Source organism: Aplidium turbinatum, chromosome 3 (genome assembly GCF_918807975.1).
Source record: "Aplidium turbinatum chromosome 3, kaAplTurb1.1, whole genome shotgun sequence".
In the NCBI taxonomy this organism is placed as follows: domain Eukaryota; kingdom Metazoa; phylum Chordata; class Ascidiacea; order Aplousobranchia; family Polyclinidae; genus Aplidium; species Aplidium turbinatum.
The window spans coordinates 31,579,480-31,718,564 of record NC_137474.1 but is presented as its reverse complement, the minus strand read 5'-3'; the positions used below and the strand labels follow the sequence as shown (position 1 = coordinate 31,718,564).

The window sequence follows — 139,085 nt, the reverse complement described above, 5'->3', positions numbered from 1 at the left end:
GCTACAGTAGTTATAAAAAACTTAACTGCAAAGACCGTAAAAATACAAAAAAGAATTTAAATGCACGATACCGTAGCTGTATGGGTATGAAGTCCTAAAGTCCACAAAACTTGCTTGGATTCTTCCACTTGAATCTACAAGCACAGATGGATTGTCTTTTAATCTTCTTTCTTGCCAATGAATGTCAAAGTTATTTTTCTTCTGTACCAAACTGAGAAGAAATGTCTTTACTTTTCTTTGCTTCTGTAAGAGTGTAGACTACCAACCAACAAATCTTCTTTTATTATTTCTTGTACTTCTAAGTAGTTCTTCTGCACTAGCTGACAACAAACACGTCGTTTATTTTTATGCCTTCAAGTGCTTCTTGGCCTACCAGCTAACAAAAATCTTCTTTTATTTTTTTGCTTTAATTTCTTCTTGACCTACCAACTGACAAGAACTCGTCTTTTATTTTTTTTTTGCTTCTAGTGCTTCTTGGCCTACCAGCTAACAAGAACTCGTCTTTTATTTTTTATGGTCACAGCGGTAAACCATAATTTCTTCGTGGGAAAATTGTAACATAAAGTTCCCGGATCCGTTTGTCTGCATGTAGTGACCGAAAAAGAAACACTCCTCGAAACGTCTATTCTTAAAGTGAATTCCTGTAAAATTAGCCCGTAGCTATCGAAATGACTGGTGCAAAGCCGTACACCTCTAAAACTGTCACTACGATACAGATTACTTGGATAAAAGACGGAGAATTTGTCCAGCTAGCAAGCACCAAATAAACCAGTTAAATGTGCGACCGACTTCCAACAAACAACTTCGAGAATGAATCAGAAAAATTTGTGATAACTCAAAGGCACGCCAGCAGTTAGCGCGACGCAACATTTCATGTTTAAACAGGTTTCATCTGAAACAGGTTTAAACAGGTTTGACACAGTCTTACGAACGATGGTGCAATTTTGGCACATGTTTTAGGAATTTCCATGACGTAATATTCAGTAGACTTGAACGGTTTTTATATGACGTTTGACCAGGCGAACAACCGTCTGGAACAAACACTTACCATAAATATAACTTGTATGGCAAAAATAAATACAATCATATAGTCTTTGATGTGCTGAGTTTCGTACAATTTGGTAGGCTACAAAAAAATGTATACTTTTGATTGTAGGCTAGTGACTTACAGTACTGTAGTTAAGCCCGCGGCTATATATCCTGGAAGACACCTTGAGCCAGGGCATGAAAACTCTCTCAGCTTATTTCCAGAACTGGCGACTGAAATTTAGCGAAACCAAAACTTTGGCGGCAGTTTTCCACCTACACAATCGGGAAGCTGATCGTGAGCTACTTGTTCAGAACAATGGAAAACCTCTGTCCTTCTGCCCCGCACCAAAGTATCTTGGGGTGACACTGGACAGATCGCTCACATACCGCCACCATTTGGTGTCACTGTGCAAGAAACTGACATCCCGCGCTGAGCTATTCAAGCGCCTGGCAGGCTCCAGCTGGGGGCGAGGGCTGACACTTTGCGTATAGCAGCCTTAGCTTTTGTCTACTCTTCAGCAGAGTAGGCCTACTGTGCACCTGTTTGGTGCTGCAGTGCTCACTGCCATAACATCGACACTGCCACAAACAGGGCCCTGCGCACAATTACCGGATGCCTGCGTCCCACACCATTGGACAATTTTGCCATTCTCGCTGGCATCCAACCTGCTGAATTTTGTCGCGAAGAAGCCACTTTGTTTCTTGGCCGACAGGCACTAGAGCCTAACCATCTTCTCCAACACAAGAGCTCTGCTCCCTGTAGACTGAAATCAAGACACCCATTCGTGCCAGCCGCTCAACTTCTTATTAATGAAGCAGATGAACTTTATCTCTGTGGCTACTTGGGCGAACTATAAATGGAATTCTGAAGGGAAGTCACGTACCACCAGACTCCATTCGTTCATCCCCGACACATGCCCCATCGGCCTGACACTACCAAGACAGGCATGGGTGCGCCTCAACCGTCTTCGTACGGGTGTCGGGCTTTTCCGCTCAACCATGAGCCATTGGGGAATTGGCCTCTTCCTTCTCCTGTGAATGTGGTGCCGAGGGACAGATCGCAGACCACATCATCAATGACTGTACCATCTTCAAGCCACCTAACGGAGTGGAAGGTCTGCGTGTCATGGATGATGAAACCAAAGACCGGCTGCTCTCTGGTAGCCTTCCAGCGTAGTCCGGGAACATCTTGAGTCTGGGGTGGTAAAAGGATAAAGTAGACCCTCGGCCCCAGAGGCTTGCACGACGACGACGCACACGGTTAATAGTCCGCCCCGATAGCCCAGTGGTTACGCGCCGCGCTCAAGATCACACGGCGCTGGTTCGACTCTCGGGGTGTGCGTTTGAGCAACGCATTTCAGGACTGCTCTCCATTCAGCGGCACCTAGTGAATGGAATAATTTCTCGGCAACAAGACTTCAACAATCGGAAAACTTCACTCTGCCAATCTCGGTAACCGGCCCTGCGTCAAGTGCCTCTACAAGTATGCGAACAAGTACCAGGAATAACCTATCAAGGCTTTGTCAGTCCGAGGATAAAGATTCAAAACCAAACCAACCAACCAAACCATCCACCCGCTTATTAAGCCCAATTCGGTCCATTTCGGAATTACTGATATTATAGGAGTGGTAGAAAATTGTCCCTCGCGTATTAAGCCAAAATCGCCCGGTCCCGATGTGGCCTTAATAAGCGGGGACGACCGTATTGGAATTGATATTAATTTGCAGTGTTTTGCGCAAAATTATATACTTCCGAAATGTTTGGGTCGCGAAGATGTCGAACGGTTGCTTTTTGGGTCGCACCAAAAAGTATTTGCGGACCCCTGGTCTACTTAACCTAGCTGGCATCTTACGTCATGGAAATTGCTAGAAAATGTCCAAATATTGCACCATCGTTCGTAACACCTGATGAAAAATTGCATCATCGACTTTCAACACCTGTTTGTACATCGGCTTCGTTGATGAGAAGTTGAGCGGCTGGCACAAATGGGTGTCTTGATTTCAGTCGACGGGGGTGCTCGTTTGGGAGAGCAGAGATCTTGTTGTGGAGAAGGTGGTCAGGTTCCAGTGCCCGTCGACCGAGGGACAGGGTGGCTTCTTCACGACGAAGCTCAGCGGGTTGGATGCCAGCGAGAATTGGGAGATTGTCCAATGGTGTGGGACGCAGGCATCCGGTCACTGTGCGCAGGGCGCTATTTATGGCAGTGTCGATGTTATGGCAGTGAGCACTGCGGCACCAAACAGGTGCACAGTACTCTGCTGAAGAGTAGACAAGGGCTAAGGCTGCTATACACAAAGTATCAGCCCTCGCCCCCCAGCTAGAGCCTGCCAGGCGCTTGAGTAGCGCAGCGCGGGATGTCAGTTTCTTGCGCAGTGACACCAAATGGTGGCGGTATGTGAGCGATCTGTCCAGTGTCACCCCAAGGTATCTTGGTTCGGGGCAGAAGGACAGAGATTTTCCATTGTTCTGGACGTGTAGCTCACGATCAGCTTCCCGATTGTGGAGGTGGAAAGCTGCTGCCACAGTTTTGGTTTCGCTGAGTTTCAGTCGCCAGTTCTGGAGATAAGCTGAGAGAGTTTTCATGTCCTGGCTCAAGGTTTCTTCTAGATTTTCCCACGACTTTGTGGAGTGAAGAATTGCCAGGTCGTTCGCATAAGCGTATTTTGCGGAGACCGTAGTTGGCAGGTCGTGGGTGTAGACATTGAAAAGAAGTGGAGCCAGGACCGATCCCTGTGGGACGCCGTTTTTCAGGCGTCTCAGTCTGCTTCGCCGTGAGCTACCGGTGGTGAGGGTGAAGCTTCGATTCCTGACGAGTTCCATAATCATACGAACCATATGCCGGTCAGGAAGCAGGCGAAGCAGCTTGCAAGTAAGGCCGCGGTGCCATACGGTGTCATAGGCAGCTGTGAGATCTAGAAAGACAGCGCCGGCCTTCTTTTTTGCCTCAAAGCAATCCTCGATGTCTTGGCTTAAGAGTGTGACCTGATCTACGGTGGATTTTCCGCGCCGAAACCCAGCTTGCTCTTTTGGAAGGAGCGGGTCGATGATTGGGTTGACGCGGGCATAGATCAGTCTTTCGAGGATCTTGAAAGGAACACAGAGGAGGGATATCGGTCGATAACTCCTTGGGTCCTCTGGTGGCTTGTGAGGCTTGGGGATCGCAACTACTAAAGCTCTTCTCCAGATTTTTGGGATTGTGAGGTGGTGCAAGCAGGAAGAGAGGAATCTACGTAACCAGGACTTTAAGGCATGGCCAGCATGGAGCACAAGCTCAGGGCAGATCTTATCCGGCCCTGGAGACTTGTGTGGTTTCACTAGGCGGAGGGCGGTGGCGAATTCCTCTGGAGTGAAGTCTCCAGAGATTGTTTCTTCTTGTGATGCTTCCACACGCCACAGGGCAGATACTTCCTTGGCAACAAGGCGGGATGCCTACTTGGATGGCTACTTGGGCGGACCATAAATGGAGCTCTGAATGGAAGTCAAGCACCACCAGACTCCATTCGTTCATCCCCGACACCGACACGCGCCCCATTGGCCTGATACTACCAAGACAGGCATGGGTGCGCCTCAACCGTCTCCGTACGGGCGTCGGGCTTTTCCGCTCAACTATGCACCAATGGGGAATGGCTTCTTCCTCCTCCTGTGAATGTGGTGCCGAGGAACAGACCGCAGACCACATCATCAATGACTGCGCCATCTTCAAGCCACCTAACGGAGTGGAAGGTCTGCGTGTCATGGATGATGAAACCAAAGACTGGCTGCTCTCTAGTAGCCTTCCAGTGTAGTCCGGGAACATCGTGAATCTGGGGTGGTAAAAGGATAGACCCTCGGCCCCAGAGGCTCACACGACGACGACGACGACGACGACGACGACGACGACGAACACCTGTTTGAATTGCGTGACAATGTCTTTCATTATTGCGTCACAGTTACTGTCTACGTGAGTTTGAGATATCGCAAATCATTCTAGTCATTCGTAAAATGGTTGCTTGAAAGTTGGAGGCATATTTAACTGTTTGCTTAGTGCTTGCTAACTGGATAAAATTTCCGTGTTTTATCTAAGTAATCTGTTCTGTAGTGACAAGTTTTAGTGGTGTACCGTGTTGCATTCCATTTTCGACAGCCAGGTGGCTAATTTTACAGAAACACAAATTTGAATAGACGTTTCAAAGGAGTGTTTCTTTTTCGGTCATTACATGCAGACGAACGGATTCGGGAATCTTATGTTACAATTTTCCCACGAAGAGATTATGGTTTACCGCTGTGACCAGTATAAAACTTTCACATTTTGACAAATCATCAAAGTAACCAGACTGTCAGATATTGAAAAACAGAATGTCATAACCTAGCCTACTTACAGTTTCATTCATAAGCGCCACTATCCCATTTTGCCCCCAAAGCACTCCGGAGGATAAAGTGTTTATAAAACACCTGTAGGCCTATTGATATACAGACCAGTTTTGTTCTAATTTTATTATCATAGCTATCCTACATTATTATGGGGGGAAAATCAGTAGCCAAGGATTTATATTTAGTAGCCAACCGTATTAAAAACTACTGGAATATTTTATTTGCCAGGATCAACCTTCCAAAATTTTTTCTCAGTTCTAGCATAAAAGTTTCCAAAATCAAGCTTTAGCCCCCATTAGGTAGCATAAAGGTGGAAGTGTCGTTGACAATATTGTCTGAAAGCTGTAGATGTAAATCGTGTGCAGCCACAAATCACCGCGTTTTTTGCAATCGCTCATGAATAGCAACACCTTCATTAGAAACTGCTAAAATTCTTTGTGAGAGTTTTTTTCCGAAATCGACACAAAAGTTTACAAATCCATGCTTATTAAATTTTGCAAGGCAGCATCAAGGATCACCAAGCAATTGTTTGCTGTGGGTGCCTTTTTATTATTCCGGCGAGTCGACTGCCTTATTTAAGATTGTGATACCGTTATTTTTATGTCAGTTGAATTTTATTTTCAATGATGTGAACTGCCTGCGGAGGGCAGGCATTCCACTCTGCAATCATCGCTTCTGCCGCATAGGCCTACCCATAGCAAATTGTTAAAAACCATTCAACTTCTTTTATAATTTTTTTTGCTTGAATTTTCAAACATTATGATTATCTTTGCTTCAAGAACGTCACGGGGAGTCTTCAGCGCACTTTGTTTGAACTCAATTGTTTTGATCTTTCAAAAATGCACTTCTCTAGCTGTTTTCAATATCGACGCTCATGTCGAAAGTTACAACTTTCCTTTCTTCTACTGGACACGCTTTTCCGACTCAATTAAACAATTGCTGACGGATATCAGCTCAGCCCTTTATTTACATTAATCGGTTTGGCATCTTTATCTTCGGACTGACAAAACCTTGACAGGATATTCCAGATTCTTAGTATAATTTCGCATACCTACTTCTAGAATCTAGAGCAGGGGTTCTTAACCTTTTTTCCCTTATTAGTTATTACCCATTTCTGTCCAGATCAAAGTCGCATTACCCAAAATCTAATTTTATCTATTTTACCATAATAAAAATATAAAACAGCGTTATTCAACAAAAACAACATTTAATGTAAAGAACGGCATCAATAGTTTCAGAGAGACATTTGCGCTTTTTTTGTGTACAATCAGTGATGTACGCGCATACAAAAAATATTGACGCAGTCAGCGTTAACGCAAACGTTCGAAAAACCATACGCCGTGTCAACGCAACTTGTAAATAAAGTTGGCGGCGTCAGCGCATACACTAGCGTAAACTCATTTTGCTTGCTAGATACCAAACATTCTCACAGTATAAACCACTCGAAACAAATAAGTTTTATTTTGAATTTCCACGAAGAAACACAAGCATCTGAAAACGTTCATCTGACTTTTTGCTGTGTTTTGGTTCCAATATGCCTTTGCCCATTGAAAACATTCTTTCAACTGCAGCGCTGGAAGGTATTGGCGCGTTGTAGCGAAAAAAATACATTAAAAAGTATGCGTTGACGCTATGCGCTAAAAAAACCGCGAAAAATTTACGGCGTAGCCTCAAGCGCAAACTATCCAAAAAAATGTGGCCGTAAGCGTTAGCGTAAACAAAAAGTCTGCGCCGCAAGTATGCGGCGTAGAATTTGCGGCGTATACGTACATCTCTGTGTAGGGGATGTTACAAGGGAGGGTTGTTACAGTCCTTTTAACTTAGTTTAGATCAACCGCTGGAATTAAGTTGTTTAATTCAGGTTTTTAGTTTCCATGTGCAAACGAAGCTTCAGCCCTTTTGAAGGATGCATTAGAAAATTATTGATGAAAAACTGTTTTAGGGTATGAAAAGTAAATTTTTGCTTTTTCAAAGAAAATGTTATTGCTACAAAACTATGAGTGATATTTAATTGGATTCAAAGTTAAATTAGACATGAAGTGCAATACCTTTGATTCATTATAAATATTTTAAAGCTGGGTGTCACATGTTTAACATATGTTGATCTCATTCAGCCAACTACTATTGGGGTGAGTTGTTACACAGTGTAATGCTTGCTCATCCCAACTGGAAAAAGTACTTAATTTGGTACTCAAATAACAAAATTTGTACTATTTAGAATAGTTGATTACATTTTTAAGTTCTACTAATATCTGCTGTTGCTGTATCTGTGCCTAAACATGCCAAAAACTAATAAAGGGTGCCTTATTGAGGCCAAATACTATGAATGGTTGAATGGAGATCATGTGTTTGCAATCCTGGTGACAATGCATTGTCAATAATGATGTTATTTGTTTGTTTATGACTTTTTCTATTAAATTTGGATGTTCAATAAATTCAACAATGCTGTGTCAACGTATTCCATCAGTTTTAAGTATTTTAGTAAGAAAAATTAGTTAATAGAACAGCTTATTTGAAATTGTAACATTTCACCCCATCTGTGTAACAAGTCACCCCGATACTGGGGTGACTTGTTACAACTGACTCATTGATATATTAATGCAAATATTTTCCTGTAAACATAACTTTTTTAAATTTTGAACTTGTATTTATAACAACTGGTGATGTGGTAAGATTACATAAAAATTTCAGCAACTTTGTGCAAATATTGAAAGAGAAATCTTAGATTTACTGAAAATTGTAACAACCCTCCCCGGTCTCCCCTACAATCGATGCAATATTGGTGCGATTTTAGACACTGCACAAAGCAAATCTGACTTCAGATCTAACAGCTTGTTTCGTACTTTTGACTTCAAAGCTGACACTTGAAAATGCTGATTCACAGAGATAAGTGGAAGGGAACATGGTCAACAATGTTAGCGGTTTTGCACAACTTTTGGATATGCTTTCCCCAAGCTTTCATCTTCAAAAGAATATAGTTCGCTCGTCTCAACACTAAATGTACACCAGTGACGTTCGGTGGCTTAAACCATTGGGAAAGCAACTTGGAAATATGCTGCAGCAAGGTAGTAGGCACGAGGGGCGTAACCGTCGGGCGAAGCCCGAAGGCGTGTTGCCGAAGGCAACACTTCCAGCGGGGGGTCTGGGGGGCCTCCCCCAAAAAGTTTTGAAAACACTTCCAATTTGGTGCGCTCTGAGAGCATTTCCAAAACAACATCTTCGGACTTTCCCAGTCCGAGGATAAAGACTCAATCAATCAATCAATCAAACTGGGACTAGTCTAGAATGTTGGCTGCTTTTTTAGACTGAGCACAAAAACTTATTGTCAATGTCATCTGTAATCATTTAAGACATGCATTGGACTGGTGCACTAGTAAAGAGCAAATAATTAGCCTATAAATTAAGCTAGCCCATTCTTGAAGAACACAAGTATATTTGCTCTGAACTTGTGATGTCAGTCTATTGACTCAAAGAATTTAAAAAACACTTGTGCTGTTTCAGTACTGGTTAGTTAATGTACCCTTTGGAATTGCATGTTTTATTGTTGAATCTATGTTTTTTTTGGTAAGAGAACCAGCTTTATTTTCAGCGTACTCAGTAGCCTATAGTTACAAGCACAAAATCACTCATGTGTAGAGGCTGTATTCCTTTCGCCTGAAACCAAAAGCAGCCGCTATGAGATACGCATTGACTAGGGTTACCATATTTGAAAAAGCAAAATTCCGGACAGTGCATGACTATTTCATGAGACCATATATGCGCTACCGAACTATTAGCCATAAAAATTAGTCAAGGATTCTATATCAAAATTTCACTAGGCTTCCTCTATGACATTTCAAGTAAATCTCTGATTATATGTGCGAAATCGCCTGCTTTTATAGTCTGTTGGAATGTTCTAGTAATTTTCGCAGCATGTGATCTATATCTAACCAATTCTGATTCAGCACAACGGTCAATAAGTTCAAGAAAGTTCCAAAGCTCCATAAAGTTCTAAGTGGTAAACATCATTGATAAATCAAACGCTCTGTTACATCATAATTTCGTACAACCTCGTAGTAAAAAAAATGGCAGTGTTGCACAGTACGATTGCAGATGCAGTAAAATGAGCTGGCTGAGCGAATTTTCTAGAAAAAAAATTTCTAATTCTCCCAAAACGCCCATCATAAAATTCCGGACATTTGAGCATTTTTTAAAATTCCTTCCGGACGCAAAATTTAACACTAAATTCCGGACATGTCCGGAATTTTCCGGACGGTATGGCAACCCTAGCATTGACGTCACTGGGAAAGCAACTTTAACCATAACACCAGATAACACATCTGATTGGCTAAGCAGCTGGTGTCGTTTTGCAAAACGATTGAGGATTGGATAAAACGAAGGCGTTTTTCAATGTAGGGTAAGCAATTTTGAAAGTTGATTTCCCTGGAGCTTCAGTGATGGTTTCTGACAAAAGCGTTTGCGTTAATTGGCATTTATAGGCAAGACATGCGGTTTGGTGAGGACTTAGACTAATCACAAGCGTTATGAGTAATTCTAGTCATGAACACAGTAATTTTCAAGTTAAAATAGACTTGATAAAAATAATAAGAAGTTAAACCTAGAATTCAGTCATTATATTTTGCATAGTTTTCGCTCAGGTAAGCACTGCTTTCCCTCACCGATCGTCACTGATGTACACTTAGCTATATAAACTACTTCAAACAACTGCTAACAGCAACGCAGCCATCAAGCTTGCTCATAAAACAATTGTAGCCTAAATGAACTGATTATATAAGAAAAATCTTACTATTATGTCATAAAAATGAATACAAAAACCGGCAGCAAAAATGATGCGAAAAATAAATCACTATGACGAAACAATTCTAAAAATGATAAAATATCACTGTGCTTGTTTTGAACGGACTCAAAACATCAAAAAAAAGTAGAAGTAATAAAGCAACTTTACTACTTACAGCTGTGACATTGTTTGTTACATCTATAATTCTAAATATTCTGGTTCAGCTGATTAGCCTACCCACCTGCTATCCTGAAATTACCCATAGGTTAAGAACCACTGACCAAGAGCCTTTTGACGCAGGGCCGGTTACCGAGATTGACAGAGTGAAATTTCTGATTGTTGAAGTCTTGCTGCCGGGAAATCATTCCACCCATTAGGTGCCGCTGAATGGAGAACAGTCCTTAGAATGTGATGCTAAAGCGCACACCCCGAGAGTAAGAAGCAGCGCCGCTTGATCTTGAAGCTTCTTCGTAGCCTACACGAAGTCACCCTCTAACCAAATGAGCTATTCAACATTTACAGGCTTTGAATTAACGTAAAATAGTGCAGTCGTGGGACCTTAAAAAGTGGTGTTTGTGGGAAAATTTTATTATCAAGCTGATACCCTGTTCAGACCTTCCCCATTTTTTTTATGCATATTAGCCTATGCAAATGGCTCAGGAAAAAATCTCCATCAATCGGATGATGGGAAACCACTTTTCAAGTTTTTCAAAATAGGATAGGCTATATTATTCATCATTTTTTAGCTTTTTTCAAGAACAACTTTTTCTATAAACCAGAACCCTAAAAATGTACAGAAAAAAAGTTACTACCGATTAAGCAAAAGAATAAATACATGAATTTCAGGCAAATTTGAAATTATTCGTCACTGTTGGACTTATTCTTCTATATTCTATAACAAGAATTAAACAAAGTAAGCGAAACATAAATTGAAGCTATCATCATCATCAAAAACGTCAAAGATGTTGCTTTCCTCCTCGTCTTGTCCCGTTTTATCTTCATTGTACGAGCATTCCTCTTTTTCGGTACCAACATCGACGTTTTGCAGAAGTGAAAAAAGTCTTCTTTCTAAGTTTTTCGTTTAGTCTCTGGAGTATGTCGTTCATACTAATTATTACTTTGATACGAAAAAGATGTGAAACTATCTTTGTATTTTAAGCATATACTATCACATTCAACACCATGACATTCACCACACGAAGAAACACATGCCATTCCATAGTTACGACAGGTGCAAGTTTTCGTTCCACATGGATTTTTCGCTGATTTCTTACATCTGCATCTAATTACTTGGTCAATGCTTCTGATGCTGTGCTATATGCATATATCCGTCATTATTGGGACAAGTTCGTTGTTGCTATTGTTTCTCCATCCCCATTCACAAACATTGAATTTAAATTCTTGACCAAGTAAAGACGTAGCCCATGGAAGTAGCCTGCTCTTTGGCTTGGTGTTAGCTTTTCCTGTGCAATTATTTACTTCGTGCAGGAGCGCTTCAACAAAGCCTGGAGCATCAAAGAAGCCAACCCAAGTATTAAAGATATCAAAGAAGATCTTCTTTTCCTCCATGCATGATCAGGATGCGACACAACATCATCGATATTTGGAAAAAGGAAAGGAGGTTTAGTTACGAGTTTGCGAAAATCAGAAACGCGGAAAGAGAATTCTGCAATTATCAGCAATGTCTGGAGTTCCCAAAATAAGTTCAGAGAAGCATCTAGCTGCATTCAAGATCTGGTATGGTGACAATGAAGATTCAATGCTTACTACACTCAGGTATAGATTTTTACGTTGGGATTATATAATAATGTTTACACTTTTAAGATATTGTCCAATTCTGGATACCCTGTATGTAATATTTATCTTTGTTTACTTTTAGACATGGCAAATACATGCATATGGCATGCAAAGGGATAACATCATGACTGCCAGTCTTCCAATGATGCAGTAACATAGGAACTACATCAGTATCATCAGCAATGACATTTACTGGACCTTTTCGAAGAGAAGCATAATCAAGGGATTTCGCTACAATGGAACTGTCAGCATTATCAGAGCAGTTGTGAACTTCGACTTCAGATTATCTCAGCAGGGTTGAAACAAACTTGATGAATTCAGCCTTGTTTTCGATGCAGATGAGGTAGCGATCTTGAGCAAAAGGAAGTGAATTGCTCGGATCTATTTTTACAAACGTGCTCTGTGGAACGGAATTTCGGCGCAAGTGCTGGTAACTTTTAGTGCTTTCGTCATCATAGCCATCAAACACAACAGCATGGGTAGGCTATAATAGTTTTGGATATACAGTAGAACTCCGTTAATCCGGATTCGATTTGACCGGCGATTCCATCCGGATTAGGCGAAGATCCGGATTAACCGATGACGGTTCTATCAAACCTGACTCATTTGTACTTCCAGTTTCATCCGGATTAGGCGAAGATCCGGATTAACCGAATCCGGATTAACCGAGTTCTACTGTATTTCACATACGAATTTCAAACTTCCGAAAACTTCATTCCTTTTTTCCAGCGAACTTTATGTAGTAATGCACTACCGTCGATAATAGAATTTGATTTGCTGCTTGCTTGTTGATTTCTTCCAAGGCATGCGACGAAGAACCAGGCAGAACTTTTCGAAGGGAGGGTTGGTCAGGCTTTCTCATCATGCTTTCCTTGAACATCGACATTAGCTCTGAAGTTCAACTCGAATTCGAAAAATTGCTCAAGGCTTTCATCTCTTTCAGCAGCAGCAATCATCCTATTGAACATGACTTTCGAACCAATACCACTTGCACCACTTTTTGTTTACTTCCATTAACGATTCTACAATAATGGCTTGATCAATCTTTGCGTTTGATTGATGCGTTAGTAACTGCTACCCCATCTAAACCTTTCTGGATATTTTGACCAATTTGCTCCGCTCCTGCTGACCTCTCCAACCGTTCTCCTCAACGTGGTGGAGAGGTGGCAACAACGTATGCTATATACGTTGGCTAAACGGCTCAGGCCTGGGGAAAGACCTGGCAACCTACCCCAGAACTTTTGCCAAAATACTCTATGATGACAAAACGAAAAAGTGGAGATGAAATGGTACCAGAAAGTAGAACCTCCAGGCTGGACGGTACCAATCAAGCTACTGGAGAAGAGCTAAGAGAAGGTCAAATGAACTCAAGTACTAATGACGTGAATAGGGCAAAGCCTTTTGGACCCCTAATTGCTGAAACGGCTTGCAGTGAAATTACCACTCTACGCTTCACTAAACCATACAAAATTGGAACATGGAATGTCAATGGACTAAGTACAGGAAAACTGAAAATCATAAAAAAACGATAAGAATCGACTCAATATTATCATCCTTGGGTTAAGTGAAGTGCATTGGATTAGCAACGGTTTTTTCAACCCTGATGAACACATTGTTTATTACTCAGGCAATGACACAAGTTTACAACAAGACGAAGAGGGGTTGGGTTTATTACAACAAAGAAAGTGTCGAAATGCATCGAAAACTGTCAGGTATTCAGTGATAGAATAATGACCATACGAATTCGAGGAAAATCTTACAGTGTTACAATCATCCAGGTAGCCTATAGGCTACGCTCCCACAGCAGATGCTCTAGAACAAGATTTGGATAACTTCTATGAGGATCTACATAATACTTTGAAGCAAACACCTACAGAAGATATTATATACATTATGGGAGACTTCAACGCTAAGATTGGAAGTACATCAGAACCGGGAATTACTGGCGGGTTTGGTTTGGGTCACCGAAACGAATCAGGAGAAAGATTATTTCAATTTTGCCAAGAACATCAACTTTCAATAACCAACACTATGTTCAAACAACCTAAAAGAAGATTGTACACTTGGACTTCACAAAACGGACAATACAGAAATCAAATTGATTATATTTTATGCCAACAAAAATGGTCAAGCTCCACTCTGGCAACAAAGACATATGCGGAAGCTGACTGTGGAACAGATCACCAGTTGCTAGTAATCAAACTAAAAGTACAATTTTGCAACGCCGTTACAAAACAAGAAAAAAGAAACATGATATATGACACAGAACAGATTGGACCAAATTATATAGCCGAAGTTGAAAACAGTTTGAAATTTCTAAACAATGAAAATAAGCAAGCTGATATATGGAACAATATAAAGGAAAAGATCTTGGACGCAGCTGCAAATAATGTACCGAGTAAAAAGACATCCAAATCTGTTCAATGGATTTCCCCTGTAACAATTAAAATAGCAGAACATAAAAGGAAAGCAAAAGCAAATGGAAACAGAATACAATTCAAAAAGCTAAATGCTGAATTCCAAAGACAAGCTCGGAAAGATAAAAACATATTGGGAAGAAAAATGTAGGAAGATGGAACCAGCAAGTAAAACTGGGAACATGCGAGAGCTTTACTCACAAGTAAAGAAAGCAAGATCAACCTTCAAGGCCAAGAATGCTACAGTACGTGGAGAAAATGGAGAAGATCTGCATGACAAACAAGCAATTTTGAATCGGTGGAAGGAGTATGTTGAGCAGTTATATCAGGACCCTCAACTGCAACCACAGATTAAAGAACATAAAAGTCAACAGTTTGACCTTGAACCCGATATACTGGAAAAAGAAGTTATCTGGGCAAGAGATCAACTATCTAAACAAAAAGCACCAGGAGTCGATGGAATTCCAGCAGAATTACTAAGACATGTGCCAATTCAAATACTATTGGCCTTATGCCAATGTATTTGGAAATCACAAGAATGGCCAAAAGATTGGAAAAGATCAATATTTATTCCAATTCCAAAGAAAGGAGATATACGAACATGTTCAAACTATCGAACCATAGCCTTAATACCTCATGCAAGCAAAATTCTTTTGAAAATCATCCAAAAACGTCTGGGCTCAATTATTGAAAGAGAAATGCCAGATGAACAGGCTGGATTTAGAAAAGGCAAAGTACTACCCGTGACCAAATTGCAAATCTCAGATGGATTATGCAAACCAGCAGGGAGTACGAAAAAGATCTGTACATGTGATTTATTGATTATTCGAAAGCTTTTGATGTTATCCAACATAACATTCTTTGGAGTAGTCTGAGAGACATGGGAACGCCAATGCACCTGCTGGAACTCATAAGGTCGTTGTATGAAAATCAAGAAGCTACAGTTTGAACAGCATACGGAAATACAGCCTGGTTTAAAATTGAAAAAGGAACACGCCAAGGGTGCATTTCTCAGCATTCAATAGAATTCACAGGTGTGAAAACATGGAACAAATTTCCTTTTTCAATTAGAAAGACTGATACAAACTCACTTTTTATTCACAAACTAAAACAACATTTAAGCAAAACGGATACGCAATAGAAATACAACGTAGAAAGGCTTTCTTGCATTCTTGTGAAGATTTTAGTGGAAATCCGAAATTATTTACAAAAGATTAGGCTTACCTAACAATAATATCGATTGCTTGTGCTGTACTTTTATGTTTGTAGATATTAACAGCAAACGCAACACTCCATAATTAACACGACTCGTCGCAAAAGGGGATGAGAGCTTCATCAACACCATCAGGATATCATCATCCACCAGCTCATCCATTCCATCACCCACCAGGACAAGAAACAATAACTTAAACTGGATATCAAATCTCAATCATCGTAGGCTACTGTGTGATGTGCAGTCTAACCATAGAAAGAGCTCAACACCTGCTCTCCTGGGCCACATCGAAACGAGCTTTTGCCTGAAGATGGGTTTCTTTTATGTCCGGTTTTCTTTCTCCATCTTATTATTATTATATGACTGCTCATCCACATCAATATTGGAACTGGCAAATTTAATCCACAACACTTTTCATTAGGCTGTCATTCATTACTACATGTGTGCTTCTCTCTGTTTTTGTTTTAATTTTTGCTATTTGTTTTTTGGGTTTTGTGGCTGCGCTAACTACTGATATATAGCCTACTACATAATTTTTCATTCAGGCACGTTTTAAACCTTTCAAGGTTTTGCCACCTTTTCCCGTAGCTTCGTTAACGTGCTGGTAGGTTTATATCGATTTTTGTAGTTGGTATCTTTTTCATCCCGGACGCGTTAATGACGAAAAATAAAATGATTGATTGAATCTCCTTCTCTATTTAATATGTACACAGAAATGGTCATGAGGAGAGCAGGGTTGAATAATTCCAATATAGGAGTGAAAATCGGTGGAAATCGAAAATCAACTTGAGATATGCAGATGACACTACCCTTTTGGCCGAGAACGCACAAGATCTTGAAGACTTAATCATCAAAGTGAAAAAGGAAAGTAAAAGGGCTGGATTGAAACTCAACATAAAAAAAAAAAAATTATAACAACTGGTAAAGCAGATAACATAAATATCAAGATCGAAAATCAAGAAATTGAAACAGTGAATGAATTCATATTTTTAGTCTCAAAAATAAGCTGGGATTCTAATAACTCACCAGAGATAAGGAGAAGAATAGCGCTAGGAAGAAATGCATTTGTTGGAATGAATAGCATTTGGAAGAGCAAGGATATAAAATTAAAAACAAAAAAGAAGCTGATCAAAACTATTATATTCCCAATTGCAACTTACGGATGCGAAACATGGACAATGAACAAAACAGACAGAAGAAAGATTGACGCATTTCAATTGTGGGGTTGGAGAAGGTTACTGCGTGTTCCTTGGACAGCCAAGGTAACAAATGAGAAAATTCTCGAACAAATTAAACCGGACATATCCCTACAAGCTAGAATCGTCAGGCAGAAACTCTCATATTTTGGCCACATAATGAGAAGCAAATCAATGGAAAAAGACATCATGCTTGGTTTGGTCAGCGGAGGAAGAGGAAGGGGGCGCCCAAAAACAAGATGGCTTGACACAATTGTAAATGATAGTGGTATGGGAGTGCATGAATTATAGGAGGCTGCGTGGGATCGAGAGATGTGGAGAAAGATGACGTTTAGAGTGACCGAGAATCGTAAACGACTGAATGGATGAAGAAGAAGCTCCGCTTGTTCACAATTGACGTCATCTTTTCCAGCGATGGACACTAGACCGTTTGAAAGAGAAGATAGGTTTACATCTGGTACCAAGAATGGGTGTTTCGTTGTTAACCAGGCCAGAAATCTTCGTAATCCCTCTTTTTTCTTGAAGCACCCAACTCTTCATGCTGGTTGCTTCTTATAAACTGAGCCTTGTTTAGTTGCGTCATTGCTTCATGAATACTTGCCAAGTGACTTACACTCAAAACCCAAAGATGTCGAACACTTTTCTGTCATACTTTTTCCTTCCGTCAATCCTCCATGCGACTTATGTGAGCGCATAAGAGTTTGCTCGATCGCAAGATCTGTCCAAATTCCAGTGAAGCTTTTTGCTGTCCTCTTTACTGTGTGCTGCTCGGTTTGGAATTGATCGTACAACCATAGATGAAAAGAGAATTCTGCAGTTATCAGCAATATCTGGAGTCATGGTATTGAATGTAATACTTTAGTAAGTATGCTTGAAATACAATAATAGTTTCACATCTTTTTCGTATCTAAGTAATAATTAGTATGAACGACATACTCTAGAGCAGGGGTTCTTAACCGGGGGTAAATTTACCCCCTCAGGGTAAATTTTACCTACCGAGGGGGTAAATTTACTGAATCATAAATAAAAGCAAACTTCATTTTTTCAGTTATTGAAAAACTGGTAGGCTAGTGTTGCACTCGATTTTGATTCAAATTTATGCAGAACGGCCGAAAAAATGTATACCTCCAACGGCCGCTGGTGTCGAAATCGACACTTTTCAGAAAAACTTTATATTTTGCAAAATTAGCAGTAAGATTTCGTTTTATTTTACAGTGATAAAACTATCTGAAGTACTTATTACTTTTGTTACCTATTTGCGCTGTTCATTTGTTGGTTTTAGACAAAAATTATGACGTAGGCTACCAGGTTTTGATCAGTTCGAAGCTTGACTGTATCTGTATCTTGACTCTGTACGATGATCTAAAAATTCAACAGAGCGAAGACATAATTATCATAAAAATAGCACAAAGTTTTCTTATTCAGGAGAAAGAAAAAAAAAATCAAACAAGCCAACAAACACTTTACGCAGTGCAGCCTTTGCACTCTGTAACTTTCCAGTCACCATTATCACACTTCCCACTTTTCGACAGTGGCCGCAAATGGTAACTATTGTTTTTGCAATAATATCCAGCACATTTTTCCGCGTTTTCTAGATAGTCGTCCATGCTCTTCTTCTCTCTGCAGTGTCGCCTTGCGTTTCAGCACATGGGCAGTTCTCAAGAGCTCTCAAGGAGCTGGAGGATAAAATCACGTTGATGTTGCTGCTGGAACGTTTTCTAAAAATAATCCAAGAGTTCTAAGCTGCAATGTCTAGCATATTTGTCCAAACTGCAAGAGGCCATTTTTTACTTGCTGCACGTGTGGTGTACTTTCTTGCCATTTGATCAAACACATCAACTGCTACTTTGTTTTTGGCTATAAAGATGGATCACAGAGGGTTTCTTTTTCTCTGTTGCATCAATACTGGAGCTGTCATGCATAGTGAAAAGGACATTTGCATTTTTTTGCACAGATAGTTTAGAAACATGCAGCTGTTCGTTGAATTGTAGAAAAAATTACTGGAAAATCTTTTCCTCCACCCTTGGTCATCTCCTTTGTCAGTCCTTTACTGTTAGCTCGAACAATTCCAACAATGGTTATGTTTCTTTTCTGTAGTAAACCAGCAAGATTCACCCTAGTAAAGAAGTTAACTGTTGTGACGTTGTACCCGCTTTGTCTGTGTAAATTGGTGATGATCTTGATCACTACATCCTCGGGGAGAAGCCTTCCATTTCGTTGCTTTCTTTCAATAGTTCCGAGGTACGATATGTACGGTACTGTATTCATACGTATTTTGAATGAACCTCGGCTAATACCCAGAATTTCATGCCAAACTTGTCTGGTTTGTTTGGCATGAACACGATAAAAGGACATCTGTTCTGTTCTGTTCTCTCGTTTTATCTGTCTTCCATTGGAAACAGCTGTTCATCGATTGGTAGGCTCCAATTTGGAGTGTAATTGTTGATGCAATTAGCAACAAGTCCTTCCAGTGGCTCTCGAATATGAATAAACTTATCTGTTGCAAATCGCTGATAGATTTGTGAAAGGTATTTCTAAACTCAGTAGGATGACCTAAAATCAACCCGAGCGATAGCACACATCAAGCCGAGTGTTGAAAAATTACCATGAGAAACGCTATAAGTACCTGTGAAAACTATTGAATTAGTTTTTTCACACAGAAAATCTTTTATACTTTACAAATCTTATTAAATTTGTATGAGGTGTCGATTTCGACACCTCGGCCGTTGGAGGTATATCCGCACATTGTAGATAGCATAAAAAGATTTTTTAGAAAAATAATACTGAACTATAAAATTTAAGCATAATTGGGAAGCTACTGAAAGTTTGAAAACGTTGCGATGACAATGAAGGCCCAAAATAGTGAACTAAATTTTTAAAAATGTCGATTTCGACACCTCGGCCGTTCTAGTGTTAATGTATGTTTTCGTCTTTTTCTTTTATCTCTACGCAAGTAGACTACCGTACCAATTTCATTTCAGCAGCGTATGTGTGCTACATTTTTACTGCACACAACTACACAACCTAATTAGGACTCCGACCACAAAGTGGATTGCAACTCTGGATTGCAAATAAACAACTTGTTTTTGACATTTGCCAAGGTAAATCCAGGCAAAAAGGATGTTTTGCATTTCTTCGCATGGCTGATTGGACTCGATGACATCACAAGAGGCCACCAAAACGGTGGGGGTAAATTTTACTTTCTTCATTCGACAAGGGGTAAACGAGACTAAAAAGGTTAAGAACCCCTGCTCTAGAGACTAGACGAAAAACTTAAGAATGAAGACTTTTTTTCACTTCTGCAAAACGTCGATGTTGGTACCGAAGAAGAGGAATACTCGTACAATGAAGATGAAACGGGACAAGACAAGGAGGAAAACAACATATTTGATGTTTTTGATGATGGTGATAGCTTCAATTTATGTTTCGCTTACTTTGTTCAATTCTTGTCAAAGAATATAGAAGAATAAGTCCAACAGTGACGAATAATCTCAAATTTGCCTGAACTTCATAGATTTATCCTGTTGCTTAATCGGTAATAACTCTTTTTCTGTACATTTTCAGGGTTCTGGTTAATAGAAAAAGTTGTTCCCCTTGTAAAAAGCTAAAAAATGATGTATAATATGTCTTTTTGAAAAACTTGAAAATTTCATATGTTGGACCCAAAAGGGATTGTGACGTCATTTGAAAAAAGGGCCCAAAAAGTGGTTTCCCATCATCTGATTAATGGGGATTTTTTTCTGAGCCATTTGCATAATATAGGGAAGGTCTGAGCAAAGTATCAGCTTGATAAAAAAATTTTCCCACAAAAAAATCTCCCACGACTGCACTAAGAGTCGATTTGCTGACTGTGTTTCTGAAATTAACACCGTCTTCGAAATTTGCGTCGGCACTTTTTTGCCAACTCAATTCATATTTTGTTTGATTACTTTACTTTGGCATTTCTTTCGGCAATTGCCGACGCCAAATTTGAAGGCTGTGTCTTCCAGGATGTTCGGTCAACATTACGGTATTACAGCCAAGAATGTTGCACGATAATCGCGACATGTTGTTCCACAAATAGTGCATTATAGTCGTGTAGACTAAAAATCGGCAGCTTTTAGAAATCGCTTTCAGAATTAGCGGGGACTTCTCTTCTTATTCCTGTCAAAATACAACACTCACTCTGTAAGAAAAACTGTTGCAATAATATCGATACTATTGTTTTTCAAAACAGGCTAACTTACCTGCATAAAAACAAAGATCAGAAAATAAACGCAAAGAAATTTATTCTCACACGAGTCAGTTCAATCATATATTGCTAAAAATCGATTTCGATCAGCTAGAAGCTAGATCATCTTCAGTTAGCTAAGCTTATTCAAATAGAATATATTTTAGCTGTTTGCATTGGTAGTCAGTTCGCGTAAGTCATCACTTTTTCTGTTCCCTCTGGGGTGACGAGTTATCCAAGTTCTACTGTACTAAAAACCTTAATTAAAGATTTCCAAAAGCTTCAATTGGTAAAACCTGACCAAAGGTTAGAAGGACCCGATGGACAAACATTAAACATTGTCGGATACTTCGACTACTACGTATCCTACAGAAAACGTGTGGCATGGCAAAAAATTTATGTTACATATTCAGGTAGCAGAGCCTTGCTCGGAAAACCTGCCATAGAGGAATTAAATGTAGTTAAATTTGTGGATAATCTCGACCTAGAGTCAGATAAATACAAAAAGGCATTCCTATACTCGTTCGGAAAATTGGAATATCTCGAGGGGGAGTACAACATAAAAATTTGTGACAATGCCGAACCTTACCAAGTGTCCGTAGCAAGAAGAGTCGCTATCCCTCCACTTCCAATTTAAGTTAAAGGTGAAATTGATCAAATGGTAAAAGATGGTGTCATATCGGAAGTTAATGAACCAACGGAGAGGGGTTCAGGGATGGTCGTCATCCCAAAGAAAAACGGCAAACTACGCATGTGTCGATTACACTCAACTCAACAAATGTGTGAAACGTGAAAAACACCTGTTACCCTGTGTAGATCAAGTTTTAGGCCAACTGGCAGGTGCAAAATATTTTTCTAAGTTAGATGCAAAATCGGGTTTCTGGCAAATCAAACCATCAACGCAGTCAAAACTGTTGACAACGTATAAGTCGTATATTACACCGTTCGGACGATTCTGCTTTAATCGTTTGCTATTCGGGATATCAAGTGCCCCAGAGTATTTCCAACGACGAATGTCCCAAATCGTTGGAGGTATTGAGGGGGTGGTTTGTGAAATGGACGATATTTTAGCTTTTGGAACCACCAAGAATGAACATGACGACAGGCTGCGCAAAACAATGAGTAGAATACAAAAGTGTGGATTAACATTAAACGAAAAATGCGAGTTTTGTAAAACGTCGATAAAGTTTCTAGGTCACGTCATCGAAGAAATCCGTGCCGATCCAGACAAGGTGAAAGCCATACGCGATATGGGTGCTCCAAAGAATGTAAGCGAAGTTCGAAGATTCCTCGTTATGGTCAATCATTTAGGGAAGTTTTCCTCAGAAATTTCAGAAGCAGCTAAGCCGCTGAGAGAATTACTCACCAAGAATTCTGTGTGGGCCTGGAAAAAGGAGCAGCAAGAGAAGTCCTTTGTTAAAGTGAAGCAGTTATGTTGTTCCACAAAAGTATTGTGTTTTTACGATCCAACAAGAGAAACAACAGAATGGTGATTGGCGCCCTGTATGCTTTGCTTCGCGTTCTTTGAGTACCACAAAACAGAACTATGCTCAAATCGAAAAGGAGGTCCTAGGTGTCACCTGGGCATGTGAGAGGTTTTCTGATTAGGTCATAGGACTGAAGTTTGTTGTCCAAACTGATCACAAGCCATTAGTTGCAATCTTAGGAGCAAAGTCGTTAGCAGAATTGTCGCCACGACTGCAACGGTTTCGGATTTGCCTAATGCGTTTTTTTTATTCTGTTTTGCATATTCCAGGAAAAGACAGTGCCTCTAGAGTTCCGGTAGAGCCACCTTCCAAAACAGACGAAGATGACTGTCAGCAGGTCCACGCTTTCGTCTGTTCTCTTGTTGAATCGCTGCCAGCTACGGAGAGTCGTCTACAACAAATCAAAGAACGTCTGGCTGATGACTCAGTGTGCTGTGAGATTATGCATTATTGCACAAATGAATAGAATGGCCGACCTTGAGTAATTTAGGCCCAAAAGTAAAAGTATTTTACCCCTTTAGAAGCGAATTGTCCGTACATGATGGATTGCTACTTCGAGGAACAAGACTAGTGATTCCCGTTTCATTACGATTGGATATCCTGGAGAAAATCCATGAAGGCCACATGGGAATCGTCAAGTGTCGCCAACGAGCTCGCGATGCAATTTGGTGGCCAGAAATGAGTAAACAAGTCGAGGAAATGGTGAGAAGTTGTATTTGTTGCGCGGAACATTCCCGCAATCGGTGTGAACCAATGCTGCTCGTGGAAAGACCGAGCAGACCATGGCAAAAAATAGCGAGTGATCTATTTGAGTTCAAAGGTAAGAAGTATCTTTTACTGATAGACTATTTTTCGAGATGGATCGAATTATCCTTGTTATCGAATACAACATCTCATTCCATCATTAATCACATGAAGTCTATGTTTTCTCGTTATGGCATTCCTGAGATACTAGTTTCTGACAACGGCCCGCAGTATAAGAGCCGAGACTTTTCAAACTTTTAGAAGTAGAAGATTTTAGCATAACTCATGTTACGTCTAGTCCTAGATATCCACAATCTAATGGCGAAGCCGAAAGAGCAGTCAGAAGCATGAAGACATTTCTCGACAAATGTAAAGATCTGTACTTGGCAATGTTGGCTTATCGTTCGACGCCATTGAGGAATGGATTTTCTCCATCAGAGTTGATGATGGGCCGCAAGCTCCGGACAAAGTTTCCATGTTTTCCTGACAACTTGCTGCCAAATTGGCCAGATTTTGCACTTGTCCGTAAGCTTGACCTTGAGGATCAAATCAAACAAAAAAAAGGCTTTGACCGTCACCTTGGAGCGAGACCGCTACCCACCCTCCATCCAGGTGATGAGGTGTTTGTTAGAGACAACAGTGCCACGCAGAAGGGGGTCGTGAGAAACGAGTATGACGCTAAACGGTCATACATCATAGACACCAATCAAGGAACATCAGTTCGTAGAAACCACAGCACATTGGTAAAAATACCACAGGGTGGTGAATTTGATATAAGTAGTAGGCCTAGCGTGAAATGTGAAATCTCTCATTCTATTGACAATCACTTAGTTAACAACGAAGCAAACACGAAGACCAGCGACGTCCAATCTACAGCAAGATCAGGCAGGATCTCAAAACCACCTGAACGCGGGAGCAAGTCTTTTAGGCGCTGACAGTTAGGCGCGCACACTGTGGCGTCTGGATATTTAGGTGCGGAGCACTGTGGCGCCCGGTCGTTTAGATGCTATTCCTAGTAAAGTCTGTAGATTGTATTAGCTTGGCAGCTTGCCAGAAAATTATATCATGGCTTCAGTGAGTGAAGCTGCTAAAACCGGCAATGCTTTTCACACAAAATGTTACATTGAACAGAAAAATATATTGTTGTTTTATTGATTTATTATTGTTTTATTTGTTGTTAGTCCAGGTTTGCTTTGGTGAAAGTTTTATCAATAAATTATTATTGAAGCTTCCGAACATTATTGAGTTCATTTTTAGTTAACTCTTTCGCGACCACGGACGTATACACACGTCTTGGGATTTTTGCCATGATGACCAAGGAAGTATCCCTACGTCCAAGGTTAAAAGGTAGCCTATTTCAAGCAAAAAAAATAATGTAAATGATGGCAGATCCATAGTCTTTGCCTGTCCTTTTTTGGCTAATTAAAAAAAATATTTTGGCGGTGCAGTTATCAGATGAGGACTTCTTAAAGATGTGGGCACAGTGGATTTTTTTTCTTTCACTCATTGGAATTGGCAGTCAAAACTGGCTAGGCAACCCCTTACTTTGGAATTTCTCGATCAAAAAGACTGTAGGCTAAATTACGTAAACTTTTTGCTTAAAATTTTCCAAATTTCTCCATAATCATTCTGCTGTACTTCCTAAAGCATTGCGCGCAGAAACGAAGTAAATTTTTTCTCATGTGCAGAATTGTTTTGGCATTCAATTAAACTACATATATTTTCATATTATTGTATCATGCTTGGGTAGTAAAAATTATAATGAAGTACACTTTTCTGCCAATTTTTAATTTTTTAAAAAATTAGAAAAAATACCTTTTGGAAAATTGCTAGTTGTACATAGAATGTTTTAAATTTTATTGCAAAGCTTTGCATCTGCGGATAGCTGAAGATGTATGCTTTCATTTGATGTCAAGATTGTGCGTCTACGTCGATCACATGACATGTTTTTACCGCGTAAATACAACAGATTTGTGTGAAAAATGTCTGGTAATTTAGATTAAATATAAATTACTTCTGTTCGGGATGGATTGGCCATGTGACGAGAACGCGTAAGACGCTCTACTACTGTTCACACGAATACATTTCTACAGGGCATATAGGCTACACCTTGGCTACAAGTTGCAAGCATAATGGTGAGACTTCGCTCGTTATTAAACCTAGTCCGGGTTTTGACGGAAAACTAAGTTACTCTTCACTCAAGCCTACCGCCCGCTTGAGTACAGCCTACGGTACATTTTTTACTGATGTTTAGTTATTATTTGACCTAACTAAAAGTGAACTCAATCTCATACATTTTCGGAAACTTGAATAATTTATTGATAAAGCTTTCGCCGGCGCAAACCTGGACTAACAACAAATAAATGCTGAACACGCGCATTAAAAAAACAACAACATATTTTTCTGTTCAATATAACATTTTATGTGAAAATCATTGCCGGTTTAAGCAGCTTCACTCACGGAAGCCATAACATATTTTTCTGTTCAATATAATATTTTGTGTGAAAAGCATTTCCGGTTCAAGCAGCTTCACCCATATATTTTTCTGTGTAGGCCTAATATAACATTTTGTGTGAAAAGGCATTGCCAGTTTAGGCAACTTCACTCACTGAAGCCATGACCAACAACGCACACGCATTAACAAAACAATATATTTTCCTGTTCAATATAATATTTTGTGTGAAAAGCATTGCCCTACGCCCCTACCTGCCAAGCTGATACAATCTACAGACTTTACTAGGAATAGCACCTAAATGAACGGGCGCCACAGTGCTCCGCACCTAAATATCCAGACACCACAGTGTGCGCGCCTATTAGACCAGCGCCTAACTGTCAGCGCCTAAAAGACGTGGACCCCTAAACGCTTGTCATATTAACTGCTTACGTCTTGTGTTTTTTTTGGATGGGGAGATAATGTAGGACCATAGTTGTGTCTTACTAGTGCATATTGTTTCAATTTACCATATTTTCTTGAAAGTGTCTCACGATATGAAAGTTGACAACGTTCCGCGAAGTTTCATGATTGTTTAACTTGTATACATGAGACTTGCTTACAGAAGCTTAACTGATCTTATTTAACACCATACCCTATTATCTTCCCATGAACCGTGTGAAAACTTATTCTGTTTATTGTACTATATTTGCAACGTGTGGTTATACACCTGTTTCTGTATGGTGTCTTTACAGTACCTCGATGCTTGGGCGGAGGTGTAGTGTAAAGGCATAATTCATGTTATGCCCTGAGACGCCATGCAATGGTAATTACACAGCACTGTGCGCGTACCTGCCGTTGGGCGACGCAAGCACTGCTACGTGAGCGATGACTGAGGTTTTCTGTGGTCATTCGAGACTAACACAACAGTTTTTCACCAGTGTGAATGCTCTTATGATCATTTAAAATACTAGAAGTTGAAAATGACTTGTCACATATATTACATTTGTATGGTCTTCACCAGTGTGAATTCTCTTATGAGCATTCAAAGTACTAGAAGTTGAAAATGACTTGTTACATAGATTACATTTATATGGTTTTTCACCAGCTTGAATTCTCTTATGACTATTCAAATTACTAGAAGTTGAAAATGACTTGTTACATCCATTACATTTGTATGGTTTTTCACCAGTGTGAATTCTCTTATGATCATCTAAATTACTAGAACTTGAAAACGACTTGTTACATATATACATTACATTTGTATGGTTTTTCACCAGTGTGGGTTCGTTCGTGACGAATCAATTGACTAGGATATAAAAACGACTTGCAACATACATCACATTTGAACAGTTTTTCTCCAGTATGAATTCTGTTATGAACATTCAAATGAGTACGAGTTGAAAACGACTTGTCACATACATTACATTTATGTGGTTTTTCGCCAGTGTGAGTTCGTTTGTGACGAATCAAATGACTGCGAGTTAAAAACGACTTGTCACATTCATCACATATGAATGGTTTTTCACCAGTGTGAATTCTTTTATGAAGATTCAAGTAACTAGAATCTGAAAATGATTTGTCACATGCAGTACATTTGTATGGTTTTTCGCCAGTGTGAGTTCGATTGTGACGATACAAATGACTACGAGATGAAAACGACTTGTCACATACATTACATATGTATGGCTTTTCACCAGTGTGAATTCTTTTATGAACTTTCAAATAACTAGAATCTGAAAATGATTTGTCACATGCATTACATTTGTATGGTTTTTCGCCTGTGTGAGCTCGTTTGTGACGAATAAAATTACTATGATTTAAAAAAGACTTGTAGCATACATTACATTTATATGGTTTTTCACCAGTGTGAATTGTCTTATAAGCATTCCAATTATAAGAACTTGAAAATGATTGACAACATGCATTACTCTTACATGTTTTTTCACTGGCGTGAATTCGTTTATGACAATCTAAATTGATAAAACATGAAAAACGTTTATAACATACATTACATTTATATGGTTTTTCACCAGTGTGAATACGTTGATGAATATTCAATTTACTCTTAAATTTAAAATTCATTTCACAATATGTGCATTTGTAAGATCCATTACAAGTTTGTCGAGTAATATCCAAAAATGTCTTGGAATTAAAGTTTTGATGTGATAACGTCATGTCTTCTTCCTTGTTGAGTTGAAACAGTTCAATGACTTCAGGAATTTCAACTTTCACAGAAATAATTTCATGTTCATTTATTTCAATAATGAAGGAGGAAATGTTTTGAATTGTCAAATCTTGACCAAACAAAATTAGTATCTAATAGTTGCAAAAACCAGCTAGATTACAATACCTCATCTGAAAAGTTAATACATGTAATTAGTGAATTGACAACATAACTGAAGTGAAAAAGAGAGGTAATTTTCAGCCTGATTGAAAAAAAAAATAAAATAGCCTAACATTTTCAAAAATTAAAACAATTTAAAGGGTGAAAAACTTGGTTTATAACTTTAAGTATGGTCATTAGGGTGGCTCTTATTTGGCAAAAAATGAAAAAAATTTGAATTTTGTGTGGGACACCCTTTGAAAAGGTGAGGTTGTCAGAAAAAATAACTCCTGCAAAAAAATTTTTGACTTTGAAATTGATTTAGAGGTGGCCCTCCCCCCCTAAAGTTTTGCGCCCTCCTCCCAAATACCAAATCTGCATATCTCAAAAACTGTTTGAGCTAAAGATACGGTTTTTGTGTCAAAAGATGCAGAAAGCATGATTTCCTATCTGCTTTCTGAACAGTGATTGCGTCTATCTTGATTAGAAAAGCAGTTATTTAGAAAAAACCTGTTTTCGGTATTCTAGCACAAAACAGTGCTAAACAAGTATTGTGGCCCAAGCTATTCAATAAACAAAGTTCATAAACTAACCTGTAAAACTGGTAAAGTAATAAACGAAATAAGTAATCCTAAACTTTTATGCATTCATGAATAGCTAAATTGCCCGTTTTTTGTCATATTCCTTGAAGAAACTCCTGAGTGTGGAATCTGCTTTCAAGCTTCAGGTGCTATGCATTGCACTTGTTGGAAGGCGAAGGCGATTTATGCAAAAGCTTGGTCTGCATTTATGGTATCTGTCTGAAGAAATGGTTGAACTAGCCTTGTTTGACTCTCGATTGTCTGTGGAAAGTAACAAGGTAATGGTGGCAACCATGTTAAATGAAACAGCAGAACGTCCACCAAGGAGACGAAGCATCAAAGTAGATGCGTTTCTTAGCAATAAGGGTCTAGAACAGTATTGCACCTCTAATTCAAAATGGCTTCAGCTGTTGGGTGAAGATGAAGCAATAATTAGACTTTCAAAGGATCCTGCTCATTGGACTGAAGATGGTGCATTTATTCAAGCTTTACACATGGCGAAGGGACTTTCAGTAGTCAATGACAGAGCAGAGAGAGGAGTTGCTCTCAGTCTAATCCCGGATTTTAACAAACTCTCAACTGAAGATGAGTACCAACTTCAGTTTCTTTTGCAAGTTGTTACTGAACACAGGAAACTGTTGAATCCAAATTCCAACAAGAACAATATTGTCGATTCTTCTTTGTTTAAACCTTCTTTGTTACTCCAGGGGTCAAGGGGCTCTATCTTTTACCACCCTTGGGCAGTGCCGATGTGGTTTAGATGCTTGAGCAGGTGTCGAGTAGCAATTGCATTGATTCGTCATCCAGTTCAAGCAGACCACGCACACCATTTGGCGCAGTTACAGATGGTGTGGTCTGTGGTTTGTTCCTCTATGCCACACTCACAGATTGCGGATGGAGCCATCCCCAATTTGTGCATGTTTGAGCGGAATAGTCTGACTCCAGTAGCCCAGCACGCAGGCGGTTGTGCCACACCCAGGCCTTCCTTGGCAAATTATGCATTCTGGTTGGATGGGGGCTGGTGTCAGAGATAAAACTTTAGAGCCTTGAGGAGTTCTTCTTCCTCTCTGAGCTCTATTTGTTGTCCTCCCAGGTAGCCGCGCTGATGGATTGGTTTTCAGCGGTTTTCATCAGGAGTTGTGCGTCACATACAAATGGGTGTCTCGATTTCAGTTGGCGAGGATGCTCGATTGCTCGCTCACAGACTTGTAGAGACTTGAGTGGAGCAAGTGGTTGGGGTTCGTAATGCCGAGAAAGAGACAGGATGGCTTCTTCGCGACAAAACTCAGCTGGTTGGTTGCCTGCAAGGACAGGGAAATTGTCCGATTGTGTACAATGTGTAGGTCGCAGACATCCTGTCACGATACGCAAGGCAATATGTAAAATATTGTCGATAATATCGCTTCTTGCAGTACTGACCAGAATTACATTTTGAAATGAATATCGTTACCAGTGTTCCCTCTAAGGTGCAAAAATTAAGAAAAAAAAACGAAATTTTGTAGACGGTTTCGTGGTCACAAAAAAGGTTGTAAAATCAAGATTTGGTCAAATGCGTTTTTTCTAAATAACTGCTTTTCTACTCAAGATAGATGCATTCAATGTTCAGAAAGCAGATAGAAAACCATGTTTTCTGCATCTTTTAACACAAAAACCGTATCTCTAGCTCAAGTGGTTTTCGAGATACGCAGATTTGGTATTTCGAGAGAGGGCACAGAACTTTAGGGGGGGAGGACCACCTCTAAATCAACTTCAAATTTAAAAAAAATTTGCAAGAGTTATTTTTTTTGACAACCTCACCATTTGAAAGGGTGTCCCATGCAAAATTCAAAAACTGAATTTTAAGAGCCACCCTAATGGTCATGTTGTTTGATAATACCTCAATCAAACACAAAAAAATCGTGAACACTTCGTTACTCCAACAATTTTGCCTAGAGATCAAAACAGTATGTATTATGATTCAAACAGTTCTGACAGTAAAGGAGCTGTTTTAAATCATTTGACCTTCCTGGAGTGGTAAGATGGATTACTTATCATGGAGAGGGGGAATGAAAATATGAACAAGAAAATGATGTACGTCATAGTCGTTTGATATTTTAAAACCAACAAGGAATGAGAAAAACAATAGCCACACCCATTGCTTTTTGCACAGATTTTCTAATCATATTCACGAATAGTTGAAAGGTTTGTTATGGAGATTTTCGCTTCTAGTCAATTTAACATCGCATCAACATCTAAGTTCTGTAACCTAGTGGAAAGCCCTCATACATCGCTTCACTGCTATGCAAAACTATCCAAGTTAAGGACACTGTAAAAGTTATTTTTTCGTACATTGTCGTTCTTATTACGTAAAATTCTATGAAAATTACAGTCGATCTTAATACAATGATGTTGGTTGGCTAGGTCAGTGATTTGCAACTGGTGTTACGTGATTGTTAGTTGCTCCTCAAGAAATTCATTAATTTGCATTACAAGAGCTTCGCGTTTGTCTTTCTGCAATTTCTGCCCAAATATCAACTTTGTGCTCATCCAAACAACTTTGTGCTCACATTTGTTTAAGACTGACGTTTTAAAACAAAAATAAAACTTTCGCTTATACTAAGTTCACAAGCGGTGGTAACTTCTTGGCCACATTAACTTCTGAATTGCTATGTCGACCATACACAATCACACATTAAAATTGGAAAACTTTGAAGAAGTATGAAATTGTTATGACTATTCAAAGTACATAGCATGAAAATTATGACAATTATAATACAGGGTGCGGACAAAGTCATTGGACTAAAATGAAATTTTAATTTACTATGTCCTTAAATAAAATTAGTAAGTATTTGATAGAGCATATTTATAGTATCAAACCTTATCTTTTAGAATATGTCATCAGTTTATCATAATTTAGCTTTATTTTCAAGTATGAGTGATAAACGTGCAGCTATCATTGAGCAGGCAAGACAAATTCAGAGATAATAAAGCTTCTTGAAGCACGGAAATCAACAGTTTATCACACTGTTAGTAGGCTTAAATCACTGAACAATGCCAAAGATCGGCCTCGAAATGGGAAGTTGTTCCCCATCAAAACGCAAACTTGCCAACACCTCACACACCTCCAAAAAGAAAAGAGATTCGCTCGAGCTAAAATTCATCTGAACAAAATGAAGTCAGGTACGGACACAGGAGAAATCATTTTCTCCGATCAAAAATTGTTCAATGTCGAAGCAGTGTGTAACCAGCAAAATGATCGTATTCTTGCTAAGTCTTCTGCAGACATTCCTGACTCCATGAAAAAAGTTTTCATGCGCCAGAAACCGTCTTCTGTCATAGTGTGAGCCTCCGTCTCCAAAACCTGGAAGTCTCTTCTCATTTTTGTTCTACCAGGCACTTACGTTAACACCAATTCGTACATTGAGACAAGTTTTACTCCTGCCCTTGCAGAGGCTAAGAAACACTTCAAAAGGAAGCCATTCACATTCCAACAAGACTGTGAGCTATTCCACACGTCCAAGAAAACCCAGGAATAGTGCCAGAACCATTTTCCTCATTTCTTGAGCAATGAAGTTCGGTCGCCCTCATCACCACACCTGAATCCAATGGACTTTTGTGTTTGGACCATTTTGGAGGCAAATGCCTGTGCTTCATCCCATGACTCAGTTGAGGCATTGAAGTGCTCTTTCAAAAAAGCATGGAGCAAAATACCCCAAGAAACCCTATGTAAAGCGGGAGGGAGTTTCAGAAGTAGACTTGAGCCTGTTATTCAGGCCAGAGGAGGACATATTGAATAAAACTTTGTACGATTGTTAGTTACTGTCTTGGCAATACAACATTGAAATATTTTGCGAGTTTATTCAATATTTACAGAAATATTACACTTTAAAGCAGTCCAAGGACTTTGTCCGCATCCTGTATGTTTTATATGTACGATTCTCGGCAATGAAAAAAGTATTTTTACTGTAGTCAAATTGTGAAAGTGATTAGGCCTAGTCAAAAATATCACATTTGAACAGGTTTTTTTTTACTCAAGGAAATTTGTCTGAGAATGAGATGATTCAAATGAAAGTGAAAACGATTTTCAACACAAATCACATTCATTTACACAGGTGTAAATAAGTTTATGGCTAGCTGATATGATCAGTTGATCACATATGATGGTTATGATAAAAAAATCCAACCAGAGCAAATATAGATGACTATTTTCCTATATAAATTAAGGATAACACAAACAAACATTATATTTATGTGTTTTTAACCAGTGTGAATTCTTCTGTGACTATTCAAATTACTAGAAGATGAAAATGACTTGCCACATTCACTACATACATATGGTTTTTCACCAGTGTGAATTCTCTTATGAGCATTCAAAGTACTAGAAGTTGAAAATGACTTGTCACATACATTACATTTATAAGGTTTTTCACCAGTGTGAATTCTCTTATGATCACTCAAATTACTAGAAGTAGAAAATGACTTGTTACATTGATTACATTTATATGGTTTTTCACCAGTGTGAACTCTCTTATGAGCATTCAAATTACTAGAAGTTGAAAATGACTTGTTACATACATTACATTTGTATGGTTTTTCACCAGTGTGAATTCTCTTATGATCACTCAAATTACTAGAAGTAGAAAATGACTTGTTACATTGATTACATTTATATGGTTTTTCACCAGTGTGAACTCTCTTATGATCATTCAAATTACTAGAAGTTGAAAATGACTTGTTACATACATTACATTTGTATGGTTTTTCACCAGTGTGAATTCTCTTATGATCACTCAAATTACTAGATTTTGAAAACGACTTGTCACATACATTACATTTATATGGTTTTTCATCAGTGTGAATTCTCTTATGATCATTTAAAATACTAGAAGTTGAAAATGTCTTGTAACATGCTTTACATTTGTATGGTTTTTCACCAGTGTGAATTCGTTTGTGACGAATCAAAGTACCACTAGATGTGTATGATTTGTCACATGCGTTACACTTGTATGGCTTTTCACCAGTGTGGGTTCGTCCGTGAAAGCTCAAATGACTACGAGTTGAAAACGACCTGTAACATACATTACACTTGTACAGTTTTTCACCAGTGTGAATTCTCTTATGAAGATTCAAATAACTAGAATCTGAAAATGATTTGCCACATAGATTACATTGATATGGTTTTTCGCCAGTGTGAATTCGTTTGTGACGAAACAAATGACTACGAGTTGAAAACGACTTGTCACATACATCACATATGTATGGATTTTCAGCAGTGTGAATTCTGTTATGAACATTTAAAGTACTAGATTCAGAAAATGATTTGTCACATGCAGTACATTTGTATGGTTTTTCACCAGTGTGAGTTCGTTTGTGACGAATCAAACTACTACGAGTTGAAAACGACTTGTCACATACTGGTACATTACATTTATTAGCATTCCAATTATAAGAACTTGAAAATGATTTAGAACATGCATTATTCTTATATGTTTTTTCACTAGCATGAATTCGTTTATGACAATCTAAATTGAGAAAACATGAAAAACGTTTATAACATATTTTACATTTATATGGTTTTTCACCAGTGTGAATACGTTGATGAATATTCAATTCACTTTTAAATTTAAAATTCATTTCACAATATGTGCATTTGTAAGATCCATCACAAGTTTGTGGAGTAATGTTTTCATGTGACAACATTATGTCTTCTTTCTTGTTGAGTTGAAACAGTTCAATAACTTCAGGAATTTCAACTTTCACAGAAATATTTTCATGTTGATTCATACTCAATAATCAAGGAGGAAATGTTTTTAATTGACAAATCTTGACCAAACAAAATTAGTATCTAATAGTTGCTAAAATCTGCTAGATTGCAATACCTAATCTGACAAGTTAATACATGTAATTAGTGAATTGACAACATAACTGAAGTGAAAAAGAGAGGTAATTTTCAGCCTGATTGAAAAAAAAAACTCATAAAATAGCCTAACATTTTCAAAAATTAAAACAATTTAAAGGGTGAAAAACTTGGTTTATAACTTTAAGTATGGTCATGTTGTTAGATAATACCTCAATCAAACACAAAAAAATCGTGAACACTTCGTTACTCCAACAATTTTGCCTAGAGATAAAAACAGTATATATGTATTATGATTCAAACAAGCGACAGTAAAGGAGCTGTTTGAAATCATTTAACCTTCCTGGAGTGGTAAGATGGATTACTTATCATGGAGAAGGGGAATGAAAATATGAACAAGAAAATGATGTATGTCATATAGTCGTTTGATATTTTAAAACCAACAAGGAATGAGAAGAACAATAGCCACAGTCCACACCCATTGCTTTTTGCACAGATTTTCTAATCATATTCACGAATAGTTGAAAGGTTTGTTATGGAGATTTTCGCTTCTAGTCAATTTAACATTGCATCAACATCTAAGTTCTGTAACCTAGTGGAAAGCGCTCATACATTGCTTCACTGCTATCCAAGATAAGGGCACTGTAAAAGTTATTTTTTTGTACAGCGTTCTTACTACGTAACATTCTTATTACTTAGTCAGTGATTTGCAACTGGTGTTATGTGAAAGATTGTCAGTTGCTCAAGAAATTCATTAATTTGAATTACAAGAGCTTCGCGTTTGTCTTTCTGCAATTTCTGCCCAAATATCAACTTTGTGCTCATCCAAAGAACTTTGTGCTCACATTTGTTTAAGACTGACGTTTTCCAACAAAAATAAAACTTTCACTTCTACTCAGTTCACAAGCGGTGGTAACTTCTTGACTACAGTAACTTTTGAATCGCTACGTCGACCATATACAATCACACATTAAAATGAAAGCTTTGAAGAAGTATGAAATTGTTATGATTATTTAAAGAACAACAGCATGAAAATTATGACAATTACAATACAGGGTGCGGACAAAGTCCTTGGACTAAAATGAAATTTTAATTTACTATGTCCTTAAATAGAATTAGTAAGTGTTTAATAGTGCATATTAGTTATAGTATCAAACCTTATCTTTCAGAATATGTCATCAGTGTATCATAATTTAGCTTTATTTTCAAGTATGAGTGATAAGCGTGCAGCTATCATTGAGCAGGCAAGACCAATTCAGAGATAATAAAGCTTCTTGAAGCACCAAAATCAACAGTTTATCACACTGTTAGCAGGCTTAAATAACTGAACAAAGCCAAAGATCGCCCTCGAAGTGGGAGACCCTGAACTTCTCATACCACAAAGGTCACTAATGCGGTTCCAGCCAGAATCCGCCGCAATCCCAAGAGATCCATGAGGAAAATGCCTCGCGAAATGGATGTGAATGAAAAGACTATCAGGAAGATCATTAAAACCGATCTGAAGTTGTTGCCCATCAAAACGCAAACTTGCCAACACCTCACAGACCTCCAAAAAGAAAAGAGACTTGCTCGAGCTAAAATTCATCTGAACAAAATGAAGTCAGCCTAGTCAGGTACGGACACAGGAGAAATCATTTTCTCAGATGAAAAATTGTTCAATGTTGAAGCAGTGTGTAACCGACAAAATGATCGTATTCTTGCTAAGTCTTCTGCAGACATTCCTGGCTCCATGAAAAAAGTTTTCATGCGCCAGAAACCGTCTTCTGTCATGATGTGGGCCACCGTCTCCAAAACCTGGAAGTCTCTTCTCATTTTTGTTCTACAAAGAGCTTAAGTTAACACCAATTCGTACATTGAGACAAGTTTTACTCCTGCCCTTGCAGAGGATAAGAAACACTTCAAAAGAAAGCCATTCACATTCCAACAAGACGGTGCGACATCCCACATGTCCAAGAAAACCCAGGAAAAGTGCCAGAACCATTTTCCTCATTTCTTGAGCAAGGAAGTTCGGTCGCCCTCATCACCACACCTGAATCCAATGGACTTTTGTGTTTGGACCATTTTGGGAGCAAATGCCTGTGCTTCATCCCATGACTCAGTGCTCTCTCAAAAAAGCATGGGGCAAAATACCCCAAGAAACCCTATGCAAAGCGGTAGGTAGTTTCAGAAGTAGACTTGAGCCTGTTATTCAGGCCAGAGGAGGACATATTGAATAAAACTTTGTACGATTGTTAGTTACTGTCTTGGCAATACAACATTAAAATATTTTGCGAGTTTATTCAATATTTACAGAAATATTACACTTTAAAGCAGTCCAAGGATTTTGTTCGCACCTTGTATGTTTTATACGTTTCTCATCAATGAAAAAGGTATTTCTACTGTAGTCAAATTGTGAAAGTGATTAGGCCTAGTCAAAAATATGACATTAGAAAGGTTTTCTTTTACTCGTAGAAATTTGCCCGAGATGATTTAAACCAGGGGTTCTTAACCGGGGGTAAATTTACTGAATCATAAATTAAAGCAAACTTCATTTTTTAAGTTATTAAAAAACTGATAGTGTTGCATTCGATTTTGATTCAAATTTATGCTTAATGTAAGTTTTCTTCTTTTTTTTTTATCTCCACGCAAGTAGACTACCAGTTTCATTTCAGCAGGGTAGGGTATGTGTGCTACATTTTCACAGTACACAACCTAATTAGAACTTCGACCACAAAGACGAAATTCGAGCTAGTAAGGCAAGAATTAGTCTTCAGCTAGACGAGTCACTGACGTGTCGAACTGTGCATATTTGTTGGTTTACTGTAGATATGTGCATGCTGGTGAGATGAAAGAGGAATTCTTGATGTGCGAAAGTTTAGAGACGACTACCAAAGCGGTTAATGTTCTGGAAAAAAATGATAGTTTCTTTCAAAATAATATATCCTGGAAACATGTGGGTTCACTTTGCACAGACGGTGCCCCTTCTATGCTCAATGCTAAGTCTGGCTTTACAACTCTGGTGAAAAAACCCGCACCGAACATCATTTCTACTCACTGTGCCCTTCATCAACATGCACTGGCAAGTAAAGCTTTTCCAGAATATTTGAAAGCAGTATTGAAGCATGTGGTTGAATGTGTGAATTTTATCAGGGCACGTGCTCTTAAACATCGTCTTTTCAAAGTGGTTTGTGAGCAGATGAGATCACAACACTCTGTTTTCCTTTATCACACCGAAGTTCAGTGGCTCTTTCGGGGTATTGTTTTGTCTCGAGTTTTCGAACTATATGGTGAAATCGAGATTTAAATGGAGAACGCAAATCCCCGATGAGTATAAGCACTTTGGCGACCACAAATTTATTGGTGCATTGGTTTACTTGACAGACATTTTTTCAAGTTTGAACCAGCTCAATATGCAAACTCAAGGAAAAAGTGATGATACCATTATAGATGTAGGCCTACATGATAAAATTTAGGGCTTTTAGACAAAATTAGATCTGTGGAGTAGAAAAGTACAAAAATAAATTTACACAAATTTTCCAACAATTGATGATTGAAAAGTCAGTAGAAGTCGCAACGAGATTTATGACCTCGAAGTCTGGACACGGACATCACAAGGGGCCACCAAAACGGTGGGGGTAAATTTTACTTTTTTCATTTGGCAAGGGGTAAACAAGACAAAAAAGGTTAAGAACCCCTGATTTAAACGAAAGTGAAAACGATTTTCAACACAAATCACATTTATTTACACAGGTGTAAAATAGTTCATGGGTAGCTGATATGATCACATATGATGGTTATATATGATAAAAAAATCCAAGCAGAGCAAATATACGTGACTATTTTCCAATAAAAATTAAGGACAACACAAACAAACATTATATTTATGTGTTTTTAACCAGTGTGAATTCTTCTGTGACTATTCAAATTACTAGAAGATGAAAATGACTTGCCACATTCACTACATACATATGGTTTTTCACCAGTGTGAATTCTCTTATGAGCATTCAAAGTACTAGAATCTGAAAATGAATTGTTACATACATTACATTTATAAGGTTTTTGACCAGTGTGAATTCTCTTATGACGATTCAAATTACTAGAAGTTGAAAATGACTTGTTACATTGATTACATTTATATGGTTTTTCACCAGTGTGAACTCTCTTATGAGCATTCAAATCACTAGAAGTTGAAAATGACTTGTTACATACATTACATTTGTATGGTTTTTCACCAGTGTGAATTCTCCTGATATGATCATTCAAATTACTAGATTTTGAAAATGACTTGTTACATACATTACATTTATATGGTTTTTCACAAGTGTGAATTCTCTTATGATCATTTAAATTACTAGAAGTTGAAAATGACTTGTAACATGCTTTACATTTGTATGGTTTTTCACCAGTGTGAATTCGATTGTGATGGATCAAACTACTACTAGATGTGTATGATTTGTCACATGCTTTACACTTGTATGGTTTTTCACCAGTGTGGGTTCGTCTGTGATAATTGAAATGACTACGATATAAAAACGACCTGCAACATACATTACACTTGTATGGTTTTTCACCAGTGTGAATTCTCTTATGAAGATTCAAACAACTGGAATCAGAAAATGATTTGCCACATAGATTACATTGATATGGTTTTTCGCCAGTGTGAGTTCGTTTGTGACGAAACAAATGACTACGAGTTGAAAACGGCTTGTCACCTTCATCACATATGTATGGATTTTCAGCAGTGTGAATTCTGTTATGAACATTTAAAGTACTAGATTCAGAAAATGATTTGTCACATGCAGTGCATTTGTATGGTTTTTCACCAGTGTGAGTTCGTTTGTGACGAATCAAACTACTACGAGTTGAAAACGACTTGTCACATTCCGGTACATTACATTTGTATGGCTTTTCACCTGTGTGAATTCTTTTATGAACATTCAAACGACTAGAATCTGAAAATGATTTGTTGTATGCATTACCGGTACATTTATATGTTTTTTCGCCAGTGTGAATTCTCTTATTAGCATTCCAATTATAAGAACTTGAAAATGATTTAGAACATGCATTATTCTTATATGTTTTTTCACTGGCATGAATTCGCTTATGACAATCTAAACTGATAAAACATGAAAAACGTTTATAACATATTTTACATTTATATGGTTTTTCACCAGTGTGAATACGTTGATGAATATTCAATTCACTCTTAAACTGAAAATTCGCTTCACAATATGTGCATTTGTAAGATCCATTACAAGTTTGTAGAGTAATGTCCACAAATGTCTTGGAGTTGAAGTTTTCATGTGATAACATCATGTCTTCTTCCTTGTTGAGTTGAAACAGTTCAATGGCTTCAGGAATTTCAACTTTCACAGAAATATTTTCATGTTGATTCATATTCAATAATCAAGGTGGAAATGTTTTTGTCAAATCTTGACCAAACAAAATTAGTATCTAACAATTGCAAAACCTGCTAGACTACAATACCTAACCTGAAAAGTTAATACATGTAATTAGCGAATTCACAACATAACTAAAGTGAAAAAGAGCAGATAATTTTCAGCCTGATTGAAAAAAAAGATAAAATAGCCTAACATTTTCAAAAATCAAAACAATTTAAAGGGTGAAAAACTTGGTTTATAACTTTAGGTATGGTTATGTTGCTTGATAATACCTCAATCAAACACAAAAAAAAAATCGTGAACACTTCAACAACTTTGCCTAGTGATAAAAACAGTAGGGTCAAGCGGGGTCAAATGGGACGCGGGGGCACACGGGCTATTCTGTTACTGTTTACCTATCACAATTTTTTCCTACTTATTCTTTTTTAAAATCGGAATTTAATAGCTCATTTTAAAGCTGTTTTCCCATAGATTTGCATCATGTAAAACAAACACAGATCTACACTTGGAAAACATACTTCAGATGATGCAAAAAGTGGCCAAAAAATGTGAAAATATTAAAATTTGAAAATTTACCAAAAAAACTTTGGTATACCTCAAAAAGTAATTAAGCTGGAATGAAAATTTACTGAACAGCATACACCCCAGAATGCTGAATTAGTATGCTGAAAATATAAATAGTCCCACTTTTGTACTTTTTGTATTTTTTCTGTTTGAATAAAATGGAGTCAAATGGGCCACATTGGCTTTTTGACAAGTTATATATATACCTCACTTGCATAACTATTTTAATTCTATTTAATTTATATGGTATTTTTATACAGTTTGGGTAGAGAGGTAACTCTTTTAAACCATAAACAGACATAACTAAGCAACAACACTACATTTAACATTATAAAAACAAAAAACAACAAGCAAACGTTTTCGGCTAGTCATATAGCCCTTTTCAAGCCTATAAGAAAAAATACATTATTGAAAGAAATGCTAAAGAATCATATAGTATCACAGCAAAAAAATATGGTCAAATCTAAATATTTGAGAAACTGCCTCGCTCACACAAAATGATAACTGAAAATTACACAGCGCAACGGGTCAAGTATTTCAGAGGTAAAATTAATTGATTGTTCAGACAAGGACTCAGGCAGATTACGCAAGAATGACAGAAGCACAAGAGATAGTGGCACAAAACAAAGTAATGCGAAAAGCACAAGACGTGATAATTTAATCAAAAAACTGTTAAAAGGTAAGAAGCTCCGCAAGCAAATAATTGCCTGTTGAGCCCTGGGTTTAAAGATTTGATGATCAATGCCTCATGAATTTTGCCAATCGTGCTCAAATAATAAACCGTCATTGCAGTCTTTCAAAATTGTACGTAAGTGTTTGTCCGAATTTCGAAACCAAAATTCATGAGGCATTGATCATCAAATCTTTAAACCCAGGGCTCAACAGGCAATTATTTGCTTGAGGAGCTTCTTACCTTTTAACAGTTTTTTGATTAAATTATCACGTCTTGTGCTTTTCGCATTACTTTGTTTTGTGCCACTATCTCTTGTGCTTCTGTCATTCTTGCGTAATCTGCCTGAGTCCTTGTCTGAACAATCAATTAATTTTACCTCTGAAATACTTGACCCGTTGCGCTGTGTAATTTTCAGTTATCATTTTGTGTGAGCGAGGCAGTTTCTCAAATATTTAGATTTGACCATATTTTTTTTGCTGTGATACTATATGATTCTTTAGCATTTCTTTCAATAATGTATTTTTTCTTATAGGCTTGAAAAGGGCTATATGACTAGCCGAAAACGTTCGCTTGTTGTTTTTTGTTTTTATAATGTTAAATGTAGTGTTGTTGCTTAGTTATGTCTGTTTATGGTATTTTTAGGTAACAGGCCTATTACTACTATTAGACATAGCTGTTGGTTGCGTGATTAGCTCTAGACATGCATTTTCTCTTTGTGCAAAAAGAAAGTAGAAAGCATAAAACTGAAAGTGGTAAAGGCTTTGAAAAGTCCAAGATTTGAGAACCCTTCTAAACGTTCCATTGTAGACTTGATGACTGTCAATAGGAAAGAACTGCAGGACTTCATCACAGCAAACACCACACCATTTAAAAAAATTACTGAACTGCATTTTGACTTTGAGTCAAGACCCACCTCTTTAGGAACTCAATCACACCTATATTGCTACAAAATCAACTCTACTTGGCATGAAAGTTCTGAATGACATAACTGAATGTGGTGTGGTGAATACAAATTTGAGCGTGATGAGCGAATACAATTTTCTGCACACCAATGACAAAGAGCAAAAATAGTTCCTCCTCATGACAGTCCAAAACTTCAGACAACTGTATCCAGATAGAAATAAGTCTACATTGATGCAATAACTAATAACATTCTGGTCATCTGTCAACACTGAACTAATTAATTTTGTCATTATATTCCTATCATGTAATCCCGTATTGCTATTAGTGTATTCCGTGAAATTTTCAAAGTAGGTAGCAACCTTAAAAATGTTTTCAGTTGCCCCAAAAATTTTACAGGATTATTTTTTCAGGTATTGACATGATGCGAGAAGGTGCCCGATTTGAATTTCAAAATTTTAATTTTTTACCAACCCTGATGGGAGGCAGTACAAACTCACTCAAGATGAAATGAATTAGTCTACCTGGCAGCAATTCAAATGAAAAGTGTAGCTATCCAATTGTCACATAGTTTCAATCATTATAAACCAGGGTTGAGAAAAACCCGGGTTTTTTTAAAAAAGCCCAACCCGCCCGGGTTTTTTTAAAAAAACCCGGGTTTTTTTGGGTTTTTTTAAATAAGATGCAAAAAAAGTAGATTCATGCTTATTTCACCTCAAAACTACTTTTTACGAGTGAAGTGCCTTTCACTCACAGTACATGCTTGCATAACTCAATAAAATAATGCACTAGGGCTGTTGTTGCTTGAATGTTGCATCATCCATTAGTTTCAAGATCAAGTTGGATGTTGCATCATCCACTGATTTCTATATTATACCAAGTTGATGCTACCGTGGTAGAAATCACATTATTGCATCATTTGTTTAGATTTGAAGGCAAGGAGCATTTATGCCATCATGTTTAAATATTTTTTATCATTTATATATATATTATATATAGTAATGGATGAGCAATTGAGCGATTGCGTGGCCAATTAGGCAAATGCTCTGAAACAGCCATGCGTTAGAACCAGAATCTGTAATTGGTAAATAGCCTCCTAAATTGCATTTCACATCATATATACAGACTACAGTAGACTTTCACCAATTTAACTATAAGGCCTTCTTGCATAAATGAGTTTTAGTGTAGTATACACAAAGTGACATTACTTGATTTTTGTGTACTGTGCAATATCCACTACGTTTTCAGTTTATTCTTGGAAATTACTTCACAATCACATCCTTAAGTCCTAATTTAAAGTTTGTTGTAAGTGTCTTGTTGTGTTTTTGTAAATTTTTTTAATTTTCCAATAAAAACTGGACAAATATGATGCTCTGGGTTTTTTTATGGGTTTTTTTGGGTTTTTTTAAGTGCGTTTTATTAAAAAAACCCACCCGGGTTTTTTTGGGTCGGGTAGAATACCAACAACCCTGTTATAAACTGAGTTAAACCTGTAATGATGAAGTTTTTGAAATTCATATAGAAAAGACAATTACAAGAAAAAACTTTAAAGGATAGGAAAAACAGAGTTTCAAAACAAGATGAAGTTTTGGTAAGCAGTTAGAAGAGAACACCGGTTAGACTGTCATGTTCCTAATCAAGAAAGTTAGGACAATACACTTATGTCTTGACTTACAGCTCATGCTAGTTTGTAACCTGAATTGTACTTTAGAAATACAGCAAGCGCATATATATGCATTTCATAACATATTAAATTGAGTAGTTGTTTTATGAGGTAGGCTACTTATCCGCTCAAGAAGTTTTTTGCTGTGAAAATAAAGCTTGAACACAAACAAGAGGTCAATTTTACAAGCTACATACATAAAAATGTTAATTTGGATTTAAGAAAATATTTCTTCTTAAATAATGATAGAAGCATGGAACAAGCTACCTAGTGAATTTGTTGTGGTACTACTGTGGCACAATTTAAGCATCATTTCATGATACTAAGCAGTGCAAGTAAATGTGTCTAAAATTAATTGATATAGAAAATATTTAGTTGTTGTTGGCCAAAACACTATGAATATGTATGTAATCAGACTGTGTAATAGTGTCTGTCTTTATAATATGAAGAGCCCAGTTCCAAAACCGCTTAGGCGCCACTTTTACCAAACTTGAGTTTAGAGTGTCATTAGGTAGAGTATTAGTTACCACAGGTATATACCTACTATCCATTCCTTTTTTTCGAAAAAATTCTCTTTCTGCTTCAAATTCGACACTAAAAATTGCGTTTTCTTCCAAAACCACTTTCGCGCATAAACGTTTTTCATGGTTTTCTCGAAATCACCGAAAGTGGATGTAAGCGGTTTTGGAAACAAGCTCTTCATATGTGTGTGAACTGTGAATCTTACATGGTCTATTATATATTTATCTGTAAGTTGTAACTAGTGTTATACCATTTTTTGCTGTGGTGATGCGTCACTGGATTGGTTGTTTTTTATTATTATTTCAGCATTATAGCACCTTAAAACAAGCTGGGGCCCAGTTTTCCTAATGTTTATTGGATTGGCAGTTCAACACAGATTCTTGATTTTCATTTTTTTTTCTTGTCACCATTCCTGGGGCGCCTCCTGGTGGTAGCTTGCTTAACAAAAAGTTAAATTCAAATTTTTTGATATTTGGTTTGTGTCAATCATTTCAAAGACAACATTTTTGAATTCCTTTACCACAAAAATGGTAGAAAACCAATTTTCACTGTTTTCCTAAACTACTAGATCTTGAAAAAAAAGTAAAAACAATGAAATCGCTCAGGTGTGACAATTAATAAGCATATTTTTTATTGGGCGACATCTTGAAAAATACAACCCTGATTTTGATTTTTTTGTGCCGCTATATACATTCTATTTCACATATATAAAAAGTGTAAAAAACTGGGAGATGGCATTACACACCATTTCTTGTCTTGTGAAAATTTTTTTTTAATAAGAACATATTATAATTATGATTTGTCATATGAATTACATTTAAACAATAAATGCTATTTAGTAGGATGACATAGGGGCGTTTGGTGCATCATAGTGTGAATTCTCTTGTGATCATTTAAAATACTAACAGTTGAAAATGACCTGTCACATACATTACATTTGTATGGTTTTTCACCAGCGTGAATTCTCTAATGGCTACTCAAATTACTAGAAGAGGAAAATGAGTTGGCAAATACACTACATACATAATTATGGTTTTTCACCAGAGTGAATTCTCTTATGAGCATTCAAAATACTAAAAGATGAAAATGACTTGTTACATACATTACATTCATATGGTTTTTCACCAGCGTGAATTCTCTTATGAGCATTCAAAATACTAAAAGATGAAAATGACTTCTTACATACATCACATTTATATGATTTTTCACCAGCGTGAATTGTCTTATGGCTATTCAAATTACTAGAAGAGGAAAATGAGTTGGCACATACACTACATACATATGGTTTTTCACCAGTGTGAATTATCTTATGAGCATTTAAATTTCTAGAAGTTGGAAAAGACTTGTTACATACATTACATTTATATGGTTTTTCACCAGTGTGAATTCTCTTATGCGTATTTAAAGTACTAGAAGTTGAAAATGACTTGTTACATACGTTGCATTTGTATGGTTTTTCACCAGTGTGAATTCTCTTATGAGCATTCAAATGACTAGAAGTTGAAAAAGACTTGTCACATACATTACATTTGTATGGTTTTTGACCAGTGTGAATTCTCTTATGCCCATTTAAAGTACTAGAAGTTGAAAATGACTTGTTACATACACTACATTTGTATGGTTTTTCACCAGTGTGAATTCTCTTATGATCAATCAAACTTCTAGAAGCTGAAAATGACTTGTCACATATGTTGCATTTGTATGGTTTTTCACCAGTGTGAATTCTCTTATGAACGTTTAAACTACCAGAAGTTGAAAATGACTTGTCACATACATTACATTTGCATGGTTTTTCACCAGTGTGAATGCGTTGATGAATATTCAATTCACTCTTAAATTTAAAATTCGCTTCACAATATGTGCATTTGTAAGATCCATCATAAGTTTGTTGAGTAATGTCCTCAAAGATCTTGGAGTTGAAGTTTTCATGTGACAACATTATGTCTTCTTCCTTGTTGGGTTGAAACAGTTCAATGACTTCAGGAATTTCAACTTTCACAGATATATTTTCATGTTGATTCATATTCAATAATCAAGGAGGAAATGTTTTTAATTGTCAAACCTTGACCAAACAAAATTAGTATCAAACAGTTGAAAAAACATGCTAGATTACAATGATACCTAATCTGAAAAGTTAATACATGTAATTAGCCAAGTGACAACATAACTAAAGTGAAACTTAAAGGGTGAAAAACTTGGTTTATAACTTTAAGTATGGTCATGTTGTTTGATAAAACCTCAATCAAACACAAAGAAATCATGAACACTTCGTTACTCCAACAATTTTGCATAGAGATAAACACAGTATGCATTATGATTCAAACAACTGACAGTAAAGGAGCTGTTTTAAATCATTTGACCTTCCTGGAGTGGTAGGATGGATTACATATCATGGAGGCCGGAGGGGGAATGAAAATATGAACAAGAAAATGATGTACGTCATAGTCGTTTGATATTTTAAAACCAACAAGGAATGAGAAAAACAATAGCCGCACTCATTGCTTCTTGCACAGATTTTCTAATCATGTTCACGAATAGTTGAAAGGTTTGTTATAGAGATTTTCGCTTCTGGACAATTTAACATCGCATCAACATCTAAGTTCTGAAACCTAGTGGAAAGCCCTTAGACATTGCTTCACTGCTATGCAAAATTATCCAAGTTAAGGACACTGTAAAAGTTACTTTTTTGTACACCGTTCTTATGCCGTAACATTCTATGAAAATTACAGTCGATCTTAAAACAATGATGTTGGTTGGCTAGGTCAGTGATTTGCAACTAGTGTTATGTGAACGATTGTCAGTTGCTCCTCAAGAAATTCATTAATTTGAATTACAAGAGCTTCACGTTTGTCTTTCTGCAATTTCTGCCCAAATATCAACTTTGTGCTCATCCAAACAACTTTGTGCTCACATTTGTGACTGACGTTTTCCAACAAAAACAAAACTTTTGCTTATACTCAGTTCACAAGCGGTGGTAACTTCTTGACCACAGTAACTTCTGAATCGCTACGTCGACCATACACAATCACACATTAAAATGGAAAAGCTTTGAAGATGTATGAAATTGTTATGACTATTCAAAGAACATAGCACGGAAATTATGACAATTATAATACAGGGTGCGGACAAAGTCCTTGGACTAAAATTAACTTTTAATTTACTATGTCCTTAAATAGAATTAATAATATGTCATCAGTTTATCATAATTTAGCTTTATTTTCAAGTATGAGTGATAAACGTGCAGCTATCATTGAGCAGGCAAGACCAATTCAGAGATAATAAAGCTTCTTGAAGCACCAAAATCAACAGTTTATCACACTGTTAGCAGGCTTGAAGAACTGAACAGTGCCGAAGATCGCGCTCGAAGTGGGAAACCCCGAACTTCTCGTACCACAAAGGTCATTAATGCGGTTCGAGCTAGAATCCACCGCAATCCCAAGAGATCCATGAGGAAAATGCCTCGCGAAATGGATGTGAATGAAAAGACCATCAGGAAGATCGTTAAAACCGATCTGAAGTTGTTCCTCAACAAAACGCAAACTTGCCAACACCTCACACACCTCCAAAAAGACAAGAGACTCGTTCGAGCTAAAATTCATCTGAACAAAATGAAGTCAGGTACGGACACAGGAGAAATCATTTTCTCAGATGAAAAATTGTTCAACGTCGAAGCAGTGTGTAACCGACAAAATGATCGTATTCTTGCTAAGTCTTCTGCAGACATTCCTGACTCCATGATAAAAGTTTTCATGTGCCAGAAACCATCTTCTGTCATGGTGTGGGCCACTGTCTCCAAAACCTGGAAGTCTCTTCTCATTTTTGTTCTACCAGGCGCTTACGTTAACACCAATTCATACATTGAGACAAGTTTGACTCCTGCTCTTGCAGAGGCTAAGAAACAGTTCAAAAGGAAGCCATTCACATTCCAACAAGACGGTCAGCCATCCCACATGTCCAAGAAAACCCAGGAATAGTGCCAGAACCATTTTCCTCATTGCTTGAGCAAGAAGTTCGGTCGCCCTCATCACCAGACCTGAATCCAATGGACGTTTATGTTAGGACCATTTTGGAGGCAAATGCCTGTGCTTCATCCCATGACTCAGTTGAGGCGTTGAAGTGCTCTTTCAAAAAAGCATGGAGCAAAATACCCCAAGAAACACTATGTAAAGCGGTAGGGAGTTTCAGAAGTAGCCTTGAGCCTGTTATTCAGGCTAGAGAAGGACATATTGAATAAAACTTTGTACGATTGTTAGTTACTGTCTTCGCAATAGATTAAAATATTTTGCGATTTTATTCACTATTCACAGAAATATTACACTGTGAAGCAGTCCAAGGACTTTGTCCGCACCTTGTATGTTTTATGCGTTTCTCGTCAATGAAAAAGGTATTTTTACTGTAGTCAAATTGTGAAAGTGATTAGGCCTAGTCAACACATTTAAATGTTTTTTTTTACTCGTGGAAATTTGCCTGAGATGATTCAAATGAAAGTGAAAACGATTTTCAACACAAATCACATTTATTTGCACAGGTGTAAAATAGTTCATGGGTAGCTGATGATAGTTATATATGATAAAAAATCCAAGCAGAGCAAAGATAGGTGACTATTTTCCTATATAAATTAAGGACAACACAAACAAACAATATGTTTATGTGTTTTGAACGAGTGTGAATTCTTCTGTGACTATTCAAATTACTAGAAGATGAAAATGAGTTGCCACATTCACTACATACATATGGTTTTTCACCAGTGTGAATTATCTTATGAGCATTCAAAGTACTAGAAGTTGAAAATGACTTGTTACATACATTACATTTATATGGTTTTTCACCAGTGTGAATTCTCTTATGAGCATTCAAATTACTAGAAGTTGAAAATGACTTGTTACATAGATTACATTTATATGGTTTTTCACCAGTGTGAACTCTCTTATGATCATTCAAATTACTAGAAGTTGAAAATGACTTGTTACATACATTACATTTGTATGGTTTTTCACTAGTGTGAATTCTCTTATGATCATTCAAATTACTAGATTTTGAAAATGACTTGTCACATACATTACATTTATATGGTTTTTCATCAGTGTGAATTCTCTTATGATCATTTAAAATTCTAGAAGTTGAAAATGACTTGTAACATGTTTTACATTTGTATGTTTTTTCACCAGTGTGAATTCGTTTGTGATGAATCAAAGTACCGCTAGATGTGTATGATTTGTCACATGCATTACACTTGTATGGCTTTTCACCCGTGTGGGTTCGTCCGTGAAAATTCAAATGACTACGAGTTGAAAACGACCTGTAACATACATTACATTTGTATGGTTTTTCACCAGTGTGAATTCTCTTATGAAGATTCAAATAACTAGAATCAGAAAATGATTTGCCACATAGAATACACTGATATGGTTTTTCGCCAGTGTGAGTTCGTTTGTGACGAAACAAATGACTACGAGTTGAAAATGGCTTGTCACATACATCACATATGTATGGATTTTCAGCAGTGTGAATTCTGTTATGAACATTTAAAGTACTAGATTCAGAAAATGATTTGTCACATGCAGCACATTTGTATGGTTTTTCACCAGTGTGAGTTCGTTTGTGACGAATCAAACTACTACGAGTTGAAAACGACTTGTCACATACCGGTACATTACATTTGTATGGTTTGTCACAAGCGTGAATTCTTTTATGAACATTCAAACGACTAGAATCTGAAAATGATTTGTTGTATGCATTACGTTTGTATTATATGGTTTTTCGCCAGTGTGAATTCTCTTATTAGCATTCCAATTATAATTATAAGAACTTGAAAATGATTTATAACATGCATTATTCTTATACGTTTTTTCACTGGCATGAATTCGTTTATGACAATCTAAATTGATAAAACATGAAAACGTTTAGGCCTACAACATATTTTACATTTATATGGTTTTTCACCAGTGTGAATACTAGGGTGATTCAAAAAAAACTTTTTTCTAAATTTGATCAGTTTGGTTGTTTAGACCTGTGCATTTTGGACACAAAAAACACCTCGTCAAGTCTCAGGTCAATCGGTCGACATTTGACGCCCTAGAAGTGGACCCCTTTTTTGCCCGGGGCTCGAAAAGGGTATTTTCGCTGTATCTTGGTATCCACTTGAGGTAGAAGGCTGGGACTAGGCTTAAAATGACCAAAATACATGACTTCCTATTTAACTTTAAGAGGAACATAGGGTCTATCTAGCTTATTTTCTTCATAAACCTTAATAAACTGATTTTTTAGTCAAATTCACAACGACGTGATACAAACCAACCCCCTATTGCCATGTTTATACTTAATTATAATTTCAATAAACTTTAAATATATTTGTTTTCATTTGCTCAGGCTGTATATTAATTTGAAAGTAATTAACTTGAAGTATTTGATTTCTAAAACCTGAAAATCTGGTGGCAATGGAAACAAGAACAGAAACCCGCTTATGGCCATTCGATCGATGTCTAAATGCTACTGATTTTTCATATGTTGGATCACTACCTCCAACAGTTGAAGATGTCTTATTTAACTGCAGCTCTCGTCACAAACATCACCAACTTGAGACAAGCAGGCAGTCTTCTTTAAAGGATTCAGCAAAGGAAACTGTGGTGGAAGTACAAAAATGGTGGATTCGAGCAGGATACAAATGTAAGAGAGAGCATGAACTGGTCCTTGACATTTTGAATATTGATAAAAGATGGAAACAACTCACCCAAGATCACAATAAAATTGTTAATAGAACTAAGAAGATGACAGACTCTATCAATAACAAGCAGAATGATTTCATCAAAGATTGTGAAATGACTTTTCGTGTTGTACCAATCACATATGAGAAGTATCTCAGTGAATCTGCTGTGCAAACTCAAGACTTGTCTGCTAAACAAAAGTTTCAAACTGACTTGAAATACTTGATGGATATGCATGATTGCATGTACTTGTTGGCAATGATAGGTATGGAGGTATTGGCCCTCAAGATAAGGCTCTTGCATCCGCTAAGAAACAACGAGATGAAAGAAACTCTAAAAGACTAAGATTTGTCAATAGCCAAACTGATGTTGCTTCAACTTCATCTAGCCCACCCAAAGTTTTCAATGCTATCTTTTCCTCTGAATATGAAGCATCTATCTCATCATGTGATGAATCTGATGATTATGTTCCAGTAGCAAAAAAGAAGACTGCAACAGTGACTTTTGGTAAAGAAGCATTGAAAAGGGCAAGTTTACAAGCTGAAATTGATGGTATTAGTACTCGACAACAACTGAAATACACAGCATGTTTAGTTCAAGCTTCAGGTGGAGATATTGATGATGTTGCATTGTCACAATCAACTATTCTTCGATACAAAAAACATGCTCGAAAAGAAAACGTATTGCATATATCAATGATGATAATACTGAATTGCTGCAAAATGAAAAAGCTGTTTGGATGCTCCACTGGGACGGCAAAACAATCAAGAAGAAGGCTCACACTGGGAAAAACAAGCCAGTTCTTGCTGTAGTACTGCATTGCTTGAATGATGATGAAAAAGTGCTGGTGGATGTTATCAACATTACAGGCCATGGTGGATCAACAAAAGAAACTAAACAAGTGATTGAGTCATTGGAAACAGTTGGTTTTTGTAAAGAACGCATTTTGGGTGTCGTGTTTGACACTACTGCAGTGAAGACTGGATACAAAACTGGAATTACTGTTCAACTTCAAAATCATATAGGACATAGTATTTTACAAATGGCATGTCGACACCATGTAATGGAGTTGGTATGCGGTGGAGCAGCTACTGTTGTTTATGGTAATACTGAATCTCCCTACGAAGCAGTATTCAAAAACTTTGCGAAAGTCTGGAACGAAATTGTCACAGCAAATTATGATATATTTACTTCAAAAAGCAGAAAACTGTATGGTATCAAAGAGACAGTGCTCGATTTTCTTTACAAATGGCTTGAAGATAGCAAAATTATTCGTGAGGATTACAGAAAACTGGCTGAGTTATCTGTTCTGTTCCTAGGTGGTGCTTTTCCTCAGGAGTACAACTTCACTTTCAAAGCTCCTGGTACATTCCACCATGCACGTTGGATGGCCAAGGTCATCTACACCATACAAATTGCTCTTTTTAGATGTCAATTGTCTCAGGTAACAGGCTTTACACATTGCAGTTACCTTGACAATATATATTCACTTGCTTCATTTTTGACCATGTTTTATGTCAAGTACTGGTTTAAATCACCAAATACCTTTGATGCAGCAGTCAACGATTTGGAAATGTGGAACGGTATTAATGAAGTTATACATGCATCCAAAGGAGAAATATCCACATATCCTAATCTCTTCTATATGTCTGTTGCTGCACAGAACAAGCTGAACTCACATTTATGGTACCTTACAGAACGTCATGTTGTATTAGCATTTGCGAGTGATCGAGTTCCATTGACAACTAAAGTACAAATGTGGAAAAAATTACAATCATACAGGTCAAGTTCTAAACGTGCTGTCATTAGGAAAGGTTTGGTGCAGATGCCTGTGTTAAAAAAGTCTACTCGACTCCCTGATCTCATTGGAAGTGACTCTTTTAAATTATTCAAAGTTTTGCCACAATTTGAGTGCTTGACATGGAGCAATCCAAGATTGTGGAGTGAAATGGAAGAATTTGCTTTATTCCAAAGCCTTCTGCAGAACATACCCTGCACAAATGATGTTGTTGAAAGAGTTCTTGGTATGGTGACTAACATTGAACTGAGACAATCTGCCCATAAAAGTGAAGCTGGTATCAACGAAGCTATCAAACTTACCTATGCTTATCGTTGTCAAGTCAGAAAAGCAGCTAAACAGTCCTTGACATCAAAAAAAGCTAACACTACTAGTAAAAAGTTCCTGAAAGACTTTAAATGGTGAACGTCCTTATACTGAGCAAACACCATCTTGATAAACTGAACACATGAAACTGCTAATCTTAATTTTTTTTAAACGTTTTATATCTCTTATTTAAATACGTTTTACCAGTACCTAACAGTTGTATAATTTGTGTGTTATCAATGCCCTTTTTCTATACATGTGAAAGGGAACATATCATATGGTATCAAAACATTTCTTTTAGTAATGAATCTCTATTTGGCTTTCAACCAAAATTCCAAACATCACCAAAATTCTCTCTAAGTGCGCTGGTTTCATGAATTTTGACCATTTTTGCCCCTTCGAAGGACCTAAAAACGGTTTTAGGGGATTTATAAAGAAAATAAGCTAGATAGACCCTATGTTCCTCTTAAAGTTAGATAGGAAGTTATGTATTCTGATCATTTTAAGCCTAGTCCCAGCCTTCTACCTCAAGTGGTTACCGAGATACAGCAAAAATACCCTTTTCGAGCCCCGGGCAAAAAAGGGGTCCACTTCTAGGGCGTCAAATGTCGACCGATTGACCTGAGACTTGACGAGGTGTTTTTTGTGTCCAAAATGCACAGGTCTAAACAACCAAACTGATCAAATTTTAAAAAAAAATTTTTTTGAATCACCCTAGTGAATACGTTGATGAATATTCAATTCACTCTTAAATTTAAAATTTGCTTCACAATATGTGCATTTGTAAGATCCATCACAAGTTTGTGGAGTAATGTTCAAAAATGTCTTGGAGTTGAAGTTTTCACGAAGCAGGACATTAAGGCGCGAACAAAACGGCGCTGAGACAAAAAGGCGCAGAGGCAAAACGGCGCAGAGACAAAATGGCGCAGAGGCAAAACGGCGCCAAAGTCAACGTAACAAGCTCAGACATCAGTTCACGTTAAGTGCGTAATTAATTTTTCGAAACTCTCCTTACTGTGCGTATTTAATTTGATCACTCGCAGTATTTTTCGTCGCATTATTGCTTGCTAGGATATTGAGGAACCCCCATGAGGCAGCACAATGCGCTTTTATTCAATTTCCTTTTGTGTCTATTGCTTTACTTTTTCATCGACTATCGCGGAGAAGTCTCCGGCTGGACTATTGTTTCCTGGTGTAATCGCATTACTCTCAAGTGGTTATACCTTTCACCATTGTGAAATTATTCAACTAGTTGTTTATTATGAAGAAAAAAATAAATCAGTTCACAGAACAGAATAATTTCTAAGCATTTATAGGACACTAAACAAAGTACACGTAAGTTTAGTTTGGAAATATTCAAACTGTATCATGTTCTGACGCTTGTTCTAACATTAGCAGCAACACAAAACCCTATTGTTTTGTTGACTGTATGTTACAAAATATGTTTTCGAACACAACAAAATATTTCTGAAACTGCTATTTCTGAAAATATTTCTGAAAAAACATTACATCAAAATGACTTCACACTGACTGAACGCGCATGATGTGGTTCGAATTTTATACATCGGAAGGACCCCACTTCAGAAAAAAAAGCAATTGAAGAAGAATGAAGAAGCGCAATCTTCATGCACCGTGCTATGTTTGCAAGTAAAGCGTTAATATTTTAGTTGCGCTTCTGTTTTTAGTCGCTTAAATGTATTGTACAGGTTAACTTACAAGAATTCGTTTTGCAAAGTAAACTTCATGTGAATAATTTGTAATTATCTTGTCCTATATGCAGAGTTGCAGACATTTTAATTGAATAGAATTAGTAAGTGTTTGATAGTGCATATTTATAGTATCAAACCTTATCTTTCAGAATATGTCATCAGTTTATCATAATTTAGCTTTATTTTCAAGTATGAGTGATAAACGTGCAGCTATCATTGAGCAGGCAAGACCAATTCAGAGATAATAAAACTTCTTGAAGCACCAAAATCAACAGTTTATCACACTGTAAGCAGGCTTAAAGAACTGAACAGTGCCGAAGATCGCACTCGAAGTGGGAAGTTGCTCCCCATCAAAACGCAAACTTGCCAACACCTCACACACCTCCAAAAAGAAAAGAGACTCGCTCGAGCTAAAATTCATCTGAACAAAATGAAGTCAGGTACGGACACAGGAGAAATCATTTTCTCAGATGAAAAATTGTTCAATGTCGAAGCAGTGTGAAACCAACAAAATGATCGTATTCTTGCTAAGTCTTCTGCAGACATTCCTGACTCCATAAAAAAAGTTTTCATGCGCCAGAAACCGTCTTCTGTCATGGTGTGGGCCACCTTCTCCAAAACCTGGAAGTCTCTTCTCATTTTTGTTCTACCAGGCGCTTACGTTAACACCAATTCATACATTGAGACAAGTTTGACTCCTGCCCTTGCAGAGGCTAAGAAACACTTCAAAAGGAAGCCATTCACATTCCAACAAGACGGTGAGCCATCCCACATGTCCAAGAAAACCCAGGAATAGTGCCAGAACCATTTTCCTCATTTCTGGAGCAAGGAAGTTCGGTCACCCTCATCACCACACCTGAATCCAATGGACTTTTGTGTTTGGACCATTTTGGGAGCAAATGCCTGTGCTTCATCCCATGACTCAGTTGAGGCGTTGAAGTGCTCTTTCAAAAAAGCATGGAGCAAAATACCCCAAGAAACCCTATGTAAAGCGGTAGGGAGTTTCAGGAGTAGACTTGAGCCTATTATTCAGGCCAGAGGAGGACATATTGAATAAAACTTTGTACGATTGTTAGTTACTGTCTTTGCAATACAACATTAAAATATTTTGCGATTTTATTAACTATTTACAGAAATATTACACTTTAAAGCAGTCCAGGGACTTTATCTGCACCCTGTATTAGGGTGATTCAAAATCGATAAAAAAAAATTTTTTTTTGAAATTTTTAACTCTCACCTCCTAAAAGTGTGATGAGTAAAGCAATAATATGATACATAAAAAAAATTTGTCCTACCTAAAGGATTAGTGGTGGCACATCCAGTTTCAATTTTTGCAAATTGGATGAAATTTATTAAAAAATAACATAAAATATTATTATGTCATTGAAATGGTGGATTTACTGATTCACAATATTTCACAAAGGAAGAACAACACCTAAAACACAAATACATGCTAAAAAAACTATATAAAGCTAGAATACAGCCTGACAAATTAACACACACAAAACAAACAACAAAAAATTCGCATTTTTGTTGCATCAATAATAGTTGATAAATATCAAAAACACTGTCTTTAAAAGTCATCAAATATTTACAAAGATTCAATGAATGCAGAAATGTTATTTTGTAATGTAGAATGTGTTCAGTCGTTATCACAAAGTTTATGCACATTATTGTTTTTCAATCTGTCTCAATGGTATTCTTCCACTATCTGGAAAGTTTTTTTGTTGCTCAGTCACCTCTTGAAGAAGAAACTGAAATTGCTCTTCAGTCTTCGAAAGCAGCTTGTTAAACCGCTGTACCAGGGTCACACCTTGTTTGACATGATCGTTACCGCAACCACTTTTAGAGCCAGCACCTGTGTTTTAGCTTTGGCATAATCATCTCTGTCACCCCAACTAGTCGGATCTAATGAAAGGAGCTCATGTGGAATGTCAAGCTTATGGAAAATTTCCATAGTGTCTTGACACAAAGTCCTGCAGCTCTTTTTCAGCAATTCTGGACGGAGGTTGTTTTTTTGCCTTCCAGGTTTTGTTGCATTCTGAGAGAGCTCATCATTTTCCTCTTGGTTTCCAAGCTCACCGAGGTATCAAAAAAGCCAGAACCACTAATTCTTCTGACATGTAACATATGTGGTGTGAAAGTTTATTTGAAGTAGCTTTTGAAAGACCTGAGCAGATATGTTTATACCCTTAGACTAAGAGCTATTTCATTAAATTAAGATCTTGTCGTGGAGCCTCACCTGGCAAAATTCAAGTAATCCATGCTTTCACATGTATGTACTAATGAAGCAAAGAGGCATAGATCTGGAAGTCCAGTATCTTCTTTCTTAGGCAGCTTAAATTGGCTGTGAAAAAGCCAAATCTTGTAACAGTACAATACCTTGGGCTTGACATCCATCGAGCGTGGTGGAATGCAAATGGACAGCGGAAGGCAATTCCATTGTGAAGTTGTTCTCCTAAAAAAGTTATAAGCAATTCCAGCAGGTCTCGGTAATCATCTCGTGGGCGTCTTTTAGACAATTGTTCATTTGCAAATGTCAACAGATCTGCACAAACTGGCTAGATGAAGTTATTGACATGTGCATCAGTTGGGCCTGGTTGGTAATTGGATTGATCAATAAAGTTCCATTTTTCGTGAAACCGCTTGAAGAGGCGTATGTCTGGAGCAGAGGACATACCAGATTTTGTTCCAAATGTGTCTTTCAAAATAAGTTTCATAATGTGATATCTGCAAGCTGGGTTTTTTTTTTCGCTGAGACTTTTCGGTCATTTGTCCGAAATGACTTGAAAAAATTCGGTCATTTTTTTATTTATTTCGGTCATTTTTTCTGATGAAAATATTTCCTTTGAAGTAGCTGATACAAACGAAAATTTGCACTTCCTGACTAGCTACAACATTAAGTTTCGCTGAGAAACGTTGTCGTGTTTTATCTGAGAAAAGTTAGAACAGACAAACGTTACTTTCAGTCTTCGAAATTAACATATTTTTATTTTTGCAAAAATATTGTCAAGGTCAAACGGCAAAAGTTGAAATTGTCTCGGCAATTGCATGTGAACGTTTATTACGAAAAAATTGTACCAAAACATGTAAAGCGAAAAGCAAAATATATACTAGAGTAGTCTATCACGACCGCACTGTTTGATTTATTGTGATGTAATAATACCAAAAACTAGCGATAAAGCGAGCAACGCGATACGCACGCTGTTAAGTAATAAACGTTATATAACTGACGGGGGGAAAGTAAGTTAATTTTGGGTTGATTCAATGTTCGAGGCAACACAAATCGATTTAATTTTCCCGGCGGGTTATATTGCGTAACAACAGTACCCAATAAGAAATTTACGTTTGTTTTACATTAATTCGACATCTAGTGGCGTTGAATTATCATAAAATAACGTTAGTTGCTCAACCAGGTACCAGTAACAAATTTCCCTGCGAAAAGATTTACGTTTACACTAACATAATTTCGGCACAATTGAGATACTGCGAGCAACACAAAGTCGCGAGGCGCGATAAGGAGTAGATGCTTAGACTAATTTGACGTCTACCATCGTTGAATCAATGCAAATAGGATGATATTTTTATGAAAGATTCAATTCTCTCAGCTGGGCACGTGTCTAAGCGCCGGCGAAGTAGGAAGTAACCCAAATAAAACATCCAGCAATAGTAAGAGTCTGGTGTAGTCCAAGAAAATTATTTTTTTTTGTAATCTTTTGGTCCTTACAAGCGCTCCTGTGGCCTCAGCATTTTTATTGCCAACGCTAATGCGCCATTCACGCATCTGCGTCGGCAATCACCTCGGCAAGTGCCGATTGCCCACGCAAATTTCGAAGACTGACTTCTGCATTTGCGTTATCACATATAATAAGACATTGGATCAACGTTTAAACACTAAGTCTACGTCTTGTATTTCCGATTGACAAGAAATCGTACAGTGGCGCAAGAAGCTTCTTTGCAATCACTAAAATCGATTTGAGCGCGTACGTATTTTTTCGGACATTTTGACCGAATTAACTATATTTTTTTCGGACATTTTGCTAAAAAATCGATCAATGACCGATAAATGACCGAAAAAAAAAACCCAGTCTGCAAGCAAAGTGAAGCAAACTTTTCCCAAGTTTCTGCTCCAAAAGAATGCATGCACCAGCGACCAGCGTGTTGGCCGGTGTTGGAGGCAGTGGTGTCAAAGCACATGGCCCTCACTTTTGCACTATTCCCATTCTTCAAATGCATTAAAAACAGCAGTTGCCATCATGTCTCCAGTTCCTGAAGCAAGTTTCGGTACCCAGAGAAGCTTGGAAATGCTGTGACCGGAAACTGGTATTGGTAAACGTTTCACATGCTGCTTGCCTACCAAATCTTCGAGGAGCTTGCCATCCCATTGCACTGTTTTAGAATCATTAGAATGGAACTGATCTTTTATTTCATTCATAATGTCTAGTCGATACTTTTGTCGATATGGTAGAAGAACTTAGCCTGAATTGAGCAGGGTCTTCACCCACCCCCGCCACTGTTTCTGCTGATATATACACGGATCTCCTGTCAGTGACCCATGTGCGATCTAACGCAACTGCAAGACCAGGTGATGACTTTTTCAGGCAGTCTTTTTTCTGGTTTATGAAATTACTGCCATGTACTTGTAATATTTACCCAGTTTTTGACATACCATATTCTACGCTTAGCATCTTGATTAAGAATTTCTCTGGTCCTGGTCAAGACGATGGTAGTGTATCGCATATAGGAAAACTATGAAAATTTTGCATGGGCTGTGCCACCTCTAAATGTTGTCTGATTTCAAAAATCTTTTGGAATACATGTTTTTGCATGATGCATCACATATCTAAGGGGTGAGAATGATGAAAAAAAAAAAATTTTTTTTTGAATCACCCTACCCTGAATGTTTTATGCGTTTCTCGTCAATGAAAAAGGTATTTTTACTGTAGTCAAATTGTGAAAGTGATTAGGCCCATGGATGGATCCAAGGGGGGGGGGGGTGTGGGGGATGCGCACCCCCCCAAAAATTTTCAAACTGCTATTATTTTAATAAACTAATGGTATTAAGATTTACTAGTACTATTACTTTATATTTTGATAGATCATTAGCATTTCATATCAGCATGTAAAGAATTGATGCTGGGTAGATTATGGAATGTGTACCAATGGAAATAATCATGTGTTTTGTACTGCTCATGTTTTTAAACTTTAGAATATTTCCCAAAATTTCATCACGTTCTTGAATTTTGTTATACCATAAGTGTTTTTTATTCATGCTTGTTTTTAAGACTTGATTTTTCATGCACACTTTCTCCGTTTTCGGGTCTTTATTAATATTAAACAACTACATCTGTATTAACAACATGAATGCTTATCAGGGGTGCAACCTAATTCGTACCATGAACAATTCGTACCGCCAGTTCGTACCTTGAAAAGATCGTGACTAAAAAGTAAAAAAGCCGAAGTCGCTGATCGCAGTTTCCACAAACATTTTAAAAGGGTTAGGGTATCGGTTAGGTAAGATCGAGAGAAAAAAATAGAACATCGCTGATTGCAGTTTCCGTTTTTCCGCAGTTTCTGCAAACATTTAAAAATTTCTGCTAATATCCTAAGAGTTTGCCAAAGTTGCTGATCGCAGTTTCCGCAAACATTTAAAAAGAGTTAGGGTTGATCAGATTTTCCGCAAACATTTAAAAGGGGTTAGTGTTGATCGGATTTTCCGCAAACATTTTAAAAGGGTTAGGATGTTTCTGCAAACAAACAAACTGAAAAGATCAAGAGAAAAAATAGAACAAAGCCGAAGTCGCTGATCGCAGTTTCCGTTTTTCCGCAAACATTTAACAATTTCCGATAATGATCCTAAGAGTTTGCCGAAGTCGCTGATCGCAGTTTCCGCAAACATTTGAAAAGGGTTGGGGGTTAGGGTTGATCGGAGTTTCCGCAAACATTTTAAAATTTCTGGTAATGATCCTAAGAATTTGTGTTTGTTTGCGGAAAATTTTAAAATGTTTGCGGAAACTGCGATCAGCGACTTCGGCTTTTTTTAATTTTTTTCTCGATCTTTTCAAGGTACGAACTGACGGTACGAATTGTTCATGGTATGAATTAGGTTGCATCCGCTTATCAGTATGCCAAATACAGCAGAGACACATTTTGACAGTGCCACACTGATGGACCTCCATGAATGAAAATAGATTGCAGCGGCACCCCCCAAAAATTAGAGGCTGGATCCATCCTTGATTAGGCCTAGTCAAAAATATCACATTTGAACGTTTTTTTTTACTTGAGGAAATTTGCCTGAAAATGAAATGATTCAAATGAAAGTGAAAACGATTTTCAACACAAATCACATTTATTTACACAGGTGTAAAATAGTTTATGGGTAGCTGATATGATCACACATGATGGTTATGATAAAAAAAATCCAAGCAGAGCAAATATAGGTGCTATTTTCCTATATAAATTAAGGATAAAACAAACAAACATTATATTTATGTGCTTTTAACCAGTGTGAATTCTTTTGTGACTATTCAAATTACTAGAAGATGAAAATGACTTGCCACATTCACTACATACATATGGTTTTTCACCAGTGTGAATTCTCTTATGAGCATTCAAAGTACTAGAAGTTGGAAATGACTTGTTACATACATTACATTTATATGGTTTTTCACCAGTGTGAATTCTCTTATGATCATTCAAATTACTAGATTTTGAAAATGACTTGTCACATACATTACATTTATATGGTTTTTCATTAGTGTGAATTCTCTTATGATCATATAAAATACTAGAAGTTGAAAATGTCTTGTAACATGCTTTACATTTGTATGGCTTTTCACCAGCGTGAATTTGTTTGTGACGTATCAAAGTACCACTAGATGAGTAGATGTGTATGATTTGTCACATGCGTTACACTTGTATGGCTTTTCACCAGTGTGGGTTCGTCCATGAAAATTCAAATGACTACGAGTTGAAAACGACCTGTAACATACATTACACTTGTATGGTTTTTCACCAGTGTGAATTCTCTTATGAAGATTCAAATAACTAGAATCAGAAAATGATTTGCCACATAGATTACATTCATATGGTTTTTCGCCAGTGTGAATTCGTTTGTGACGAAACAAACGACTACGAGTTGAAAACGGCTTGTCACATTCATCACATATGTATGGATTTTCAGCAGTGTGAATTCTGTTATGAACATTTAAAGTACTAGATTCAGAAAATGATTTGTCACATGCAGTACATTTGTATGGCTTTTCACCAGTGTGAGTTCGTTTGTGACGAATCAAACTACTACGAGTTGAAAACGACTTGTCACATACCGGTACATTACATTTGTATGGTTTGTCACAAGCGTGAATTCTTTTATGAATATTCAAACGACTAGAATCTGAAAATGATTTGTTGCATGCATTACCGGTGCATTTGTATGGTTTTTCGCCAGTGTGAATTTTCTTATTAGCATTCCAATTATAAGAACTTGAAAATGATTTATAACATGCATTATTCTTATATGTTTTTTCACTGGCATGAATTCGTTTATGACAATCTAAATTGACAAAACATGAAAAACGTTTATAACATGTTTTACATTTATATGGTTTTTCACCAGTGTGAATACGTTGATGAATATTCAATTCACTCTTAAATTTAAAATTCGCTTCACAATATAAGCATTTGTAAGATCCATCACAAGTTTGTGGAGTAATGTTCAAAAATGTCTTGGAGTTGAATTTTTCATGTGACAACATTATGTCTTCTTCCTTGTTGAGTTGAAACAGTTCAATAACTTCAGGAATTTCAACTTTCACAGAAATATTTTCATGTTCATTGATATTCAATAATCAAGGAGGAAATGCTTTTAATTGACTAATCTTGATCAGACAAAAGTAGTATCTAACAGTTGCTAAAACCTACTAGATTACAATACCTAATCTGAAAAGTTAATACATGTAATTAGTGAATTGACAACATAACTGAAGTGAAAAAGAGAGGTAATTTTCAGCCTGATAGAAAAAAACTCATAAAATAGCCTAACATTTTCAAAAATCAAAACAATTTAAAGAGTGAAAAACTTGGTTTATATAACTTTAAGTATGGTGATGTTGTTAGATAATACCACAATCAAACACAAAAAAATCATGAACACTTCGTTACTCCAACAATTTTGCCCAGAGATAAAAACAGTATTATATGTATTATGATTCAAACAACTGACAGTACGAAAGATGCTGTTTTAAATCATTTGACCTTCCTGGAGTGGTAAGAAGGATTACTTATCAATATCATGGAGAAGGGGAATGAAAATATGGACAAGAAAATGATGTACGTCATAGTCGTTTGATATTTTAAAACCAACAAGGAATGAGAAAAACAATAGCCACACCCATTGCTTTTTGCACAGATTTTCTAATCATATTCATCAATAGTTGAAAGGTTTGTTATAGAGATTTTCGCTTCTAGTCAATTTAACATTGCATCAACATCTAAGTTCTGTAACCTAGTGGAAAGCGCTCATACATTGCTTAACTGCTATCCAAGATAAGGACACTGTAAAAGTTATTTTTTCGTACACCGTTCTTATTATGTAACATTCTTATTACGTAGTCAGTGATTTGCAACTGGTGTTATGTGAAAGATTGTCAGTTGCTCAAGAAATTCATTTATTTGAATTACAAGAGCTTCGCGTTTGGGTAAGTCTTTGTCAACTTGACCAGGCTATGTAACCCATGGTCTCAGATTTTGATGAAACTTAGACACTTTGCAGAGCAAGTCATTCTGAGAAAAATGATACCAATCTCAGCAAAATCGGTTCAGCGGTTTTCGGGATATGGCCATTTGAAAATGAGGTGTTTTTGCGTTCGCTCAAGCATGAAATTAGTAAAAAGTTGGTACAACAAATTTTAAACGTAAATAAAACATACACCATTAATGTTACAAACTTCAAATTTTGTGAGAACTTAAGTTTGGTTGAAGTCAACACATTTACAAACTTTCAACAATTTTGGTCATGGTTGAATGATTTTGAAGACAAGTTAATATTGTTGTGGAATTGAAATCAATCAACCGTGACGTAACTTCCAAGCACTATATTGAAAAAGGCCCCTCTTCAATTTTTTCGAGTAATACATCATATGAAAGGTCTTGACTTCCCCTATACAGTGAAACAAAGATATCTTTGTGTATTTGAGAAAATCTTGGCGTAGTAAGTCAAAATGTACCATATACACAAAGTGGCTAAATTGATTGTTTTTATAATTGTTCCACAGTGCTTTGCTTCCCTTTTTTCCAATTATGCACAGAATATATACATTAGTAGACATAATAGGTAAGTTGAAAGCTTTGAATATCTTGCTTAGTCAATTAACCATACTATGACTACTGAAAATCAAAGCAAAGATTATTGAAATTCAATGTGTAAAATGTTTCACTTGAAATTGGTTTTTAATGATTGTATAGTTTAATGCCAGAAGGAATTAAAACCAAGAATACTAATAGAGAAGTGGCTCTTTTTACCTGGTCCAAAGATGCAATTTAATCAACAAAAAAGGTTATCGTGCTTTGAGAAATTTTAAGAAAAACATAACGATATATCACAAAATTTGTCAGCAAAAGCCAAAGGATAATTATATTGAACTCTCATTGCAGTTTTGAACCATGATAACTTTTGGGCTGCTTTTCAATTTATATTCCCAATTTAAATAATTGGTTAAACTGGATATTAATGTATATATAATATATTCCAAAGCATATCTGTGACAGAAATTAATTATTTATTAGCTGCTCTCCAATGAGTTTGAATTTGTTGCAAACATTGCATGGAAAATTGATATTGGTCTCGAGCAGTTGCAAGGGTTGGACTATCTACAACACACAAAACATGTTCAAAAGGAATCCAACATTCGTCTTTGTTTCTTGGCCAATGAAAAGATGGAGACGGTCCATTAGGGTGCAGAAAATTTACAAAGATGTCACCATTTTCTGTGTCAACTACCAAAGTTACTCCAACATAACCACTTTCCATCATACATGGCTGCTACAAAGTTTCCTTGATTGATGCTTTTGTTGCTGTACTTGGTATCAAAGTTGAAAGTGTAATTATATGTGAGTTCATTGCTTATTCTTTTGATGCCAATTTTAGACTTGTCAACTGGTTCAAAGTAATGAAATCCTATGGTTCCTTTTATTGCACTTGCTAGCTTCCATCTTTCTTCCAGACGTTTTCTTTTATTCGTCAAATCTTCCTTGAGAAGTTTCATGAAATGTATTGAAGGCAAATTTTCAGTGCAGTGATCCATCATTCCATCTAAAGTACCAATTTGATGATGTAGAGGTCTTCGTAAACTTTCCATACCTGTTGAATGCTTCACAGTGCCCCCAGTGCCATGGCAAGGTGACTTACAATGACTTGTGGCAAAGAAAAACCATGATCTTCGTCCTTGTAATGAAACTCATAACTATAATACCAGAGGTGCTAAGAAAGATATACTTTTTAAAACAAGAATGCATACAAAGCTTGGTCAACGCTCAATTAAATTTCTTGGAACAAATTACCGGAACAGCTAAGAAAAATTCAAACAATTAGTATGTTTTCTAAAAAATTAAAACTGCACTTAATGTCTGGATATAAATTAAGTAACTGATATAGTGCCATCAAACTGTTTTTACTTATTCTCACCGTATCTCGCTAATTACTGTATATTCGCTTTTTCCTTACCAGTAGCCTATGCTGTGTTGTATGTATAGCCTATGCCATTTTGTATTTGTGCATCGCTTCTTGTATTCCTGTTTTATATTGTACTGTTAGATTTCGTGTGTGTGTTGTTTTTTATTTTGTAATGTATACAATATATATTTGCGTTCAACTCCGACACCGTTCCATGTCAAATAAGCTATGACACCACACGGATGTGGCAGACTTGATGACCAGTTCGGTCCTTCTGCCACTCCCATCATCGTCAGCAAACATTAAAACGACCTATTTCACATTGTAATCTTGTATTATTTTTTCCACATGTGCTGTTGATGCAAATAAAAGAACTTCTCTCTCTCCAGGTCAAAATCATATTTGTGCAGGCACAAATGAAATTTTCTTTGCCAACAAGTCATGGTAAGTCACCTTGACCTTGCAATGGCACTGGGGGCACTGTGAAGCATTCAACAGCTATGGAAAGTTTACGAAGACCTCTACATCATCAAATTGGTACTTTAGATGAAATGATGGATCACCGCACGGAAAAGTTGCCTTCAATACATTTCATGAAACTTCTCAAGGAAGATTTGACAAATAAAAGAAAACGTCTGGAAGAAAGGTGGAAGCTAGCAAGTACAATAAAAGGAACCATAGGATTTCATTACTTTGAACCAGTTGACAAGTCTAAAATTGGCATCAAAAGAATAAGCAATGAACTCACATATAATTACACTTTCAACTTTGATACCAAGTTTAGCAACAAAAGCATCAATCAAAAAAACTTTGTAGCAGCCATGTATGATGGAAAGTGGTTATGTTGGAGTAACTTTGGTAGTTGACACAGAAAATGGTGACATCTTTGTAAATTTTCTGCACCCTAATGGACCGTCTCCATCTTTTCATTGGCCAAGAAACAAAGACGAATGTTGGATTCCTTTTGAACAGGTTTTGTGTGTTGTAGACAGTCCAACCCTTGCAACTGCTCAAGACTAATATCAATTTTCCATGCAATGTTTGCAACAAATTCAAACTCATTGAAGATCAGCTAATAAATAATTAATTTCTGTCACACATATGCTTTGGAATACATTAATATCCACTTTAACTAATTATTTAAATTGGGAATATAAATTGAAAAGCAGCCCAAAAGTTATCATGGTTCAAAACTGCAATGAGAGTTCAATATAATTATCCAAGAAAGGCATTTACACTGGGAGCTGCTTTTCGAAAAATTTTCGAAAGTTTTGAAAATTGCATTTTTTTAATGAAATTTGAAAATAGATATTCATTTAGGGGGTGGAGCTATCAATCATCGAGATAATTTTATTTACAATTTTTTTATAGCTGGCATAATTTATAGCGATATTATAAGCAGTTTAAAAATTGTCAAAAAAGATTTTTGAGGGAGGCAATAGAAAGATCGTATTTTATTGATTAAAAAATCCCATTGTAAACCTAACAAATGTAACAATGACTTATGACAAATAACAAATAAAACGATCGCAACAACAAGGAAAAATTCGTAGCCACGTGTTGCGTAATCTTCACGTAGCTTGCTTGATGTTACGCGAGTATCATGCTTGTGACAAAACAATCATTTTCTTCGCAATGCTGTATTGGTTCACCTCTTGCTTTATGTTGACTTGAAGCGAAAACAAATGATCAAAAAAAGATTTAAACGTCCGTTCAAATTACCTTTATTTGCAGTAAGTAATGTAGCCTAAATGGGGTGGCTGCCACCCCGCTACAGCGGTTACGGGGTGGCGTGGCCACCCCATAACCCCGTAAGTCGGCGCCAGTGGTAATATTGTGTAGTTTTGTAATTACGTGTATTGGAGAAACCTATCACATACTAACAATTTTCTTCTTTGTTTATGTCTTACTTCATACAGGTCTGCATATTAAGGCATATCGTCGAAATAGTAATGCGATGTTTTATGTGCATACCGTTTGTGTCATCAATTGTTCCATCATTTAGCCGCCACTGAAGTGCAGCTGTAGCAGTTCATAAAAGCTCATTCTTGTTCTTGTTTTTCAATGTTAAAGCTGCATTAGCTATGTGATCTGTAATGTATTTTGAAGTTTAAAAAAAGGAGGGATGGAGTGTTTTGTTATAGAAACCATTGTTACATTTCACTATCGTTTTGTACTACGTGCGACTGTTACGAGACTAGATATGAGATAGATTAGCTATGAGAAAGTAAAATAAAGGTGTCTGTGTGTAATTTAAGTTAATCAAACAGAAATACAACAGAAGATGCCATTAATTCATTTGTTGCTTTTTAATCTGCTCAAAATGCAAGTCTGGCTTCCTGCAGTTAATCTTGTTTCTCGCTGTTTCAGCAATACAAGTTTGGTAAAGAGGTGATTTGTTTGAACCATAGACCAATACAACCCAACAACCACACAACATTTGACATAATATATTAACATGAAAATAAACTAAAAATTTCAAACGTTTTCGACCATACTCATCTTAGCCCTTTTCAAGTAACCAACTGACTGATGGCCTATATATCGCTCACCTAGAACCGAACTATGTTATGTCCGTTTTTCAAGTTTTGAGAAAAACAGGAAAATAGATTTTGAATTGGGTTTTTGTAAATTATCTCCCGATATATATGCAATATTTTATACCAGTGTGACTAGTAATATCTTGCTGGTTGTTGGGCATCATTTATGATACTTTTTAACCACTAGGGTGAGCAATATAGTGTTTTTTTTAAGTATCGGACGGACTTAACATTGTTTGGTTTTGAAAATTCCAACTGGTAATTTCATAAAATAATGGACATAGCATATTTATAAAATCGAATGAAGTATTATAACCACTGTTTTTACATTGAAACAATTTTAGATGGAGCTATAAATTGAGATGGAAGCATCCAGGTAGCAGTTGTAAACTTTTTTACAGTGTAGAACCATGATTTCCTGTTTTGGTACTACACAATCTTTTCACTTGTGTGATATTATGTTCAATTGTTTCTTTGCCATACTCTTACACATCTTCTGCAATAGTGCTATAAAATGTGCCAGGTCTTATTTGGACTTTTGGTACATGGCCTTCACAAAAAACCTAGCTAGTAAATAGCTGAAAGATTTATTGCTCAAGGCCGCAATCACGTTTGTTAGATAAAACCATAACTGAGATTTCTGAATATCAAATTTAGCTGCCTAATCACCAACTTTCATCAGACTTTGAAATAATCTCCAACAGCTCAACTAAATTAACATCTGGACATTAAAAAACATCCCAATCATAACACTGTACCGTATTTTACGGACCATAAGGCCAGGGATATCTAAAGAAGGGGATACGAAGGCTTTTATTACGTCTGACAATAGAAGGGCTTTTGTTTATCGTAAATAATCTGTGTTTATCGTAAAATGACAATTGGCACCGATAGTAGTTTAATAGATCTTGTTATGATAACTTGCATTGCGCTATTAGCATCAGGCCTGCATATTCACAGCATGCTCATGGTTGCTTGATAATTCAACTACCAATATACTTGCTTTACATCTAGCCTACTGTAAAGGCTTTGTTAAAAAAAACAGCTTACATGTAACTTTTCAACTGTCTTTCCAAACAGGTATTCTTTAAATATGCTCCACGTAACATTTGCTAACTGTCTTTTGTAGCTTACTGTATCATCTGCACTACAAAACTTTCTACAATTTTAAAAAGAACCACATGTTTAAAGCACTACAAACTACCGCCCTGGTAGTGTCATGAGAATAAGGCAATCGCTGCGAGCCTTCATATCCCCTTCTCTAGATATCCCTGCATAAGGCGCACCGGACTATAAGGCGCACTGTCAATAAATTGCTTTGATTAGTTTTTTATTCATACATAAGGCGCACCGGACTATAAGGCGCACCGGACCATAAGGCGCACCGGACCATATATAATAGTATATCGGTACTGGTTTTGAGTGTAGGCAATAAAGCACTACCGCACTTGATCCATACATAAGGCGCATCGGACCATAAGGCGCACGATCAATTTATGAGGAAAAAAAATAATTTAAAGTGCGCCTTATGGTCCGTAAAATACGGTAAGTTATTAAACAATACTGTGTTTACTAAATTAGTTGATCTGACAACCTTAATCATTGTCACAAACCAGTGATGCATTCATGAAACTAGAATTCAAGGAATGGTTAAATAAAATCTCTATGCTAATTTCTAACAGTATCTACAGAACAAACAAACAACATAATGAAATTATAAGGAAAGATAATAACTCTGCAACCTAAATATCAGCAAAATTGATACTTAGTATCTCAGAATTTTCAACAGTTCTTTTGAGTACTGTAGTCAAGATGAGTCCAGCTGAAACAAAAGCAAAACTAGCATTGGTGTTCACTGTTCAGCTACTTCTGGAATGTCTGCATAAAAGTGGTGGTGGTGTGGAGGAATGAGGTTTTTTTGCATAATTTCATCAAATCGGCTTTTTTGTCCTTTTTTACTGCCAGCTGTGATTTGTAACATTTGGGTAGTTCCATAACTAACGGCAATGAAAATTCAGTTGCAAGTCGTCTGCTGCTCTGTCGACTTGATTTTATGAAGTCTATCTCACTGAAAGACGACTCTGAATATTTGTACTTGAAGTATAGCTTGACTGGATTTACCTAGCAAAACTTTAATTGCATAATCTTGGTCCACAGTATTTTTTCACCGTCAGAATCAGTGAGCAAGTCTTTTAGGCGCAGACAGTTAGGCGTTGGACCGTTGGTCAAATAGGCGGCCACACTGGCGTCAGGATATTTAGGTGCGGAGCACTGTGGCACCCGTTCATTTACATGCTATTCTTAGAAAAGTCTGCAGATTGTATCAGCTTGGCAGGTAGGGCAATGCTTTTCACACAAAATGTTATATTGAAAAAAAAATATGTTGTTTTGTTAATGCGCGTGCATTTATTTGTGGTTAGTCATGGCTTCAGTGAGTGAAGCTGCTGTATCTGGCAATGCTTTAGTAAAAATATACCGTAGGCTAGGGTGCATCATCTCCCCCTTATTTTGGAAATTGAATTTGTTCCATTGATAAATGGTGTCCATTTAAGGTAAAATGACACCAAAAAAATTTTGGTGGTCAGGGGACCCTCCCTACCACCACCTCCTGACCCCCCTAAATCGGCTTTTCAAAAATCGCCATAACTCAAAAACCAAACAAGATAGACATATGTTGTTTGGTACCAAATTTGTTGTAACTACTTGATTTAATTCAAATCTGCAGAAAAAAACTACATTTAAAAAGTCTCACCCATTAGTTTCTTAGGAGGCTACCAGCACAGATGTGTAAATAATTGTAGTGTACAAGAAAACTCACATGCAACAAGCAGTTGATAACTCGTGCTATTTACTTTGAGGTTTGTGCTAATTTACAGCAGACACAGTGACCATAATTACTGACATAATTTCTCCATAATGCAATTTCCATTGATGTGATTAGCTGAGTGATAGGGCAGTGATATCATTTCAGTCCTCCCACATTTCAGTTGGAATTATTTCTTCACTTTGTATTTTGTCCTCCCAGCAGTAAGCCATGTTGTTAACATAAAGTTAAATTCCAGTCAGTTAGATTTTCATGTTAATCAGTGATGTTTAGGTATATACCAGTAGTCCAGTACTAGTTATTTAGAAAGTATTATAACAATACAGTATAATATAACGTTTTTTCATTAACAGAACTAGTTGCTATAAAGTATCTTATTATCTAATTGCTATAAAGTATCCTATTTCTAGTGATTAGTTCAGTACAGACTTGAGTGTTTGCTTAGTTAAGCTGTGCATCATGGCTTCTATGAGAGCATCAGCTGTTGATATGAATGCACTCGGTGGGACTATTGGGAGCTCTTTATAGTCTTCTCTAGGTATGTCATTGTTATCTTTTTTTTGTAAGCAGCTGAGTAGCAAGATCTGTGGCATCTTTTTTTAATACATTTAGAAAATTTATTCCGTCAGGTGAAATACAGTCAGGTTCATTTAAGCAAGGAGGAAGGCACAAACTGTTCTTGAGACACATGACTAATTGACTAAAGTAAGTTCGAAAATTTTTAAGCATTGTAATTTCTGGAGACCTGGAGGTTTTGATTCACAATACGTCAAACACACTGCCAACAATCAGCTCTCCAATGTGCTTTCTGCAGGCACACCATAGCAGTGGCTTGTCTAATCTGTTTTGCAGCTCCACACAGCCTTCTGACCACAGACCAGTGTTTGTAGATGTGGTATCGAAAACCATACTTACAGCCCCATCTAAAGAACAGTTCCGGTCACTTAGTAAGTCAGAAGTGAAGTCCCCAACAATACTCCCAACTGACTGCTCATCGTCGGGGCTAAACGTTGGCACACCAAGCCGTTTGGTCTCAAGATCTGTTGATATCAAAACTGGCATTATTTCATCCTTCGTATACTTGTCTTGAAATTGTGGAAGCAGCTTGAAATCCCAATGTATGTTATACAACAACAGTGGTGTCCAGTCTTCTTTGACGATTTCCGACATGCTATAATTCTTTTGTATCAATCACATGCCGTGTATGACAATGCAAATTTTGAAAGCAACTGTGAATCAGTGAGCTCTTCTGTTCCTGCGTATGTGCATTCCATTCATGAAGCTTTGTAGAAAAGCTGATCCAGCTGCTGGTGAAATCCCGCATCTCGCCATAACTTCAACAACTGAATTTCTTGCCAGGATATTATAAGGCACATCCAGAAGTGCACCAGTTTTCAATGTTCTCCTGTGTGCATCTGATTCTGTCCTACAGCTTTGCACATTATCATCCCCTGATGTTGCACTGTCAGACGTTTATGATGACCAGGAAAAAATGTCTGAAGGCACCTTTTCAAACTGACTTCTCAGTGCATTAACTGCAGCATTCCTTCTTTGATTTAGTTAGTCTTTTTGTGCTGTTTTCGCTTACTTTTTACAAAATTTGATCTGTCATAACTTCCAATAGTTACTGACCGATCCCCAAACATCGAAATCAAGAAATTTCTATCAGCATCAAATGGAAATGGCTTGGTTAATGCATCAGCTGTTGTAATAATGAAAGTTTTGTTGAAAAAGTCTTCATGCTGTTTCAAATGGCTTGTAAATTTTACGGTTTTTCAGACTGCTGATTTGGGTTTCTTGTTATCCTGTTTTACATAATAACGAATTATTTTTTTCTTTGCGTATATGTCTGTTATGAGTTTTTCTGACAAGTTTGCTTTGGCATAGAATACTTTAGCTTGCTTCAGTACACCTTCCGCACATGTCCCATTGATTTAAAGCTTCAATTGTTGGTGATACCTCATACAGCGAATGACTTGTTTATTGTTGGAAGCTTAGCTCCTTTCAAAACTTTGTCATCAAATCCAATCGTCCCACCGAGTGCATTCATATCAACAGCTGATGCTCTCGTAGAAGCCATGATGCACAGCTTAACTAAGCAAACACTCAAGCCTGTACTGAACTAATCACTAGAAATAGGATACTTTATAGCAATTAGGTAATAAGATACTTTATAGCAACTAGTTCTGTTAATGAAAAAACGTAATACCATACTGTATTGTTATAATACTTTCTAAATAACTAGTACTGGTATTATACCTAAACTTCACTGATTTACATGAAAATCTAACTGACTGGAGTTTAACTTTAAAATGTTAACAACATGGCTTACTGCTGGGAGAACAAAATACAAAGTGAAGAAATAATTCCAACTAAAATGTGGGAGGACTGAAATGATATCACTGCCCTATCACTCAGCTAATCACATCAATGGAAATTGCATTATGGAGAAATTATGTCAGTAATTATGGTCACTGTGTCTGCTGTAAATTAGCACAAACCTCAAAGTAAATAGCACGAGTTATCAACTGCTTGTTGCATGTGAGTTTTCTTGTACACTACAATTATTTACACATCTGTGCTGGTAGCCTCCTAAGAAACTAATGGGTGAGACTTTTTAAATGTAGTTTTTTTCTGCAGATTTGAATTAAATCAAGTAGTTACAACAAATTTGGTACCAAACAACATATGTCTATCTTGTTTGGTTTTTGAGTTATGGCGATTTTTGAAAAGCCGATTTAGGGGGGTCAGGAGGTGGTGGTAGGGAGGGTCCCCTGACCACCAAAATTTTTTTGGTGTCATTTTACCTTAAATGGACACCATTTATCAATGGAACAAATTCAATTTCCAAAATAAGGGGGAGATGATGCACCCTACCGTAGGCTATATTCAAGCGAGTGGTAGGCTTGAGTGAAGAATAACTTAGTTTTTCGTCAAAACTCCGACTAGGTTTTGCCAAACCTGAGCTGATACAATCTGCAGACTTTACTAGGAATAGCACCTAAATGAGTGGACGCCACAGTGCTGTGCACCTAAATATCCTGATGCCACAGTGTGCGCACCTACTTGACCGGCGCACCTATTTGACCGGCGCTTAACTGTCTGCGCCTAAAAGACGTGGACCCCAGAATCAAAAGTTGAGCCTCGAATGATATGTGAGTATTGTGGTGAATCATTCACAAATTTTTTGAAGTCAACAACTAGGCTAAAATCAGTGATTGTCACTATGGTAGGATTGGTTTTAAATGACCCATAGCAACCAGCCTTACACAGCCTGTGTCATCCCTGAGTGACACAATGTCAAAAATAAGCTGAGAATTTATCATCAATACATCAACCAGAAGATCACCTTTTCACAACATGTATTATGTCCAGCATTTTCAATCAGTCAAAAGTAGCAACTAGTTTAAGTCCAACATACTATGTTATGTCCAGACACAGTTAATAGGTTGACATTATGTTAAGTCCAGGGAAGGACATAGCACAGTTCTGTTTGAAAATTTTGAAATTTCTGCTGGACTTAACATAGGCTAAAAGCTAAAATAATTGACATAAGAGTAATCTGAGCATGCCATCAGATAGAGCTATGTCCAAAACCCAAGAAAAGTTGAAAAAGTGATTTTTGCAAAAATTGGACATAACATAGTTCGGTTCTAGGTGAGCGATATATTGAAATTACAAAACTGATTTAGATACACAGACATCGAATAATTCTTTCTTATGCGTTTCTTTTTTTTTCAATTTCTGCGTATGTACAATTGTACACTGTACAGGGTCATCAATAATAACGTTACAACTTCAAACAAGTGTATTCAACATCAATCTTTAGCATTACAATGTTAATAAATCGAATATTTATTGATTTTTTATCTTTTAGGCTATGAATAAAAATTTGAATAAAACAATAAATATTGTAGAGCTCTTCAAATCGGGCAAGTCAAGGAGTGATATTTGCAAGGATTTAAAAATTAACAGAATGTTGGTCTGGAGAACTCTCAAAAGACACAAAGAAACAGGAAATGTCAAAAACCACCTGGCCAAGGTCGCTCTCGAAGCATCAGAACTTCAATATTGATAAAAGCAGTCAGAGAAAAGGTGCGAAGAAACCTCAAGGAATTCAAAAACTAGCAAAGGAGGCGAATTTGGCCTATGTAACCATGTTCACAGTTCTCAAGGATTTGAAGATGAGTCCATCCAAACATATTGTGAGGAAGCAGTTGCTAAATGCCAATACCATTGAGAAACATCTCTAGGGAGCCAGAATTCTGCTCTCAAGCATTGAAGAAGGCAGGCTGCTAAACCTTGTGTTCAGCGATGAGAAGAAATTTGATGTCCAGCATCATTTTAACAGTCTGAATGATCGTGTGTGGTCAAGAGATAGTGACGTGGAAACCCGGGTAGTCACTTGGAGACAAGGGGTGGCATCAGTGATTTTTATTTTATGTATATTAGGGTGGCTCTTAATTTTGAAAATTGGAAATGTTTCGCTCTCACCCTCTGAGTTGGATCAAATCACTGAAAAAACCCACCATGCCAAATTTTAGGCCATTTCGATAATGATTAGAGGTAGTCCACGCATAGGCCTACTCAAAGTTTAGGTCACTAGCAAGGCCATTCCATGTCAATTTACACAGTCAAGAAATTCAACCTTTCCGATTTCCCTTAACTTTTACACACCTTTTTACTATCCTATATGCTGAACAACTGCAAAATTTGAGGGAAATTTATTGAGAAACACGAGAATTATGAAGCATTTAGTTTGGGGGGTCTGCCGAGGGGGCACGATTTTTTATTTTTTGGCTATGTTTGAGGCCCTATTACTGCTAAACTAAATTAGGTAACAATCCAAAATTTTTATAGGTGATAGTACTTACTTCTGCCAAATATTGAAAACACAACATTGTTCACACTGTCACACTAAAAGGTCAAAGACATCCAAAGTTGGCCATTTCCAGCTCTCGGCTACAATTTTCCAAAATTTTGAAACCTTGCGAATACCCCATTTTTGATTGGTTTCGACTGAAATTTGGTAGAAATGTTGTTTACAGGATTCTCTATGAACTGAGAAAATTTCAGTACCAAAACAAAATATTAAAGGGGTTGGGAGGTATTTCATGTGAAACATGGGGCAAAATGAAAAAAAGCAAAAGTGGGGTCCTTTTAAAATCCAGGTTACCCAAGACCCCAGTGAAAATTTGCACTGAAATGTTTTTTCAATATTTGGTAGAAGTACTACCACCTGTAAAAATTTGGGTTGTTAAACTAATTTAGTTTAGCAGTAAGTTAATAGGGCCTCAATCATGGCCAAAAATAAAAAGATTATGCCCCCTTGGCAGACCCCACCAAACTAAATGCTTCATAACTCATAGCTTCATAACTCTCGGAGTTGCTCTTGTGCAGTCTTATAACCGACTGTTGACAAAAGATGAAGAGCAGCTGCAGTTTCTATTGCAAGTGGTTACTGAGCATCGACGCATCTTTCCAGATGCACGTAAAGAAACTCTCATCCAACCCAAACAATGTACAGAGCAGCATCTGTTAACTTCTGATACGCTCATACTACCGCTGATACATTTCTATATTAACGTTCATATGCAATGAGCAAACGAATTAACTTTGAGCAGATTATGCCCATTGTGGGGAACCTTTTGCAACAACTTTGTTGGACTATTTAGTGTTTATTTGTATCATTTATGTTCCATTTTTTAAAATTAATTTTAAACCGAGGTTTTGAGCATCATAAGTTAATGTGAAATAAGTCGTTTTAAACTTATATATAATGTAAGATGACATTGAAATGATGAAGACATGATATTACTGTACTGATAAAACAATGCCCATAAGTTTGCTTATGTTGGAAATGGGCCCTTTTTCGCTGAAATTCGATAGCCGTTTATCTTTATCTGTAATTAAACCTGAACACGATTTTACAAAAGTTACACCCCTCTGGACTACCTGTAAAGATCAATCAAAATGCATCAAATTTTGGCTGCAGTATTTTTATACCAATTGTATCCAATTGACACCCTGACAGCTGCAAAAAAAAATCAGTTTAGATTTTTACCCCCACATAAGAGCCACCCTAATGTATATTGCAGATTTAATTCCTGATGAGGACACACAAACGTGTCGAAAACGTTTGAGTTATTATGTTATATATTTTGTTTTGTGTGTAATACAGTATGTTAAACCCGCTAAGGTTATAGCCTACTTTGTTTTGCTTGTCTGTGGTTCAAAAAAGCAAACTCTCTACCAAAGCATTATGGGCAAGCTTTGAAGCAGTATGAATTTGTTACGTCTATTCAAAGAACAGCAGCATGAAAATTGTGACAAACATTTCATCTATATGTTTTTCATAGTTGAAAAGAATATTTTTACTGTACCGGTAGTCAAATTCTGAATTTTAAAAGTTACTAGTCAAAAATTTCACATTTCAACGTTTATTTTTGGATTGTGGTAATTTGCCAGAGATGATTCAAATTAAAGTGAAAACGATTTTCAAATCACATCACATTTATACGTTTTTCACAGACCTGTGGAAAATAGTTTACAGTAGTTGATTGACAAATCACGAAAGTGGTTAATTACAATCATCACATATGATGGATATGATAAAAAAAAATCCAAGCAGAGCTAATTAAAGCAAATATAGGTGCTATTTTTCTATATAAATTAAGGATACCTCAAGTTAAGGACACTGTTAAAGTTAAGGTTTATCAAGCCTAAGACTATTAAGGTTTTCAGGAGAGTGGCAACTATATTTTCATAATATGCTTCATCAAGTGTGAAATGGTTTATCAATGGTCAGGTGAACAAATTGTGTAAACGAATTAAAACAAACCTATTTATGTGTTTTTACCCAATATGAATTCTCCTATGGCTACTCAAATTACTAGAAGAGGAAAATGAGTTGCCACATACACTACATACATATGGTTTTTCACCAGTGTGAATTCTCTTATGATCATTTAAAGTACTAGAAGTTGAAAATGACTTCTCACATACATTACATTTGTATGGTTTTTCAGCAGTGTGAATTCTTTCATGAGCATTCAAAATACTAGAAGTTGAAAATGACTTGTTACATAGATTACATTTATACGGTTTTTCACCAGCGTGAATTCTCTTATGACTATTCAAATTACTAGAAGTTGAAAATGACTTGTTACATAGATTACATTTATACGGTTTTTCACCAGTGTGAATTCGCTCATGATCATTCAAAATACTAGAATTTGAAAATGACTTGTAGCATACATTACATTTGTATGGTTTTTCACCAGTGTGAGTTCGTTTGTGACGTGTCAAATGACTACTATTTAAGTATGATTTGTCACATGTGTTACATTTGTATGGTTTTTCGCCAGTGTGGGTTCGTTCGTGACGAATCAAATGACTAGGATATAAAAACGACTTGCAACATACATTACATTTGAACAGTTTTTCGCCAGTGTGAATTCTCTTATGAACATTCAAATGACTACGAGTTGAAAACGACTTGTCACATACAGTACATTTATACGGTTTTTCGCCAGTGTGAGTTCGTTTGTGACGAATCAAATGACTACAAGTTGAAAACGACTTGTCACATACATCACATGTGTATGGTTTTTCACCAGTGTGAATTCTTTTATGAACATTTAAATAACTAGAATCTGAAAATGATTTGTCACATACAGTACATTTGTATGGTTTTTCGCCAGTGTGAGTTCGTTTGTGACGAATCAAATGACTACGAGATGAAAACGACTTGTCACATACATTACATATGTATGGCTTTTCACCAGTGTGAATTCTTTTATGAACTTTCAAATAACTAGAATTTGAAAATGATTTGTCACATGCAGTACATTTGTATGGTTTCTCGCCAGTGTGAGCTCGTTTGTGACGAATCAAATGACTATGATATAAAAAAGACTTGTAGCATACATTACATTTATATGTTTTTTCATCAGTGTGGTTTCTCTTATAAGCATTCCAATTATAAGAACTTGAAAATGATTTATATTCATAACATGCATTACTCTTATATGTTTTTTCACTGGCGTGAATTCGTTTATGACAATCTAGATTGATAAAACATGAAAAACGTTTATAACATATTTTACATTTATATGGTTTTTCACCAGTGTGAATACGTTGATGAATATTCAACTTACTCTTAAATTTAAAATTCATTTCACAATATGTGCATTTGTAAGATCCATCACAAGTTTGTTGTGTAATATCCAAAAATGTCTTGGAGTTGAAGTTTTCATGTGACAACGTCAAGTCTTCTTCCTTGTTGAGTTGAAACAGTTCAATGATTTCAGGAATTTCAACTTTCACAGAAATATTTTCATGTTGATTCATATTCAACAATTAAGGAGAAAATGTTTTTAATTGTCAAATCTTGACCAAATAAAATTAGTATCTAACAGTTGCAAAAACCTGCTAGACTACAATACCTAATCTGAAAAGTTAATACATGTAACTAGCGAATTGACAACACAACTAAAGTGAAAAAGAGCACATAATTGTAAACCTGATTGAAAAAAAAACCCCAGAAAATAGCGTAATATTTTCAAAAATCAAAACAATTTAAAGGATAAAAAACTTGGTTTATAACTTTAACTATGGTTACTGTATGTTGTTTGATAATACCTCAATCAAAAACAAAAAAAATCACGAACACCTGTTACTCCAACAACTTTGCCTAAAGATAAAAATAGTATATATGCATTTTGATTCAAACAACTGACAGTGAAGGAGCTATTTTAAATCATTTGACCTTCCTGGGGTGGTAAGATGGATTGCTTAATGAAAATGAAACAAGAAAATGATGTATGTCATAGTAGTTTGATATTTTAAAACCAACAAAGAATGAGAAAAACAATAGCCGCACCCATTGCTTTTTGCACAGATTTTCTAATCATATTCACGACTGAGAAAAAGAAAATTTTGACACTTTAAACCCTGATTAACGTAAAGTCAGTAGAGGATCCGCGTAAAGCAGATACAAAAGCATCCAATTTAGTGAAAAAAATTGAATGCAGTAATATTGACGACCTTTTGACGACCGTTCAATACCCAAAATCGCGATCTGCAACAAAAGAATTTCAATTTGGACTTTGTCATAAACATTGAATTTTCACCCAACATTTTCTCTTTCTGTTTGAACTACATGTACTTTAAAAGGTCGTCAATATTACTGCATTCAATTTTTTTTCACTAAATTAGATGCTTTTGTATCTGCTTTACGCGGATCCTCTATTGACTTTACGTTAATCAGGGTTTAAAGTGTCAAAATTCTCTTTTTTTCATTTATTTTAGAAGTATCTCGCATCCTTTTGTATGGATCATTCTACAGGAGGCCGGCTTGACTGGTCACAGGCCGTATGTCAGCTTGACTGACCCCTGTTTGTTGTTAGAATTTGAATACTTTGCCTGAATGTTTAATATTTTCGTGCTTTTTATTGTTGCAACTGTCGGTTGTATGACCTAATAACCCTCATACCTTGCATAGAAATCGTCATTATTACTGCTCGCAGACTAATTTGTTGCTTAGCAACCACATAACATTTTTAGTCATTTTTCTAAAGTGAACTGCTGTAAATTTTACTGATACTATGAGCTAACAAGTTGTACTGAAAAGGGTTCAATACCCGCAATCGCGATCTGCAACAAAAGAAATTCAATTTGGACTTTGTCATGAACATTGAATTTCCACCCAACATTTTCTATTTCTGTTTGAACTACAGGTACTTTAAAAGGTCGTCAACATTACTGCATTCAATTTTTTTCAGTAAATTATATTCACGAATAGTTGAAAGGTTTGTTATGGAGATTTTCGCTTCTTGTCAATTTAACATCGCATCAACATCTAAGTTCTGTAACCTAGTGGAAAGTGTGAATACATTGCTTCACTGCTATCCAAAACTATCCAAGTTAAGGACACTGTAAAAGTAATTTTTTTCGTACACCGTTCTTATTACGTAACATTCTATGAAAGTTGCAGTTAGGGGTGTTCAATTTCGATTCGATTAAGGTGATATTCGAAATTTGTTTTTCGTATCGGACATATTCGAAATTATAGCCGCCCTTTCGGCTGAACGCGGTTAAAAGTAACTCGAGTGGCGCGAAATCTGTCTTGTCACATTTTGCAAGCGAAAAAAGACTTCGACGCATGCGCATCGTCGATAACGTAACTATCACACGCTCTCGCGGGTCCAACGGCCAGTCCTGCACCAGGGATGCCAGGTTGGCATTTTTAATGCCAAATTTCACAAATTTCTCTCAAGAATGAAGATAGCTAGGTTGTGCAATAGCAGAAAGTGTAAGCTGAGCTTTGTCGCAGTTTTATCCATTTTTTACCGAATCTATAGGTGCCTAAGCCATGGGGGCAGGGCCGTAGCCAGACCGCAGAGCAAGGGGGTTAACTTTTTTTTAGAGGGGGTCGAAAAAATTTCAATGGGCAAAATCATTATAATTGTAGCTGTTGCTCGAGAATGTTGAGATTTTGCCAAGAGGGGGGGGCGAAATTTTTTTCAGGGGGGCGAGGCCCCCTGGCCCCCGGCTGGCTACGGGCCAGCGTGGGGGCCAGGCCCCCACGCATATTTCTGTGTGGGGGCAACTTTTTATGCTGTATTGATACATAAAACAATAGATGAACTAGCGATCGGCAGCAGGAAAACACTTTTTGAATGCAAACCGCAACAGCTTCGCGATAAATAATCACTAGAACGAGTTGCGATGCTACAATCCAACAACAGACAACAAAATCTGTCATTTTTACATTGATTTAATGTCTGCAGACGTTGAATCAATGTAAAAATGACTGATTTTGCTGCCTGGGACATAGCAAAAATCTACCATTTCGTGTCGATTCAATGTCATCAGATGTTGAATACACCCAAAAACAACATAATTTGCTACGTAGACGGAGTGTGCGTTTAGCTTTATGCACTTGAAAACATACTCGATGTCGCTTTCGAGTCGAAACCTCTGCAGTGAAATGTCGCGGCAATGAATCGCTTGCTGTGAAAATGAACTTGAAGTGTTTGGGAACCCAGCGACCTCGGCTTCAGCGGAGCGATCGTTTTCAAAAGCTGGCCTGACCGTCACGAAGCTGAGATCCCGACTGATGGGTGACCATGTCGCTTGTGTTCTTACACACCAACATGGGCCTGGAGCTGTAGACGTTATTTTGTGTTCTTTTTTCGCAAATTTTCATCGCTTTTTTTTCGCGTTTTCTAGCGAATTTTCATGTCGTTTCTTTCAATAAAATCACATTTTGCAGTGTGGTGAATAGTTGTGATATTCGAAATCGAAATTCGGAAATAAATTGAATTTCGAATATTCAAATAATCGAAATTGAACACCCCTAGTTGCAGTCAATCTTTAAACAATGATGTTGGTTGGCTAGATCAGTGATTTGCAACTGGTGTTCCGTGAAAGATTGTCAGTTGCTCCGCAAGAAATTCATTAGTTTAAATTACAATAGCTTCCCGTTTGTCTTTCTGCAATTTCTGCCCAAATATTAACTTTGTGCTCATCCAAACAGGCCCAGATATTGCATTGACAAAACTACAAATGAATCAATACTGTTGCTGTGTTGTTTACTTCATTGCATCATTATGAAATTTAAGTTGGTTTTCCGCAAGAATTTTTTAATGTTTAAAGTGTTCCGTGGCTCAAAAAAGGTTGAAAAACTCTGGGCTAAATAATAGGCTAATAGATGTTGTTAATACAGGCAACTGGTCACACAAAAAAAAATTTACAAAATAAAACACGAGAAAACACAGTAAAAAATACTTGAAAGGTGAAAGCGATACCATACCCACCACCAACGGCAATATTCAGTCTTCATAGTTTACAGTTACTTGGGTACGTTAATGCATAACTATTTTTAAAGTGATTGGCGTTTTTGGATGAGAAATCGATTAAGCAAATGTTGAAAATGTCAAAGTCGCAATATTTATACTTGTGACCCAAAACCATTCAACATCTTTTCATTTATACATAGTTTTTTCGATTGAATTCTCACACATTACGAGTATCTTTGCTTCAAGACAATCAAACTACTGCAATAACCACTGCTGCATTAAAAACGAGTGGTGCAAGCCTTGACGAATTTTAAATCTCAATATCAATCACAAGAAGAGAATCGGTTTAAGGTGCCACTTAAGCCTACCTCATGTTCTGAGCATGGATGAAAGTGTGCAAGATTCAATAATACCAAGAATAAGAGCTGGTTGGAAAAACTTCAAGAAAGTGTCGGGGGTTCTGTGTGAAGAAATGCTCTTGCAGAAAATGAAAGGCAAAGTGTATAAAACATATTATACGTAAAAAGTGCGATGTGTTAGCATCAGAGCATAAAGATTTAAACAGGATGGAATCAACAGAAATGAGAACGCTTTGAATAATGTGTAAAAAAAACCCGGACAAATAGAATTAGAAATAAAAGAATCGAGAGATGATACAAGTAGAAAGCATCAGTGAGTTTCTTAGAAGCCTCCATTTGCGATGGTATGGGCATGTGGAACGTATGTCTGATGACAAGGTTTCAGTAATGGAAAAGAAGATTTCAGTCCAGGAAAAGAAAATTAGAATACCAAAAAAGATATGGCTAGAGTTGGTGAGACAATATTAGTGCAAAGGCCCTAGACCAGTGGTTCTTAACCAGGGGGGCGCGACCCCTCAGGAGGGCGTGAAGCATCTTTCAGGGGGGGCGCGAGCTCTACAACAATTTCAATTTTTTTTTAATTACTTTAATGTCCTAGAACCTAAGCTGTTCGTCATATTTTGCATTTTATCTTATTTTATATCGTATTCAGTAATTCTTGCTTTATTAGTTAGACCAGAACTTTACAAAACTATTTTGCGCTGAACTCCTTCAGTTTTTTCAAATTTTCTCGACGCTGTTTCATTTTCACTTTTTTCCTCAAATTGAGTTTTTACAGTTTTATTTACTTATTGCTCGATCACTTTACTTAATATTATCGGTAGGCTACTAATGGCCTATTTTATTTACCTAATGCTCGATTGTATTTTTACACTTTCATTTAATGCTCGATCACCTTATCAGGTCACATGAGTGCTTAGCTCAGTGGCCTAACCCAGTGGTCTCCAACCTGTGGGTCGCGACTCCAAGTGGGGTCGCCTTAACTTTTCCTGGGGTCACCACAACTCATTCAATTTGTTACCGTTTCAATTCATTGCCGAAAAAAAGACCGATACTTTTTTGTTCTATAGTTCGCAACCTTTGCCTGTGTTTTGGAGTACAGCTTGCTACCTCGTGTCACAAATAAACCATTGTGGTGCAATAATCAAAAACGGAATAGTTGCGACAAGTTGGACAGACAGAGCAAAAGCATTCGCGATGCCAATTTAGACTAACTTTTTATTATTCAAGGTGACTCCAGAACGAGCGAATAGTTATTTATGCAGGTATAGTGTGCAAACATTTCATCGGCTGTTTACGTTTACCAGTCAATGAAATAGAAAATAATAGGCTACGGCGCTACGCGTTAACTTTTATGATTCCGGTAGTTATTAGTTCATAGTGAGAAACACTGGCGTCTGGCAATGTACCACAATAATGTGATGCAGTGTTGAATACTGTTAGGACGAGGATGGGGAGTCTTGAGATGAGTTTTAAGTTATTTTTTATAAAATAAGCAAGCTTAAATTTAAACAAGTTTTTATTGTGTTGCAGTGTTTGTAATTAGCTAGCTATAATCTTTACGTGCAGGAGATTTTGTTCATATTTAATTGAAATGCCTGGAAAGAAAAGAAAGTATCTTGATGAATACATCAAATTTGGCTTTGTATCCATGCAAAAAGGTGACATAGAAGTCCCTCAATGTGTAATATGTTACAAGACTCTTAGTAATGATGGAATGCGCCCTAGTCGCTTGGAACGGCATTTGAAATCATCACACCCTGCTCTAGCCAATAAACCTAAAGAATTCTTTGAAACAAAAAGTCATTACTTAAAGAAAGCTAAATTGGACAGTAGTGGGGCATTTCAGCAACAAAATTCGAATATTGTTGAGGCTTCTTACGAGATTGCCATGCTAATTGCAAAGAGTAAGAAAAATCATAGCATCGGGGAATCCCTCATAAAACCAAGTATACTTGTAGCAGCAGAACTAATATTGGGCAAAGATAAAGCAAACCAGCTTTCTCAAATTTCACTATCAAACGATACAGTCAAAGGGAGGATCGATGAACTGTCTCAGGACATCAAAGATCAAAACCTCGACCAAATAAAAGAATCTCCTTTTTTTGCTATCCAGTGTGACGAAACAACTGACATTGGTGATTGTTCTCAGTTGTTGCTGTATGCTCGTTTCATGTCGGGCAACATCGTGAAAAAGGAAATGCTATTCTGCCACCCCATGGAAAGTCGTACAACTTCAGCAGATATTTTTAATATTGTGTCAAAGTTCTTTGAAGAAAACCAGCTATCAAGGGAATCACTGGTAGGGGTGTGCACAGATGGAGCTCCAGCTATGCTTGGTCTGCGGTCTGGCTTTGTGAAAAGAGTAAAAGAAAAAAATCCATCTGTTGTTGGTACTCATTGCATAATTCATCGTGAAGCCTTAGCATCCAGAACTATGCCTCCTGAAATGAATGATGTCCTGAACTTAGCTATCGAGGTGGTCAACTTTATAAAAGCCGGAGCTCTTAACAGCCGTCTTTTTAAGCTACTGTGTAAGGATATGCAGTCCGATCATAAAGCCTTGCTTTTCCACACGAATGTTCGATGGTTGTCCAAAGGTAACATGCTGAAAAGGCTTCATGAATTACAAGAAGAAGTCGCAATATTTTTAGACTCATGACAGAAGGCGGAACTTTTAGCCAAGGTTCAGTCCGAAGGCTTTCAAGTAGCACTAGCGTACCTCGTGGACATATTCGAAGCATTGAATACTCTCAACCTCAAGCTTCAAGGGAAAAATATCAACATCATTAAGCATCATGACATCATTCGAAGTTTCATAGCCAAACTCGACCTCTGGAAGAGTCGAATTGAACAAGGAAATCTAGCGAGCTTCAGTAACTTGGATTCTGCTCTCAAAGATGGTAACTTTGAGTCTGAGTTGAAGAAACACATAGAAACCCACCTTAATGAATTGAAAGCGGAGTTCATCAAATACTTTCCAGATCTGGATGAGAAGCGTGAAACCTGGAGGTTCATCAGAAACCCGTTTCAATGCAAAGTGGTTGATCTTTTCGAAGAAGGACAAGAGGAGTTTCTTGAGATGAAGTTCAACTCCACAGCTAAAGAAGATTTCAAAGAACTGGAACTTGAGATGTTCTGGGCCAATTACCTTCCTGTTTACCCTCTTATCGCAACTCGGGCTCTTCGAATTCCAACAATGTTTGGATCCACGTATCTTTGTGAAGCTGCATTTTCTGCTCTTGTTGCTATCAAGACCAAGTACAGAAACAGGCTGAGAGTTGAAGGAGACTTACGTTGTTCAATCTCTGGAGTTAAACCTCGCATTAAAAATCTAGTCACTACGAAGCAGTGTCAAGTATCTCACTGATGTGTACAATACAGACAAAAATGTAATTTTTTTGGTATGATACTTATTTAAAATCTAGGGGGGCGCGAGGCACATGCCCATTATTGAAGGGGGGCTTGATAGAAAAAAGGTTAAGAACCACTGCCCTAGACAGAACCAACCTCAACAACAGTAAAACATGGCAAAAGGGATGAAAAAACTGACAGACCCTTGCTAGCAGGAACAAACGCCAGACATCATCTACTGAAGAAGAACAATCAACAAAAGGATGATAATGATTCAAAGTAGTACCAGAGCCATTTTTTTTTATAAAACAAGAAATTTTATGAGGAGTTTCTAATGCCACCTCTGAGATTTTTATGATTTCACACATGTCAAAGAAAATGTATATGGCAACAGAATAATTTTTTTTATCAAAATCGGAACTGCATTTCTCGAGATGTCACTCATTGAAAATTTGTGCTTTTCAATTGTCACACATGAGCGATTTCATTGTTTTTTTCATTGTTTTTTTCGATTTCATCTACCATTTTGGGGGTCAAGGAATTCAAAAATATTGTCTCTGAAATGATTGCAACTAAGAAAATATCAAAAACTTTGAATTTGAAGTTTTTAAAGTAGTCTACCACCAGAAGGTGCCCCAAGAATGGTGAATAGTAAATTTTTTTTTTTTTAATTTATTCTTTATTGATGTGCTATTCCAGTAAACATAAGGAAAACTAGGTCTCAGCTTGTTTTCACGTGCCCGAAGCCTGATTGAGTACAGGGTATAATTTGAACTCAATTAGTGCAACACTGAAACATACGCCTTTGTTTTGTGTGCTGACAACATACTTCCAAGTTAAATAATTTTCAATTTTCAGCTGTGAGTATAGACAAGCAAAAAGTCAACAATTAAAGTTATTTGCATGAACAGCTAATACACTTAAATATACTGGTAATGCACATCTTTAACCTACTTTGAGTCTCACTCAGCCTAGTTAACAATGTAGTCAACAAGCTGTTAGATTGTAACTTTGTAACTAGAAAGACTTATAAGATAGCCTATATCTATCTGACTTTCTTGGCATTAACATTAATATGCTTCAAATAGAGAATGCACCTTTGGTAAGCAATGATTAATTATGAGTTAAGCAGAGCTGCAAAACTTGAAAAGCAGATAATAAAAAGTTCATTCTAGAAAATGCATTGAAAACGATTAATGATTGTCAATGTCTGAGCACTTGGATTCCAGCAAATAGGAGTTTATTATTAAACTGAGAGAGGCTGAAAAACTACAGAAAGAGTGTACACTAACTAAGCAATTATTAATGAAAAACATATTTGCAGATTATTTGTAATATTAATTTAAGATTACAGTTACAAGTTAAATTGTTAAGATCAAACAACAAGTGTTATTCTAGAAATATTATGAAAAAATGGTGGAATGTGGAAAATAAGATAGATGAGGACGAGGTAGAAAATGAAGTGATGCTAGTGAAGGAGTAGTCAGAAGAAGATCAGGAGCTACTATGGTGGAGGTCAGGTGTGGACAGAGCTGATGATGAGCTGTGATTTGTGAACATCATGAAATGTGGCTGTTAAAAAAATTTTCTCTGATAAATTTTAAAAGATGCTGCAACATTTTTGAGACACATGGAGTGATGCATGTCATGGAGTGATGCATCTTCAAAACCTCTTCCTCAAAGTAGACAAACAATTGGGCTTGAATTGGCAAAAATACTGAGTAGTTTTGGAAACTTAAATGTTATCACAGGACAAAAGTTTTGCAGCCGCTGTTTTACCAAAGCAGGAAACATGGTACTTAATTTCGATAGTAGCATTTTTGAAAATGAGCCGAGTGCATCTCCAATCACAAAAGAACTTCAAAGTGCAGTTTTTTATGCAGAAAAGTAAGAATCCACAGTATACTTAAATGGCAGTTTTGCAGTATAAAATGAACCTCCACTGGTACCATTGCACAAAAAACTCAAGCATCAAACGCTACAAGAATGTTCACAAAAATGCAAGAGAAAACTAACGTTACAATTTACTGTAGTGTATGGCTTGAATCCTAATGAGCTAAAGACGGCAAACTACCAAGACCTTGAACTACGAGACAAAGTTAAATAACTATGGTACATAATGACAGCAGAGGCATTCCATTATAATTCAACAAATTTTAGAAAGAAATGTAACCACTAGGTTTCAAAAGATGTTGGTTTTGATATATTTTGTTGTTTTCAAAATTTGAACTAGGGCAAAAAAAATTTTGAAAATTGGACAAGTAGTTTTTGAGATATCGCGTTTTGAAATTTTGTTGATGTCACTAGGTGGTGCTGTTGATGTTCCCAATGTTTTTTGATTTTAGGGTTATATTTGAGGTAGAAAGTTGGTTGAAGTGTCTATTCCACCATTTTTCATAATGCAAAATTCAAAAACGGTCTCAATTTTAGTCTAAAAGCATTAGCTAAGGAGTTATGGGGCATTTTAAAAAATTGGGGGACCAAATGCCAACCCTCAAATTGTCATGTGGGTAACCAGATATCCCGAAAAAAAATTCTGTTCTTGAAAGTTTCTTGCATATACTTCATGATAGTATAATATTTTTTTAAGGTACTTTTGTCCTTTTTGCACAATGCAACCTTATATCAAAGATCTATTAACGCAATATTTGAATGATGCTTGCTTATGATGTCACAATAACAAATTACAGATTTCCCCAAAAAACTTTTTTTCATTGTGAAAATTGCCCGTGAGAACAAAATTTGACTGCAATTTTGAAACAAGGGCTGGTTTTCCTGAGCAATTTTCACAATGAAAAAAGTTTTTTGGGAAAATCCGTAATTTGTTATTGTGACATCATAAGCATGCATCATTCAAATATTGCATTAATAGATCATATAACTTCTCATGCAAGTCTTTGATAAAAGGTTGCATTATGCAAAAAGGACAAAAGTCTCATAAATAAACAGTATATTATCATGAAGTATACGCAAGAAACTTTAAAGAACAAAAAAAAATTTTGGGATATCTTGTTACCCACATGGAAATTTGGGGGTTGGCATTTGGTCTCCCAATTTTTTTTAAATGCCACAGAACTCCTTAGCTAATTCTTGTAGACTAAAATTGACATCATTTTTGAATTCTGCATTATGAAAAATGATGGAAGAGACACTTCAACCGACTTTCTACCTCAAATATAACCCTAAAATCAAAAAACATTGGGAACGTCAACAGCGCCACCTAGTTACAGCCACAAAACTTCAAAAACGCGATATCTCGAAAACCGCTTGTCCGATTTTCAAAAAATTTTTTTTGTCGAGATGCATTGTTCACATACTATGACATATGCTTTAATCATCAAAATTGAAGACTTAGTGGATTTGTTGAATTATAATGGAATGCCTCAGCATGGATTTAAACAGTCTCATGGCAAAATTAAAGATTAAATTTCGGAATACAAAAAACTTTTCTGACAAATTACAAATTCTGACCTTAATTCCTCAGTCTTAGTCTGCTGAAAAAGCATCAACTTATTTTTGTTGCTCCACGTACTCAATCTACAAAGCTAGATACAGGCCTCGAAATTTGTACTTTTTTCCGGCGGTCAAGCCTGTCCTACCGGACTGACCATTTCAGCGGACATTTAATATCTCAACCGGACATATTTTTTGCGTGTAGATTTTGCACAAAATTACACTACAGTATTGTGTAGTAGTGTTTGTAGAAGAAGATTTTCTACAACAGAATAACTCTGCAATGGTTGATGGCTTAATTAACCGACCCTGAAGTATACTGGAGCAGATTGCTTGCAAATAAATCAGTGCGTTAATGACAGTCGTGTAATGACACAAGCAATAAACACAATTGAAAACAACAATTCAAATTTCCTTATTACAAAAGCAACTACGATCACTTATTCTGTGGTTTTCGCGTTATAGAATCGTTGTGCCAAGCGATTACTGCCAGCGTGGGGTCGTAAATCTCTAGCTCAGGACCGTTCAGACAAATGCGCATTAGTGACTCAATAGTGTTAGCCCTCAATAGTGTTAGTGTTAACTAACCAACACAATATTAGAGTTAGTCTAACACCCTCCCTTCTGTACAGAAATTCTATTTCTATCAGTATCAGCGTGAATAAGGTCGCCACATTCGCCTAAACACGTGCAGAATCCAGCTGAGACTTGCTTCTCTGTGACGTTTCTTTTTAACAAACGGTCAATGTAACGCAATAAACCTCATTGTTAAAATTAAAATACATATCCTGCCGAAAAGTTCAAACAACTTTATTTCAAGGCAACATTACAAGGCGTTGAAGTGATGTAAAAATGGCTACTTTTGCCATCAACTCGTTAACCACGCCAGTCTAATGTGATCTTTAAAGCAATTGCCTGTAACCTACTATTATTGTTTCAGCTCCGTATTTGTTCGCGTTAAACAAACGATTGTAACAATTCAAATTTAAAATATATTTTTGCTGCATTAGCTCTACTTTTGTCAAGAATTTTGCGGCGGTCATTTATGACCGACCAACGAGTCGGCTTCGGCAGACATTTGAGGTCATTCCGGAGGTCATGTCCGCCATGACCGCCGGAATTTCGAGGCCTGAGATAGATAATATATATATTGAAAAAGAAGAAGGATTTATGGGTTGGCATGATCGAAAACAAAGAATTGGTACTCTTGCTGAAATAAAACAAAAAAATTTGGATTTCTTTGAAAATAATGAAACATCTCATATGTTACTTCATGTTACATATGTTTGTCTTTCATGCCTAATGAAACATCTCATTAGGCATGAAAGACAAAGTAAGCATACAAAAAAATGTTTATCATCAAAAACGGTTGTTACTGGAGTCAGGCTGGGAACTTTACAATATCTTTAGTGAGCAAAATCCAACACTGAAAATTACTTTTTCTAAACTTTGGTCTTTAAAATCAAGAAAGTTAGGACAACACACTTATGTCTTGATTTACAGTTTATGCTAGTTTGTAACCTGAATTGTACTTTAGAAATACAGTAAGTGCGTATTTGCAGTTCACAACATATTAAATTGAGTAGTTATTTTATGAGGTAGTTATCCGCTCAAGAAGTTTTTTTGCTGTGAAAATAAAGCTTGAACACAATAAAGAGGTCAATTTTACAAGCAACATACCGTACATAAAAATGTTAATTTGGATTTAAGAAAATGTTTCTTCTTAAATAATGATTGAAGCATGGAACAAGCTACCTAGTGAATTTGTTGTGGTACTACTGTGGCACAACTTAAGCATCATTTGATGATACTAAGCACTAAGCAGTGCAAGTAAATGTGTCTGAAATTAATTGATATAGAAAGTATTCAGTTGTTGTTGGCCAAAACACTATGAATTCAGATTGTGTTATAGTGTCTGTCCTTATCTGTCTGTGAATCTTACATATTATGGTCTATTATATTTATCTGTAACTAGTGTTTTACCATTTTTTGCTGTAGTGATGCATCACTGGATTGGTTGTTTTTTTTATTGTTATCATTATTATTTCAGCATTATAGCAGATATAGCACCTTAAAACAAGCTGGGGAATGGCACATCAACACAGATTGATTTTCAATTTTTATTTTGTCACCATTCCTGGGGTGCCTCCTGGTGGTAGCCTGCTTAAAAAAAATAAATTCAAAGTTTTTGATATTTTGTTTGTGTCAATCATTTCAAAGACAACATTTTTGAATTCCTTGACCCCAAAAATGGTACGGTAGAAAACCAATTTTCACTGTTTTCCTACGACTAGATCTTGAGAGAAAAGAAAAAACAATGAAATCACTCAGGCGTGACAATTAATAAGCATATTTTTTTATTGTGCGACATCTTGAAAAGTACAACCCTGATTTTGATTTTTTTTTGTGCTGCTATATATCATACATTCTATTTCACATATGAAGAGCCCAGTTCCAAAATCGCTTAGGCGCCACTTTTACCAAAAGTGAGTTTAGAGTGTCATTAGGTGGAGTATTACCATAGGTATAATACCTACTATCCATTCCTTTTTTCCAAAACCTTTTCTTTCTGCTTCAAATTTGACACTAAAAATTGCGTTTTCTTCCAAAACCACTTACGCGCCATAACGTTTTTTGTGGTTTTCTCAAAATCACCGAAAGTGGATGTAAGCGGTTTTGGAAACAAGCTCTTCATATATAAAAATTGTAAAAATCTAGGAGATGGCATTACACACCATTTCTTGTCTTAAGAAATATTTTTTTACTAAGAACATATGATTTGTCATATGTATTATATTTAAACAATAAATGCTATTTGGTGGGGTGAGATAGGGGCGTTTGGTGCACCATTACTGCAAAATATCTTATGATCATTTAAAATACTAAAAGTTGAAAATGACTTTTCATATACATTACATTTGTATTATATATAGTTTCGGGAGAGAGTTTGCTTTTTTATACCAAAGACAGGCAAGACACAACAATAACACAGGGTTGAGCATTACAACAGTATATTACATATTTACAAATAGTTCAACATATCAAACGTTTTCGACTTAACTTAAGTCCTCATCAGGAATCTGTAAATAATTATAAACTACAATAAATTTCACTTCTTGACAGTGACTACGGTAACTAACTAAAAGCATCGAGAAACACGCACGATTGAAAGCACTGGAGTGGAAAACATACAGACAGACGAAAAATTACATTAAGAAAAGGCAACTGCATGATTAAGTTACAAACGAATTTGCACCACGGAGTACGTGATACAACTAGGCTAATAAATATTAAGGAGAATGGAGGCGCCACTGGCAAATAATTGTTTGTTTAGATTTGGATTGTAGCGTTTGATTAACAACGCTTCCTGAATTTTTGTGTCAAATTGGGATTTGCCTTTGCGTAAAATTTTAAATGAGTCAGCAGAGAATTTTTGATCTGTGCAAAAAGAACAATCCATGATATGGTCCTTGATGGCACTTTTCTTTAAGTCTCTAAAGTTCAGATGCTCCCGTACTCTCGTGGTCAAATGTCTGGTGGACATACCGATGTACGTCAATGCCGAATCACACGGACATGTAAAACAATATACGACATTTGAGCAGAGAGACGAAGGCGTCTGGGACTTTAGTTGAAAATACGAACTAATTTTAAATGTTTTATAAACAGGAAAAACGTCCACATCAAATTTATTTTTCATAAACTGTCCGATTTTACGAGCAAACGTTTTGGATTCTTTTCCCACAAACGGAATGGACAAGCAATGCTTCACATTTAACTCATTTTCAGCCTTTTCTTTTTGGTTGGAATTCTCGGAGATAAAACGATTCAATATTTTCTCAAAGTACAATTTTGGATAACCATTATTATAAAACATTTGTTTCAATTTCTCTATTTCAATATTAAAAAGAGCATCATTGCAGCAAATCATTTTAGCCCGAGCTAATAGGCACAAGATCAAACCAGACTTCCATTTCAATGGGCATAATGCATCAAAGTTCAAAAACAAACCAGTATGAGTTGGTTTGCGCCAAACCCAAGTATCAAATCCAGTGGCATTAATTTTAATTTCAACGTCCAAAAAAGGAAGGGTTTCACGTGCTTTTTCGATTGTAAATTTAATGTTTTTATGTTGAGAGTTCAGCATATCTAAAAAGGTTTCACATGAGGTTTCTTTATTGAATACCGCAAAAATGTCATCAATGTAACGTAAGAACAACTTCGGGTGAAATGCTAGATGTTTTTCAAATAATTTTGTTTCCAAATGTGCCAGAAAAAAATTAGCAATAGTAGGGCCCAATGGAGATCCCATGGCCACACCGTCAATTTGTTTAAACAATTGGTTTTTATACATAAATATGCCTTCGGTAGCTAAATTCATTAACTTGACAAATACGTCACGCTTGAAAGGTAATTGAGTTGGTTTTGTTTCCGAATAAATGTAGTCAGCAATGATGTTAACAGTCTCTTTCAAAGGTACGTTCGTAAACAGAGATTTAACATCAAAACTGACCATCATCTGTCCAGAAGACGGAGAATAATCTTTTAGTTTTTCTAAAAAATGACTTGTGGAGTTAAGCATATACGAATTTGGAATGTACGGTTTAATCATGCTATCTAAGAATTTTGCCAGTTCATATTCTGGAGAGCCTATCATAGAAACAACAGGCCGAAGAGGGTTACCTTCCTTGTGCACTTTTACCAAGCCGTATAATTTACCGGGGTTACTGCCCGATGGAATCAGTTTTGTTATCAATTGTTTGTCGAAGTCTTTAAAGTACTTACGGATGTAGTACGCAATAGACTTTTCTTTTGAAATGATGGGATGTGATTTGCCGCTGTCTGAAATACGTTCAAACTTCGATTTATCATTGACTATAGAGTCCAGTTTCAGATAGTAATCCGAGGTGTTTAAAATTGCTGTCCCTTTTCCTTTATCAAATTTACAGATCTTGATGTCTTTGTTTTTTGATAGAGTGTTCAGAGTTCGGTGTATTATTTGATTTCGTTTTGACGAGCAAGCACGTTTTGCATCAGACATGAATCGTTTAACCATAAACTTTATTTCATCCTTAGATTCATCGTCAAGCGTGATTTCTTTTTCTTTCCTTGCCGAGTAAATTAATTGTTCCATGTTCGTTTTTATGCTGTCAATTTGAACTTTTTTAGGCAAAATGTGATGGTCTAATCCAAACCGCAAAGCGTCTTCTTCCAATAGACTGAGTTTCTTGCTACTCAAATTTATAATACAATTAGGAGATTTGTTTCGCTGTCGTCGCCAGAGGTTGGTGAGCTTTTTTTTGGTGAACATCAAGAGTTTGTTTTGCAAAGACTTTAAATTGTTCTGACAACAAAGATATTAAACATGTTTTCTGAAAGAAACTGAGTGCTGCTAGCGTCTGTCTCTTGTTTTCCTCATATTTGCTTTCCACAATGCGCAATTCCCGGCTAATTTCTTTTAACTTTCTGGTTACAATGATTTGATAGAGTTCATCCGGCTTTTTATAAACACTTAATCGTGGCGGTTTAAATTTCAAAAATTCTGGGCATATTTTTAAATTTAAGCATGTTTCAAAATATCGTTTGTCCAATCTCAATTTGACTAATTTTCTTCCGCAGCGCTCTATGCTTCTGAGCTGGTTTACAGGAATACCTCTCTTGTTGCTGATATGATAATATAGTTTCGGGAGAGAGTTTGCTTTTTTATACCAAAGACAGGCAAGACACAACAATAACACAGGGTTGAGCATTACAACAGTATATTACATATTTACAAATAGTTCAACATATCAAACGTTTTCGACTTAACTTAAGTCCTCATCAGGAATCTGTAAATAATTATAAACTACAATAAATTTCACTTCTTGACAGTGACTACGGTAACTAACTAAAAGCATCGAGAAACACGCACGATTGAAAGCACTGGAGTGGAAAACATACAGACAGACGAAAAATTACATTAACCCTTTGCTTTTCAACGTTTTTTTGGAAGTTAACTGCTCAAGGGGGGGCCGTTTTTGGATCAAATTCAATCAGCTGTTACGTGTTATCCGCTGATGCTATTTCAACAGAAGTTGCACTGGTGTGAAAGCAAATCATTTGTCTATAAGTTTGAAAAGTCATTATTTTAAAATTTTATATGTTAAACTTGATATTTCAATTTTTGCAAAGGTACCCAAAAACGACAATTTTGATTTAACTTGCCGCTACTTAATTACCGTGCTAATCCGATTTCATGCAAACTTCTAAATAACAAAGACCTGGATCGAACGCACGAAGTGTGTGTGCGGTGTGCCGAATCATTGCATTGATTAGAATTTACGACTTGCGAGCAAATCTTATTGTAAGCTACTCACTGATTCTAAAATAGTTACAATCAGAGTATCATTGTTACACGAATTTGAAAAAAAAAAACTGCGTTTGTTGTCTTACATTTTTATCCTAAACTAATGCATTCCGAAACTCATGGCTAGCTTCTAGTTTTATGGAACCAAATTTCTCATAAGTAACACCTTAGCCTGCTTGAATAGCTGTTTACATCTTCGTTTGTGTATTTTAGGTCTACAATTGAGTTTGTAGTATGAATATTTTTAGTAGAGAGAAGACAATTGAACAAGTTGTTGAAATTATCTGAAATCTCTAAGTTCAAATTAGGTGCTTTTGAAATTGTGGATTTGTGTCAAGTCGCATCACAAATATCATGCAGGCCACATCATAAGTCATTTCGCTTACGGGTGTTTATAAACATGACTCATAAATTACATCCACAAAAAATACAGCATTTACATCAACAAAGCTAAGTTCGAAGCTCACTTTTTATTGAAGATTGTGTCAATCAATTTGAAAATACATTTTTAGTCCGCCAGCGTCGAAATAATGCAACAGCGAATTGAGGAACGTGCGTAAACAAAGGAAATGTAAAATAACCCACAGTCAGCAAATCTACATAAATTTAACGTTTACAAATGTTGAATCAATGTAAAAGGACTGGATTGCTGACTGGGTCCTTATTGTTTGAAGCACTAAAAATACGCGTAAAAGCGACAACATCAGCAAGGCAGTGATTATGTTTCTGGCCAAAAAAAAAATAACTTTTGACTTCAAAGATAAAAATGATTATAACGAAGCTTCAAAGTTTGTCGTAAAACATTTTACAGAGATACAATAAACATAATCATTTTGTGCCAGATTGTGAGAAGACTTCCTAGATTCTTTCCAACCATTTGCATGATTGCAAATTATTTTCTATAACTTTATATTGCTAAAAAATGGCTTCTTTGTTGAAACAACGTGGCTACAATTCTATAAAAAATTCTTAGGCCTACTACATTGAAGTAATGAAATTTTTTTTGTGATTTTGCTGATGACGTTTTACAATATCCGAGAAGTAAAAAATAGTAATGATGAATTATTTTACAAAACCGTGGTTTGCAAGTGCTTCACAAAAAATTGTTGGGGAAAAATTTACTATTAGACGTAAAACGTTTGTAAAAGAAAATTGTCGGTTTACGTATTTATAATGTTTATTGCGCTGTTATCGAATTATAAACTGCCTGTATTGTCTACCTTTGTGGTTGCCGGCCAGCTTAGAGCAGCATGCAAACTAAGCGTTTATGGTATTTGCATCGTGTTATGATTCTCGAAAATTTCCCACAAGGTCTTTATTTTTATCGTGATATTTTTGTGCCTTGTCTGTCCTGAACTTGAAGTTATTGTGCAGCACAATCCACATCGGTTTTTAGACTCAGTCTTCATTGAAAATCTTTTGTGTGGTGCATCATTTCAAGTAGTGTCTTCCCCTAAACTGTTACACAAATCGCCCAGAACCATTGTGTTATCTTACAGCAGTTGAGAGCCCGTTATTGTATGTGTGGAATTATTACTGTAGATGTCTGACTAAATTCATGCCAAAGTCGAGCAAATTCTGCTTTCGGGATCCTTGCCGTTATTTACGGTATTTTTTGTTGATGAGTTTAGGCAGCATTTTTCCAAGATAAATGAAGACATCGGTATTGTTCGTCATTTAGATTTAGTTTTCTCAGCATTGTTTATTCATTCTTTGATCCACTAGTTTGTCCCACTTTTGGTATAATCGGATCGTTTATAAATGGCGGGTTTTCACAATAGCCGGCCTCTTATACATTGGCGCAACGTATTCAGATGTTGAATCAATGATGAAGAAAGTTGATTTGTTGTTTGTCTTATGTGACGCCTAACTTTATGCCTCGTCTACAGTACAAAATATTTTGTAATGTACATTGTGTACATTGTACATTTTGTTTGTAGGCCTACATTACAAAATATTTTGTAATGTAGATGAGGCATTATCATCTTTATTTTGCGCTCTTTGGAACAAAACACAGTGCACTGTGAAACAAAAATACAAGACATAACAACAAGTAGGCGACATAAAGCAGTGAAGGGACGCCATCGAGTTAGCTGCTACGTGTAAATGGAGCCTATCTCATAATTTTGAGTGTATCACACAATTACTATTTGCAAAAACGCTATTTCTCCGGCTTCTCCCAAAAGCATTTGCAGTGATACATTTCCTCAATTGCAAGTTTTGTCAATGAGAGCATTTCCATAGAACGTTTATTTCGAAACCAGGTTTTCGTGTCTTTATCCAAGAGAAGATTTCTTATTGTAACGTTTTTTATTCGTCAATGAATATTATCTGCTTGAAACAACTGTTTTGAATAGTTTGTGGCCTCCATAGCCTACTATTTTGATCGTGGATTGCTATTCTTCTTTGTAGAGCTGATAACGCAAAAAACGTTTGCTATTATTGTTTTTAATTAACAGCTTTGCGATCACTGGCTTTTCTTTGTAGCATAAGAAATAACGCGCTTTGTATTATTGAGGTCAAACCAAACAAAAGAAAGCAAGAGGATGCTTCTCTCTGCTCGCGCATATCGATGCACGAAGCAATTATGAGCTTATGGCTTGTCATCGCAATGTAATCCATTTCACGCTTTGCTGGAAGTTAGCTAGAAATAGCAAAAATTCACCAAAATCTTGAATTTACAAGAAAACTACACAACTTTTAGCATCAAATTTAATATCATCAGATCCGCCTGGCAATTTTAGGAAAAGTCAAGAAAAACCAAGTGCATGGCGTTACTGTGCTTCAAATAATTAAAGGAAATATGAGGGGGGGGCCAAATCTGGCCTCCCTTTGAGGAGCAAAGTGTTAAGAAAAGGCAACTGCATGATTAAGTTACAAACGAATTTGCACCACGGAGTACGTGATACAACTAGGCTAATAAATATTAAGGAGAATGGAGGCGCCACTGGCAAATAATTGTTTGTTTAGATTTGGATTGTAGCGTTTGATTAACAACGCTTCCTGAATTTTTGTGTCAAATTGGGATTTGCCTTTGCGTAAAATTTTAAATGAGTCAGCAGAGAATTTTTGATCTGTGCAAAAAGAACAATCCATGATATGGTCCTTGATGGCACTTTTCTTTAAGTCTCTAAAGTTCAGATGCTCCCGTACTCTCGTGGTCAAATGTCTGGTGGACATACCGATGTACGTCAATGCCGAATCACACGGACATGTAAAACAATATACGACATTTGAGCAGAGAGACGAAGGCGTCTGGGACTTTAGTTGAAAATACGAACTAATTTTAAATGTTTTATAAACAGGAAAAACGTCCACATCAAATTTATTTTTCATAAACTGTCCGATTTTACGAGCAAACGTTTTGGATTCTTTTCCCACAAACGGAATGGACAAGCAATGCTTCACATTTAACTCATTTTCAGCCTTTTCTTTTTGGTTGGAATTCTCGGAGATAAAACGATTCAATATTTTCTCAAAGTACAATTTTGGATAACCATTATTATAAAACATTTGTTTCAATTTCTCTATTTCAATATTAAAAAGAGCATCATTGCAGCAAATCATTTTAGCCCGAGCTAATAGGCACAAGATCAAACCAGACTTCCATTTCAATGGGCATAATGCATCAAAGTTCAAAAACAAACCAGTATGAGTTGGTTTGCGCCAAACCCAAGTATCAAATCCAGTGGCATTAATTTTAATTTCAACGTCCAAAAAAGGAAGGGTTTCACGTGCTTTTTCGATTGTAAATTTAATGTTTTTATGTTGAGAGTTCAGCATATCTAAAAAGGTTTCACATGAGGTTTCTTTATTGAATACCGCAAAAATGTCATCAATGTAACGTAAGAACAACTTCGGGTGAAATGCTAGATGTTTTTCAAATAATTTTGTTTCCAAATGTGCCAGAAAAAAATTAGCAATAGTAGGGCCCAATGGAGATCCCATGGCCACACCGTCAATTTGTTTAAACAATTGGTTTTTATACATAAATATGCCTTCGGTAGCTAAATTCATTAACTTGACAAATACGTCACGCTTGAAAGGTAATTGAGTTGGTTTTGTTTCCGAATAAATGTAGTCAGCAATGATGTTAACAGTCTCTTTCAAAGGTACGTTCGTAAACAGAGATTTAACATCAAAACTGACCATCATCTGTCCAGAAGACGGAGAATAATCTTTTAGTTTTTCTAAAAAATGACTTGTGGAGTTAAGCATATACGAATTTGGAATGTACGGTTTAATCATGCTATCTAAGAATTTTGCCAGTTCATATTCTGGAGAGCCTATCATAGAAACAACAGGCCGAAGAGGGTTACCTTCCTTGTGCACTTTTACCAAGCCGTATAATTTACCGGGGTTACTGCCCGATGGAATCAGTTTTGTTATCAATTGTTTGTCGAAGTCTTTAAAGTACTTACGGATGTAGTACGCAATAGACTTTTCTTTTGAAATGATGGGATGTGATTTGCCGCTGTCTGAAATACGTTCAAACTTCGATTTATCATTGACTATAGAGTCCAGTTTCAGATAGTAATCCGAGGTGTTTAAAATTGCTGTCCCTTTTCCTTTATCAAATTTACAGATCTTGATGTCTTTGTTTTTTGATAGAGTGTTCAGAGTTCGGTGTATTATTTGATTTCGTTTTGACGAGCAAGCACGTTTTGCATCAGACATGAATCGTTTAACCATAAACTTTATTTCATCCTTAGATTCATCGTCAAGCGTGATTTCTTTTTCTTTCCTTGCCGAGTAAATTAATTGTTCCATGTTCGTTTTTATGCTGTCAATTTGAACTTTTTTAGGCAAAATGTGATGGTCTAATCCAAACCGCAAAGCGTCTTCTTCCAATAGACTGAGTTTCTTGCTACTCAAATTTATAATACAATTAGGAGATTTGTTTCGCTGTCGTCGCCAGAGGTTGGTGAGCTTTTTTTGGTGAACATCAAGAGTTTGTTTTGCAAAGACTTTAAATTGTTCTGACAACAAAGATATTAAACATGTTTTCTGAAAGAAACTGAGTGCTGCTAGCGTCTGTCTCTTGTTTTCCTCATATTTGCTTTCCACAATGCGCAATTCCCGGCTAATTTCTTTTAACTTTCTGGTTACAATGATTTGATAGAGTTCATCCGGCTTTTTATAAACACTTAATCGTGGCGGTTTAAATTTCAAAAATTCTGGGCATATTTTTAAATTTAAGCATGTTTCAAAATATCGTTTGTCCAATCTCAATTTGACTAATTTTCTTCCGCAGCGCTCTATGCTTCTGAGCTGGTTTACAGGAATACCTCTCTTGTTGCTGATATGATAATATAGTTTCGGGAGAGAGTTTGCTTTTTTATACCAAAGACAGGCAAGACACAACAATAACACAGGGTTGAGCATTACAACAGTATATTACATATTTACAAATAGTTCAACATATCAAACGTTTTCGACTTAACTTAAGTCCTCATCAGGAATCTGTAAATAATTATAAACTACAATAAATTTCACTTCTTGACAGTGACTACGGTAACTAACTAAAAGCATCGAGAAACACGCACGATTGAAAGCACTGGAGTGGAAAACATACAGACAGACGAAAAATTACATTAAGAAAAGGCAACTGCATGATTAAGTTACAAACGAATTTGCACCACGGAGTACGTGATACAACTAGGCTAATAAATATTAAGGAGAATGGAGGCGCCACTGGCAAATAATTGTTTGTTTAGATTTGGATTGTAGCGTTTGATTAACAACGCTTCCTGAATTTTTGTGTCAAATTGGGATTTGCCTTTGCGTAAAATTTTAAATGAGTCAGCAGAGAATTTTTGATCTGTGCAAAAAGAACAATCCATGATATGGTCCTTGATGGCACTTTTCTTTAAGTCTCTAAAGTTCAGATGCTCCCGTACTCTCGTGGTCAAATGTCTGGTGGACATACCGATGTACGTCAATGCCGAATCACACGGACATGTAAAACAATATACGACATTTGAGCAGAGAGACGAAGGCGTCTGGGACTTTAGTTGAAAATACGAACTAATTTTAAATGTTTTATAAACAGGAAAAACGTCCACATCAAATTTATTTTTCATAAACTGTCCGATTTTACGAGCAAACGTTTTGGATTCTTTTCCCACAAACGGAATGGACAAGCAATGCTTCACATTTAACTCATTTTCAGCCTTTTCTTTTTGGTTGGAATTCTCGGAGATAAAACGATTCAATATTTTCTCAAAGTACAATTTTGGATAACCATTATTATAAAACATTTGTTTCAATTTCTCTATTTCAATATTAAAAAGAGCATCATTGCAGCAAATCATTTTAGCCCGAGCTAATAGGCACAAGATCAAACCAGACTTCCATTTCAATGGGCATAATGCATCAAAGTTCAAAAACAAACCAGTATGAGTTGGTTTGCGCCAAACCCAAGTATCAAATCCAGTGGCATTAATTTTAATTTCAACGTCCAAAAAAGGAAGGGTTTCACGTGCTTTTTCGATTGTAAATTTAATGTTTTTATGTTGAGAGTTCAGCATATCTAAAAAGGTTTCACATGAGGTTTCTTTATTGAATACCGCAAAAATGTCATCAATGTAACGTAAGAACAACTTCGGGTGAAATGCTAGATGTTTTTCAAATAATTTTGTTTCCAAATGTGCCAGAAAAAAATTAGCAATAGTAGGGCCCAATGGAGATCCCATGGCCACACCGTCAATTTGTTTAAACAATTGGTTTTTATACATAAATATGCCTTCGGTAGCTAAATTCATTAACTTGACAAATACGTCACGCTTGAAAGGTAATTGAGTTGGTTTTGTTTCCGAATAAATGTAGTCAGCAATGATGTTAACAGTCTCTTTCAAAGGTACGTTCGTAAACAGAGATTTAACATCAAAACTGACCATCATCTGTCCAGAAGACGGAGAATAATCTTTTAGTTTTTCTAAAAAATGACTTGTGGAGTTAAGCATATACGAATTTGGAATGTACGGTTTAATCATGCTATCTAAGAATTTTGCCAGTTCATATTCTGGAGAGCCTATCATAGAAACAACAGGCCGAAGAGGGTTACCTTCCTTGTGCACTTTTACCAAGCCGTATAATTTACCGGGGTTACTGCCCGATGGAATCAGTTTTGTTATCAATTGTTTGTCGAAGTCTTTAAAGTACTTACGGATGTAGTACGCAATAGACTTTTCTTTTGAAATGATGGGATGTGATTTGCCGCTGTCTGAAATACGTTCAAACTTCGATTTATCATTGACTATAGAGTCCAGTTTCAGATAGTAATCCGAGGTGTTTAAAATTGCTGTCCCTTTTCCTTTATCAAATTTACAGATCTTGATGTCTTTGTTTTTTGATAGAGTGTTCAGAGTTCGGTGTATTATTTGATTTCGTTTTGACGAGCAAGCACGTTTTGCATCAGACATGAATCGTTTAACCATAAACTTTATTTCATCCTTAGATTCATCGTCAAGCGTGATTTCTTTTTCTTTCCTTGCCGAGTAAATTAATTGTTCCATGTTCGTTTTTATGCTGTCAATTTGAACTTTTTTAGGCAAAATGTGATGGTCTAATCCAAACCGCAAAGCGTCTTCTTCCAATAGACTGAGTTTCTTGCTACTCAAATTTATAATACAATTAGGAGATTTGTTTCGCTGTCGTCGCCAGAGGTTGGTGAGCTTTTTTTGGTGAACATCAAGAGTTTGTTTTGCAAAGACTTTAAATTGTTCTGACAACAAAGATATTAAACATGTTTTCTGAAAGAAACTGAGTGCTGCTAGCGTCTGTCTCTTGTTTTCCTCATATTTGCTTTCCACAATGCGCAATTCCCGGCTAATTTCTTTTAACTTTCTGGTTACAATGATTTGATAGAGTTCATCCGGCTTTTTATAAACACTTAATCGTGGCGGTTTAAATTTCAAAAATTCTGGGCATATTTTTAAATTTAAGCATGTTTCAAAATATCGTTTGTCCAATCTCAATTTGACTAATTTTCTTCCGCAGCGCTCTATGCTTCTGAGCTGGTTTACAGGAATACCTCTCTTGTTGCTGATATGATAATATAGTTTCGGGAGAGAGTTTGCTTTTTTATACCAAAGACAGGCAAGACACAACAATAACACAGGGTTGAGCATTACAACAGTATATTACATATTTACAAATAGTTCAACATATCAAACGTTTTCGACTTAACTTAAGTCCTCATCAGGAATCTGTAAATAATTATAAACTACAATAAATTTCACTTCTTGACAGTGACTACGGTAACTAACTAAAAGCATCGAGAAACACGCACGATTGAAAGCACTGGAGTGGAAAACATACAGACAGACGAAAAATTACATTAAGAAAAGGCAACTGCATGATTAAGTTACAAACGAATTTGCACCACGGAGTACGTGATACAACTAGGCTAATAAATATTAAGGAGAATGGAGGCGCCACTGGCAAATAATTGTTTGTTTAGATTTGGATTGTAGCGTTTGATTAACAACGCTTCCTGAATTTTTGTGTCAAATTGGGATTTGCCTTTGCGTAAAATTTTAAATGAGTCAGCAGAGAATTTTTGATCTGTGCAAAAAGAACAATCCATGATATGGTCCTTGATGGCACTTTTCTTTAAGTCTCTAAAGTTCAGATGCTCCCGTACTCTCGTGGTCAAATGTCTGGTGGACATACCGATGTACGTCAATGCCGAATCACACGGACATGTAAAACAATATACGACATTTGAGCAGAGAGACGAAGGCGTCTGGGACTTTAGTTGAAAATACGAACTAATTTTAAATGTTTTATAAACAGGAAAAACGTCCACATCAAATTTATTTTTCATAAACTGTCCGATTTTACGAGCAAACGTTTTGGATTCTTTTCCCACAAACGGAATGGACAAGCAATGCTTCACATTTAACTCATTTTCAGCCTTTTCTTTTTGGTTGGAATTCTCGGAGATAAAACGATTCAATATTTTCTCAAAGTACAATTTTGGATAACCATTATTATAAAACATTTGTTTCAATTTCTCTATTTCAATATTAAAAAGAGCATCATTGCAGCAAATCATTTTAGCCCGAGCTAATAGGCACAAGATCAAACCAGACTTCCATTTCAATGGGCATAATGCATCAAAGTTCAAAAACAAACCAGTATGAGTTGGTTTGCGCCAAACCCAAGTATCAAATCCAGTGGCATTAATTTTAATTTCAACGTCCAAAAAAGGAAGGGTTTCACGTGCTTTTTCGATTGTAAATTTAATGTTTTTATGTTGAGAGTTCAGCATATCTAAAAAGGTTTCACATGAGGTTTCTTTATTGAATACCGCAAAAATGTCATCAATGTAACGTAAGAACAACTTCGGGTGAAATGCTAGATGTTTTTCAAATAATTTTGTTTCCAAATGTGCCAGAAAAAAATTATTAGCAATAGTAGGGCCCAATGGAGATCCCATGGCCACACCGTCAATTTGTTTAAACAATTGGTTTTTATACATAAATATGCCTTCGGTAGCTAAATTCATTAACTTGACAAATACGTCACGCTTGAAAGGTAATTGAGTTGGTTTTGTTTCCGAATAAATGTAGTCAGCAATGATGTTAACAGTCTCTTTCAAAGGTACGTTCGTAAACAGAGATTTAACATCAAAACTGACCATCATCTGTCCAGAAGACGGAGAATAATCTTTTAGTTTTTCTAAAAAATGACTTGTGGAGTTAAGCATATACGAATTTGGAATGTACGGTTTAATCATGCTATCTAAGAATTTTGCCAGTTCATATTCTGGAGAGCCTATCATAGAAACAACAGGCCGAAGAGGGTTACCTTCCTTGTGCACTTTTACCAAGCCGTATAATTTACTGATTCCATCGGGCAGTAACCCCGGTAAATTATACGGCTTGGTAAAAGTGCACAAGGAAGGTAACCCTCTTCGGCCTGTTGTTTCTATGATAGGCTCTCCAGAATATGAACTGGCAAAATTCTTAGATAGCATGATTAAACCGTACATTCCAAATTCGTATATGCTTAACTCCACAAGTCATTTTTTAGAAAAACTAAAAGATTATTCTCCGTCTTCTGGACAGATGATGGTCAGTTTTGATGTTAAATCTCTGTTTACGAACGTACCTTTGAAAGAGACTGTTAACATCATTGCTGACTACATTTATTCGGAAACAAAACCAACTCAATTACCTTTCAAGCGTGACGTATTTGTCAAGTTAATGAATTTAGCTACCGAAGGCATATTTATGTATAAAAACCAATTGTTTAAACAAATTGACGGTGTGGCCATGGGATCTCCATTGGGCCCTACTATTGCTAATTTTTTTCTGGCACATTTGGAAACAAAATTATTTGAAAAACATCTAGCATTTCACCCGAAGTTGTTCTTACGTTACATTGATGACATTTTTGCGGTATTCAATAAAGAAACCTCATGTGAAACCTTTTTAGATATGCTGAACTCTCAACATAAAAACATTAAATTTACAATCGAAAAAGCACGTGAAACCCTTCCTTTTTTGGACGTTGAAATTAAAATTAATGCCACTGGATTTGATACTTGGGTTTGGCGCAAACCAACTCATACTGGTTTGTTTTTGAACTTTGATGCATTATGCCCATTGAAATGGAAGTCTGGTTTGATCTTGTGCCTATTAGCTCGGGCTAAAATGATTTGCTGCAATGATGCTCTTTTTAATATTGAAATAGAGAAATTGAAACAAATGTTTTATAATAATGGTTATCCAAAATTGTACTTTGAGAAAATATTGAATCGTTTTATCTCCGAGAATTCCAACCAAAAAGAAAAGGCTGAAAATGAGTTAAATGTGAAGCATTGCTTGTCCATTCCGTTTGTGGGAAAAGAATCCAAAACGTTTGCTCGTAAAATCGGACAGTTTATGAAAAATAAATTTGATGTGGACGTTTTTCCTGTTTATAAAACATTTAAAATTAGTTCGTATTTTCAACTAAAGTCCCAGACGCCTTCGTCTCTCTGCTCAAATGTCGTATATTGTTTTACATGTCCGTGTGATTCGGCATTGACGTACATCGGTATGTCCACCAGACATTTGACCACGAGAGTACGGGAGCATCTGAACTTTAGAGACTTAAAGAAAAGTGCCATCAAGGACCATATCATGGATTGTTCTTTTTGCACAGATCAAAAATTCTCTGCTGACTCATTTAAAATTTTACGCAAAGGCAAATCCCAATTTGACACAAAAATTCAGGAAGCGTTGTTAATCAAACGCTACAATCCAAATCTAAACAAACAATTATTTGCCAGTGGCGCCTCCATTCTCCTTAATATTTATTAGCCTAGTTGTATCACGTACTCCGTGGTGCAAATTCGTTTGTAACTTAATCATGCAGTTGCCTTTTCTTAATGTAATTTTTCGTCTGTCTGTATGTTTTCCACTCCAGTGCTTTCAATCGTGCGTGTTTCTCGATGCTTTTAGTTAGTTACCGTAGTCACTGTCAAGAAGTGAAATTTATTGTAGTTTATAATTATTTACAGATTCCTGATGAGGACTTAAGTTAAGTCGAAAACGTTTGATATGTTGAACTATTTGTAAATATGTAATATACTGTTGTAATGCTCAACCCTGTGTTATCGTTGTGTCTTGCCTGTCTTTGGTATAAAAAAGCAAACTCTCTCCCGAAACTATATTATCATATCAGCAACAAGAGAGGTATTCCTGTAAACCAGCTCAGAAGCATAGAGCGCTGCGGAAGAAAATTAGTCAAATTGAGATTGGACAAACGATATTTTGAAACATGCTTAAATTTAAAAATATGCCCAGAATTTTTGAAATTTAAACCGCCACGATTAAGTGTTTATAAAAAGCCGGATGAACTCTATCAAATCATTGTAACCAGAAAGTTAAAAGAAATTAGCCGGGAATTGCGCATTGTGGAAAGCAAATATGAGGAAAACAAGAGACAGACGCTAGCAGCACTCAGTTTCTTTCAGAAAACATGTTTAATATCTTTGTTGTCAGAACAATTTAAAGTCTTTGCAAAACAAACTCTTGATGTTCACCAAAAAAAGCTCACCAACCTCTGGCGACGACAGCGAAACAAATCTCCTAATTGTATTATAAATTTGAGTAGCAAGAAACTCAGTCTATTGGAAGAAGACGCTTTGCGGTTTGGATTAGACCATCACATTTTGCCTAAAAAAGTTCAAATTGACAGCATAAAAACGAACATGGAACAATTAATTTACTCGGCAAGGAAAGAAAAAGAAATCACGCTTGACGATGAATCTAAGGATGAAATAAAGTTTATGGTTAAACGATTCATGTCTGATGCAAAACGTGCTTGCTCGTCAAAACGAAATCAAATAATACACCGAACTCTGAACACTCTATCAAAAAACAAAGACATCAAGATCTGTAAATTTGATAAAGGAAAAGGGACAGCAATTTTAAACACCTCGGATTACTATCTGAAACTGGACTCTATAGTCAATGATAAATCGAAGTTTGAACGTATTTCAGACAGCGGCAAATCACATCCCATCATTTCAAAAGAAAAGTCTATTGCGTACTACATCCGTAAGTACTTTAAAGACTTCGACAAACAATTGATAACAAAACTGATTCCATCGGGCAGTAACCCCGGTAAATTATACGGCTTGGTAAAAGTGCACAAGGAAGGTAACCCTCTTCGGCCTGTTGTTTCTATGATAGGCTCTCCAGAATATGAACTGGCAAAATTCTTAGATAGCATGATTAAACCGTACATTCCAAATTCGTATATGCTTAACTCCACAAGTCATTTTTTAGAAAAACTAAAAGATTATTCTCCGTCTTCTGGACAGATGATGGTCAGTTTTGATGTTAAATCTCTGTTTACGAACGTACCTTTGAAAGAGACTGTTAACATCATTGCTGACTACATTTATTCGGAAACAAAACCAACTCAATTACCTTTCAAGCGTGACGTATTTGTCAAGTTAATGAATTTAGCTACCGAAGGCATATTTATGTATAAAAACCAATTGTTTAAACAAATTGACGGTGTGGCCATGGGATCTCCATTGGGCCCTACTATTGCTAATTTTTTTCTGGCACATTTGGAAACAAAATTATTTGAAAAACATCTAGCATTTCACCCGAAGTTGTTCTTACGTTACATTGATGACATTTTTGCGGTATTCAATAAAGAAACCTCATGTGAAACCTTTTTAGATATGCTGAACTCTCAACATAAAAACATTAAATTTACAATCGAAAAAGCACGTGAAACCCTTCCTTTTTTGGACGTTGAAATTAAAATTAATGCCACTGGATTTGATACTTGGGTTTGGCGCAAACCAACTCATACTGGTTTGTTTTTGAACTTTGATGCATTATGCCCATTGAAATGGAAGTCTGGTTTGATCTTGTGCCTATTAGCTCGGGCTAAAATGATTTGCTGCAATGATGCTCTTTTTAATATTGAAATAGAGAAATTGAAACAAATGTTTTATAATAATGGTTATCCAAAATTGTACTTTGAGAAAATATTGAATCGTTTTATCTCCGAGAATTCCAACCAAAAAGAAAAGGCTGAAAATGAGTTAAATGTGAAGCATTGCTTGTCCATTCCGTTTGTGGGAAAAGAATCCAAAACGTTTGCTCGTAAAATCGGACAGTTTATGAAAAATAAATTTGATGTGGACGTTTTTCCTGTTTATAAAACATTTAAAATTAGTTCGTATTTTCAACTAAAGTCCCAGACGCCTTCGTCTCTCTGCTCAAATGTCGTATATTGTTTTACATGTCCGTGTGATTCGGCATTGACGTACATCGGTATGTCCACCAGACATTTGACCACGAGAGTACGGGAGCATCTGAACTTTAGAGACTTAAAGAAAAGTGCCATCAAGGACCATATCATGGATTGTTCTTTTTGCACAGATCAAAAATTCTCTGCTGACTCATTTAAAATTTTACGCAAAGGCAAATCCCAATTTGACACAAAAATTCAGGAAGCGTTGTTAATCAAACGCTACAATCCAAATCTAAACAAACAATTATTTGCCAGTGGCGCCTCCATTCTCCTTAATATTTATTAGCCTAGTTGTATCACGTACTCCGTGGTGCAAATTCGTTTGTAACTTAATCATGCAGTTGCCTTTTCTTAATGTAATTTTTCGTCTGTCTGTATGTTTTCCACTCCAGTGCTTTCAATCGTGCGTGTTTCTCGATGCTTTTAGTTAGTTACCGTAGTCACTGTCAAGAAGTGAAATTTATTGTAGTTTATAATTATTTACAGATTCCTGATGAGGACTTAAGTTAAGTCGAAAACGTTTGATATGTTGAACTATTTGTAAATATGTAATATACTGTTGTAATGCTCAACCCTGTGTTATTGTTGTATTATATGGTTTTTAACCAGTGTGAATTCTCTTATGAGCATTCAAAATACTAAAAATTGAAAATGACTTACTACCGTACATATTACATTTATATGGTTTTTCACCAGTGTGAATTCTCTTATGATCATATAAATTACGAGATGTTGAAAATGATTTGTTACATACATTACATTTGTATAGTTTTTGATCAGTGTGAATTTTCTGATGACCATTTAAATTACTAGAAGGTAAAAAGGACTTATTACATACACTACATTTGTATGGTTTTTGACCAGTGTGAATTCGCTTATGATCATTTAAATTACTAGAAGTTGAAAATGACTTGTTACATACAATACATTTGTAATTTCACCAGTGTGAATTCGCTTATGAACATACAAATTACTAGAAGCTGAAAATGACTTGTCACATACATTGCATTTGTATGGTTTTTCACCAGTGTGAATTCTCTCATGAACATACAAATTACTAGAAGTTGAAAATGACTTGTTACATACAGTACATTTGTATGGTTTTCCATCAGTGTGAATTCTTTTATGACCATTTAAAATATCACAAGTTGAAAATGACTTGTAACATACATTACATTTGTATGTTTTTTCGCCAGTGTGAGTTCGTTTGTGACGTACCAACTGACTACTAGATAATGTAGATATGTATGATTTGTCACATGTGTTACACTTATATGGTTTTTCAGCAGTGTGGGTTCGTTCATGCTAAATCAAACCACTAAGATATAAAAACGACTTGTAACATACATTACATTTGTATGGTTTTTCACCAGTGTGAATACGTTGATGAATATTCAATTTACTCTTCAATTTAAAATTCATTTCACAATATGTGCATTTGTAAGATCCATCACAAGTTTGTGGAGTAACGTCCACAAATGTCTTGGAGTTGAAGTTTTCGTGTGATAACGTCATTTTTTTTTCCTTGTTGAGTTGAAACAGTTCAATGATTTCAGGAATTTCAACTTTCACAGAAATATTTTCATGTTGATTCATATTCAACAATCAAGGAGGAAATGTTTTTCATTGACAAATCTTAACAAAACAAAAATTAGTATCTAACAGTTACAAAAACCTGCTAGACTACAATACCTAACCTGAAAAGTTAATACATGTAAATTGACAACACAACTAAAGTTAAAAAGACCAGATAATTGTAAACCTGATTAAAAATAAAACAGAAAATAGCCCAACATTTTCAAAAATCATAGATTACCGTACTCTAAAACAAATTTGGTTTGAACAAAAAATCATTTTCTTCATTTGCGATTTTTAGTTTCCAATACATCACTACGTGTTTCCAATTGTTATATTTGCTGATAAATCATATATTCAGTGGTTTATGGCAGCCTACTACTTAACATAAAACTTTTAAAAAGTGCTATAAACCAGTTTTTGACTTTGTTTTGTTCGACAATCTACAATGGGACAGAGTAAAGACCCTGGACAGAGTGATTTAACGTCTTTGTTCTCTGTATTGCGAGGATTTGCTATAGTTTGCTGTTTTTTTGAATACGGTATTAATTTCATTTGTCATGGTGGCAATTTTAATTATATATTTTTAAACAAAAATATAAGTATTGTTTTTGTACTTAATAAAATAAAGATGAGACTTGGTCATGTCTCACTATTAAAACGATATTTTTTTAATACAGTAGCAAGTTCATTTGCCATGGACCATGGTATGAATTTCTATTTTCATTTTTTAAACAAACAAAAATATAAAAATTATTTTCCTGCACTTAAGAAAATAGAGATGAAGGTGCCATTAATTCATTTGTTGCTTTTTAATCTGAATAGACAGGTCACACGTCTGTTGAGACATCCTACTAATCAGAAACGTCTAGCAAACTCAAAATGCAAGTCTGTGTTCTTGCAGTTAATCTTGTTTCACACTGCTTCAGGACGGAATGGCCCGATTCGGTGAGTTCCCTATTCGGTGAGAGCCCTATACGGTGAGTTTTTTTTTAAATTATTGCGCGCCGTAGCCTAATTATCATTGCCGTTATAGGGTTAGGGGTGAGGGGTTAGGGGTTTGCGGTTTTGGGGGTTTTTGGGGTTTGGGAGTTTTGGGGGTTGGGGTTTTTGGGTTTTTTTGGGGGTTTGGGTTTTTGGGGTTAGGGGTTTTAATTAGGCTACGGTACCCGATAATTTTCAAAAAAAAATTCAAAAAAATCACCGAATAGGGCTCTCACCGAAAAAGGCTCTCACCGAATCGGACTCACCGAATAGTAGCAGACCCGCTTCAGGAATACAAGTTTGGTAAAGAAAAAGGTGATTTTTTTTAACCATAGACCAATACAACCTAAAAACCACACGGCATTTAACATAATATATTAACATAAAAATAAATAAAAATTGCAAACGTTTTCGGCCATATTCATCTTAGCCCTTTTCAAATAACCAACTGACTGATGTTCTACATATTGAAATTACAAAATTGATCTACATACACAGACATTAAAAAATTCATTCTGATGCGTTTCTTGTTTTTTGTGCATGTAGATCAGTTTTGTAATTTCAATTGATGTAGAACATCAGTCAGTTGGTTACTTGAAAAGACCTAACATGAGTATAGCCGAAAACATTAGTCTTTTTTAGTTTATTTTCATTTCTTATTCTGTTATGTTAAATTAAAATGCTGTGTGATTGTTAGGTTTTATTTGTCTATGCTTCAGGAATCACACAGGAGGTCAGTTACGCTCTTATGTTTTCGAAGACGACTGAAAAGATTTGGACATGCAGTCGAACAGCAATATTTAACTTGGCATTTTTTGGTATACAACATTCAAACTTGTATCCATTATTCAATAAACACAATTGAATTATTCAAAAAACAATTCAATTTAGTATGAAATAAGCAAGTGTTGCGTCATTCATGTCTTGCATCATTTAGATCTTCCGTCATTTGTGCCGTGTGGCCTAGGGATGTCATCATACGTGTTTGAATCATTCGGGCTGTGGCATAAAGCCATGTACTGACTTGATTTATAACTGTCAGTACAATACTAGCCTTCCGTTTAATGATATGTCGATAACACAACTTGTTAACACTTAACTACTTCAACAGCAGTTCTGCAAGGAAATACATTGTAAAAATAGGCATAATGAATCAAGTCTCAAACAAGTCTCAATGTTCAACATTGTTTGTTCCAGTGCTTGCAAGAAGAAGGCTATCGGTTCACTGGTCAATAGCCAATTTGCTTCTGAAACAAATAGGGTCAATCTTGGCCAATTTGGGGTCGCTGATCACGATTATTAACTTCAAATTTGTTGATTAGCTCTAGTTTTTGAGATATGGCACCATGCCAAAATGGGCTTCACTAGCTGATGCGGAAAGCAGTATGAGTTTTTCAGTTGTAGCTTGCATCGGTCAGATAGAGTTGGGCACTTAATATAGTTGGAAGGTAGATGACATGTTTATTCATATTATTTTTATTTTGACATATGTTTGAGTTGGGTTGTTTGCTTGCTTCTTTTGTAAAAACTTCATGTGTTTAGCCTGCTCTTTCTGCAGATGCCTCGTAAATGCATAAACATAGCAGACAATTTCTGCTACATTTGTGCTGAAATAACTTTTTCTTTACAAAAACGAAGTATAACAGCTGTGGTCAGGAAAGCATACCACTTGTATTTTGGACGCAAAGTTTGGCCACTCACATACGCTGTAACTCTTGTGGTGCAAATCTTCGGCAATGGCTAAACGGAAACTGACAAAATAAAGCAATTTTTAAGATGCATAAAGTATGACCAACATCAATGGCAAGCTGTGCGGTGACTTAAAGATAGTAGCTCTTGTTATGGGTCAGCAGCTAGGTACTATACTAAGCACTGCTGTTTTCTTTGTAAATGGCATAGTTGAGTGAAAGATTCTCTGCGTCAATCATTGACTCCAGGGGAGAAAAACGTTCTACATCTACCACTTGTTGAATCAAATAAGATTTTGTTGTCACTGTTGCACATAAAACTGGGTTTAGTGAAGAACTTTGTCAAGGCAATGGACAAAGCAAAAGCCTGTTTCATGTACCTCAACAAAAAATTTTCCCAAATGAGCGAAGCGAAAATAAAGGAAGGTGTGTAAATAGGTCTGCAGATAAGGCATCTTCTCGAAGACGGTGAATTTGATCAAGTGTTATTTGGCAAAGAGAAATATGGGAAGCGTTTAAGTTTCTGGCCACAAAATTCTTGGGGAACAAAAGAGCTGACAACTACACAAAATTGGTGTCCAATCTCATTAAAGCATACAGATGCATGGGGTGCAATATGTCACTGAAGATACATCTTTTGGACCCGCACCTCGATTTTTTTTCCACCAAACTGTGGAGAAGTTAGTAATGAGCATGGTGAGTGGTGAGCGATTTCACCAATGCATATCTACAATGGAAAAGAGATACTAGGAAAAAAAAAATCAATCAATGCTAGCTGACTTTTACGGGATGATATCTAGGGATGCTCCATTAACCGTATACAAGTGACAGGCCAAAAGGAGAAGAACAGATAAAATAGATTAGAAATGTATATTTGAAAAGTTACAATTACAAAAATGAAAAAAGTTTTTATCTTTTAAACTAGAGCTAATCAGCAGGTTTAACCGACATTTTTGGATTCAGCATCAAAAAATGCATAATTGAGTCAACTGTTTTCTTATCGGAAGCAAATAATTTTTTAAAAATTGTTGAACAGTGATGGAGGGGGAAGATATAAACAAAAAACGACTTGAGTCGTGATCATACGATAGTTAAAAACCAGCAAAAACACGAGAAAACACATACAATTAGATGCACATTAGGCTGTGCCAAAAAATGGCGAGGTTCATAGATTTTTCCTTAACTTACGGAAAAGTTGTAGTGGACTTTTACAAACACAAACGTGAAAAAAAAATGAAAATAATGACATCACACGGTCGCGCTGGGCGTTTTTATGGTTACCAGTACCCATTTTCATAAAAATTGTCTTAGGATTTTGAAAACCACTGGAGATAAAAAGATGAACGTTACATCAAAAGCTGCAGAAGTGCCATGTTTATATCTGCTCTAAGAACACTTTTTCTTCTAGGACTACTTGAAAAATATTTATAAGCAAAAAACTCAATTATACTATTTTTTGTAGTAATAATATGAAATATTAATACTTAGTGTCTATAAACATTTTAACTGCCAAAGTAAGATTAATTAACGTTACATCAATAACTCTTAACTGGGTAAGAGGCATCTTCATAAGGAGGGTGTTAAACTCTTTTCCGCCACAGTTAAAATTCACTATTTTTGTTGAAATTACTTTTGGAGCGTATATGTAATATAATATTGCTAAAAAAGTAAGCTTTATTTTAAAAACATACAAAAGTTAATTCTTCAAGTGCCTTAACTCATTGTAGGCCTATGATAGATCTTGGACGTTACTGTTTAATAAGTCCTTCAAGGATTCATTTCAAAGGTGTGAAAGAAAAGCTTGGAAGTTTGGCGACATCATCAGAGCAGGTTATTAAAAAGGCCATTGCCTTTGTTAATGATAACTGGAGTTGAGGTGACAAATACCAAAGACACATTTTTGAAGTATTGCTTCATGTAGACTCTTTATTGACAGACATACTGCAATTGCTTGAAATTGAAAGATTTTAGCACTGACAACAATGTTTTTCGTTTTATGTCTGTCCATAAAGAGTCTACATGAAGCAATATTTCGAAAATGTGTCCAACTCCAGTTAAATTCAACAACAGCAAAAGCTTTTTCAGTAACCTGCTCTGATGATGTCGCCAAACTTCGAAGCTTTTCTTTCACACCCTTGAAATGAATCCTTGAAGGACGTATTAAACAGTAACGTCCAAGATCTATCATAGGCCTATACAATGAGTTAAGGCACTTGAAGAATTAACTTCTGTACGTTTTAAAAATAAAGCTTACTTTTCTAGCAACGGTATATTACATGTAGGCCTACGCTGCAAAAGTCACTTCAACACAAATAGTGAATTTTGGCTGTGGCGGAAAAAAGTTTAACACTCCCATTATGAAGACACCTCTTACACAGTTACAGTCCTCGAAATTAGCGGCAGCACTCGACAATTGCCGTGGTAAATGCCGCCGTAAACGTCATCATGGGCTTCATGGCAATTCTGCTACGGCAATAAAAATGCCGCCGCAAAATGAGCACTTAATTAGAACAAAATTTGTTCAAAATTTCTTCCTGTGTTATTTACTCGCAGCGGGAGTTTAAGCAGCAGAAACATCGCACCAAGACCTCACCTCGGACTATTTTACTTGCTGTGAACACTCACGCAGTCTTCGAAAATATTATATTTTATAGCATATTTTTACTTGGCAAGAACTTTGCTGAGGCGAAACGGCAAAAGTTGAAATTGCGTCGGCAATTGCTCTGAACGTTTATTACAAAACAATTGTACCAAAACATGTGAAATGAGAAGGGAAAAGTATACTAGAGTAGTCTATCACGACCGCATCGTTTGATTTGTTGTGATGTAACAATACTTAAAGTAGCGATAAAGCAAGCAACGCAATACGTACGCTGTTACGTTAATTCACGTAAAATAGCTCAGGGGAAAAGTAAGTTAATTTTGGGTTGATTCAACGTTCGAGTCAGCACAAATCGATTTACAATTTTTCCGGCGGGTTATATTGCGCACTAGGGTGTTCGGTTTTTTACAACCTATAGTGAAACCATTGTTTTTTGTCGGGAAATAAGTAGTTATGACCACATGTGAAATATTTTTTCTCAACTCCATGGTTTCGAGGTCCCAACTGCCACTTTTCTACATTTAAACAAACCTTATCTACAGTGTGTAACAAAAAAATAAACGCATCTCTTGATTTTCATTAACTGATATATTTTTTTGCTTCAGCTTCAAAGGCACCAAACCCAATATGTTAGCAAGTGCAACAATAACTTCTGTCCATTTTTTATTATTACAAGGACATGAGTACTGAGCACACAAAAAAGTAGATACATTTTTGGTACACACTGTATGAAACCATCAACACTACTACAATGTCTAATGTACTCCTTTGATGCTTGTCTACACCAAAATTTTGAAATATCAGTCAGAAAACAAACATTTTAAACACTACCATAACACAAAAAGCACATAATCACATCAAAAACGAACAACAAGATTGAAATTTATTGCAGCAACATTCAGGGCTGTGGAGCCAAGCATTTTCTCTGGAGCTGGAGCCTTTTTTTAAACGTCTGTAGAGCCGGAGCTACAAAAATTTTATCTGTTCCAGCTTTAGGGTTGGGTAGCCTAATCTTGATTAGCTTAAAATCAAGTAGTAATACTGATAAACTGATGACATGAAGCTGCAAAATTACTACTTTAGTGTGCTTGCCCCTTTAAACAGAATTTTATATACAGGGTGTCTCACAAAACTTTTAACCCGTATAACCTTGCATAACTTTGTCAATTTTAATGCTTTTTTCATTCTTTTTCAGATTTAACTAAATTAGCCCATAACAAATTTAGATCTGCAAGGATGAAGTACACCACGGAAGAGAAAATTTTCTGTGTGACTTTGTATTTGGAGTCAAAATTGTACAAAAAAGTGCAGTCAAAATTCAGGCAAAAGTATGACAACTATGACATCAACAAATTTCCATCAAAACCACTCGTTTTTTATTGGGTCAAAAAGTTTCAAGCTACTGGATCACTTCACAACAACCAGACAATGCCTACAACACCAAAAAATGGGAGAAAAAAGACAGCTAGGACTCCAGAGAACATTGCTGCAGTTAGGGACTCCGTTGGGAGAAGTCCAAAGAAATCGATCCGTAAATGGGCCCAAATGCTTGGTCTGACCCGGTCCTCTGTACAGAGGATTCTGGAGGAAGATTTGAAACTCTATCCATACAGGATCCAGATAAAGCATAAACTTACTGATGCAGACAAGGCTAAGCGAGTTACCATGTGCCAGTGGTTCATGGACATCGTCGAAGAGGACCCTGACTTCCTTGACAACCTCTGGTTCTCTGACGAGGCTCATTTCACCCTGTGTGGGTATGTCAACAGTAAAAACAATGTGTTCTGGGGCACCTCTCCTCCTGATGAAGTGCTACAGAGGCCCCTGCACTCAGTCAGATGCACTGCCTGGGTTGCAATTTCAAAACATGGCATCATTGGCCCAATCTGGTTCGAAGATGAAAATGAGAACGCAGTCACTGTCAACAAGGAGCGTTACCTTGTGGTCCTCCAGCAGTTCTGGATCGCTCTGGGGCGTAGAAACAGAGCCAGAGGAAGAAGCCCGTTCCTAAGAGCAGAGCAATGGTTCCAGCAAGATGGTGCCACCCCCCACACTGCTAATGTCACCCTGGCGTGGTTGGATGAGAAGTTCCCAGACCGCCTAATCAGCCGCCGCAGAGACCCTGAGTGGTCCCCCATTCCCCGGACCTCAACCCCCCTGACTTCTATCTGTGGGGCTATCTGAAGGACAATGTGTACCAGGATAATCCTCAGACCATCTCTGAACTAAAACAAGCCATCACCCAGAAGATCAGGGCCATCCCAAAGGAAGAATGTGTTCGGGTCATTGATAACTTCACTCGCCGTGCTCAAATATGCCTCCAGCGCAACGGTGGCCATCTGGAGCATGTTTTATGAACTGCTGTATTACTACTGTGGATGTAGTATTACATTGTAGGCATGTTGTTTTTCAGAATTGTTAACATCTCAGCTTTCCATTTCAGTTTAGTTTTTGTAACTATGTTGATTGGTTCATGAAATAAAGCTATTTGAATGGGTTACTAAACCGTTGTGTCCTACTGTGGTAAATGCCATAAACAATAAACATACTTAATGGAGCCGGCGCTGGAGCAATTTTTTAAAAATTTGCAGCTCCCGAGCTATTGCATGAATGCTTGATGGCTGAATGCTTGATGGCTTAAAATGTTTGTTTTCTGGCTGATATTTCAAAATTTTGGTGTAGACAAGCATCAAAGGAGTACATTGGACATTGTAGTAGTGTTGATGGTTTCATACAGTGTGTACCAAAAATGTATCTACTTTTTTGTGTGCTCAGTACTCATGTCCTTGTAATAATAAAAAATGGACAGAAGTTATTGTTGCACTTGCTAACATATTGGGTTTGGTGCCTTTGAAGCTGAAGCAAAAAAATATATCAGTTAATGAAAATCAAGAGATGCGTTTATTTTTTTGTTACACACTGTAGATAAGGTTTGTTTAAATGTAGAAAAGTGGCAGTTGGGACCTCGAAACCATGGAGTTGAGAAAAAATATTTCACATGTGGTCATAACTACTTATTTCCCGACAAAAAAAATTGGTTTCGTTGGAAAATTTGAAAAAAAGTTTAGAAACCGTACACCCTATTGCGCACCCAGACAGCAAAACCATCATTTCTACATCGATTCAACGCCTACAGACGCAAAATCAATGCAAAAATAACGAATTATGCTGCCTGGGTAACAACAATGCCCAATAAGAAATTTACGTTTGTTTTTCGACATCTAGCGACGTTGAACCATCATAAAATAACGTTAATTGCTCAAACAGGTACCGGTAACAAATTAATAACTCCCTGCGAGAAGATTGGCTCGATTTATGTTTATCCTAACATAATTTCGGCACAATTGGGATACTGCGTGCGAGCAACACAAAGTCTGTTGGATAAAGAACTAGTCGGATATCATATATAAATCGGAATCATCAAATGCTGTATCGGAGGATGAGGTTGTTGCGTCGTCACTGGAATACTTGAAGACGCAAAACTGCCCGTTCGTGAACGCGCACTGCCATATGATCGGAAGCATTATTTTACTGCCGAAAAACCATTTATCCAATTTTGTTCTACTTTTTTAACTTGACCGCTTAGCTTTTCTAATTCCGATTTGTTACCATCATAAAATTCTTTATAAATTTTGTAAAATACTACACTAACTTTTTCCTTCTGTTCCCTCTGTTTGATAACCTATAGCAGGTAAATTCTACTTTTTAACTGTATCCTTCACCATGATTTATATTCGCAACGACACCGGTAAACAATAAGCATTCGATGTAACAATAACTTTTTCGTAACAATTAAGCCAGTATTTACAAGGTTGCATACTTTTTACAGTTCACAAGAGCATTGTCAGCGCGAAAAATAGCTTGCGTAATGTTCTCCGCTATCGCCGTATGAAACACGAAGAATAAATGCATAAAATTTCGTTTGTTTAAACTTTAAAGCATACGGCAATTGCCGCCGCAGCATACTGGCGACGGCAATGTTTTTGCCGTCGTAGATGGAAGCTAATTTCGAGGGCTGCAGTTAAGAGGTATTGATGTAACATTAATTAATCTTACTATGGCAATTAAAATGTTTACAGACACTAAGTATTATTATTTTACATTTTTATGTACTTGTTTTTGCAATGAAAGTGAAAAAACATGTTTTGTTTTTCAATGTTTGCTTGTGTATAATAGGTTCTTCAGGGGCAGGACCGATTATACACTCTTCAAAAAAGTTTGTACAAGCTTTAACCTCACAAAAATAAATTCGATTGTCAAGATATTTACACAGTCAATCTGGGCTTTTTTTTTGCTGAGACTTTTCGGTCATTGTCCGAAATGACTTGAAAAGATTCGGTCATTTTTTATTCATTTCGGTCATTTTTAGTCATTTTTGGTCATATATAGTCAATTGACTAACTGCAGACAGGGCGTCACTGTTTCGACCTTAACCCATTCATGGCCGGTGTCCTTTTAAAAGGACATCGTTTTGAATGCATCAGTATTGCATCATCTTATTTTGATTGAATCATTTTGGACTTGCTAGTACAGTAGAACTCGGTTAATCCGGATTAGGCGAAGATCCGGATTAACCGATGACGGTTCTATCAAGCCTGACGTTACCTAGATAGAAAGGTATCGGTAAAAATCACCGAAATTGAACGCATTAGTGTGGTCATCTGCCAATTCCGAGACGCGCGATCACCATATTAGCGATAGAATTCTTTTGAAATGCAGTATGCATGTAAAACGAATGTATTTGTACACTCTGCGTCTAACGCAAGAACACACTGGCAAAAGTTATATCTTCAGACATGCGTGTCGGAATAATCTGTAGTCACTCAAAACTTTTGAAAACAGTTACAGAAGACGAGTTTCTTTGGAAAACTTACAAAAAATCAAACAAAGTCTTCTATTGGAAAAACATCACCGACATACCGCCGAAAATTCCACCGACATCTTTTCAAGTTACAGTACGAGTTTGAGCATTTGAGCACGAATTTTGCGTTAGGAGGGATTACTGTTCATGAAAAGAAGAAATCCGCAATAATTTATTGCGTCACATTAACGGAACAATAGATAAGAAATTTCTCGCAATAAGCCACGTTACGTTTTAGCATAAAATGGCAAAACTGTCGGGAAAATCCGGATAAAGCGATAGAGAAAGCGCAACTTTTGTCCGAATAGGCGAAGATCCAGATTAAATAATCCGGATAATCCGAAGCCGTTTCTCAAGAAAAAGATTACAAATCATTTGTACTTCCAGTTTCATCCGGATTAGGCGAAGATCCGGATTAACCGAATCCAGATTAACCGAGTTCTACTGTAGTTGTTTAGGGTCTGTTTTGGAAGGTGTTGATAAATATTTGCAAACAACGTACTTTTTCTGAATTTTGTGAAAGTTTGAAAATTGTTGAAAAATGAGAAGAGCCCGATAAAGTGAAGTGAGGAGGAACATGCATGTTTTATTGCCTATTGGTAATAGATATGAATTATGTTTCTTCATAGTTTGACACTCTGTAATATTGTGCTTCCTACTACACTCTAATTTGTGTAAGGTTTGCTTCTTTTATTTGTTTATTTTGGTTTATATTTATTGTTGCCTTTTAAAAGGACACCGGCCACATTTTTTTGGTTGTTTGTAACACTGTCAAAGAATATTGAATATCGTGTAAAAGCAGCACATTGTGCCTATGGAAGACTTAACCATCGTGTTTTTAACAACCATGCTATATTTATCCGCACAAAAATTATGGTCTTCCGGGCAGTCGTTCTATCCACTCTTCTCTATGCTTGTGAAACCTGGACATTATACCGCCGTTACATCAAACGTCTTGAAAATTTTCAGCAGAGGAAACTGGGTCAAATGCTAGGTACTCGTTGGGAAGATTGTCTCACCAAAGATGCAATCCTTGATCGCGCTAGGTTGCCCAGTTCAGAAGTCACCATATTGCAACACTGCCTTCGCTAGACAGGACATGTCATGAGAAGGAACAACGAGGAGGGACAACTAGAGACAGGAAACCCCCCTCCAGAAGACCAAGAATGAGATACAAAGATCAGCTGAAAGTCTCCCTCAACCATGCAAACATTGATCTGGATTCATGGAAAAACCTTGCTAGTGACAGATTACTCTGGAGAAAAAGATCTAAGGAAGGCACGGAAACTTTCGAAAAAAAAGGATACAAAAAGCCACACTAGAAAAGTTAAAACTACCACGTCCCTCCCTCCATACAATCCTTACCCCCCATACAATGTGACTTTTGCCCACGTCTTTTCCATCATACACTGGCCTCCAAAGCCATATATGACATCACCATCCAAAGCCAAATTCGATTTGATGACGAAACCAATGCTCGGTCACGAGCTGGAGCCGACGACTGTCAGTGGCGTATCGCTATGGTTTGTGCCGCCCGCGGCGGACCATGATTTTGCACCCCTGAACGCGTGAAGTAGGAACCAGCAAATAGAATACAAGCCAAATCCATTTCAAAAAAGATTCTGACTATGCTTTTTCGTTTACGTTTAAAAATATTCTACTGCCACAAGCTTCCGACCGAGGGGGAGACTGCCAACTGGGGGGGACACCCCCCCACTAGCTACGCCGATGGTTACCGTGAATATAATATGTTCATACAATAACTTTGAAACGTCCTTCAAGTAAGATCTGACAAATTTCTACCGAAACAAACACCTTCTTATGTTAAGGTATCACGAGATTTACATTTGACTATGTGGCCGGTGTCCTTTTAAAAGGCAAATAAAAAAATGCATCAAAAAAGCAAAAATCATCAAATTTTTTTAAACTAATTCAAAAGTTATGACAATACAACTTTGTGGCTGAAATATTTCCTAAAAAGAGCAACGGGAACTTGTGGCGGCTTTTAATGGGTTAAGGTCTCCTCAGTGCATGAAATCGTACACTAGACATGAACGGCTTTGAACGCCTTATTACTATACGGGTGCAACCTAGTTCGTACCCTGAACAGTTCGTACCCTCAGTTCGTACCCTGAAAAGATCGAGAGAAAAAATTAAAAAAAGCCGAAGTCGCTGATTGCAGTTTAATAACACAAAGCCGAACTCGCTGATCGGAGCTTTCGCAAACAAACTCCAGAGTTAGGGTTAGCGGAAACTGCGGAAAAATGAAACAGCGGAAAAATATTTGCGGAAACTGCAATCAGCGAGGGTTAGAGCATAGATTACTCTATGGTTAGGGTAAAGGTTACCGGAAACTGCAGTTAACAGAAACTGCGAAACTATGAAAAAATGTTTGCGGAAACTGGGATCAGCGAGGGTTAGGGTTAGAGCATAGATTACTCTATAGTTAAGGTAAAGGTTAGCGAAAACTGTAGTTAGCGGAAATTGCGAAACAATGTTTGCGAAAACTGCGATCAGCGAGGATTAGGGTTAGAGCATAGATTACTCTATGGTTAGAGACTTAGAGTTAGGGTAAGCGGAAACTACGGAAAAATGTTTGCGGAAACTGCGATCAGCGAAGGTTAGGGCTAGAGCATAGATTAGTCTATGGTTAGGGTTAGCGGAAACTGCGGAAAAATGTTTGCGGAAACTGCGATGAGCGAGGGTTAGCGTTAGGATAGGGTTACGATTAGGGTTAGCGGAAACTGCGATCAGCGACTTCGGCTTTGTGCTATCTTTCCCTCGATCTTTTCAGGGGGGAAATTTTAAAATTTTGCGGAAACTGCGATCAGCGACTTCCGCTTTTTTTAATGTTTTCTCTCGATCTTTTCAGGGTACAAACTGAGGGTACAAACTGTTCAGGGTACGAACTAGGTTGCATCCTTACTATATTATATAGGCTAAGTAATGCAGCGTGGGATTTTTCCATTTGTGGTACGCAAGGAACCACATTTGGATACTTATATTTTTTCGGACATGTTGACCAAATTGACTATATTTTTTTCAGACATTTTGCTAAAAAAGACCGAAAAAAAAACAGCAGTCAATAAACATTAGGCAGTGGCTATTTGACCGGCTCCGGTCTTTAAATCTGAAACACTATTTGACCGGTCATGACGTCACTATTTTTTCTTTTTCTCTTTCAGAGCAAAAGATGAGAAGCGCCTATATAAGTTCTAAATTTGACAGTTTTATTCAACACGTTCTGTGGCGTGTGCGCTACGTCTGCGGCTCCCACTCTAGAGGGATTGAGTTCGATACTACGCGGAAGCGTTCTCTTTCTTTTTTTTCTTTTAACTTTTGACTGGAAGTGCATTTTTGTAGTCAATTTTTAATTTGAGTTGCCGACAGCGCAATTTTTTATGTCTTTTCAAATGTGAGTAATAAAGTTAAAGTTTTTATAATTTTCTTGAATTTGAGAATTTTTCTGGGTAATTTTCCGTTTGTCATAAGAGGATGTTAATAATGGTAATGGTATGTGAATGTAATGCGTCGTTCGGCAAACACAGTCACATCCTCTTATGACGAACGGAAAATTACCCAGAGAAATTCTCAAATTTCAGCAAATTAAAAAAACTCTAACTATATTACTCACATTTGAAAAGACATAAAAAATTGCGCTGTAGGCAACTCAAATTAAAAATTGACTAAAAAAATGCACCGGGTCAAAATTTAGTTAAAAGAAAAAAAAGAAAAAGAACGCTTCCGCGTAGTATCGAACTCATTCCCTCTAGAGTGGGAGCAGGAGACGTATCGCACACGCCAGAGATTGTGTTGTATAAAACTGTCAAATTTAGAACTTATATAGGCGCTTCTCGTCTTTTGCTCTGAAAGAGAAAAAGAAAAAAATAGTGATGTCATGACCGGTCAAATAGTGTTTCAGATTCAAAGACCGGAGCCGGTCAAATAGCCACTGCCTAAACATTAACCTTGACCGTATTCTCAAATAAAATTTTTATTTTATTTTGATATAAGCTGAAGAAATGAGAAAGAAAAAGAAAAAAGTCCAATAGGTCCTGCATCTCCCCATCTCCTACTACAAAAAAATAGTAAAGTTGAGTTTTTTTGCTTATAAATATTTTTCAAGTACTCCTAGAATAAAAAGTGTTCTTAGAACAGATATATAAACATTAGAGTGGATCGTTTATCAACATTTTTTCTTAATCGCTTATTAATAGTGCGGAAAAGTTGTGCACTGACATTGTAAGGAGAACACAAAAAAAATTTTCAAAAATTTTAATATCTTGGGTTGCCCCAAAAAAGTTGAAATATTGGAAAAAGTGGAAAATTTTCAAAAATTTTATTTTTTGTTTTAGTTTTCAATCGCTTTTTAAGAGTGCGGAAAAGTTGTGAACTGACATTCTAAACACAACACAAAAAAAAATTCAAAAATTTTAATATCTTGGGGTGCCCCAAAGAAGTTGAAATATTGGAAAAAGTGGAAAATTTCCAAAAAATTTATTTTATGCTTTAATTTTTAATCGCGTATTAAGACCGCGGAAAAGTTGTGCACTGACATTGTAAGCACAACGCAAAAAAAAATTTCCAAAAAAATTAATATCTTGGGGTGCCCCAACAAAGTTTAAAATTCAAAAAAGAATTGCAAATTTTTAAAAATTTTATTTTTACACATTTGTAACTGCACTGCCTCCCGCGAATCATTGTAAATTACGCAGAAAATCAATATTTACAAGTAGAATTATGGTACAAGTACATGTAAGATACGAAAACCTTTTAAGAACATAACTTAAAATCTTGTTTTGTATTGAGACGGGGCATGTCTTTGCTGGACTGTAGCCGACTTCTGATGAATCTAACGCGATTAACGGCACCACATACTGCAACAGAGGCCTCCGTGACAACCTTGACATCTCACTCGACTGCTTGCGTGTGGCAGGGGAAATTGAGAGAATGTTGGCTTGTGTTGATGTTTTTGAATGACCACAGTTCTCTGTTGTCATTTTCATAGTTATTGGAGGTTCGGTTTTGTCGTTATCGCTTTGCCAGCATATCATTATCAACATAACCGGCAGCATTAAAATTGAATTTTGGCAGTTTGAAGGATCGGATTTCAGTATAAGCGGGAGTTTCTCGTGCAAGCAGTATACGGCGTATTCCTAGCTCCGCACATGTGATTCTTTGTCAAACAGCTTTGATAAAAGTCTGTTTTCCCTGTGGCTAAAAAATCCATTTCTTTGAATTACAGGGTCGACAATGGCCTTTAGTTTATTCGACAGGTAGCAAGATTTGCTGATGGTTTGCCATAGATGAAAAGCACCGCTGATACAGGGAATATTGCACTTTATTTCGAACCACACAGGAGCATATACCTTCATGACAATGGTAGCCAGGGTTTTTAAATTATCAGAGGGTTCTGTGGTCCCTATATACAACCGCAGAATGCGATTCCCGCAGTTAGCCAGCATGAGTGATTAAGCTTACCTGGACTTCTTGTGGCGAGTGAACTGGGAATTTCTCCTGTACAAATGCAATGACAAATGTCCCGGAGGTATCTTTGGTCTGTGCTTAAATCGGTCACACCCATATGAGGAAAATTGCTTGGTATTGATTCAAATCATCGGATAGGCATTTTATCACATGTAAAATGTAAGTAAAGCCTTTCCAATCTGTCCGGAATACCCACGAGGACCAGTTGTAGGGGAGATGTGGGACCAATGAAACAAAATAATGGGTATTTTTTCCGTTGTCGCGCGTGATTTTCGCAGTACAGGGCTACTTAAGCGTTTGAGGGAAGCACATCTTCTTACTTTATTTATGCATAGCTAGGGCTTCGGATTGGACCACAGATTAAAAAATTATTTCATTTTTTAAATGTTCACTTTTTTGTATCATTGGTCCCACCTGGGTGGGACCTTTGCAACACACCAATGGGACCAATGAGACAAGTTAACTACTTACACGAAAACTGTACTTTTTCTGAAGAAAGATTGCATTTTGTGTAAAAGCAAAGAACAAGAAGTTTCTAGAACGAACATGGACAGATGGAAGAACAAACAAGCTGATTCAATACAAAATTGTTTAAACAGTAACAGTTAGCTGGGGAGGGGTAGAGACGGTACATTACGGGACGCGCAACTCCGTTGTTCCTTCAACATTAGAAGGGTCAATTGCATCCCTTTGACATTTTTTACGCTTTCTGCTGGCTTGCTTTCAACTAAAAACCTTAAATTACTTTAAAACCAACTTCACTCTTCTTATATAACCCATAAAAAGTAAAATATTTTGTAAATTACAAAAAAACGTAACCCTTCTAGTGTTGCGGATAAGCCAAAAGCGGATGAAGTTTCGCATCTCTATGATCTACAATCCCTAGGGAGGGGTCGTCACAGACAGCAATGTGATATTGTGACAAGTTTATTGCAAATTTAAAAACACCAGACAAGCGTTTCGTTTTGGCAACAGAGGTTGGGTCTGGCAGAAGACATAGGCTACAATATCACAATGAGACACATATGCCACATTTTTATTTTCTGGGAACACAAAACAGTCCTTCATTTTGTCTGATGTTTTCTCAATTCAATTTTAATAACTCTATTTCATAGTCATTATCTTGATCAGGTCCATGTGCAAGCCGGCCGATGAAATGTTTAAATTTACCATCTGCATTTGCATGAACTTTGGCCACTACATAGGTTCCAGTAGAAAGACAATCAGGAAGTATGTTTTGCAATGCATTTTCTTCACATGAAACATCACTGGTATCGGTGCAAACACTCTCAACGTCAGTTTCTAGATGAACTTTCACAACACTGCTTGTGCTAGATTCTGAAGATTTTCACAGCTGATTTACGTTTTGGTGATTTTCTCTTTCTTCCCTTTGCAACTGCTTTTGGATATGGCCGTATTGAAGATAACAAAATCGAATCATTTTTTTGTAAGGAAGCTGAGGTACAAGGCTCAGTTTCTCTTGTTTGGTGATGCTCATCAGAAGTTACAGAATTCTCACATTGTACGTTTCCAGAAATACCTAGATTGATTTGGAGAAATTCAGAAATTTAATGAAGTGTGAAAACACTTCAGAAAATGGCTCATTTTTCAACCATCCTTCAAGTATCTGCCAAGAGTGGTATGATCAAATTTATGTTTTTTGGCAGCTTTTCTCACAGATAAGTTATATTAAACAATGTCATGCAAAGCATTATTTGAAGCTTCATTTGAAAAATTCCTTTTTAAGCCTTCGGATTGCTTTAACATAGGCATTTTCTGTAAAAAATACTTTCAAATTTAGACAGGGACCTTTGAGACATGGTTTCAATTGACAGTGTCTCAAAGCTCCCCCTCAAAAACTTTGAATTAAACGATGGTTTCACAAAACTCGACTTATTATCTCTCATAAAGCCTACCAATCTTGTAGAATACCTTTTTACCTAGTACATGAAAAACTTAGCATTTGCTATAATAAACACTTGAACATAATATTGAAAGTTTTCCAGAAGTACTACTTTTTACTTTTGCTTGCCAAAAACATACTTTTGTTTCTCATTTCTGCGTTTGCAACAACCTAACTTTCAAACCTCATGGCAAAGAAGGCTTATGTAATCTCGTTCCAATAACTATAAAAAAAGTTAATTTTTAGTAGGGATCAAAAACGAGCTGTGTTGTATTGGTCCCCTGGTATCATTGGTCCCACATCTCCCCTACTGCCATCCAAAACCTCAAAAAGATGCCGCAGGGGTAATTCGTTTGCGTGAAGTTGACATACCAACCATTGCAGCGGTTTTCGAAACTCTAATTCCACCAGTCGGAAAACACCGCCTGCATGACCCGTATTTACTACAGACTATCACACCCCACGGCTGTTATTAAGCTGGTGTCTATTCCTCTGTCATGAACTGCTGATATTATGGAGTCGGCAATGCTTCTGGCTGTTCCCGCAGTTGGACTTACCTGGCCAAAATACTGAGATCCAGGTTCGGCGATAATAATACACACATGCTCTTCAACAACAGATCTTCTATGAGACACCCCATGATCGTCTACTTCAATCTTTAATGTCTTGTCTTTTCTGCCATCAAAATACAAACCGTGTAGGGAACGTTCAAATATTACGTAACGCCTTCGAGGGGGAGGGGGGGGTTTATGCAAAGCGCTACGTTAGCGTCACATCGGGGGGGAGGGGGTTCAAGCAAAACGTTACGTAACGCTTTCGAGTACGGAATGGTAGTTTTTTGTGCTGAATTCGTAGTGAAAAAGCGTTACATGGGGGAGGGGGGATTGAAAAAAGCGTTACGTTGGCGTTACATGGGGGAGGGGGGGGGTCAAAAATTCGGGGAAAAAGCGTTACGTAATATTTGAACGTTCCCGTAGCCTAAAACGTCCGACTTGGACTCTTGCAATTCTTTTCGATTTCTACTTCTTGATCTCCGAACTTTGTTTCTATCAATAATACCAGTTCTATCAGCACTAACCATTACCATAAGCCTACCTACGTCGTGCAATGCAGCAGACGCTACAGCGGCCGCTGCTCGATCAGAGATGGCATAGCGATCCCACAAAAGTGCCATCGAACGCATCGCCACAGGTCTGGTGGTCTAGTATGGTGGGACGAAATTAGAGTCATGGTCGTCGTCATAAGCGCCTAAGCCGTGGGGGCCAGGCCCCCACGCATATTTATGCGTGGGAGCAACTTTTTATGCTGTATTGATACATAAAACAATAGATGAACTAGCAATCGCCAGCAGGAAAACATTTTTTAAAAGCAAACCGCAACAGCATCGCGATAAATATTCACTAGAACGAGTAGTGATGCTACAATCCTACTCCAGACAAAAAAAATCTGTCATTTTTACATTGATTTAACGTCTGCAGACGTTGAATCAATGTAAAAATGACTGATTTTGCTTCCTGGGACATAGCAAAAATCTACCATTTTGCGTCGATTCAATGTCATCAGATGTCAAATGCACCCAAAAACAACATAATTTGCTACGTAGACGCAGCGTGCGTTTAGCGTAATGCGCTTGCAAACAGACTCGATGTCGCTTTCGAAAGTCGAAACCTCTGCAGTGAATTGTCACGGCAGTAAATCGCTCGCTGTGAAAATGAACTTGAAGTTTGGGCTCGAGGTAACCACTGACTAAGTGACTAACCAACGCAACAAGGGCTGGTACAAACCGCATTGCGCACACGCGGCATAATCAACGCAGCAACGGACTCGCACAAACTGCATGGCGCACACACGACCGTTGCCATACAAACCAGATCAAATGCGGGAATATGCGCATTTTTTGTTTCATCTGCAACATGAAAACGGGCGTTTTATAGTGAATTGAAAGCAGGTCAATCATAAGTTGCGATATTGTAGAGAAAAGGGAGCAATGTCAAGTCGAAAACTTAATTAAACGTCTCCCCGGAACTATTTTTCAGGGGCTGTTTACGGATGTCAGCAACTTTTAAATTTATTCAAGGTGATGTGCTGTTGAATTGATGTAAATATAAATGATTTTACTTTCAACAGGTATATTTTCAAGCAAATGATAAAGTTAGTATTTTCATTCCATTTACAGGGGGAAGGTTTGGTTAGTTGAGCCGGGTAACGGTTGATCCATCCGGTTTTATCGCAACGTCGTGCATGATTAGTCAACCGTTTCATAACGAAAATATGGAAAAACTTGAAGTCCATCAGCACATGTAGTTTTAGGGATTTTCTACATACAGAAAAATTGTGAATCAGTTAAATGTAAAATGGTAGGTAAAAGTAGTTTTGAGAAAAATAGGAAATGTGTTATTTTTTCCTACGATGTTTCATCGTTGTCTTAATGGAAATACTGGGATAGGTGAGGGTAACTTACTCTTTGTTTTAGTAGTTCTCGTTGCTTGATTAGCCAGTTGGTTCTTGGCAATTTTTCATGAATTTTGAAAATGGCGGCGATGTTAACAGTTGAGCCACTTGCAATGTTCACGGTTGAGCCATGCCTTTATCATAAGGAATGTAGTTTATGAGCCGATGGTCCTTACGTACTGCCCTAATTTTGTTGTACTGTACTGTAATTGATGCGTAGAACTGGTGTCTTAGCCGGGGGCGGTCCACTACCCCCCTTAAACTTCCATAAGAGTAGTTTTTTCTGTAAAGCGCCAGTTTGAGGGTAATTTTTTTAGCACTCCCCCCCTTATATTTTTCTCGATAGCAACGCCACTGGTTGCTAATGTTCGTTTTCTTCACAAAGTTCGCGAAATCGTTTCAGAAAGGTAAAAGCACCTTCGTGCAAAGTTTCCTATTCAATGATTCTCAGTGTTTTCAGAAATATAAATTTCTGTTCGTTCAGTGTTCACTGTTCTTTCATTTTAAGACACTAGACACAATACACAGTTTAAACTTTTTTTGATTGTTTATTTGCAAGATGTTCAAGAGAAGAGTTTATTGTGTTTGATGCAGATTGAGCTCTGTTTTGGGATATCTTTTCAAAGTGAAATAATGGTGGATCAACCGTGAACAACGGGTGGCTCAACCGTGAAATTTAGGGTATCATTTGAGCCGGCTAAATTTCAATTTTAATATGCCGATAAATGATATAAATCGGGGTCAGTCGCAAACACAAACTTGTTCACAAGAACCGCATAAGACTGAAATTTATCATGATGGATTCGGATTTTTGGTAAAGTTTGTCGTTAAATTTTTATTGCAGAAAAATCGATTTCTGGCTCAACTAACTAGACCTTCCCTATACCTTTTCGTCTCTTGTTTCATGCTAATAAATCTAGTTCGTTGCTAAACTTTATGTTGTGCTTGGCTCAAAGAGTCGCAGTCCATCAACCCCTAGCCAACACAGACGCATGGCATGTGCTTTGGTCGAGTTTTGTTCATAATAATTAACGGTAGGTCGAACGTAGCGATAACTCCGAATGTGGCAATAAAAGCAATCCTAGTGTGACGACATAATTACGTCATCCATCTGCGTAACATTTTGCTGAATTTACGTTGTTGCTGATGAAACACGCTTTCAGCCCCACGGTCAAAAAAATAGTTAGGCGCCTATGGTCGTCGTCATGAGATCGATTTGCAATCCGTGTAGCTGCGTGAGAGAGATACAGCTTGAAAACTGCAGTAAGTCACGTGTGTGCTGTGTTGCCTACACATAACACACAAAAGGCCCGCACTAAGGGGAAGGAAGCAAACTTTGGTGAATGTTCATGTTATTAAACAGGATACAGACAACCATGACATCAGCAATGCGAAGTAAATATTGATTTTCGGAAATTTTCTGAAGCGGTTAAAAACTAAAAACAAAAAATGAAATTTTTGGAAAGTTTTATACTTTTTTAAATATTTCAACTTCTTTGGGGCACCCCAAGATATTAAAATGTTTGAATTTTTTTGTGTTGTGCTTACAATGTCAGTGCACAACTTTTCCGCGCTCTTAAAAAGCGATTAAAAACTAAAACAAAAAATAAAATTTTTGGAAATTTTTCACTTTTTCCAATATTTCAACTTCTTTGGGGCAACCCAAGATATTAAAATTTTTGAAATTTTTTTTGTGTTGTGCTTACAATGTCAGTGCACAACTTTTCCGCGCTCTTAAAAAGCGATTAAAAACTAAAACAAAAAATAAATTTTTTGGAAATTTTCCACTTTTTCCAACATTTCAACTTCATTGGGGCACCCAAGATATTAAAATTTTTGAAACATTTTTTTTGTGTTGTGCAATGTCAGTGCACAACTTTTCCGCACTATTAATAAGCAACTAAGAAAAAAAAGTTGAAAAACGATCCACCCTAACAAACATGTCACTTCTGCAGTTTTGATGTGACGTTCATTTTTTTTTTATCTCCAGTGGTTTTCGAAATATAACAACTTTTATGAAAATGGGTACTGGTAACCATAGAAACGCCCAGCGCGACCGTGTGACGCCATTATTTTCAATTTTTTTTCACGTTTGTGTTTGTAAAAGTCCACTACAACTTTTCCGAAAGTTAGGAAAAAATCCTTGAACCTCGCAATTTTTTGGCACAGCCTAATGCACATTCCGGGTGGTTGTTTTGCACAGATTTTCTAATGATGTGCACGAAAGGTTTGAAATAATTTTTTATTTCTGGTCGAGTTAAACATCACGTAAAGTCGTCAACATCTAACTGTAAAATAGAAGACAATGTTCAAACATTGCTTTACTAGCCTACTACCAAAATGAATTAATTACAACAGTAGCCGAAACAGACGCTTCATGAGTTGATGATTTCTCTGCATTGCTACAAAAACAATATTTTAATGCTACTAAATTACAATAAAAAATATCACAAGCTTCGGTTCATCAAGGCAAATGAAGTCAAGAATGGATATCCTGAGTATCTACTGTGCAGTACCTTTGCAAACTATGCTCCAATTGTACCAGCAAGTGCTCAAATATCGCACACAACAAATTCCATTCCTTCTTTGACAAAGATTTGTTTAAGAGTTAAGACTGACGTTTTCCAACAAAAATAAAACTTTCGCTTATACTCAATTCACAAGCGGTGGTAACTTCTTGACCACAGTAACTTCTGTATCGCTACGTCGACCATACACACATTATACTGGGAAAGCTTTAAAGTAGTATGAAATTTTTGACTATAATAAAGTCGAAAACAAAAAAGTCGTCAGTGCATTTTTACATTTTGAAGTAAAAGGCCAAAAAATCAATTTAATGCTTTTACTTTGAGCATGAATATCAGTAACTATAGAAGTAAAATAGTAGTAGATAGCCATAAGTGCATAGGTTTTGAAAATGCAAAAGAGGGAATTTCTCAAAATGTCACTTACGACTTTCTTGTTTTCGACCATCACTATATTCAAAAAACAGCAGCACGAAAATTGCGACCCTTATGTTTTATACAATTTTCGTCAATGAAAAGGGTATTTTTAAAGTAGTCCAATTGTGAAAATGATTAGGCTATTAGGCCTAGCCAAAAATATCACATTTCAACGTTTTTCTTTTATACGTTTTTCTTTTTTGAATTTGCCAGTTAGATGATTCAAATGAAAACGATTTTTAACTCATATATAGGCTATCACATTTATACATTTTACACAGGTGTAAAATAGTTTATGGGTGGCAGATTGACAAATTATGAAAATGGTTAATCACTAACATCACAAATGATGGTTATGATAAAAAAAATCCAAGCAGAGCAAATATAAGTGCTATTTCTCTATATAAATTAAGGATAACTCAAGTTAAGGACACTGTTAAAGTTAAGGTTTATTAAACCTAAGACAGTCAAGGTTCTGGAAAGTAGCAACTATATTTTCATCATATGCTTCAAGTGTGAAATGGTTTATGAGTGGTCAGGTGAACAAATTGTGTAAACGACTTAAAACAAACATTATATTTATGTGTTTTTAACGAGTGTGAATTCTTCTGTGACTATTCAAATTACTAGAAGAGGAAAATGAGTTGCCACATACACTACATACATATGGTTTTTCACCAGTGTGAATTCTGCTATGAACATTCAAATTACTAGAAGCTGAAAATGACTTGTTACATACATTACATTTATATGGTTTTTCACCAGTATGAATTCTTATATGACGCTTCAAAGCACTAGAAGTTGAAAATGACTTGTTACATTGATTACATTTATATGGTTTTTCACCAGTGTGAACTCTCTTATGATCATTTAAATTACTAGAAGTTGAAAATAACTTGTTACATACATTACATTTGTATGGTTTTCCACCAGTGTGAATTCGTTTGTGACGAATCAAATCACCACTAGATCTGTATGATTTGTCACATGCGTTACACTTGTATGGTTTTTCTCCAGTGTGGGTTCGTCCGTGATAAATCAACTGACTAAGACATAAAAAAGACCTGAAACATACATTACACTTGTACAGTTTTTCACCAGTGTGAATTTTCTTATGAACATTCAAATAACTAGAATCAGAAAATGATTTGCCACATACATTACATTTATACGGTTTTTCGCCAGTGTGAGTTCGAGTGTGACGAACCAAATGACTACGAGTTGAAAACGACTTGTCACATGCATTACATATGTATGGTTTTTCACCAGTGTGAATTCTTTCATGAACATATAAATAACTAGAATCAGAAAATGATTTGTCACATACAGTACATTTGTATGGTTTTTCGCCAGTGTGAGTTCGTTTGTGACGAATCAAACTACTACGAGTTGAAAACGACTTGTCACATACATTACATTTGTATGGTTTGTAAACAGTCTGAATTCTTTTATACACATTCAAACGACTAGAATCTGAAAATGATTTGTTGTGTGCATTACATTTGTATGGTTTTTCGCCAGGGTGAATTCTCTTATTAGCATTCCAATTATAAGAACTTGAAAATGATTTATAACATGCATTATTCCGATATGTTTTTTCACTGGCGTGAATTCGCTTATGACAATCTAAATTGATAAAACATGAAAAACGTTTATAACATATTTTACATTTATATGGTTTGTCACCAGTGTGAATACGTTGATGGCTATTCAATTTACACTTAAATTTGAAATTCATTTCACAATATGTGCATTTGTAAGATCCATCACAAGTTTGTGGAGTAACGTCCACAAATGTCTTGGAGTTGAAGTTTTCATGTGATAACGTCACGTCTTCTTCCTTGTTGAGTTGAAACAGTTCAATGGTTTCAGGAATTTCAACTTTCACAGAAATGTTTTCATGTTGATTCATATTCAATAAGCAAGGAGGAAATGTTTTTAATTGGCAAATCTTTACAAAACAAAAATTAGTATCTAATACTGTAGTTACAAAACCTGCTAGACTACAATACCTAACCTGAAAAGTTAATACATGTAACTAGCGAATTGACAACACAAACTAAAGTGAAAAAGAGCAGTTTAATAACGACCAAAGTCAGAGCAAAGTCGAGCAAAGCCAGAGTTCATATGCCCTATAGATATGTATTCATGTAGTACACTAGTAGAATGTTGTCTCACACGTACTCGCAAGAATTGCACTACCTGCCAAGCTGATACAATCTGCAGACTTTACTAAAAACAGCACCTATATGAACGAGCGCCACAGTGCTCTGCACCTAAATATACTGATGTCACAGTGTGCGCGCCTATTTGACCTGCGCCTAAAAGACTTGTTCCCTTTTTAATACGTTATTAATTTCATTTGTCATGGTGGCAATTTTAATTATCTTTTTTTAAACAAAAAATATATTATAAATATTGTTTTTGTATTTAATAAAATAAAGATGAGACTTGATTATGTCTCACTATTAAAACGATTTTTTTTTAATACAGTAGCAATTTCATTTGCCATGATATGAATTTCTATTTTCATTTTTTAAACAAACAAAAATATAAAAATTAGCTTCCTGCACTTAAGAAAATAGAGATGAAGGTGCCATTAATTGATTTGTTGCTTTTTAATCTGAATATACACGTCTGCTGAGACACCGTACTAATCAGAAACGTCTAGCAAACTCAAAATGCAAGTATGGGTTCCTGCAGTTAATCTCGTTTCACGCTGCTTCAGGAATACAAGTTTGGTAAAGAGGTGATATTTTTGAACCATAGATCAATACAACCAAACAACAACACGGCATTTAACATATGTATGAACATATATATGAACATGAAAATAAAATAAAAATTACAAACATTATCGGTCATACTCGACTCCTGTTAGCCCTTTTCAAGTAACCAGCTGACTGACGTTCTACATAATACATAATATATTGAAATTACAAAACTGATCTACATACACATTTTCTGCTTTTACAGCTGCTTTCCCATCAACCTTGCTCAATGGATTGCACCACATGTCATGAAGTTGTACTGTCCACTGTTGATGCCAATGTACAGTTGTACACCGCCATCAGGTGTAAAACTTCTTTGTAATCACCCCTCTGATGATTTTGCATATCTCTCTCAAAATTTATAAGTCCTTCCATTTTTCTGCTTTGAGTTGTTGGATGGGAAAGCAGCTCTATTGCTATAAGATAGGAATGCTGCAAGACTTTCTACCACAAGGAATCATTTTCAAGTCACAAATAAAAAATATATAAAGCGATTTGTTGACTTTTGCACTTTTCTATTTAATGGATGGTGGTTCAACTGTCCAATTGCTGCATGAAAAGATTTGCAACTGGTGAGTAACATCAAAAGCTATGCTGCAATAGACAAAACTATCAGTGTTGCTACTTTAAAAGTTTTAGGTAAGGTAGGCACACATTAGGCACGCAATGTTACGGTGGATCTGCAACATCAGATCACAAGAAAACCAGTACACTAGCTCAGACACACTACTCGCCAGGCTGGGCTTGCGAAAGATTGAAGATGTCCTCCGATTCAACTGTCTCCGCTGGTTTGGACATGTTGAAAGGAGCAGCGGATGCATAAATCAATGCCGAGATGTGCCAGTAGCTAGTACAAAGAAGCCTGGACGTCCCAGGAAGACATGGAGTGATACCGTAAACAATGACAGGAAGCGGCAGATGAGCAACACTAGTCCCCTAGATCATGATGAATGGAGACTGAGGATGTGCCTTGTCAGACCCCATACTACCCTGATTCTAGGAAATGAGACGTAAAACAGGAAGAAGACACACGGTAACTGGGGAGCTAATCCCCTTAGCTCTATGGGACAAACAAGTCACTATGGATGAAAAGAAAGCTTTGGCTGGAACTCCGCTTCGTTTAAATGCAAGTTTTGATGGCCAGGTTACAAACAGGTCTGGTAATAGATACGGAAAGCCAGAGCTACCAGACATTGTTAATGATAACTCATTGTCATTGTGCTCCTATGCAAATGCCAGCAGCAAAATGTTTTTTGAACTTTTGCACATTTCAACAACTTTTCTTGCCAAACACACAAAGAGTGGGAAATAGATGATAGCTATTGTAGCGCTAGAGAGCTCTGTCATCTCTGACGTCACACGTATATGACTATACGTCACTAGATTTGTCCAGAAGGTTCTGCCTTGAGCGCATAATTGCACGTCTCGGGAATTCAATGCAGTAATCAGGAATTCAACTTCAGTAATCAACCGTTTGTAAGGCGCTATGCCGAATTCCTACCTTGGTTCATCGTTATGTAGATTCGCAGTCGAGTTGCGTTGTGTGATCGTATGTAAAACTCGCCATTCCACACAAGAACCTTCTTAAAGAAGTTTAAATCATGATTCTTTTTCAATATAGAAATCAGTCTTGGTAATTTTAAATGAGCATATCTGTTTCGTTGTTGCCACTGCTTCTATTTTTTGCCGCTGCCAGTATGACATTTGAATCAGTTTAGTGTTATGTTCAGACTCCGTGTATTATGATTTCTGATGCAGCAGCTATAACTTCTGAATAAAGACTGTTAATAATGTAGAGGCGACAACATTTTTGTATCAAGTTTTTGGTGGTGAAGCTTTAACCATTCCGGTGTTTTTCTTTACTTTTTTGTGTTGCTGGATCAAAGATTAAAAAATCGTAAACGATTACATTGTGAGCAAGCATTGACCGTCTGAGTTTGAGTTAACAAACAATACAGCAGCAGCGTAGTCGACCTCCTGTCCTATCATTCCTTGCCGACTTCGCCTAGGAATGTTGCCATCCCACTGATGGCTGTGTAGTGTGTATGGGTGGACATGCTGAAAAGCAGTGTCTGCTAC

The 139,085-nt window shown here is 36.6% G+C and overlaps 4 protein-coding genes and 1 pseudogene across 4 annotated transcripts; 2 read left to right on the top strand and 3 right to left on the bottom strand.

Moving 5' to 3' along the window:
* Nucleotides 1–26,569: 26,569 nt before the first annotated feature.
* On the bottom strand, nt 26,570–39,770 carry LOC145766710 (uncharacterized; annotated as a pseudogene).
* A 5,354-nt stretch (nt 39,771–45,124) lies between these two features.
* Nucleotides 45,125–79,086, bottom strand: LOC145766013 (uncharacterized). Its single transcript, XM_082577666.1, is given in 6 exon segments — nt 45,125–45,839; nt 47,654–47,657; nt 48,792–49,811; nt 61,151–61,499; nt 61,502–61,885; nt 77,515–79,086. Coding segments are annotated over 6 exon segments (3,960 nt in total). The 5' UTR covers nt 79,003–79,086.
* A 5,321-nt stretch (nt 79,087–84,407) lies between these two features.
* LOC145766709 (zinc finger BED domain-containing protein 5-like) lies at nt 84,408–86,183 on the top strand. The gene is made up of 2 exons (XM_082578417.1): nt 84,408–85,413; nt 85,495–86,183. Exons 1-2 carry the CDS (start codon nt 84,408–84,410, stop codon nt 86,181–86,183), a joined length of 1,695 nt encoding a protein of 564 aa, XP_082434543.1.
* A 47,344-nt stretch (nt 86,184–133,527) lies between these two features.
* LOC145766014 (uncharacterized) lies at nt 133,528–136,248 on the bottom strand. The gene is made up of 2 exons (XM_082577667.1): nt 135,356–136,248; nt 133,528–135,277 (listed from the first exon to the last, which is right to left on the bottom strand). Exons 1-2 carry the CDS (start codon nt 136,145–136,147, stop codon nt 134,825–134,827), a joined length of 1,245 nt encoding a protein of 414 aa, XP_082433793.1. The 5' UTR covers nt 136,148–136,248; the 3' UTR covers nt 133,528–134,824.
* Nucleotides 136,249–137,672: 1,424 nt separating this feature from the next.
* Nucleotides 137,673–138,020, top strand: LOC145766707 (uncharacterized). The gene has a single exon (XM_082578416.1). It carries the CDS (start codon nt 137,673–137,675, stop codon nt 138,018–138,020), a length of 348 nt encoding a protein of 115 aa, XP_082434542.1.
* Nucleotides 138,021–139,085: the final 1,065 nt, after the last annotated feature.

Bases quoted from the DNA above. Each gene is read 5' to 3' on its own strand.
- LOC145766709 (XM_082578417.1), top strand. From the start codon at position 84,408: ATGCCTGGAAAGAAAAGAAAGTATCTTGATGAATACATCAAATTTGGC. The intron at 85,414-85,494 runs GTAACATGCTGA...CGGAACTTTTAG, and splicing joins TGTTCGATGGTTGTCCAAAG to CCAAGGTTCAGTCCGAAGGC.
- LOC145766014 (XM_082577667.1), bottom strand. From the start codon at position 136,147: ATGAATCAACATGAAAACATTTCTGTGAAAGTTGAAATTCCTGAAACC. The intron at 135,278-135,355 runs GTTCATAAGAAA...TGTCTTAGTCAG, and splicing joins CTGATTCTAGTTATTTGAAT to TTGATTTATCACGGACGAAC.
- LOC145766707 (XM_082578416.1), top strand. From the start codon at position 137,673: ATGTTACGGTGGATCTGCAACATCAGATCACAAGAAAACCAGTACACT.